This window comes from Xylocopa sonorina, chromosome 3 (genome assembly GCF_050948175.1).
Source record: "Xylocopa sonorina isolate GNS202 chromosome 3, iyXylSono1_principal, whole genome shotgun sequence".
Classification (NCBI taxonomy): Eukaryota; Metazoa; Arthropoda; class Insecta; order Hymenoptera; family Apidae; genus Xylocopa; species Xylocopa sonorina.
The window spans coordinates 4,872,346-5,001,072 of NC_135195.1; the positions used below are offsets into that span (position 1 = coordinate 4,872,346).

Below are 128,727 nucleotides of genomic sequence, written 5' to 3' on the forward strand. Positions count from 1 at the left end.
ACTTTCTTCAGGCATTTGCTATATCTTCGACAACTTCACTGAGGCAACAGCAGCAGCAGCAGCAGTAGCTCCTCCAGACATCAGCAGCATTCCCGATGACTTCCTCCAGACATCATAAGCATCTCTGATGACTTCGTCCAGACATCAGCAGCATCATCAATCTACAGTCGGTGAGTCGCATGCTTTTAAGTTCCTCTGGTCATTCATCATGTCGTAGGACGAAAGGTTCGAATCGACACGAATGTCTAGTTGTATTTATACAGAATTTGTTTAACGAGCATAGTGACAACAGGTATATAATTATACCTGTGAGCACTAAACTTTATCTTATGTGTCATTTATTAGATCAGGTTACGTTTCCTTGCACTTCGCGTTTTTAAATATAAAAATATAACGTTAATAATATAATAGTAATAATATTGATAATTATGAAATAAATAAATGTGAGTAATATAATATTCATGATCGATACACGTCCAGTATGAATGTCTAGTAAATATAAAAGTAACGAACATTTACACAAATGAAATATTTTTATTAGAATTAATTATAATCTCATATAAAGAAATAAATAATATCATATACTGCCTTAATTCAGCAGTATTTAGTGGTATCTGTGAATTATAATTATTATATAAATATAAACATATTGCAAATACACACATTACAAAATATAGACATTCAATAATGTGATGTTTATCATTACTAATTATGGTGTTTACACTTATTAAGAATATTAAATGTTCCAGTCATTTAATATTCCTGTTAATATCGTATAATAGAAATTATATAATGAGTTTATGTTTGCTGCAATTAGAAATTTAAAAATACTAAAATCCATTTATTTGATTATCGAAACTATGTTAAATGACATGTGCAAGAAAACATTTAATTTTATTTCAATGAGTTGATTTCGGAATCGAAGCATTAAACTTTAATGCTATTTTCATATCTTAGAACATTTGCTTTGATGATGAAATCGCTCGAATATTATTGTGTGTCTATATACCCTCCTACCACCCTCCTACCACCCTCCCTATATCCTACCTATCCAATAATAAAAATAAAATAAAAAATAAACCGAAGTACGGTTGATATGTGTTGTTTTTGTACTAATCATATTTAGATCAGGATTTTCAGCTTCCTTTTCCGTGTTCGTTGCCAGGACCCCATTCACGTGCCCATGTGCTACTTGGGTGGGGAAAAGGTGATGGGCACGATGATTCCCCACTAGTTTATAAGATTTTTTTGCAATCTGATGTCCTAGTGTATTGTACGACGTATTTACCACACGTGTGATTAGACTGTGGGAATACGTCGGTTTTTATTAAACATTAACTCTTGTATTTATTCAATTAAATATAATGCTACTTACAATAATAGTAATGTACAACAATCAGTAACATTCCTCAGATTGCAATAGATGGTATGCAAGTAAGTAAAGTTTAGAAAGTGTGAGATTGAATGCAAGTTCGCGATAATTCCGTGTGTTGTATGTATGTGTTGGTACGAATTTGTTGCCATTTTTTAAATAAAGCGTTAGGTAGGTAGGTAGTTTATTCTGGTATGATTGTGTACTAGATTTAAGTAGGTAGGGCCGGGCAGGTTGACCACAGTCTCCGTTCGGGCAGGCGCATTTTTTCTCGCGTGGTTCAATCTGTTTCAGGAAATTTGATTTGAATCATCGACGGTATAGCTGGCGTGAACGGAGAATGCCGTTTGCCACTGGCTCTACCCTATCGATTTTTCGAATCCTTCGCGGTCGCGCTCGCGATTTTGGTCGAAACGAACGTTTACTGCTCGAGATTTAGCACGTTTTGCACGAACAACGATTTCTTAAGTCGTTGCCCGTCTTGCGTGCTGTTAGCTGTCTCGCTTAATGTTTTTTATATTTGTTGTCTCATTTTTTGGGTTGTGCTTAGGGAATCTCGAGCATAGATTTAAGTTTGAGAAGATTCTGGGCATGGTGCCCGAAGAAAGAAGAGGCTGTGAGCTGAAAAGGCCCAGAGAAGAGGGCTGCAACGAATGACTCTTGCATTCGGAAATACTGGATTCTGAATGCAAAGCCATTCTTTTATATTATATTGTCACTATGCTCGTTACTTTATCCGCCAGAATGTCTGGCCACATTATTTTGGGCAAATCACGGATTTACTTTTTAACATTGCGAATGATTAATCGCGGTTTGCATTAGAGTTGCGTACAAATGTTAATCACGGTTATTTCTCTAGTGTTGCGATACAAAAGATCGCGTTTTGAAAGCAGTGTTACGGTCGTAATAAATAAAATACCCAAGATACGATGGAAATATGCGCATAAGTTGATAAAATAAAATTCCCTTCCGCTTACTTAATTAATGTTGCGAATTATAAAGAAGGCCCTGCTGATTTTGACAGGCAATTTTCGCGATATTTTTGCTCATTTCTTCTTGATTGATTCATAAGTGGAGATATGATCTTACACTTAGAGTTACCTACGTAGCTGGAAAAGCTACATTGCACTATGGTGGCATTGCACCTAAGTAGATCATTTATACTAGTGTTTACTAGTGTTGCGTATTTAAATTCTGGTGCATAAGTTACAATATTTATATATTAGAAATGAAATAAGGAAAGGATCTTATTAGCCAGTGTTGAAAATTTCGATTTTAAATAAGAAAGACACGCTGAATACCCTCCACAGTGTATTTGGTGTGACCTAGATTACAATGAAAATATTAGATATAACATCGATGTACGAGATACTTTTCAATACGTTACTTAAATATCTATATAAGATACACATATTGTATAAGTAGATGACATAATATTACGACTTCATAATATTCGACTCATTCACTAACAAACAACATTTAATATGTATTTTTACTTTGTTTTTTATATCTTTTTTTTGTTTTTTCTTTTATACACGTAGAATATCATAACGACATTGACAATATATATAATATATATATATATCTGCTTTTTATCGTAGTGTTACAGAATATAATAACGCGTGCGTAATTCGAATGTCACGAAATCTGTTCACGATCCAAGTGAAGTATCTCTATCGTCGCATGTTTACCTGTCAGATATTACCCGATTCAAAACCGCGTTCGTACGCAAACGACCACGTTCCCCCGCGAACTGTCCTCGGACCTACGGAGTCTCCCTGAAGACTCAGCGGCCATTTTGGGACGAACAGCACCGCGATGTAAGATGCGTTATTCTCCGTCGCGTCGCGTAATCTTAGAGACAACGAATACAGGAGGCGAGGATACAAGTGAGGGAAAAAGGACTCGTAGGAGGTCAGAATAGAAAGTGTAAAAGCAGAGAAAACAGTGGCGATCGATCGCGGCTCGCACGTTTAAAAACACGACGATGAGCGACGGGAGTCGATCGTGGTCAACTGCGTCGAATAAGCATTCGCGTCATCTACGTTCGATCCGATCTCGAAACACGAACGTGATCCTCGGCTTCTGCGGATTAAAACGTGTGCCATTTAAAATTCGAATTCGATTTAAAATCACGCGGAAATGTATTAAGCGTCGCGAACAAGTTAAAATTTAATTGATTCGATCCTCGATTCCGTTCAATATATTCGTTTACGAGTAAAAACTGAAACTGCGCAGGGTGGGCGCAACGATCGTTTCATGTTTCGAGCATTTCGAGATTATTTCTTCATTCGTTGTCCATCCTCACTGTCGATGCTAATGTTTCCATGCCGACAACGATGATCGACGTTGACGATGTTCGACGGACGAGCTAATTGTCTAACATTTATCGATGGTCCAGCAACTAATTTAATACGCGTGGTTCGCAACGAAAAGCGCGGCATTGCCAGCAGCTCCCGCTACACCACCAGCGTATTTGCCCAGTGCCGATTCGCTGTTGGCCTACAAACATAGAAATGCACATCAAACATACGTCTTGATATTAATAATATAATATTAATAACATTAAAAATTATGTTAAGCACATGGTAGATAATTAAATACATACAGATTAGCAGAATTTGGACAGAAAATATGTACAAGTAAAAGAAAGAAACGCGAAACTAGTCTACGATACTTACTATGGAAACATGATTCATAGAAAGAAAAGAAAGGAGTTTAGTAGGCATGAGATGTCACGTAGAGAGAAGTATTAGCAGCTTTGCTAACAACGCTGCCAGCTACGTATTTGCCTTGGGAGGCCACACTGTTTGCCTAAACAAGCACACGTAGGGTACACACATGCAAAAAACAAATAAGTAAGAAAGAAAAGTAGAGATTAAGTAAAGTAACCACAGCTAGACCTAATTGGTCCAAGTGATACAAAGAGTAGAGGCTCAAGAATGATAGTAAAATGTTAAGACTACTTTTACATTTGTATGATTATATAAAAGTATAACAGATATTTACAACTGTGCAAAAATTAATAGAGATAAGCTTTTAGATACAAAGAGTAAGGAGAGAAAGTAATATATAGAACAGAACAGAAAAAAGAAAACAGTTTGATTAGGCACAGTAAAGAAACAGAGAATTAATGTTCTATGCACATAGATTAAAAAATAAATATTTTAGTAACCACGGCTGTTACTACTCGACATGTTTCTATAAATAAGTGTTCACTAAAAATGTTATTTTTAATGAATTAACCGACATTGCAGTCAACTTCTTCAGAGAACAAATCAGTTCAAATACAAATCAGCTAAATTTTCGAATAATAACAACCGTGTATACTCGGGCCATAGAAGCCCAAAGTTCTTCACGTTTAAGTAAAATTATGCACACAAAATTACAAAAAGAAAGAGAAACACAGTCAAACAAATATAAAATAGATTAGTTAAAACAATTAAAAGAAGAAACACTATTCTATCAGTATCACAGAGAGCATCTTATTATATTAAGAGAAAAATGCTTAGAGAGTTGTAAGACGTAAAAGAAAACCTGAAGCTGGCAAAGTTACCTTAGCCCTCTTGATAAGTTCCTGCTGGCCAGCAGCGACTTGTTCCTTCTTGCCGCCCCATGCGCGGAGAACGGAAGCCTGAAGAGCACGGCCGTAGCTGAAGGTCAGTGCCCAAGGTTTGTTGGCAGGGAACTTGTTGATGGCGTCCAAGTTCACGGATGCCTCCTCCTCCGACTGTCCACCGCTAAGGAAGGTGATTCCTGGCACCGCGGGTGGCACGGTGCGCAACAAAGCGGTCACCGTGGCACCTGCGATCTCCTGGGGTGTCGCCCTCTTCGGGCAGCTCTGTCCAGGTGTTACCATGTTCGGTTTCAGAAGCGTTCCCTCGAGGTACACGTGATGGTCAGCCAATGCCTAAAAATAGGATGCAATCAAGTGTTAACTCTTACGTTTCCTCTACATTATTTACTAAATAAACTTAAACTGTACATAAACATTCGCACAAAAAAGAAGAATCATAAGGAGTTGGACACCTCGCTACAATTCTCGTGAAAATTATCAGAAATCTATAAAAATTCTATTAGAAATGGGAAGCAATTTCGTATTGGAGAATAGAAATCCATTTGCAGCAAAAACAGTTCTAGTACGACCCACGCAACAGATATCAAAGTACAAAGGAATCCAATACCGCTCCGATAGGACCTGGCCTTATGACATTTACCTCCGCTTTCAATAATTTCAAAGTTACAGACCACTCCAATTACACAAAAGGCTCTATACCCGGTTACTCGCGCGTCGAATAAATAACGGAACAAAGAGTCTAATATCCTATCTCGGAACAGAATCGATATGCAAATTTCACGTCACCTTGTACACGGCAGCTAGAACCTCCTCTGTGACCTGTTGGCAGCGAGCAAGATCATGATCTCCGTCGGGCAAGATTTCCGGTTCAACGATCGGCACGATTCTAGCGCTCTGGCAGATGGAAGCGTAACGAGCCAACACATTCGCGTTCTCCAAGATGGCCAGCTTGCTGGGGGTGTCTTTCTTGATCTTCAACACACACCTCCACTTGGCGAACTGGCATCCGTCCTTCTTGTACTGGATGCAACGAGCCTGAAGATCGTCGAGGCCCTGGGTGGTGCATTCGTCGTTGGTGCCAAACAAGGGCACGACACCCTTGTCGACCTTGATACCAGGCAGAATGCCACGTTGCTTCAGCAACTCTACGAACGGCGTTCCATCTTCAGCCTTTTGGTACAGAGTCTCGTGGAACAGGATGACACCAGAGATGTGCTGACCGATAACATCCTTTAAGAAGAATAAGAAGGGGTTGTTAGAAAGGAATGTCTGCTGATTTATATAGTCAGTCGTTATCCACGTTTTTTTATACCTTAGCCGCGGTGAAAAGCAGCTGTCTGTAAGCTCTGCGGTTGTCCTCGGTGTTCTCAACGTTGATGTCCTTAAGACGTTTGCCGATTGTCGCCGTCGATTCGTCAGCGGCAAGAATTCCCTTTCCGGGTGCCACAATCTGCTGGGCGATGCTCCTCAATTCTTCTTTCAGCTCAGGTTCGAGCGTGTCGTACTTTTCTGCGACCATTTTCTACGGAAGAATGTTTGAAAATCTTTTTATATTCCATTTACAAGTCGCAATTTTAAATAAATAAACAGTTGATATATTCATTAGCCTATTAATAAAGAGAGCAGATTCTCCAGGTCAGAGTACGACAAAATTGCATTTGAAGTTACGTTTCGGAAAAAAAATTCTCAACGACACACGTGATACAAATCATAACGTGCATGGTAACGCGCGTCTGATTCACCACAGATTCATACTACTTCCTCATAAGTATTTACTAGATTCGTAACCATTTCACTTAAAAACAAAACGCAATTGTGACGTCCTTTACTTTCGTCTTATTTAAATATATAGAATCTACCACTAAAATTTTGCGTATATAGTTCACAAAAATATATCTAGCCACTGGCAATTACTTTTCAACTAACCGTGTCCTAGACCAAATAGATACGCATTGTAGATACGTGGTGTTGCAACATATTGCATCAAAGATGCCAAGTTAATAATAATAATATCCGCAATTTATTAATGTATACTTCCAACCTACATTCAGCGCATCGATTTCAAATACGATATTAAATTATATAAATCGAAAGAAACGTGATACAAGAATACGTATTGGAAAATATTGCGCAACATCTAAAGCACATACGTAATCCTTTCGCAAAGGCACGTTATTTATTGGATCCGCGAGGGAGTCTGGTAGAATTTCAAGTGCAAAGACCCTGCTGGAGAGCCTTCGTCTCTTCTGAAACGAGCCTCTCGACGCGTCGCAGGCATTGTGCACATGAAATATCAAATGTCCGCTAAGGCTTCCGCCGCGTAATTGAATTTCACAGAGCCCCATCAACGTCAATATTTCATAAAAAGAAAATGTTAGTTTGACCCATTTCTCTCCCTTTATTCGTCCCACCACTTTGACATCGAACCGACTGCCCGGTATACTTGTAACTAACACGAGGCGAGGGTCGTCGCTGTACCATACACCGTTTATGGTTGTACACCAATGTACACCAGTTATATTAAGCCACCAAGGAACCTATCGCGCGAGCAACTTGGCTCACCTTCGAACCTAATCGAGCAAGTTCAGAATTGCGAATAAATAATTTCCTATATTCGAAACAGTTCGAACTAAATTGAGCAGTGAAACGCATATCTTGGAACGAATTAGGAAACACTCTTGGTCTACTTCATCCCCTAGAGAAATTGTACAATAATTTACTAAATGATCGATTACTTATTTCTCGCAGATGAAATTTAGAATCGCGAACAATTAATTGTGTAACTCGATAAATTTCGTAACAAATGATGAAAATATCGCGTCCATTAGTTCTACAAAAGCAGCGTAATTACTAAAATAAATGACAACGTCGAAACTTTGATTACAATTCGAAACTCTTATCGCCCCGCTGTAGTTTGAACAATTAAAGCGCTAATTGCTTTCGTTTTAATTGCAACGAACTCGTGGTTAATGCGTCAGAACGGTACACGTGAACACGACAATTACAGAAACGCGTAACATTTCTAAAGACTTCTATTCCTCGAAACGAGGCTGACCAACGAACCGTATGCATCACGCCCTTTATGTCACCCCTCCCTTAATTAAAGCCATCTGAAAACGTTGTACGCGGCACGAGTTACGTACACCGCCCTCCATTTCCGTACCATTTCCGAGGATACTTTATTCAACGCGAAAATGTTGTTTAACAATAAAGAAAAACGAAGTATCTCCTGGAAAACTTCAGCTACACAATTTACCCGGTATTAGGAGTGGTACGAGAGTACTTTACCCAGGCACGAGCTTTCACGAAGATAAATATCCGCGAGGTGGAACTTTTCCAATCACCGACGGGAGCTTAATCACCGTGTGTCCAATACTCTTGCGCAGCAACAACAGCGGGAAACATCCCGCGTACCGTGTCTTCATCGGTTTTACCCCGCGAGATACTCGAAATGGCCCCCACCGGGGGCGTCATTTATCTCGCTGATGAGTAACGCGCGGTGCATTAATCTTTATCCCGCAGATACCGTCCGTGGAATAAATTCGCGGGGACAGGCGAGTGGAAAAGTTGCGTGGAATGTCGCGAAGCACAGGGTGCGCATGGGTGCTTGTCGATAAACGGGGCTTAACTCGAGGTAAGCCTCTTGATAAGTTCGCGACTTTATGGTAGCCCGACAGGCGAGGCACCGGCGTAAAAGGCTTAGCGTGATGCACGCCCAAGGCGGAATTATTGGCTCCGCGTTCGAGCATCCACTGAAAAATGATTATCGATTGATAGAGCCGGTAAAGCGTGACCGACTTTCTTTTTTAATTCGTCTCGAAAGCTCCTACGTTGCATAATTGTCGCCGCTGCAAGAACCGATCGGGGTGGACCACGGACACGTGATCTATCGTATCGAAATGGAAGGGATTTTTATAAGTCGTTATATGAATTTTTTAAGCTTTAACATGAAAAAGAACCAAAGCTTAAGTTTGTAAATATTATATAGAAGGTTTGAAAGCAACGATTTTGTGGCCAGATTAAGTATTTCTTATAGACAGTGATAGTTGTGGAAATGTTTAAAAACAGTAAAAAGATCCGTTCGTTTAATTGGGTTCGTTAAAGAGGTCAGTAAAAAATGATAACACGCTCTTTAGGGGCTTAACATATCAAAATTAAAGCACGATGTCACGGCAGCAGATATACCGGTATTAAAAATTATGTAAAGAGATAAGCCCTGCAAAGCGGTAGAAGTATATCTCTGGTATTATCATAAATTAACTCTTTGCTGCTTCGAATAAATAGAATTAAATACATGTTTATTCTGAAATGTATTATATAACAAGTACTTAAATTAACTAAGTTACTAAGATTTCGTACATTTTATACAAATATTCCATGCCACAACATTTTGCATTTGCAAAGCAATTACGTTATCGTACAAAGTGTCCAGCTTTAGGTGCAGCGAACCAAAAAGGGGTACGAATTTTGTGGAATAAAATGGAGCGAAAATCAAAAGTAATGAAATTGCGTTTGAGACTTCATTTTCCGGAAACCAACTTTAGAATTCCCTAGCGTACACGTGCAAGGGTAAGAGTCTATAAGCCAATGGCATACCTACGTGAAGAGGCCATATGGGATTTCGTCACACGTTTCACTATTTTATAGACTTTTACCATTAGTTTCAACGTCAGTTTTCTGAAAACCAACGTCTCAAAGTCGACTTTGTTACTTTTCATTTTTGCCTCACTTTTATTTCTAGAATCACCCCTTTCATTGTGACTTATCTATCTGTAATTGTATATTGTGTACACCTATCTTTCGTTAAAAAGTTCACGAAAAAACGTACTTATTTTTATGCGCGTTAAGACTGCGAATGTTCGAAGCGTGCAACCCCCTTTTATGCAATATTGCCTAACGACACGAAACAAATCACCCATGTCACTCTTTGAATGAAAAGACGAAGACAAAAACTTGGAAACGATCTTGCTTGTCACGGTCATATTTCGTCCACGCAACTACGGAAATAACAACCCGTTTTTTCCCCCCAATTCGAACCAGAACGTTCTTATTGCGCAGCACGCGCACCCCAAACGTTGTAACAACGTAGATGATGCAGAGGGGAGTCAGAAGATCGATAAAACGGCTACAATGAAAGTTTCCATTCAACAGCTGCCGTAAACAAGTGGCGCGTCGTGCGTGCATGTAGCCTGTAAATTATCATAATGGCATTACAATCTCAATTAACAGGAAAACAAAATTATTGACATCGCGAGTCGATTTCCCGCCCCCGCTGCAAGAACCTGCAACACAATACTCCATCAACAATATTATAAGAACAAATGAAAGGTAAAAGAGAAAAGACGAGGAATCGTGAACTGCTTGGCTGCAAGATTCGATCTGCGACGCTTTGGTCCACCAAGTTATGTTTTAATTATTATTCATATCATGCGACGCAGAATACCACTTCTTGGTGACAGAACAAGGAATGTCCATCCACGGTTGTGCATAGTAACGCAATGCAAATTTGCAATACTCGGAGGTAGTGCGAGTGGGTAGAATGAGGGTGGCTTGTTTCGTTCCACTCGAGAGTAGGCATTGTTTAGTTCCAAGCTAAACGAAGGGTGGATGTTCATTGTTTGTAACCAGTACACCAAACACTTCTAATGTACCAACTGATACCAATAAATTGCTTCATATGTTTTGTACAAAAGATGTATCCTGCGTAAATAAAAGATACTCCATTGAATCAAATCGTCAGAAAAATAGACATTACCATCTTTCTTCTCTCGGATATAAAAATGAAATCGTGCCATTGGAAGGAACGAGCCTAGGGTCGAATGAAAATGAAATCGAATAAGAACGGTCTTTCTAACTGGTACCGTGGACCGGAGGCAGCTGAGAATATTTAAACGCCGTTTCTACGGTCGACCTTCCCCGCGTATAAAAGAGGCCCTCCTTTCAGAAGAAAGAGATCCGGTTCCGTTTGGTCAATTAGTTTTCTAAAAGATCGCGGTGCGTGAAGTTTCGAGGCAAAAAAGAAAAAGGGTGGAAGAAAGAGAGACGCAGATCGCGCGGGTTAGGAAATTAAAATCGATAAAACGGTATACAACGGTCCAACACCAGACTCGTTCTCTCTCTCTCTCTCTCTCTCTCTCTCTCTCTCTCTTTCACTCTCTCTCAGCTTGCTACCCTTTACCTCTTTCGAGCATCTTCGTCTCGAATGAAAAGCGGCCGGCCTGAAGCCGCCAGCCATAAAGCATCGACGCAATACCGTTCTCGAGGTACAATAACGCCAATAATGGGCAGCCTCTCGTGCTAGGACGCTGGAAATTGCGATAACGATAATGACTTACTAAATTGATATACCGGCACTAATGGTACTCCACGACAACGTGTCGGGCGCGAACAACGAAGAATCGCGCGATGCAACAACCGCATCGTCCCGCGATATCGCTATTGCTCATCGACGCTACGTGGATATAAAGAATTTCGAAAAACTTCCGTTGTTAGGAATTTAATTAGCTGATAAGAACGAAACAAGGTGGACAGATAATTGCGTACAATGCAATTTCGTAGTACTTATGCGAGCACAATTGTTTTCTATTAAACAATAAAAAAAGGAATGGATACTACGAGGCAAATAATATGAAGCTTGCTCATCGCTGCATACAAGGTCTAAATACGTTTCGATTAGAGGTAGAAAGGTTCGCGATCAATTTCTATCTGCTTACCTTTCATACGAGACACAGATCCCGTCCCAGGTCCTGTTCAGATCGGGTAAACAAATCTTCGGATCTCACGACTTGCGTATTACGATCACACGTATGTACAACGATAATAAAATGTAATGTAACGGCGATAATAATAATAATAATAGAAATGATAATAATAACGACAATAATACGTTCTCTTTGGTGTTCAGCTGATTAGCTAGATACCGGTTCGATGCCTCTTTCCCTTTTCACCCTTTCCTCCTTTTCGCACGCTCCTCGAATAGCTGCTGTACACCTTAAATACCACCGAATATACCGATACGAGAGATAGAGAGGTAAAAGTGACCGAGAAGACAAAAGTAAACCGATGGTCGCGACGCAACGTTCACGGGTAAACGGTAACGTCGCTGCTCCGCCGTTGGGCCCCGCCGAGAAGGACCCCGTTACCCTTTTCGACTACATCTTTGCGACTCGACAGAGTGGAAACCGACGTCGGGGCGCGTGTCCCGTGCGAGCACGAGACGACGACTGGCTTTATTCGCCCCGTCGAAGAGGCGGCAGGGGTACCTGGCTGCAGTGCAGTGTCGTAACTGCAAAACAGGGGGGTAGGTTGCTACACTCGCCCTCTCTCTCCCTCCTTCTCAACCCTGGTTCAACCACTTCCATCCCTCCACTGTATCTCTCCTCTTCCCACGCGTATACAACCCTCCGTCCTTCTTTCACCCGCGCCCATTCCTATGCTCTCTCTCGCCAATCCTCTCCCTTGAACCTCCCTCCGCTAGCATTGTCTTGCCCACGCTAAATAACCCGTCCTTGTTCGTCTACCATCGACGCGACCCTCCCGTCCCCGTTCACCCCAGCAACACCTTCCCTCGTTCCACCGTTCTGCTCTCGATCGCTGCATCTCCCTCGGATCCAACCCCCAGCCGATACGTTCCCGCTCTGGACCACGGTATGCCGCCCATACACCACGGAACGAGGGAGTGGGCTAGCCGCAATGCAGCACGCGCAGACGTTCTCGAGGCTACGCCTGTATTATCCCCCTGCGCACCCTGAATCCGTGACCTGAGACACCGGCATCGGCACACAGGATGTACGCGGGACCTGTGCCCACCCCAGCTCACCTTTCCCTCGCCAAGGTAGACGTTCCACCGACCTTCGTTGACGCGACGGTTCGGTTGCAGGGGATGCAAAATGCGCGATCTTCGCGAAGAATTTTACATCCGACTACGATCCAGATGGATCCAAAATGGATACGCTTATATACCGATCTTGTGTGGAATTTTTGTTGCTTTATTAACAACGAATGTTAATGTCTAGTCACAGATAAAATTTCAGAAAGAAAAAGATAATTTAAATGATTTTTGTATATACGAATACTGACGAATGCGGATAAAGTTCGCGATCTTTTCCAATAGTCATTGGAGCGATAAAGGGGATGAAAAAACTGCTCGACTACGTTACGAACCCGAACGTGACGAGGTTCGAGATCCAACCCCTAAAAAAATTCTCTTCTCCGAAAATTCCTCGAACGTTCTGAACCTCATTGAATTCTCCTCCACGTATCTGTATACTTTTCGCAAAAAATATCATCTCCGGCAGCGGAGATACGAAAGGGTTCGCTCCCATCGCGACCCCTCGCCATTTACACTTCCCAGCAATCTCCGATCGTCGACGCGATTACGTAAATTCTAGCGAAAACGAATTTCGCAAGATCGATCGTGCGATCGACTGTTGCAATTTGCACGATTGAGTCCCCGCCAATTTCGTAGCTAGCCGCTGAACGAGCGGGGAACGCGCTTATTTTAATTAGCTAGGGAGATCAAGGTTTAACGAAATCGTCCACGAATTAACGGACTTTATAAATAATCCAAAGGGTTCCCGCACGGCGTGGGCGTAAGGTATGTTTAGATAGCTCGTTAGCCGAACGGCGGTACATGTATATAGCAGCTAAGGGGTAGTTGGAAGCGTTAATAGAAGCTGTAGCGAGTCAGTGCGTAATTTGAAGCCAGATACAGCCCCGTTCAAAACTATTCGAAAATATTACTTAGCAATATTTATTGCCAAATTCTGTTAAACACACATGTGCAAATATATACGTATTTAGTGTACCAAATTGTATAATACAGTTAGAAAAATTTGCTAGAAATGATTAAAAGCAGCCTTTAATTCCAAGTACAAACTACTTTTATTATGATAACCAACAGATGAGTAATGATATAGATATCGCGGAAGCTATCCATATGATATAGCGTGTGTATATATACATATGATACCGAGAAAATAAATTCAGGAACTAATATACCTAGAAATACACGTCGGCACTCGAAGTGTTAAGATTGTAAACAGAGGTAATCGCGAATTAAATCGAGAAACTTTCTGTTATCGGAATTCCCGATCCGGCGGGAAGTACGGGGAACAATTGGCGTGACAAAACGCTTTCAAGCCCCGCGCACGAGTTTCTTTCCTCGGTTTCTGCCCCTCGGAGGGGTATCTGAACGGTGGAAACGTGGGAAACGAGTCGCCTTTTATTTCAGAAAGCATTTACGACTCCCCGCACGGCACGCGAAAAGCCCCTGAAGAATGCATGGAAATGAAAGTCACGCTCCGGGAGAAATATGGCGGAGGGCCGTGTAGGTGAAAGCTTTTTGACCGCGTAAATGATAAAGAAGCCACTGGATACCCGGACACCGGGGAGGCTTGAAAATTTCACGGCACCGGAAATGAATTTCTACCGTCTAAGTCGACGGTCGGAGAACCACGTACTTAAGTGGATCATACGTTCTCGGAATTTATCGAATTAAATTTCAGATCATCCTTTACGGTTTTCCTTGCGAAAGTTTTGTACATCTCGAATAACCACAACTTTATTCAAAATTCATAAAACACTTGCTTAACGTCTTAATATTGAAGAATACAAATTTTATACATAAAATACAAGGAAACAGTGGCACGGCTGCTATTTATATAATTAAACTATTCTTCTTTATGAAACTATACTTTTACAAATTATTTGTAAAAAATAGTATGTGAGATATCGTGTGTGTGAGATATATTGCATAAACGTTTAAGCAATTGTATTATACAATCTGATACTTTTGGTTTTGCTAGAATTTGGCAACCAACGCTATTTCATAGTAATAGTTTATCTTTTGTGATGAAAATTTATTCGAATGCATGAAATTATAGACTTTTATATTAAGTAGAAATTAGAGCTTTTCGTCAGTAAGAACTTATGATGCATTTGTACTTATTATAGTAAAAAATCCATTTTGGTACATATGTATTACAAGTAAAACGGAGTTAGGGACCCAGATGTTAACACACATTATGCAATCGCGTACATTTATAGATATACCAGTCCGTGTATTTATATGTTTCTATGCAATAACTATAATAATTTATTGTATTTGCATAAATTCATGACGTTCGTTACATTATGATATTCTCCAAGCACGAGTGATTTATTATCCATTATATAATGTTGCTTTGATTTAAAATAACCGTACGTTGCTATTATTGTTAATATTATTCTGACGTCCAGATACGAATAACTACCGAAACGATTTCAACGGGCACAATATTTTGACGGTACGTGACAGCGACGCAGTTCATGCTTAAAATGCATGTCGTTACCTCACACTTGGCATAAGCGGGTAGATTGGAACCATTGAAATGATCGTTCTCGAAATTTCCATAGCACAAAATAAAGTAAACACTTTATTGTCCTATCGCGAACAGTGAACAATTCCAATGAGATAACACAAATATCGTTATCGAATACATTTCGTTAAAGAATATTAATTACGATGGCGGTGTTTTTTACCAACTTTTTATCGAATCGTACTTCAAGCGGCAATTTCTTTAATCTCTGATATTGGATAAAATGTCGTCATTAGCAGACTATGTTAAAATGATGTAATTCAATATTATGCAAAATATTATCACGTACTGTGATGAATAAATTGAAATGGAGATGAAATTCACAGGAGATGAATACATCATGGAGATGAACACATTTTTGTGTAAAGAATTGCACTCTATTATTTTCTAGAATATGCGTTTGACGTCTCCACAATGGAGCCTTTTTGGATATTAATAAATATAAGTGAAATCTGAATGTTGCATCTGATAAAAATTGTGTGTAAATAGCAGATTGCAAGTGAAACTTTCAACCATCGACGTTCAGACGTTTGAACAATCCTCGACGCGATACATATATCTAGAAGTCTCATGTCACGACCCTGGTGGGCACCAAAAATAACATCGGAATTGGATCAACGTTGAAAAACAATTCGCAATCTTTCTAGTCGAGAGTCCAGAATTATTGGTCGAGTCAGAGCAAGCGATATCTTTATGAACGTCACGTGGAAAGTTTCAAAAGTGAACGGACGTGATAAAAGTAGCAACTTTTCTTTCTTATAATTCACTAAATCACTGCCACATGTTCTCAGAGAGATAGTTTTAGTTTCAGACTTGATTCACGCGCACCTTCGAATATTATCAAAAATAAAATACGGAAATTTTTCAATCTAAACTTTCAAAGTTAAACTAACAACTTCCTATCTTTCCGATTTAAAACCCGACATCTTTTCAACCGTAAAATGATTGAAATTCGGAAACTGAAAGCTAAAAAAGCTGAAAATTTCAAGTTTCAAATAAAAGTTCCTAATATTTTACTCGGAAAATTAAGTGTAGCCGTTACTTGTTCTTGATGATAAAAAAGATGTAATAAAACAAAGCTACCAGTCACTTGACCTAGAGTTTGTTCTTTATTTAACATTTTCTTTACACGTAACACGTAACGAATGGATAATATAAATTCCGCGCGTCGAATCGGTCTTCGAAATAAACGCGACGATACATCGGCAATTTTATTGCATGTCACCGAAAACCGCGATATTAAAATTCTTCCACGTTCGCTAAATTCGTTGCAAACCTACCGCTACATAGTACTTTCCACATTTCCGTGTGATCGCGGTTCAACGATAATATAATTTTCGCAATCGCATGTAAATACCGTACTTTGCGTTATCGCGGCACAGCTTGATAAGGCTGTTTGGTAAGAAAATAGCGGCGAATCTGTCGGAAACACGCAATCTTGTTAGTCGATAAAAAATGCCCCTCGTGTACCACTATTATGTTATCAATCGCGATTCATTGACCCGTATCTTGACGTCTAGGCCACCTTGGCTATCTTGTAGACAAGCAGCCACAATAGAGCCGTAGGATTTCATTAAAACCGATTTACGAGTCGCGATAGAACTTGGCCATGTAAAGGCGTGTCCTCGCGTCTAAAATAAATTTGTCGAGATCGATAAGTTCGTTAATTAGCTTTGTTCGATTACGCGCGAGATGATCCACCAGAAATAGAATATCTGTATAATAATCTTGGCCGTTCGTGCGAGGATAAAAGTACTCGGCATAGAAATTGATTTCACAAGGTTTCTAAGTGTTTTATTTGAAGCGATTTCTTTCTCTTGACATATGAGTTCAGAAACAGTCACAAAATAAAGCAATATATGTTTTTAATTAAATAAGTCCTCGATTCTAAGTTGAATAGTTACTTTAATAATTTAAAAATTTTTTCGAAGTATCTATGAAACAATTATACATTTTTTTAGTAATTCCAGATTGGTAATCATTACATTCCAAAGACTGATCTTTGAAATATTCAAATTTACTTATAACAGGAAAAACTCGTTTATTTTTTAATCTCTGCAGGAAACTCATACTTTGTTACGTAACATCAATTTCTATGCAAATGTGCATGCATAAAAATGTAAATATGCAAGGTATATCGTAAAAAATAAAGACTATCCTCTCTACGGAACATTTAAGAAAGACACGCAGCTGTTGCGATAACAATAAACTAAATACGTGTCTGTTGGTTTATTGATTAAAGATACACGTTCGTCAGAATACTGATAAAGACGCTATTATGTCAATTCAATGCAATGAAACAATCCTGTGTCGTACAATCTATCGTAACTAAAATATGGAAATTCGAAACGTTTCCGCGGTTTTAAAAGAAATTTATGCGTCTAAGCGGTATCCTCTAATCCCAGCCACTAAGGAAGTCATCTGCGCAACAACTCTAACTTGTCGGCGGGCGGTCAATAACGCTAGCATAAATTTGCTGCGGTTAATCGGTAACGGGTAAGGGTGCACGCCTGCGCGACACGTCCACTCTGTCTAACCCGTGTCATTTAAAAAGAGGTGAACATCACCAAGGAACGCACCTAGCGGAGATTCTCAGTGTTACTCCGCGATCGTCCTTGCGCGCAGTACAGTTCGTACACTACGCTCTTCCTACGTTATTCGAATTTAACTGACATTACTCTGATAACGGATAATTACTTAGCAGACGTTAGAACAAGAGAGAAAGGGAATAACTGAAAAATCTACATCTTGATCTGTGATGAGGTTAATTGAACGATGACATCAGAGTGCGCCGATGTAACGCGTTGGTCGAACACGATCATGGCTTATTTGACACGTGATGTTCACTAGCGTTGTGCAGTGCCCGGTAATCTTAAATCATTTCATTTTTACAGCTCTGATATTGAGAGTTGATAACCGAGAGCGATAATTAAAAATGGGATTTAGATTTGGAGGAAATTAATCCTTTCTCGCGTCACTTTGCAAATAAGTTCTACGTTAGATATTGGTCTATATGCGTTGGAGAAGATGTAGATAACATCTGATATTCTACAATTTTTTTGCCAAGAGATATAAAATATAATTAATGTATAATAAAGGATTATCGTATCGCGATATCGTTGGCTATATATATTTTATTGGGGGGGATTTGCACTATCTTCTTATTTCATCTTTTTTCCTCTGACTTACGTGCGCGATCAATTGTAGTGAATTAACATTTAATAAAACTGTCTGATTGCAAATAATTAAATTGTCTAAATCAAAGTATGAGATAAAAAAATAAAGCAAAGCAGTGAACATTGACAAATGCTATGAGAATACGGTAGATGCTTTATTCGTCGGAATAAAACAATAACAGTCGTCACAATTAATGTTCTCTTTAATATAATTCACATGCGTTGCAAAATAACTTCAGTTACAGATTGTTAGTACAGTGATTTTTATACACGTACAGGTAACTTATATAATATTTAATATATATATATATCATTTTTCTACAACGATATAATATAGCTAATAAATATTATACAAAATTCGTTGTAGTAATTAAAATATTATTCTTTATATATTCATAACAAAAATAATAAATAGTTTGCTATGAATACTCAATAATTACTAGGAACAATTGACAAAAGAATCAGTGCGAAAGTTGTAAGCAATTGCAAAGCGAAAGTTAGCTCTCAATTATCATTCACGCTATAACAACCTATATTAATTAAATACAATTTGCTATCAATTTGTATATGAAGTTATAGAAACCCCATAAGCAAGAACTAGTAGATGTATTTTCTTAAGAGAAATTCAGATAAATATTTAACAACAAACTAAACTATATAAAATCTATTTTTCAAACGGATCATTTGAAATTTGAATGCACGATGATGACTTCCGTTTTCGTTACGGACAAAACTCGATACAGGAGGGCGCCAAGAGCGTGTGTAAAACTGGACGTCGGAACTGGTAATTCGCCAAAGCTTTCTTCGCATTTATGAGACGAAGGAATGTATGATGAAACACTCGTGAAAATGCTAACATGTACAAATCCAGCTGCAATCGTATGCGTGGACAGTGAACTTAACTAGCTGTTCACGTGCGCCATTACTAATATTTCTTTGAACACGCGACACTGCTATCTGTCACGATAATCTGACATTTAAACACATGTAGACGGTCACATGGTGTGGCTATAATTCTTACACTGAATTGCATAAGTTTTTGCTACTATTGGTACCACGTCCGTAAACAACTGATCTAATTTCATCTAACCTAGCATCGGTGATCATGAAATCGATTATATTCAATGAAATAACCAAATTAGATCGTCATTGAGGAGTAATGAAAATAGACGTCGAAAAGCAGTTGTGAAAAATTAGACGCAATTCGTATGTGACACGTGCTATTTTATTTATACGAGTTCTTTTTATAAGCATCATGTTATATTGCGTGACAAAGTGTTACTAATGACATACGAGTGTGTTAAATAAATAAATTACATACAGTCGTACGTATGAAAGTCGAAGTTTTATGACTTGAAAGTAACAGACAATTTGTGAGCAACTTTCTAACTCGAGCGTTCCTTTCAGTACTTGTGGACAATATCGTATGGAAACATGTAGAAATTACAGAAATATAAAAATATTTCTACTGTTACGAGCGATATACGGTTTAGGTTATCGGTTAGAGGTTATACTGATAACTTTTATATCGAGAATGTATACCATAAATATTCCGATAATTAAACACTAAGATTAAATTATGCATAGATAGAATATTTTCAAATATAAATTTAACATTTCTCATATATTGCCCTCAGAAGTAAAGGTACACAACAGGTGATACGTGTTTCTGGATGTTCGTTTGGAGTCGTGTATCCGTGTCACGTGACAAAATTATTATTAGACACGTAAATTCTTCCGGTTTAAACGTAGCAATTCTTCCTAAAAATATTCAATTTTCAATCCGTATAAATATTTTAATGAAAATAATATTCTCATTTCATACGGGCTCTGAATTTAAGAATATTGGTAATAGTTGAAACATAACTCCGAACAAATTGAAAGCTTCCACGTAAAAGTTAAGAGATACCGGTCAATCGTTATAATTTTTTGCATTTATATCTTACAAAATATGAACTTTGACCATGCCTGTGTATGCCATTGTACGTACAATATAAAAACGCGGAGCTTAAAGACTAGTATACGAAATAAGAAACGTCGAGCAATGCCGTTAATTGTAAACGCACACTATTTCAGAATACAAAGAGTATGATTGGGTGTCGACCAAATGTCAGTCAAGGTCGAATCTCGTTGTAGGTCAAACACCCATTTTCTCATTGATTTCACACTGTGAAACAATCGATGAAATTCATAGAGACGCGTGGTACTTTCCGTTTTGAGTTCCACCGAACTATCCATTCAAGAACAAGCACAAACGTAACTTACCTAATATCGATGAGACAATTCTTGATTCAAAACGCGTATCTATGCACGTTGTACTGTCCGCTGGTTCGGAAGCAACTGACGTGAGCCTAGGGTATTCGTTGGTTTCAAAGTCTGAACAAGTATTACATCGGCGCATGCGCATTCCCTTTAATCGCAGATGTTCTCAACTTTCGCCTGACCGACTGATACTATAATAGAATCGGCGTAGGTACGTGAATATATAACTAAGCACCACGGATCTTATAACGATAAAGATACGATTTTTTTACACATTTGAAAATACAATAATTTTTCTGTATTATCCACAAAGGAATTTGTATTTTGATCGATCCATGCTTTGTAAGTTTACTGTGCAACGTTCATTGTATTGTTTGAAGTGCTATTGTTATTCATTTGTATGTATTGCATGTAAGGTTGAAAATGGACAAATATTTGTGGAGCCGGTTTTTTAAAATAAATAATGTTTAAAGATAGTAAATAATGTTGCGAATTCAAAATAATTCTAAATAGTAGTTTCCTTCTATATTCTAAGAATATCAACACTCGCATACCATTTCTTATTAACAGATAATGTTATAGTATACGTATACCATAAATCATACATATATTTAACAAAACTTCTATAAATGTGCATCCTTTGATCAAAATAAAATAACGCGGGTCATCCTATATATGTATTGCTATACGTATTTTTTTACACGATCCCACTTCATGACCAATGAAGTATAGTTACGGTACTGTCAAGCATACATGTGCTGATCCATTCTATGAAACTGAGAGGAATAGTGAAACGCGATTGGTGGGCATCCATGAAAATGACGACGTATCGACCTCTATATAGCAAGGCAAATTTCGGTACGTCCCTACTAGCACGTACCATTGTGAAAGCCCCCAATTGAGGATCTCTGCTTTAGAGGTCAGCCAAAGGCACCTTGCGCGACATTCGTCGAATTTACTGACGGTTCTTTTCACAGTAAAGGTTGACGTACCTTCGCGTATGTGACGAAAGTCATATGCCTCCTATTTCTCACATCTTTATCGCTGCACGATAAGTTCATTGATAAAATCCTCTCGACTTAATAAACGTCATCTAATAACGACTTCGTCATTATATGACGTTTGACGTGTTCGATTAAAATGAATGGCTGTAAAAGGCAATTGACATCTGCATGATGCAATCTTAGATTAAGTATTGAAAATCTACGTAATATTCATTTATAGAGATTGACATTGATAAGATAATAAAAGCATCCATGGAAATGTGTTTGTTTGAACTGATTAATCATTTTCAATGAGAGTTTGCTTTTCTCTTGGTGCATATGCCGTGCACGGGTTTCAATTCCCCTGATGAAGCTTGGCAACAAAGTCTTGCTCTCTCCAAAAACGCTGCTTGAGCTTCCTGAACATTTTTTGGATTTCCCTTCCAAGTTTGCAGCACTGTATTCTTTGAACAGTACGATTTTAAGATTTCGTATAAATTCAGAAATTTTATATAAATTTTAAGTGCAAATAAAATGGTGTGCAAAGCGAGTTTTCATATTAGGAAAAAGATTTGTATGGAATATTTTGCGATACTTGTAAGGCACGTCCAAAGCAAAACGTTAGAGTCCAAGGCTTTCTTCCTTCGTAAGCATTAATAGCGTTTAAATTTACTACTGCCTCTGTATCCGATTGTCCACCGCTTAAAAATGTGATCGCTGGTACTGCTGGCGGCACAGTTCTCTGCAGAGCTGTTAACGTGTTTTCAGCAATCAGCTGCAAATATTTTTTTAATTATTACATGTCAGAATTATCATTGACTTTATAATAGATCTGAAATGAATAGATATGCCTAGTTGGTTTTTTTCAAGATTACAGTTACGATAATAAAATGTGAGGAATGCGTCAATAAATTAATGTGATTCATTGATCTATATATGAATCACTGAAATCTTTAGAAATCCATATAGCATTCAATAGAACAGTATTTCACAAAATTTCATACAAGTAAAATTAAAGAAGAGATATCTTATAACAATAGAATTAGTGTACCTGTGGTGTGCAATTAACGTCGTTCTTTATTCCTGACAAAACCATTGCCACTTTCAGTATAATACCTTCGAGATAGACTCTATGCGCTTGCAAAGTGCGAAATAAAATTGATAGCATTTCTTCATGAACCTCCAACGCCCTATTTATCCCATGTTCGCCAGTATTTAATATTTCCGGTTCTATAATGGGTACTATCCGTGTACTCTGACATATACTGGCATATCTGAAGCAAAATAAATCACTATTCCATACATATTAACTACAAGGATCTCTACTTTCTTTTTAAGTTATACCGTTTACCGCAAACAATGACTCAAAATACAAGAGCGGAATTTTTCTTTGACGTTCGAGTAGTCACGTAAACTTATTTTAAATGCGTGCTTCTATCTCTATTTTAAAGCTGAAGCATTGTGTAGAACATATAACGTATTAAAAAAAAAAACAAGTCATTCTCAATCAGTAGAATTATGATTTCATTAATATTCTTAAATCAAGAAGAAATGTAACTTGTAAATTTTCAATTCAGTCAGTAGATATAGTTTACAAGCTTGTGTAACATTTAGAAAAAACGTAACTTTCATTATTGCGACTTGAATCATTCCTCTACGTTTCAAATAAGAAACGCGCAATTCGCATGTTTGCAATTAATTAGTTTTCTTAACACCAAACAGGCAACGTAGCAATTACTGCGTTCACCAAAGTTAAACCTTGCAAGGACGTTCGCATTCGTATCCAAGGCCAATTGACTCGGCGTGGTCGCTGAAACGTTGAACGTGCATCTCCATTTGGCGAAATGACACCCATCTCGTTTATATTGCAGGCACCTCTCTTGCAAACTGTCCAGGCCCTCAGTGGTCTTCTCGCCGTTGGTACCAAACAACGGTACCTGGCCCTTGTCGACCTTAATACCGGGTACGACATTCCTTTGGTGTAGCAATTCGATCAAATCGATCCCATCGGACGTTTTTTGGTATAATGTCTCATGATGCAGAATGACACCGCTTATGTATTGCGAAAATTTACCCTGCAATAAAAACATTTAAATACGGAAGGATCCGACTTCCATCGTAATTAGACATAGTGAATCGCGAGTAGAAAGAATAAAAATCTGTTCGTAACGATCTAAACTAAGTAATGATCGTTTTGCGAGTCATATTGAAGTTTCTTTGTATTTGTTAATAATAGTTATACTATGGTACGCGATTTTTTATTTGTGTCCTAAGATAAACAAAAATTGCAACATTTGCAATGACCTTCTCAGCACTGAACAATATTTGCCGATAATTACGACGATTGGTTTCATTGTTCTCCACTCCTATCTCCTCAAATCGTTGATCTAAAGACGAGGGAGACTCATCGCAAGCTAACAACCCTTTTTCTGGTACTACGACAGCATCCACAATTTTTCGCAACTCTTGACAAAGAGCTGGCTCTAATTCCGTGTATTTGGTAACAGGCGACGATATCTGAATAATATAAACTTTTCCAATGATTGTTTTAAAATTAATCTACATTTTTAAATCTACAGTTACGATAAAGTAATATGGTTACTATAATTGGATAATTTTATAAATGTGTAACGCTGAGAGATAAGGCATTGAGAGCATGTTTCATTTGCGAGACTATTATACGAAATTCAAAAGGTCAATAACCGCGTTGGCACCCAAACGAGTTATATTTAATTTAGTTCAGCAGTTAGTCAGTATTCTGGTTTTATAATTTCGAAGGAGGCGTCGTTCGTTTAATATGAATTCTAAACGTGTTTGTCGTTATCAGACAGCGATACGATGGCAACAAAGTCCAAAGATGACATTAAATATTGTATCGTAGTAAAAATTATACTTCTTATGCTATCTTTGATTTTTTTTAAGTTTCAATAACCTAGCACTGGCATATGTTTGAATTTAATAGAAATGAATTAATCATTGCACATCTCTATGTTAACGACTTACTTTATCTTTGCAATAACATTTATCCCCCAATCGTGTCATTAGTGTAGATAAATAATTATACTAGATAATTTAGAAGATTAACAAGAATTAAATATAATTTTATTCGAATATGAAATACATGACGCGATAGAAGTTTTGATAAAAATGTTAATAATAGTTAAACAATTGAATACTTATTAACTCCTTACCGGAATCTAAATGTTCTCGATTGATATTAAAATAGACTTTTAACCAGAATAAATACCAGTAAAATTTATTGTACGAAAAGTACCATTAAAAAGATTGCGACTGAATTAAACTATTTGATTTTGCCTCATTTGATATTTGTAATGCACGGGAAAGTTCTTTCTAACTGTCCATTGCTAGTAACTGACAGGACAGCAATGAAAAACCCTATGCATCTCATTCATCACTTAATCATGAAAGGTTGCCTTAACTTTCGATAAAACTTTTGAAATGGAAATCGATGAAATGGTCTGTTGTAAGTTGTTAGATCGAGGTTAGTTGCGGTTACATGCTAACAGGATGTATGAGAATAACGATAGTGCATATGCATGCAAAAACTATTCAGTGATACTTCGTTGTTAACGGATTCGTTTACAAGTGTTTTTCATCTATTACCTCCGACGCGAGTATTTTCTGGTGAATAACCTTCCATGATAATGGAGAAGGTTAATCGTCGACGCGCTTGAACAGAGAAATAGGCGTTAAAAAAGACACGATAATTAAGTCTGGTACAGATTTAATTTGCATAAAAAGTAAGTAGCACGTTACAATGAGCAACAGAGAGAAGAGCGATTCGCGATCAGAACAATGTGTTAAAGCGAAGGATGAAAGAGAAAGGAAGCAATCGGTATCCTCGCAGAGCGAAGACGATTCTGATGCCAAGAAAAAAAGACGTAATACGTGCAGCAAAGATAAACGAAAAAAGTCAAAGCATAGAAGTAGTTCTAGTAGCTCCAGTTCGTCTAGTGCCTCCAGTCGGGAGACCAAATCTCAAAATGAGAAAGACAAGAGGAGCGACAAGTGGGATAAGAGATATGAGAATGGTGTTAGACCGTACCGATTGAATCCGAGGGAAGGTAGAGGATATTATAAAGGGCGCAGCGGATACTTAGATAATCGTAAACGCAATTTTGGTTATCGACCTTACAAGCATTCTGGATTTTACGATAGAAATAGACATAACAATTCGCAATACAATAGGTATAATAATGAAAGGAGAGGCAATAGATTTTTTAATCACAATAACAGACGACCACCTTATGATAGATCTAGAAGTAGGAGTACTTTAGATCATGATCACCAGAGAAACATGAAAGATTCTAGCGAACACTCAAGAGAGAGCGATTCAAAAGACAGACAGGCTAAACAACTTAGCACTGACAAAACAGAGCTGCAAAAGAAAGATATAGATGACATGCACCCAAAAGGGAAGGAAAAGAAACGAGACGAAGAACAGCTAGAAAAGACTGATCACACCATTCGTAAAAAGTCAAAACGGAAAAGATCTTTGTCATCTTCAAGTTCCTCAAGTGTTAGCAGTACCAGTAGCGAGAGTAGTAGCAGTAGTTCCAGTAGCAGTATCAGCAGCAGCAGTAGCTATAGCAGCAGCAGTACAGCAGACACTTCTGAGGATGAGAAAAAACGTAGAAAGGCAAGAAGGAAAGCCAAGAAATTAAAGAAAGCTATGAAGAAACGTAGGAAGAAGAAGAGGATGAAGAAAAAGTTGAAGAAGAAGCTGAGAAAATCTAAAAAGAAAACTCGCAGTACTGACAAATCTAAAGAAACTGTTCCCAAGAATGTTTCACAGGATATATCAGAAAAAGCAAAGGCAATGGCGCCAATGACAAAAGAGGAATGGGAAAAAAAGCAAAGTGTTGTACGTAGAGTTTATGATGAAGAGACTGGAAGATATAGGTATATTTTCATAACAGATATACAAGTTATTAGTTTCTAGCAAATATCTTTTCAATGCACTTAAAATAAGTTCTTATGTACATTTTATTATACCAAATAGATTTTAGTTATAATAATAGGCTTTATACTATATAATTAATTTAATATTTTTTCAGGCTAATTAAAGGTGACGGAGAAGTGTTGGAAGAAATAGTGAGTAGAGAACGTCACAAAGAGATAAATAAGCAAGCAACTAAGGGAGATGGGGAGTACTTCCAATCACGCTTGAAAGCCAATGTTTTATGAACTATTTTTCTATATATGCTAAAAAGAATACCCTTATATAATAATTACTTTATTGTCAGTGTTAAAGTCCTGTATGACAATATGTTTTATAATGTCTCAGAGAAAATACTTATACGTTGTACATTAATGAAACTTGTCTACAGTGTGATTTTAATTACATTACATGCACATAACGTTTTATCTAGAACGTTAATGACCAAATGTTGAAGTATAATCAATAACAAACAATACTTTAGATCCTAAGCCAGTTATTAGGTTACATAGTCATTATTTTTTTCATACCATGACTATTCATGTTCGTTGTCATGTATGAAGTAAATAAAACTTGCATACATCATAAAAGCATTAAACGTAATATAGTAATACAAATTAAAAAAAATTTGTAACAATTTATTATTTTGATAAATCGGTTACATTATTTTCGTAAATAAAAAATTACTTCATAATTGATTAATCATTTTCAAAATATAAATTTTATTTTCTTATATGCATAATTCTGCTATTTTTTTTATATATATTATATATGTATATACAAACTATATGTTACAATATTGTTTTACAATTATGTAATCCTTGACATTATTTTCCCCCTTTTTTTTTTTAAGTATGTAGAAACCATTTCGATATGAGAATATCAGGATAATCGATAAGTGATTCATGTAAAGATAATATTATTATAAAGCATTTGAAAAAGTTTTGTGTTTTATGTAAATCGAACGTTCAATATAAATTCTTACAAGTACTACGACTGGAAAAATATAATTTCACATTACATACGAAAGTTAATATAATTGAATGAAGTAAGTTGTATGACCATCTCGGTATATAGGATCGTCCGTGATTGCTGCTCGGCATAACGGACACGAACACTCTCGATTTAACCACGTTACAACACATGTTTCACAGAAAATATGTTTGCAATGTAATCTTACAGGCATCGAATACTGATCGTGACAAATTGCGCAAATACCACCCGATGCTACCAGTTGTTCTTTTGATGGTGATACGCCCAAATTCTGTAAGATAATTAGTTACTAACTGTCATGAATTTGTATTTTTCTATCGATACAGATAGTTATGAAACGTACAACATTTTGAAGTAACTTCCAAATAGCAGTTTGAAATAATTTGAAGCGAGACAATAAATCATTTCCTTTGTTCACTGTATATAGTAATGAAAGACCAATTCCAAAGATTTTTTCTCGACCTTGATAACTTTCGAAAAAATAATACAGCCATGGTTGTACAGGGGCAACGCATCTATAGAGTTGGGATGTTGCTTCGACCATAAAGAAATACTTTCCCTAAAATAAAACTTGCATTTAAGTTTTCTCTTCTTTTGTTTCATTTAATGTTATTATGGGATAGCATCTAGTGGTACTTACCCTTTTTTGAAGTGCCAATAGCTTCGAAGGTAAACATGTTAAGAACACTTTAAAGATAATAGTGATCAATTTCAACACAAAATCTGTTATAAAAACTGACCACAATAACTCCCAAATGGTAAGAGGTTGTGTATATGGAGAAAATATATGCGTGTCATACTCATAATAAACAAAAATTAAACATCCAATAATGTAAAATGTAATAAATAAGAGTGATAACCAACTTTTATTATTCTGTTTTGCAATTTCACGTTTAACAACATCATTGGAATAATAAAATGTAAAAATTAATGCTAAAATATTTAATATACTGGTGCTGTAATCATACAGGCCTTTAGTTAAAAGAATAGAACCAAAGGTAATATAATTTTCAAGTCCTTTAAACAATGCATGGGTTTGTGGACTAATCGGTATTGCCTCTGACAAATTGTTTTCCATATTATTACCATTATTGTTGTTATTGTGATTAAGAATATTATTGCCATTGCTATTGTTTTGATTTTCATCCACAACCTCATTTGTGGTTGCCCGAGTATCGTTTAAAAAATTGTCAGTCCTAGTTGGTTCATGATGCTGATGATTACCATGAATTGAAACGTTATGCGTGTTTGTACTTGTTGGTACATCTTCAACAGTGATAATGAAATTATCAGTTGAAGCAGGTGCAGTTTCTACCAGATTTTGGACTCTTTCTTGAATGTTCAGTAATGTACCTAACGTAATGCCAGGTTGCTGCGCATATAAATAACAATAAAATTATTATTGAAATCCATTCAGCACGAGAATCGACAATATTTGTGCCAAAAATACAATTATGATACGTACACGCCCAATGAAAGGTCTCAGTTCTTCTATAGTGGATGTTACATTACGTACAAATCTAGAATTTTCCATAATGTTAGCACTGAAATTGAAATGCTTTATGCCAATAGATCGTGTGGATTCACGTAAATATAAAAATAATTTCTGATCAACATTGAGCTCACGGGATATATGTACCTACATGCGGTACAAAATTTCCGTTCTCGTAACGAGCATTAATTAATTTCGAGATAAATTATCATTAGACCTTGTCTGTGTAACCATGGGACTTATATGGACACAATATACGATTAAATTGGAGAGGTAAAGGAACGGTATCTTCGTTACCGCAGACAAAATATTAAGACATTGTATAATCACAGAAAGGGGTCAACATTCTAAACAGCAGCATGAATTCACATCACTGTCTAATACTTAATTAGGTACTAGAACCTAACATAAAGCACTAATTCCCGCACTGTTTACAATACTGTATTTGTACTTAAACTTTCAAAGTTTTGATTCATAATTTTTGACGTATAGACACATTTAGTTGCGCCATTTTCTTTAGGTTTATTCTTGGCCGCTATATTACACAGATTAAACTATAGTGGTAAGCGCCAAGTTTAAAATTGTAACTCGTTACACAGGGTGATTAATTACTCGTATAATAAATTTTTATAGTTGATATTACACATCAAAAGCAACAAAAAAGTTCGTATAAACCAAAGTCCAATTTGCAAAAATGGCAGAGAAAACTGGAATTTTTGTTTTTTTTCAGAGAAACAGCACTTTCGCTTATATTATTGATTGCATTTTTCAAACCATAAGTTCTACAAGAAAATGACAAAGAATATTGAAAAGAGCAATAAATTTTCTACTGTAATAGTCCCTATTTTATCCTGAAACTCGAAAACAGGTGGAGTAATAAAAGTTTAAACTTATCTCAGGGGACAAAATTTATAAATTGCGAAAACTTTGACCTCCTATTTAGGTAATTAATTTTGAACGCAGAGGACAGCAAATTTCACAAAAACTTCCTTATTTACTAAGCTTTCCGATGATATAATCGGAATCGATAAAAGCAACGAAATTATGTGTGAAATGGTGAAAACTGTTAATTTAATTTTTAAGAATTCGAGTATTTCAGTGTATATTGTAATAGATTGAGTATGATATTGTAATAGAAAGAGATTTATTGCAATAAATTCCTTTCTACGGCAAAAATTGAAATATTTAAGTACATAATTTAGTGCAATATTCACAATTAATATTGTATAGATAATAAAATACTATGTAAAGTGAAATATTATATATGTTATACGTGTTCTACACGGAGATATATTTTTATGGACAGTATAAATTTTTCGTACAATGCGTACTTTTCTCGGAAAAATACGCACGAGAATTTTCGTGGAACTCGTATTTTCGTGACGTGCCTTTTGTAGTAGATTTTCAATTAGCTGATTTGTGTACATTTGAAGTAAATAGCGAAATACCAAGGCCACAGAATGAAACGTAGGAACGTAGTTGGAAAACTACGCTTGAGCGCCTTCGGCCTCGTTCGAATGTTTTCGCGCTCGTTCGGTCGCTTCCGCGGCATGCGAGAGGCGCACGAGCAGTCAGTTCGTGTCGTCGTCGACTGCGGGTAAGACGTGTGTCGTTCTCTGCTGCCGATGAAACTTTTCGAGACACGTTTCTGTTTTCGAGGTACATTCACACGCTTGCTTGGCGCCTGCGTAGTATTCTTAATTAATATTCTATTACACTTTCGTTCTATTATAAACTTTGTTTAAACATTGCACACTTGATTAATTTATTATTGAACATTATCATTATAAATATGAATTTATCTTTGAATTTTTTTTCTGCTTCTTTTATTATTCATTGTTCATAGTGGTCCGTAGACTTTGTTTGAATTTTGAAATTATGATTTATAAACTCGTTTATTATAAAATGTTAATATAATTAATTATACCTTTGCATATTTATTCTAATTGTTTTGTTTCGTTCTGTTACAGATTTTTAATCGGTTATATCTTCCCTAAGAATGGATAAGGAGTAATAACCATCATAATCATTAATACAACAGAGACCAATGGTACCAGTCATGGAAATTTGGTAATGTTATAATTATTATTGAAAGAGGTGTCATGCAAAGACTGTAAGAATTTTCAACGTATAGTTTAAGTTTATATTACCATTTTATTAAACATTTGATAACATTGTGCGAATAAAGAATTGACGCGAAGTAAACTTACAAAGCATAGAACTATAGGATCCTCAAGCATGTATTGCAATTTCTTGTGTATTTCAATGATTTTATCGTAAGTTCTTGTATATTTCAGTAGTTTTATTATTATAATTCATTGTATATCTTAGTAATTTTATTGTATTTTCTTGTATATCTCAGTAGTTGCATTGCAATTTTTCGTATATTTCCCGCTTTAGAGGTAAGAGAGAGCGAGAACAATTATCGACAGTGAAGTAAACTACTCAAGAACTACTGGTGTCATCTTCTAAAGAAGAGATGGGGCTAGTAGTTCTTGAGTAATTTACTTCACTGTCGATAATTGTGTGCGACCAGTTTGAGTACTTTTTACAGAGATCGCGCCAGGGGTCTTCCAGTAGGTTCGGTATCATCTGTCTCACTCTTTCTCATAGCTTTTTTATATATCTTTCTCTCTCTTACCTCTAAAGCGGGAGATATAATTTGTCTAACTATTTCTCTTCGATGAAAATTATGGAATTTCTTTATTTAATCAGCATTACCCTAAAATTTTGCAATTAAGATGGGAAGAAGGCAATAGATGTGTTATATACAAGGTGATTCACTACTCGTGTGACAAATTTTTACAGCTTATACTACACCTGAAAAGCAACAAAAGAGTTTACATAAAGCTAAGTCCGATTTGCAAAAATGGCATAGAATTTTCCTTGGAGCTGTACAGGGGTATTACATTGGTATTATATTGTAAAGTTATATTTAACATTATCATTATATATGATGGCTTAGGACAACACTTGGCATTAGTACCTCTTTATTTTCGAGTATGCTTTGCGTGCTTTCCTCGTTTACGTTTCCCTCGCGTTCCTTGAACTGAATTCAGATAAGTGTATGTGCACTTGGACGTTGGATGTTCGACCGAAGCATTAACCGCTCTTGTCCAAATTATCGATGCAATTGCACCCAATGCCCGTGACATACATAACAGTACTTGATTGAATTTCATGTCCCTTAATCCGTAGAACTTGAATAATTAAAATCATACGTAGAGTGTATGTAAAAGGCCAGAATATTCTAACGATAAATAGCTGAATTCTAAAATAACAAACTGTTGTTGTACTTGAAAAATTGGAGCCGCAATTGCACTTTGCTCGGGATAAACGCTCTTCCCCTTTGCAGCTTTCATCATCGTAGTCAGTATTTGACTAACATTTTGAGATAACTAGGAAAGTGAGAAAAAATAATTTATATAAAGTATCGTATAAAGTATTTTATAAAGTGTTCAATCATTAATTGTTTGCGATTAATTTTCTAAAAATCATGTTCGTCTTAATAGGGAGAAATTATCTATAGAGAATCCTCCTATATGTTCATTTTATTTACCTTTACGCTGGAATCATTCGGCAAATATTCTTTAGCATAATTTTCTAATGCCTTGTAACGTGGGTCACAAAACTCTGTTACTTTGTAGCCTATTAATTTATCGCTTTTAATCAATGTGGCTATATAATTTCTCAGCTTCTCTTCTTTTGAATCCCGGCCAAAAAGACGCTGTATCTTCGTTTGGAATTCTGCGTACTATTTTATTAATATATGAATTATACCTCTTTATATAAATACGTTTTTTACAAAGAGTTGTAATATTTTTCGTTGATAATATTATAGAATACGCTAAAAGTAATCATTTATTTTGAGACAGTGTCTGCTATATAGGTTTTATGATCATCGTATAAATTATTTAACGTGTATTTAGAAGTATGGAAAGTTGTTGCATTTACTTGCGACATTGTACCGGTTTTAGGTTCATCGGTGTATGCTAAAGCTCCTGCTGCCAGAGCTTGATTGATACATAATTGAGATGCCCCAATTATTTCTGTAACGTGAACGCCAGGAATCCCGCCATCTTCGTCTCTGAAAAGATATCCGAAGTAGCACGAAAGATCGTGACAGAAAAACGTAAAGCAAACTTTGTTTACGCGTTCAGAACAGTATATAGTCGAAGAAAGTCCGTCAACGATTTCTTGTGAATTTCCGAAATGTCGAACGCGCTACATAAACATTCAGATAAAAACTGTATCCAATCGCTGTTTTCCTCTTTTGTATTCTTCAATTCGCCTTTAGCGACTAGGCCAACGATTGCTGGCAGAGTTGCCAGCAGTTCCATACTATCTTCGTATGTGTACTTGAAGTAGAAACATCAATAAGACAATGTTAAACAAACGTGATTTAAATTTGATTTGATTCTGATCTTTTGGTTCGTCAAATTCCTATTGAAAGTGGAGTATGCTCCAGTAAAGTAAATTGCAACTCACTTCCCAATGAGTGTGACTTAAAGCGTCTTGTTTCAAAGCTTCTTTCATGTGTTTGCTGGTATCGAACACAGTAAGGGCCACTGACAATTTTCCAAGTGGCGACGTCGTTTTCGGTAGAGTTTGGAGAACGGAACCGACAATTCCACCGCCTGGTCCCGACCACCAATCTTTCTTCTTTTGACGTCGTATCGACCAATCGGCGATCAACGATGCCGTTTGCTCTTGTGTTGGAACATCGCCAGTTAACAGCAGCCAGAACACAGCTTCTGCACTCGGTGATTTTCCTTCACGAGGCAGAAGTGTAACGACTTCCGGTATCGTTAATCCTCTGTACTTAATCTACACGTAAACAATGTCTTCTGAATAATTTAGTTAACTCTAGAAATATTTATTGTTACTTAAGCTATATTGTTTAGTGACTGTGGAGTTTAACTTTTTTTATTGTTGCTATTATTTTTGGAACGTAATAGAATATTCAATTTATTCAAGTGTAACGAGAATAGAAAGAATAGAGTAACATTTACTCCTTGTTTTGGATCAGTTTCAGATGTTTCTCTGACCATGGTGTTCACCCCATTTAATCCTTGATATATATTTTCCACGGTAATGCGACTGATCACAGATGATCCATGTTGTTGACGAAAATTTCTCAGCAGATCGTAGTGTACCGGAATCTTCTCGCATAATGCTTCTTTCAAGTCTGTACTCGTACTAGGAGCACCTCTCGTTGTACTTACCTTAACATTTAATTACTTCTTTCACATCTTTGTGAAGATGATAGTTAACAAAAGCAAGATAAATTAAATTAAATAGTAAAGAAACTGAACTAATTTTCTCGTATCTACTCCGTTTTCTTTTTTCTTCTTTGTTAACGTGTACACAATTGAATAATATCAAAGTATTTGCAAGTAATTGGACATATTTTGTTACGTGTAATCGATAAGATAGTAGCATTGAATTCCTTTCCGAATTAAAACTGTTCAGTTGAATAAAAATGTAAAGAACGATAAAAATTTCGAAAAGCAAATTGGCTGCGAGTAACCTCGTACATCGGTAAATCAATTCCAACCGTCAATACGTGCCGTTTTCCTTGGAAATTGACATCATCGACCATGTTTTTTAGAATCGTCACCGTCCGCGTATTTGTACACCAAAATCCTCTGCAAGTCTGAAACATCTTTTTGAAATTTCTCTTCTAGAAAAATCTTGAAATCCAAACCATTTCCACGGCGAGAACCACGACTATTATAACACAAAATGAAACAGATCTATTTAATTCTTATTTGATATCGCTATTTTGAAATTTAACCATTGCTCTGCTGCGAAGAGCGCAGAGATCGAATTACGATAAAATTTCACGTTGTAAATGTCTTCGCATTATTTTCACCCGGTTTTCAATCGATCGACGTTCATCTTTAGTCGCACGATGAAAATCGAAGAATGTACAATGGCTCTAATATATGTTCTTTTATCTTTTGCCTTCTATTTCACACCATGAAGTGTCTCACATAGGGTGTCTCACAGATTTCAGTGGTTCTTGTACAAAATATTGCCATGTTAGTTGATCTAAAATGGGGTAAAAGTAAATACAGTATCGCAGTACAGTGGATTGTCTTCGTTCATTTCGAATTAACGAGAGGGATGCACTTATGAATACTAAAATAAAAGATTTAACCGAGTAAAAAAACTCGACGTACACGTATAGGAAATAAAAGGCTTGAACTATTTGTCGTTTGTTCTTTTTTATTGCGTTATTCCTGCATACAAAATAATGCGTTAGTATTTTGTATGTAAAACGACGCTTTACTCGACACACACTCGATGGCTGTACAAATTCGCGCCTCGTCTTGATTCAATATTTCGGTACAAAGATTTTTTTATGTTTTCCAACGAACACATGTTTGTATGTCACGTAATGTACAGTTTTGTATGTCGCTCTATTCGATATATTCAACATTTACGTATATTCATTCTGTATGATCCACGCCTGTGCTAGGTAACAAGTATCGGGTGGGGTAGTGTATAGTAATTGTTGAGCTAACAGTACATTAGGTTTTGCGTTAAAATACGTATAAACGATAACAATTGTTAATACACATTTTTTTTAGAGACCTGCGTATATATATATAGGTATTACAGTATTTCACAATATCAACAACTACCCTTAACGGCTAGTGATTAATTCCTTAACGGTATAGTAAAATATATGTATATTGTATAGACTATTGCTTGATCTGAGGTAACTCTCAATAACTCACTATTATTACATTTATTTGTTCGCTATTATCATCGTCATTATTATTAATATTATTACTGTTGTTGTTATTAATATTATCATTATCATTATTATTATTATTATTATTATTAGTGTTAACTACTATTATTAGGCCGAATACATTGCAGAGAATTAAACTAAAAAGACTATAGTCGTATACTTGAAGTACAATACAATGACGATAGAACGCAAATAATACGCGCAGGAGTAAAACATATCACAGATAAAGCAACATTAACAATAGAGATTAATTTGTTACGTTTGTATAGGGATCTTTTAGTTTTCCTCAAAGTGTAATTTATATATGTTTGTACACAGCGATTCATTTTAATATATAAATAAATTTATCTCCTGTACGCACGAAGACTTTAAATAGTTTAACCAAATTAAATTAACTAGAAAAGAATATTAAGTTCTATTGGTAGTTATATATTAGACATAAATTATTTTGTTCTCGAATTGTGGCAAAAATAAAAAGTTACAATAGTATTACAAAATAATTACAAAACCACTCTACTTTAGTGATCGATATATAAATGATATCTAAACTTCTATAACTTCTAATTACGATTTCAGTAATGGAGACAAATTTATTTATAAACTGAGATTATTAATTGCACCTTGCATGGAATGTAGGAATCGCACGATTATATATTTACACAGCAAATTACAAAGTAATCAATCGAAACTAAATTGTACATAGAGGGATTCGGCAGTTGATTTCGAACGTACAGACGTATTTGCAATCCTTTCGACGGAAAAGAGCAGTTGTACAATATGATTGCATTATTTTTCACTGTTTAATGTTACATGATGAGCAGCTTCGGTGGGAATATTCACATACGAGATCTAAAGGTTCTTCGATTCACGGAGTACTTTCTTGTATCTCCACCATTATTATCTTCTCATTCTCATAATACTGACAATTACATGAGCTTCGAGAGATCTTTCACGGAAACCGTTAAACGAACATTAAAACGTTAAAATTTGTGTGAATAAAAAGAGTTGAGATAAAATCATCTTGTTTTAAAAGACTTTTTATAAAATCATGTTTCATTGCCCGTTTCAATTTGTACTCACGTTGTTACATTTACAAAAGCGAGAAGAAAGCAGTGCTAAATGCAGAATCACTTCCACAAATGCGTAAAAGACCGTGCTTTACATGAAAGACCTCGATGTTCCGAACGATTACAATGCCGCGACCTACATTATCGATTGACGAACCAAAGACATTAGTGCACTTCCATTTTGGATCACTATTTCGTCAAACGAGCGCCGAATACAGCTGTTCCGCAATTTTTGGCGGAGTTAAGCTTTCGTATCAGGAATCTTCCAATTCTCTTCAGTAAATTATCCTTTCGTCGACGTTTCTTTCTCGTTCCCGGCTCAAACAGGCTACGACCCGGAGTCATGGTACAAGTAGAGGCAGCTTCTTTTGATGATGTGGTCGCAGAAGTCGAGCACGCTGATTTTCTGGCTTCAATGTCAGAGAAGAATGCATTTTTCGCCGGTGTCGTGCGGGTGAGATCGTAAGGGTTGCGAGGGTGCAGGTGTTGGTGATGGCGGTCTACCTTCCACTGCTTGGATACTTTTCATCAATTCTCGAAACACCTGTAGGTCATATACGTGTAATATTTGTCATAAATACATGTGATATTCTTTAAAAATAATTAATAATAAATAAAGAGTACGAGTTTGATAAGATTTGCCAAGTATTTGATATAGAGTACAATATCATTATTTGATTTTGTATTAAACGCATGCGCGATAAGTAGAGGTAGATCCAGCGCAGAAAGTCGTGCGCCAGTAACCTCGTGACCGCTGTCTGTGTTTCATCGGTGTAATGCATCGAACATGATTTCACGCGAGTTCGTATTTCGTGATCGTATTTTCAATTTTAAAGAAGCTAAAATCCTTTTCCATTGTTTATGTGAACGTTAAAACATTTGCCACTCGCCTCCCCTCTTCCGCCATGAACGAGTAAATACTTAACAAACGTTACGCAAATATCGTTGTAAAAGTGTGGTATTTCCTTGGCAACTATCAAACTTTTTAATTTGCGAAAAGTTATTTTGATGCTTGATTCAAATCTTGAACATTTGTGAAAATTGTTCGCAGTAAACGTTTCTTCTAAAACATCTTACTCTAAGTTTGTAGATGGCGGAATAACACACAAAATGGAGATACGCGAGTAGTGTTTGTTTTTGTTAATCGCACACACGACAGTGAAAGAAATACTTAAAATTTGCTTTGCTTTACCAGTCGTTTTGATAAATTATTATGGCTCCTACTTTAAGGTAAGCCTTCTGATTCTGAAATATGTCATTTGGTTTCGTGAAACGTAAGAAACGTAATTTCTTTCACTCGATTTATACCTACATGTTTTCAGTATAATGTAACACCATTCGTATTCATAAAATTTAAACTTATATGTTCTGTAACTAATCCTATTGTAATTACTATTATTTATTTCATACATTTGAACAATCTGTATATAACAATGTCATGTTATAGAAGTAGTATACCGACTAACGTAACGTGGAACAAAAATGAACGAATGTGCATGGATACGGATATTTTGTTTCAGAAAAAGAAGTAACAACAGTGTCAAGTATTTTGTGAAGACCAACACCAGTGATTCGGATGATTACAGTCCAATTCATAAGAAACGACAGTTAGAAAGGTCTAAAAATGTACAGGAAAAAGTAAGTACAGTATATGATTTTGAGGAGAGTTCAGACAGTATCATTGAATCCATAGAAATAAAAGATAAAAATAGCAGACATAACGATGTAACTGCAGAGAATACTAATGCAAAAAGCATAGACAATATTGATTATCAAAAACGAAAACGTGTATTAAGTAAATTTGATAATAATGATGTACAAACTTCTGTAAAGAATAGAAGGATACATAGAAAAAATAAAGCACTTTTAGATGACAGCTCTTCTGACTCCGACACATTATCGAGACGAATTAAGAGAAAGTATTTAAAACCACTTAACGATAATAAGAAGATTAATAATAAGGTTGAACCTCTGGTTCACAGTCAAACGATAGAAAATCAACGTAAAGAGGATTGTCGTAGTAATTTTAATTTACCTGGACCCAGTACTTTTGTTGATCAAAACAAACTAACAAATAGGGAGAAAGAAGAGACAGTTTATAATTCCAAATCATTTGTCATGGCAAGTATGGAAGAATTGATGCGTACGTTTTCAAAATTTGAACAGCAAATTAAACGCTTTCTGTCTATGTTTGCTAAAAATAACTTCATGACGCCGCAAGATGCTGAGGACGCAATGTTTGTTTCCAATTGTATCGTTAATAAAGCAAAAGAGGAGTTAACGGAACAACAGCAAGAGTTAATGACCTATTATCCTCAACTGTATATGAAACATACATGTAAGTGTATTGTACAATCTAAACAGTGTGCTAATACTAATAATTTACAAACACATACTGACATATGTTCGCAATATAGTACTACCATTAAAACAGTTTCTCCAAATTTAAAGGAACACTCGGTAGAGATGATTGAAAATTTAAGAAAAAGTGATCAAAAACATGATAAATCTATTATACAGCAACAGGAAACTATAATTATCAATGACACTGTGCAAATGCAAAACATATTGTGTTCCAATGGTGGTACTAACGTAGTTCCATTAAACATAAAAGAACAACCAGGAATTAAGGATTCCAAAAAAGAATCTAATAAAAATAATAAAGACATGCAGCAAGAGAGTATTAGCAACACTAAAGATGTACAGTCTAAACAGTGTGTTAAGAATGATAATGGGCAGGGGCGAAATGAAGAGAAATCCAGCAGTACTACTGATATATACATGTTGAACTTTAAAAAACAATCACCAGCAATGACTAACAATTCAACAAACAATTTTTATAAAAATAATAAAAACAGTAAACAATATGAACAGTGCATTAATAGTAGTAATTTAGAGGTGCAAAATATTTTGAATTCCGACAGTGAAAATGAAATATTCTCACCAAATTTCAAATTACAAACATTAAAGGTGATTGAAAATTCAAAAAAAAATAATGAAGATGTTGGGCTCCAAGAAGCTATTAAAAAGGATAATAATACCAAAAACAAAGAATGTGCTAGTTATGAAAATTTACAGGCACAAAATGACACGTGTTCGCAGTGTAGCGATGATACTGTTATAATACAAAGAAATTCTGAAGACCAATCATTAAAAGTAACAAAAGATTTAAAAGATGCACATCCACAGGGCACTAGAAATGGTAGAGTTGAAGCGTTATTGGAGGAAGTGGATAACTCTGCCTTTGAAATTGTGAATGATAACGTCGTGTCAGAGAATAACAGAGTTACGTCTCCTAGTTTAGTAGATGAAAGTCAGCTTTTCAATTCTTGTCTCGAGGATTCTGAAGCGAATAATGAAAATATTAGTTCAACTAAGAAGGTATTAGTAAATTGTGACAGTGATGTGAGTAGCACATGCAGTACTGTCACATTTTACCCTGTTAAGTATAAAAACATACAAAATGTCGATGAATGTGAATCCTGTGCAGTAGATGAAATGCAAAACGTAAATACGGATGAATTAGAAGATCACACATCACGTACATTAAGAAATTCAAAAGACAATAAAGTTCCTGTACAAAAAATTCGTCGCATTAATTCGGATGAAACAATTATTATAGCACACAACAAAATAACTAGTTTTAACAAACAACAATTGGAAAATAAAGGGTACAATAATCTTCCAGAACCATCATATACGTTACATAGTTCTTCGAGCGAAGAAAATATATTTCCTGTGAAAAAATCGAACTCTAACATTTCTAATATGAATAATTTTGAAAGGAAAAACCAATCAAAATTGAATTCTAATGCGTATCAAGAAAAATGCTATATCAGCAGAAGATCAACCAGTGAGAATAAAAATGAAATCGTTGATAAAAAATTAGAGACAAAATGCCAAGTTGTAATTGAGAAATTTAAATTTAGTTAATTTGTTTTGATACAGTCACATCATTTATCATTTTTTATACTATTTCAGTTAAAAAACAAAGTTTTCTCTATGCTGTGTACACGTATGTATGCAGTTTGTATATATAAGGTTTATTTCCATGTGAAAAGTTTTATTTTTATACGCAGAACAATGTTTATATTATAAAATGGAGTATAATTATGTATGATGCTTTAATAAGTTGAAGAATTAAATATTAATATACTTGTATAAATATGTAGTTGTTAAAAATTGTGATAAACTGATATCCACTGCTCCAGATGATCGTTTAGACGTAGCTATTGTAACATAACATAGTATGTTTAACAATTTCTGTAGGTGCTTGGAATGGTTTTATCGATTTCGTAGTAACATTTAAGTTTAAGGAGGTACAATTTTTTTAATACTTTTCTTCTATCTTTAAGATACTGTGCTCTCATATTGTAAATATATATGTATGTACGTACCTGTACGACACGGCAGTTAAATCTTGCGCTGCACTCGACGTAGCCGCATCGCCAGTGCTTTCGAACTAGATTAACGATGTCCCTGTAGCGGGTACCGGAAGCAGCCGCAGGCGACAATTCGTCTTGCTTGTTACCAACTACCAATAACGGTACACCCCTCATGTCTCGTGCCTCGTAGATTTGCTCGCGTAACGTTCTAATATACTGCCGTGATAGAAGTGAAACTGTTTTAACACATATGGATGGAATCTTCAAATGTTATTTTAGTATTTCGCTAGATGAACTTATGTTCGAAAGTTATCCTCTCAAGGATTTAAGGGATGTTCCTTAAATCACTTTCTTCGAAAGTAAATACTCTACATTGTTGCGTTCTGTGTTGATACGTGTCTGTCAATGTAACTGGGTGAGCTTTTGTATCGGTGAAGTGGTCAGGATAAACAGGTTGATATTTCAGTGAAGATGCGTTGCTGAAGATGCCCTGGAAGAGCCTTTCTTTTGGAGTTCTGTTTCAAGATTTCAAGTTATGCTTGGCGCACAGTAGTACAACATTTGCGAGTTATACAGAGTTCGAAGAGTAGGAAATCTTGAGTTGCGTGACACGTACGATTCAGGCAGTTCAGGAAGGTTCAATGAAATATTAAAGTGACTATCTAAAATTACTATACATAGATATGTTTTAAATGATGAAGTTGCTTCGTCTTTAGTAAATATATTATTGAATAGAAAACTTGTATTTCCTGAGCTGACAATGATACACAATATTTGTTTCGTATATATGTGCACGTATAAAACCTTAACTTGTTATGGTAGACATTTGAAAATACAATAGTACACACTTTTTACCTCGACCTGGGTGAGGGGAAACGATAATTGCAACAAAGTTAAAATAAAGAAAGTTTCCACCCCTCTGTTAAGCATAAAGGAAGGTCTGTAATGAAATGGGGAGTGTCTCGCGGCAATTGGGGTGGAAAATCTTTTTAAAGAGTTTCTCAGGGGCAAACTCGTTTATTTGAAACTTTTAAAGGCAATATTAACAGACGAAAGAAACAAAATGGACAACCGCAAGTTCCATCTTCTGTCTAGCGTAACTTTACCGGGAAGAAATTTTTCATAAGGCACTTAATTAAAACGCTCAGAGATTTGAAACATTTGCTATTACTTTCACAGGCAATCGTTGCACTTGAATTTAAATTTATTTACTTGTATGCAGTTCTAAGTGTACTTTAACGATCCCATTGCTGTTTATCAATATTGTTACTGTTATTAATTGTTCGATATCATTTAACATACCTGAAACGTGTCCTGATTGCTGAGATCGAACACGAGCACGTAAGCGTTCGCACTTCGCAGCCCGTAGTAACGGAAGTCCGTCCATTCGAGGTGCGAACTGACCGGAAAATACGGAATCGTTGGTAGATCCGTGATTTTCAGCTCGTATAATCGATCGGCGAGTACCACGCTCGGATAGAAAGTCTCCCGCCGTTCAGTTGGCTTGTATTCCTCGGAGAATTCGCTCCACACGAATTGCTAGAATCCACAATAAAATACTGTAGACGGATATCGAGCTAGATTGTTTAACTTGAAATTATCAGTGGCGAAACAGTTTAGTTAGACAGATTGAAAAATTGTCTGAATCGCTAGTAGAAATGCTAACATAAATTTTCAATTCTAATTTAAATATTTGTACACATTTCTCGATGCTGTTCTCTGTGTTTAACCCTTTAACCGTGGGTACTTTTATTACAGCGAGAAAAATAAAGTGGGAATAAGTATAGACATTTTTATTTTATACTGAAGTGATATTCTACTTTAAAAGATTTTATTTATTGTATTTATTTTGTTATTTTAGTGGCATACAAGCCACATTAGTAAAAGTCAACATGTCTACATACCACACCCGCAGTTTAGTTGTCCAAGTGACTAACAATTGTCAAAGTGTTAAACAAGAGAATATAAAATGAAAAGTAGCTTGCAATTATAACAATTTGAAATTGGTAAGTTCCATAATAATAACGTTATGGACGTACTTTGTATTTTAATTGGTTTTTTAATAGAAATCTAGCGAACTGCTCACTGATAAATGAAAAATGATGCTAGTAAATAGACCCATTACTGGTTAGACAGATCTACTAAGCCCTGGTGTTTCCATTAAACGCGTAGCGTAGCAGTAGTTCGTCCATTTAGAAGCTGCGACAGTAGATAAAGCCACTCGTAATTAGGCGGCCGTATAGTAGATGAAGTTACTTCGCATTTACCTTTTCAGTTCATATTTTGAATATACATTTCTCTGTTCATCTAAAAAGTAGGTTACGCATAGAAAATCATTCTTTTTCTACTCAGTCGCTCAATCTTCCGTACTTCCATGTAACGGTGTTCAGATGAGATATCATAGACTTTAAAGATTAAATTTAGTGTACGTAGATGTTTTTTAAGGGAAGAGAAGGAAAGAGTGAAGGAATTTCCTATTTAAGAATTGAACGTTGGTAATAATTAAAATTATTAGTTAAATCAGAAGATACTTAATTGTTTTGCAGGTATCATCCACGAATATTTGTTTGTAACGAATTATTATATTTAGTATATTACAGGAGTATAGATCAATAACAAGTTACGTAATATTATTCTATTATATACACTGAAATAATTTCAGAATGTTTTAGTATTTAGTTAAAGGGAATTTATTATTAGCAACGTAAAATGGAAATTCAGTGGAAAGTCATGTTCTCGATATATTTTCCGATTGAATATTGCACATCCCCTCTCGAGCGACTTTCAATTTCCTCAAGAGGCGACAGTTAACCGGAAACTGGTACCGGAAATGGGCGGAAGTCATTCGCATCTTGTAAAACGACGTTCGTCACAGTTAGCTCGGGAAGCTGGACCTCTTGTTAGTTTGATCGATTGTGAGAATATCGTTGCAATCGCATCTTCATTTCCTGTTTTTAAAAAATTTCTAAAAACTGCCCTATTTCTCCGTTTCTAATGTTTAATGGCTCTTCGATAATATTAAGTCCAAATTTGTAGAAGAAACTAATCATTTGATGATAATCAGAGATTTGATATTTTCACAACCTGATATTATACAGTTATCATTAGACGATAGATGTTTATGTGTTTATAGAAAATTGAACCGTGTAAAATAAGAGGTATTTATGTAAAAATATGTAAAATAAACGAAGTACACGATTGATAAAGAACCATCGCAAGTCACTTCAGTCATTTAGAGTTTAGTTACGTTAGAATTTAATAGCAATATTGATTTCTACTTGAAATGGAATTAATTATTCTATTATTTGCTTCTATTATAGAAAATTTTATAACACAATTAATTTTAATATCTCTTTACGTAAATTCGGATATCTTGATTTCTCATGCTGCTTTGCATCCTGCCATTTTTTCTATTTTATAGGATTCTATCAGCTAAATGGTTCATTGGGGACTTTCGTAAGAAACAGTCTTGCGTGACTACTTACAATCCCCAGTGAGCTTTTACGAACATCGATCGCAGTCTTTAATTGAGTAAAATGTTAACGTCACTATTTCTATTAATTTTTGTATCTTCCTTCGAAACGTAGAAATGGTTCATCCTAACCACCATTTTGGGTGGTATATCTGAAGCAATCTTCCAAATTAAAATTATGCACGATTTATTTAGAAAAGAAAGATAAAATTTTACGGATACTATTCATTACAAATCAGACTAATAAAGCGAATTTTATTTCTGCCTCGTTGTTTACAAGGAAGATCTCAGAATATTATTAATCAATATCCAAAATAAAAGTTAATATGTTCGCAAATAAACAAGCCAGCTTATTTAATCTTATTTTCGTAAAAATATTTTTAGCAACGAGATGTTGCGAGCTAGCTCAGGTAGAAGATACAGCCACAATCGCTCTTTGTTCGTTATTTTTATCCAGCTTCAGCTACTGTTATGAAAAAGCTTTCCTTTATATTTTTCACGTAAATATTAATGGGATAATAGCTTTTTACCGAGAAATAGCGCGTAATTGTATTCCGTGTTCCAAGCCCCAGCATTCTTGTTGCTATTTTTCGAATACATACATGCATTACGAACCGTAAATTAATGTACTTTCCACATTTATCTCTTACAAGCAAACAGAATCCTTTGTTTTATCGGTACGTCATTTTAAATGGCGAACTTCAGTACGCGTCATTTTTATTTGTACGCGCACGAACAGATGTGGGCTGTCAATTAAAAGAGTAAAGGGTATCAATATGAATGCGTGTTTGTAGATATTCAATTCTGAATAAAGCAAAGTTTAAGAGTGTTTACAAGATCTTTTTTATTTACGTGTTGCATCCCTGTGCGGTGGGGATCAGAATACACCCACAGTATCCCCTGCTTGTCGTAAAAGGCGACTAAAAGGGGGAAGGAAGGGTTAACAGAGATGTAGATGAGAGTAACGAATTTCAGTTAAACAAAGGAATAATGTATACAAAGATATTAAATGCGGAAACTGCAAAGAGAATGCATAAAGAAAAGGGGTAAGAAAAGTATGAGAGTGGGAAGAAAAAATGTACGTAGGAAGAAGACTGTTTAAAGTAGTATAAGAGAGACAGTTTTTCGTTGGGCAAAATGAGAGCATTGTGTTCTTCGAAACGCCATTTGCTGGCATTAAAAGATGAAACAAATGTTCAATGTTATTTTGTAATTATTGATTGAACGAAATTGTATGCTCACCCTAATAATGCTGGACTTTCCCACCCCAGGTGCACCGAGAAACACGACTTTGACACGATCCAGAGTGTCTGCGGGGCTTTCTTCTTCTTTTGATCCACTTTCGGCGTTTTCACTGATTATTGTCTCGCCTCCTCTCCTTTCTAAGTAGTCCAGATCGAGCTCTACGAATCACACGCACATTTTACGTTTTTAAGACGATAGGAAGCGATATTTTTATTTTCAAATGGTTGAGAAATTGTTTGCATCGCTAGTAGAGATGCTAATATAAATGTTCAATTCTAATTTAAATATTTGTACACATTTCTCGATACTGTTCTCTGTGTTTAACCCTTTAACAGTGGGTACTTTTATCACAGCAAAAAAAAAAATAAAATGAGAATAAGTATAGACATTTTTATTTTGTACTGAAGTGATATTCTACTTTAAAAGATTTTTTTTATTGTATTTATATTATTATTTTAGTGGTATATAAGCCACATTAGCAAAAGTCAACATGTTTACATACCACACCCGCAGTTAAAGGGTTTAATCGCGCAATTAGCTGAATTTTTGGAAGCCGTGAGAATTGTATGACGCGACGAAGAATATGAGAATTTTTAGAAAAAGCGTGGATAAACGCGCGATCTATTTTCCCTCCACTGATTTTCAAATTGGCTTGATGGAATATTTTCCAGCCACCTTGGAACCTTTAGTGGGGAAATTTGTTATTCATGAACGAGACGAATATTTTTACGCGTGACGTACAAGGTTATCTCTCTTTTTCGTTCGATTGTAGAGCTACATTTAAATGGTTGACCGGAATATTATATCCGTCTCTTAATTTATTTATTGTTCGAGACCCAGAAGGCCACCAATCCCATCGTGTTGCGCAGTTTCACAGAACTGTACGTAATATTTTCGTCTGCTCGTCACAGTTACAGAATTAACAGAATTTCCAGTTTTAATTGCATGCTGGCATAAAACGCGAGTTAAGTCCTTAAATTAAAAAAAAAAAATAATAATAATACAGGGAATAAATGTAGATGAAAAGTTGTCGAGGAATCAGTAATTGCAGCAGCTCAGAAAAGTGCAAAACATCAATTTTACGATCGACTTTAAAGTTTCTTGTTTTCTGAACAAGTCAGCTCGCTTCAGGATGAACTTCTAACTGCAATAATTATATTTTTATCGCTGTCGACTCGTCATTTAGTATTCCACGATAACTTTATATAAATGACGGGATGAAATCCCTTTATCGTTGCGGAACTTTGTCCGCTGCAATAAGTTCCGTTCCGAAGAGAAGAACGACGTGTTCAAAGAATATATTAATCGTTCAACTTTTTAATATAATTAGCGATTATACGTGCAATTTTAAGCGAAATCGGCGGTTGTTGCGTAATCCTGGAAGAATAGTTGTCTGCGATTTTTCATTTTTAAATAAAACGAGAGAGAGAGACGGGGAGAGACTTTGGAATATTTGATATCCTTCTGCTGCAATTGCATTGGAGAACAACGCGGTATTTATCGTAGCTTGCATAAAATCAACTGTTTTATTTCTGAGTTACGTTGAATTGCTCTTGTACGAGCTTTTAACGGCATACAAATTTCAAACATAAATGATTTCAATTTTAAATATAAATCAGGATGTCCACTGCTGAGAGTGCACCTGCAATTTACACATTAAAAGCTTATTAAACAGGCACAGAGCTTTGAATAATTTCATGCGCATACTGGAAATGCTCGTTTAATAATGTTTCAATTTTTATTTTTATTTTATACCGGGTTGTGGTAATTGGCGTTTCAGCTATGTTTCGTCGTTATACGAGAAATTTTGTCGCGCACCTTTATATGTATACTGACTTTTAAATACCACGATATGATGAAATTTGAAAAAAGTTATAGAAACAATCTTGAAATCCAGATCCCTTTAATTGGATTTTTGACGATCGTGACAAGCGTAATAAAAATAATGTTGGTTTCCTTTTTAAAGAGAAATTGATTGTAGAAAACTTGTCCCCCGTTCTGAAATCGAATATCACTCTGTAGGTGATTTCACGAAACGACAGCCTAAAAGATGTCAATTTAAGCCCCCGAAATTCGAGATTGATCGCCCTGAGAATTGATGCAGAGCACGCTTATACGTCGTGGCAATTTGTTATCGTAGATGAACCATAAATCGTGTAAATTTGAAGATAACACGGACCACATTTCCATGGATTTATTTGCCACGATATCGAGCGTAAATAAATCCACCGTTTTGTAACACGTTCACTAAAAGTTGACACTCTCGTCTATAATTCTTTACCTTACAAGAGTTACGAGGACTAACGTGTCAATGTTATCGCATAATTAGTTCCATTTTTAGAAGAATATTACTTTTGTACAAGTTTAAAGAACAAAATTTGTGTTCTGCTACTTTCATAGAATAATACCATAAAAGTTGACACTCTCGTTTATAATTCTTTACCTTACAAGAGTTACAAGAACTAACGAGTCAATGTCATCGCATAATCAGTCCCATTTTCAGAAGAATATTACTTTTTTACAATTTTAAGGAACAAAATTTGTGTTCTGCTACTTTCATAGATTGATACCATTTCCACGAAACTGCATCTCGTTTCATTTCTATGCACGCCATTATATCCAACGGAGCAGCGTTCCGACACGTGCAGATACGTGGGCAACTGCAATTAGACTCTGCAGAATTTCCTTCGCGTTTCGCTAATAAATTTAGAATGTTCGATTCTTCGTTTGGTCCGGCGAGTAATCGACGTTTATCAAATTCTGTGCATTCCTACAGGGGAATATCCGATGAATCGAGCTCGAACAACCACGAGGACAGCCAATCGAACAATTAATTGCGCGTTTCAGTACGTAGCAAAAAACTTGCCGTCCTCTGGTCGAAGCCACTTTTCGCGCACGGCTTGTTCACCACGATTTCCACCAAGCTTCAAACGTTCAATTTCGAGCGGTACAGATTAATTTTATTTCGAGAGGATCTCGTCGGTTCGGATGATCGCGCGGGTCTCTTCTCGCCGGAAACGGGGAAAGGGTTGGACGCTCCGATATTTTTCTCGCGCCCCATGTTGGATTTGCTTCGATTAGCGAACGGAATTTTATTTCGATTCGAACATCCTCCTCTGCGATGCTCTCTTTTGCATTTTCCTGGGTTTTAATGAAAAAGCTGACTCATAAGAGGCGCGGGAAATTGGAGAGAATTTGTCGCAAATACAGTTTCTATTTAAATTTCGTCGAATACGAGTATTTCCCTATTTATCTGCTAATTAATTTCGCTAGTAATTGCGAAGAGAGACTCGCAGATCGCTGGGGAAATTTCAACTCGCTGTTTTATGTCGTTTCTACGAATCTTCCTGAGCCTTCGGTTCTTTTGCTTTCATGAAACACTTTTATTGACAAGATCTTCGATGTTCCCTAAAATATGAGACTGTTGTTGTGTTATTAACGTTGACATGAGTGTCTTTGTGAGTTAGAATGTTAAAATTGTATTCGAGGCTTTGCGTTTTCGATGAAAATTCGTTCGACAATGCAGTTGAGGAAACAAGATGGTAGAATACAGTTTAATTTGTGTAGCGCGATCAATGTTTCGAAGAACATTTTAATTAAACTCAATTGGAATCGAATCGATTAATTTATTGTTACTTATTATGTCGTGTTCGTTTTCAAACACGATGGTTGTATCAATAATTATTGAGTGTAAACATGTCCTGCTGTTATATTGTGTACAACTGTCAATATGACGAACTGTACGCAACCCCAATAACCAATCAAACGCACGTATTTTCGAATGATTGTTAATTCACGATGATATTGTATGCATTTTCTGCGTTTCTGCAAATTCAGATTTTCCGTAAATGCATAAACATTAGCAATATATTAAAAGTCGATGAATTTTGATTAAAACAATAACATCAATTACTTATATTTCAATTTATTCAGCAAAATTTAACCACTAAGAATTTTGCAGTGCGTGATAATTGCTTTAAAAACTATTTTTATTACTATTTTTTTATATTTTAATTTATCGCAGTTGATTAGAACACGTGGCAGTAAAGTACTACAAAATGAATGCAAAATTATGGATCGAAAAATAGTATTCTGTAGTGTGTATCCTGAATTAATGTCCTCGAACATTTCACTAAGAAAACGAGTATAATACTCGAGAGGAATTTAGCAGAAGCGAAATTTTCCGGTCTTTTAAAGCACAACAGCTTTTAATTTGCGAAAAATGCTCAGTATCGCGATATTTTAATATCGGGAAAGCGTGTTTGTTTGTAGGCCGCCAGCTATGGTATTAATCAATTTGTTTGATTAAAATTGAGTTTACCGATATTTCTGTACGATTTTCCTTTCTACTTTTTTTTCCAAACCAGTGTACAACACGCGAAAAGGGCGTGTTTATTTAAAAAAACAGACGAATTGGACGTCATAACACAATTTGCTAAATGGTATCGCGAACTGTTTGGAAAATCAGCAACCTGCAATTTATAAAAATTGTTTATTATATTATACGCGTTAAAGTAAACACAAGCTTACAGTTTCAATAGGCGCGAACTATTCTGTGGACGTACGTAATCATAATAAGCATGTATAAATTGCTAATATTTCGTCAATTAAATGAGTATATTCACATATTTGTGACGAACGTAAATTCGTGGAAAAAGTAGCTTTTTTCTAAACAAATACAAAACACGAATATTTTTAAATCTAAAAAACAAGAGTTTGCAATTTTTAGAATAAAAATTTATGTTGTGCACCGATCTAATTAAATGAAAATTAATATTTTTATTAGTCGTACAAGTTCTTTTCATTAATAACTAATATAAAAAAAAAGAAACATCACGCACTATAAACTAATGCAAAACCATTAGCAAAATAGCTGGAGGAAACAAATGAAACTCTTTCTCCACGGTAGCACAAATCATACGATACACTCGAACTTTGCTCATAAAAATGCGAAACGCACGGTGTTCGAAATGTTCAAAAATAATCAACCAAAGAAACAAAATAACGAATAGAAGGTAATGAATCTCACGTACGCGGTTTTACAAATAACACACACGGAGCAACGTTCCTGAAAAATTGAGAACTTCGATGAAAATCACAATAGCACGAGCAATTGTAGCAATTCTGAACGAAATTTGCCTCGAACTAACAACGGAAAGCAAAGAAATGATCCACTCGAGAACGCAAGATCGGTTGGAAACGAAAATCGCGGAACGCGGCACAAGTTTCTCTTCTCGTTTATCTTTCGTGCTCGATTACCCAGCAGCCGTTTGTTTCCATAGGGTGGCGCGTCGTTGTCTCTCCTCGTGCGGTCCATCGGGGTGAACGCGCGATTTCCACGGGTCGAGGCATGAACGCGGACTGTCGCATCTGCGAGGAGGAAGTCGCGTGCTGGCTCGAGTTTCGCGGTCGAAGCTCGCGGCACGACTGGCACTGGTGCTCGAGAGCACGGCCAACTCCAAGGAGCGATCAACGACGCTGATTGACGCCTGCGATCGCATCGCGCACTTATCGCTCTCGAGGAACCGGAAAAGGCAAGTTCTTTGCTTCCCCCTGCCTTCTACCCTTCCTCTGCTCCTGCTTCACCTGTCTTTTGTGTCTTAATTATTCGAAACGCGCGAAAATTGTCATTCGTTTAGCTACGCTATTATACGAACGGAGGGTTGAAACGTCGTACGAAAGGAAGACCAGAATGATTTCAGTCTGGAAGTCTAGAATTTCTTTAAAATTAATTTATTGTTTATGTTTTTAATCTTGCTTTATGGAATCCTTGCTGTAATGAAAGTAAATATACGTGAATTTAAGTTATATAGATATTAGTTGAGAAAATTGTCATTCTTTTAGCTACGCTTTTATACGAACGGAGGGTTGAAACGTCGTACGAAAGGAAGTCCAGAATAATTTCAGTCTGGATGTCTGGAATTTCTTTAAAATTAATTTATTGTTTATGTTTTTAATCTTGCTTTATGGAATCCTTGCTGTAATGAAAGTAAATATACGTGAATTTAAGTTATATAGATATTAGTTGAGAAAATTGTCATTCTTTTAGCTACGCTTTTATACGAACGGAGGGTTGAAACGTCGTATGAAAGGAAGTCCAGAATAATTTCAGTCTGGATGTCTGGAATTTCTTTAAAATTAATTTATTGTTTATGTTTTTCATCTTGCTTTATGGAATCCTTGCTGTAATGAAAGTAAATATACGTGAATTTAAGTTATATAGATATTGGTTGAGATTGTCGTGTTACTGGAACGTTTATGTTAAACTGTGGATATTTATGTGTTTAAAATTTTGGCTATCTTAATTAATGCAAGTCCAACCTGGATTATAGAATTTAATGATTGAAGTATCTTTTCAATAAGTCGAATTATTTATTTTTACTCTGTATTAGCTTAAGGTTACATCACGATGTGCTACTTTCAGATCTCATATTTTTAATGCAACTTTAGAGGGGAAATATTTATGGATCCTTTTATAGAACGTTTTAATCGTATTTTTTTGTACACCACATTGGCAAGACACCAAAACTGCTTGGATGTAGTCCCTTTATACAGAAATATACATTTTCGCTATTTCCTGTGTCGCGTATAAATTTCGTCTATCTTTTAGACTATGTTATAGTACTTATTTTATTTGTTTATTTTCTATTGCTTGTGTTTCTGTTTTAAAATGAGCATGCGTTTAAAGATGTAACGAACACAAAAGTAATCAACGACACGAGCGTCCATAAAGTTTCGTTAATAAACGAACGTGCTAAATGATGATGGCTATTGTGATTTGCACGCATTATATCGTAAGGCTGTTCCATTAATCTCGTCTGTTCCCCGTGTAAACGTTGGATTACTGTAATTAATCCCAAGTGTAATTGAACAGGCGGATCGAACGTGTGTATACGTAATTGACTGATTTCGTCTTGCACTAAGTGTGTTGCAGGATTTTGGTATCTTTCATCTGTCTCAAGTCCAGTTTCTCATTGATGTCGAATGTAGCTAACAAAAATACAATCTTCAACTCTTTTGTATTATTATGTACATATTTATATTAGCATTACATTCTAAAGATTCTTGTTACAATGTATTCTTCTTTCAATTTGTGCTTAAATGCAAATATAAATTCGAATGCAAAGGGTTAAACGTCATATCATTATAAATTCAACCCTCGTATAACGCGATTAATGCGTACGGCGTTATATAGAAATCATGCTATAAGAAGCTCAAAAGTAAGTAAAATACAAATCAGTTCGATTCGTTCTGCGTTATATGAAAATTGCATTCTCAAAGCACCAAGTTAAAACGCGTACAGTTACGAAATAAAATTTTATAAATACAAAAGGCGAGATACAGTTTGGTACATACAAAAAATTAGGAAGACTGTCGTAATTTTATTTCTGCGTTATAAGAAAACCGTGTTGTAAGGATACCTCGTTACAGAAGGACTGATTATAGTTGAGAAAATGGTACGACTCTCCTCCGATGACTATGATAATAATATTCTACGGTGTCACAAATTTAGGTATACTGGTATGTTGTATTCGCATCCGTAGAATCTAATCCTGAGGACTACAATTTCGTAAAACCCCTGACGCACATTGTTCTTACTTTGAGGGATTTGAACAGAACGCATCGCATCCATTTGTGGGATGCGATAAATACAATTCGAGGCACTCAGAACCTGATACCATTGAGCTCGGATCAATAGCAGCCGAGAGACACCAACGCATTCGAAAGAGTCGATAATGACGAACTGCAATTCGTTGCACTTTGATAAATTAATCTGGAACTTTAAAACATTGACTCGAACGATTAACTTGTCAGCTTTAGAGAAGCAAAACGGAGATGCCAATTGGTTCGCGATATTCAAAAGAGGCAGCGATACATTTTTTGTCGCTACAGAGTTTGCCTACGAATTCATTTCGAGAGATCGTTAAATGGAAGGAGTTTTGGAACAAAATCGATAGCAGTAAAGATGGTATCGAGTCCACGAGATCCTGATTAAATTGACGGCTTCGAGTGAGTCACGATAGTCGATCCTACGAGTCCGTCGTTCACTTTGAACCTAAAGTTCTGAAACTCATCGCAGAGTACTTCGAGATCATCCTGAAATCTCACCAATCTAGACATCAAGGTTGTGGGATCCGTTTGAAACCATCTTAAGGTTCCCTTACGCTCGCCACGACAATCTAAAACCCACTAAAGACTACCCTCTGGCTTCTATGAATTCGCACACCAACGTCGAACCTGTGGGATTTGCCATAAACCACTTTAGGATTTTGGGAAACCGTCCACTCTGAGTCCAAGATGACGAAATCGGTTTTTAACCACTTTAAGTACCCCTGTATTCGTGTACCCTGACCACAAGATCGTAGAGTCTGTCACAAACGATTTTCTTAGAGACCTACAGATTGTAGGACGTAGCCACGTAATTAGCCTAAGATTCTGAGTCGTTGTCTTGTGTACAAGGACGCAGGATTCGTCTTAAGACCAACGTGTCGTTTTGCAATCCCTTCTGTTTCGAGATTTACTGATAGTTTGAGAATGATCTTAACACATTCGCATCAGGGAACGAGAATTCTCGTTTTGCGTCACGTGTGCTCATAAAAATTTCACTAAAATATATCAATTACAAAAATAATTATTGTACTTCTAATACATATATGTTAAAATATATTTAGTTCATTAAAATACTTCGATTTATATAAAAAGTTTGTGAAAAATACACCCAGGCGAATATGTTAAGTAGCTCGTATGGTTCATGGTGGTTTCTAATCGTCTCTAGAATTCGATTAGCATAATTCCAGATTGCGATGCTTAATATGATGTACTCCAAGTCAGCAGAACTCTATTAAAGCGATCATTAGATCTGCGATACATGATCGAGTCAATAGATCATCCTGAAGTTAGGAGAGTTTCTTTGAAAGGGTATACAGAGTTTAAGCAACCCTCAGTTTATAAGATTATCGTAGGATCCTAGAACAATTTATAAGATTGAGCTGTCCTAGAATTTCAAGACTTAGTAAATTGTTCAACACGTGTTTTGTGATTCAGGAATTATTTTATGTCTTCTTTATCTTTCTTTTCTAAGGAAGCATTGGTTCTGTTCTGATGTTTCGTGGTCCACGGGATTTACAAGTATACTTGAATCGTAGATAGTCCGATAGTGTACCACAACGAAAATAGATCCAGTTACACTGCCCTGTTCCTCTGACATTGTATCGAGTTCCACGAGCGTGGATAGTCCCAATTGAATCCCAGAGGTAACTGCGGCAGCTGAAATAGTCCTCCACGAGTTTACTATGGTTTCCAGCGCGTCCCATAAATTCAACCCGCCCTATATCACGATTCGTGCCTCGAGCGTTTTAAATTCGGCGTCCTTCGTTACTTCATCAACGAGAACTTTTTATTCGCAAATACCACGTGCTCAAATATGGATATACACGAGACGTCATATACATGTCTGTTATTGAAAATATTTGAATATCAGAGAGATTAATGAATATTTTAAAAATGTTGTTCGGAGTTGATACAGTGGTAAAATGGTTATTGTATCGAAGTTTGCAGTTAAAGAGCTGTTAATGATTACTGACGATTACAAGTATCATTGACAAAACTTTAATTAACACGTACATCGCTAATAGCACTAGATACCTTATTAAATGTTACAAACATATAGTCTAAAGTAACGATCTCAAAGTAGTTTCTCAATTTGCGTGGCTGCATGTTCAAGTAAATATTTCTCGTCTAACGTAAAATCGTTGGCCGCAAATTAATTAGATTTTTAATAGAACGTAACATTACTTACGACATTGCTTCTGCGGCGGGAGGCTTCGCCTCCTCCTGCCGCTCGCTGTTTTTGTCCCTATGATTATCGGTGTTTCCCAAGAAGCCTCTCACTAATTGCCCCGTGCGAAAATACTCGAATAAATCTTTGCTTCACTATTATCACTTGAAAACGAATACTCTCACTGGTAAAAAATATATCTCGATCACACTATATATATATATACGTCCATCGCATTTACCCTCGCGTTAAATTCGACGTGGAAATCGAACGCGGCTCGAAAACCCGCGCCCGTCCGCAATTCTAATCACCGCGTATCAATTATTATACCCGTTCAGCTACGATACGAGAGATTTGATTACCCTAATCGCACGGGGGCCCAGCTCGATCCCATCGATTTATTATTGTCAGAGACGAAGAACCGACCAACATCGACGACTGCGTTACTTAAGAGACGGCATTCGTGGCCCTAATTTCGATCGACCCGAAGCCGATACACTCCCAGGAATGATCTCGCATCGTCGTGCACCGGTTATGTAACGCGTGACGGTGATGAACGCGGAGGGATGCCCTCGACATCGTCGCCGATGGCTCGATTTAGGCGGGTCACTTCTCGCACGACGCTTGTGCGATTCCACGGATCGAGCGCGTTCGCTCGCGAACCACACTGTTAACCTATTTACCAGCGACTTGAATCGATGATTGCAGGATCACTCGGCCCCGCGCCGCGTTTCCGTCATCGATTCGCGAGATTCGTACGCCGCTATAAACTCTCTGCGCTACCTACGCTGCCCCGTTAAATTGCTCCGTGGATGCGTGACATAACCGCGAGCCCCGTCGACTGACTCGACCAGTGACGAATCCGTGACGCGCGACGTGATGATGTCGTTCGCGGTCGCGTGGCCCTCTCGATTACGAGATCGTTGGTAACAGGGGTTGGTCGCAGGGGTTGCAACGTCGACCAGCCTCGACGGAGCGCGAATCGAGCGAGTCCACTGGCACGGGGGGCTGCATCTCGTGCCTTTTCATCCGTGGACGTATCTCGCGCGAAACGCGGACACGCTTTACTCGTCGTCCCTTACTCGTCTCGCGACGGAACCAACGCGGACACCTCCCGTTCCTCGACGACGAGGCTCACCGCGCGTTTCGCGACCGCCTGCCCGATCGAGACTCTTGCTCTATCACGAAACGAAAGAACGAGCCGAAAAACGGAGTAACACGCGCAGCATCACGAGAGCACGAGGACAAGCTGTTCAGCCGACGACGATGTCGACCCCTGGACGATCGAAACTACCAACGGAGTCACTCGGATGCTGCGCATGCGAGACGGGCTTCGCGCCAATTCTTTCCGTCACATTGACTCTTGAGTTCATGCTTATTTGCGACCGGGTATTTCTGCTGGATCCACTCTCTTTCTTCTACTCGCGGTTATTATTGTTAATCCAGAGGAATTTCAATAAATTTTCCAGTTCAAATGGGGTGCGATAGTAGTTGGAGCGTTGTGGATGTAGAAGTTTGATCGGGTGCGAGATTCTAATTAAGTTTGCCACTTTGTTGTGTTTGAGGAAGCCTCTTGCGTGAACGTAACGCATCGTTGTTTTAGGTAAGTCTCGCATTTTATTTCCTGGAACTGGTAAAGCTGTTTGCACTTTATGTTTGTATGCTCGTAGTCTCTTGGTGCGTTGAGTCTTAACGATACGGAAGGAAGTGCAGGGTCTTGTAGCTATTTTTTTCCAGCAGAGCAACTTTATTGTCGTGTGTACGATACGTGGCAATTTTCAACGACGCCTTTAACTTCTCGCCATTTGCATTCAATTTTGTTACGAGCCAAATGATACTTGAAATCACCGATTTCACGTCGAGTTTACGTGTAACGTTTCTGAAGAATGATCTACAAACTTAGATAAAACTATGATTCTGTTTCTCGAAGTTTATATTCGTTTATATTTGGTATCTGGAGTGATCAAGCAGTAAGAATTAACGAAATAACGAAAGTAGTGCGAAGAGCATTTGTGCCTCTAGAGTAAACAAGTAGTAAGAGTCAACGCAGTAGCGAGAGTAGTGCAAGTAGTAAGAGTCAACCATTGCTGACTGCTGTAGAATTCGTTCTCAATTAATTCTATAATTTGAACGATTACTAATTATGCGACTGTCTTAGCTACATATTAATGAACTCTAAAACTTCGTTGAATATTAATATTAACGTTAATCGAATATTAATATTAATTATTCTACTTTGAAATAGCAAATATGGTTTGTTTGTAGATCTTGAAGTACATTAGTGCTGTTAAATGAATTATAAAAAATATTTTTAACAATATTTTGGCAAATTAACAGTTTTTATAAAATTTATTTATATAATTCTCACTTTTCTCTCTAAAATGTTCCGAAGGATTTCTAAAACATGAAGGTAACATTTGTTACATTTGATATCCAAGAATAAGCTTTCCAAGGTTCCTCTCTTTGATTCGGGAGTCGTCTCAGATTCATTCATGTTTCCTACGAATTTGTATGCTAAGCAGAGGTATCTATTGTTCGCAATGGAACGCGAGCGACTAAAGGAAGGAAGGATGCTGCAAAAGAGGAAGACCTATTTATCATACGACGAGGCCCAGCCGATCGAAACAGCCTTCCGGTTAAGCCGCTCTCCCATTGAGCCTGCGCATTAAACAATCGCGCCAGGATTTATGTTAAACAAAAGCATCGTATCGATTTACCAGTTTTTTCCCCATTTTTAACTGCTTGTCCCCAAAATGTGACTTTTCTTACTTAAAATGCAAAATATATCGTAAAAAATTATGTGAATATATTCTGCTCAATTAAATTATATAGATAATTATACAGAAAAGATTAAATTATCCATATTTTGTATTTAATTTTTATTTTTTTAGTGTCGTTTAACAATTTATCGTTATACAAATACATCGAATATTATTCGTGGAAACACGAGGAGAAAATGTGCGAGTGAACTTTAAGGAAAGGAAGAATCATTTATCACGGACCAGCAAAGTCTGTAGATGGAGTTTTCTTTTTTTAGTTATCTGGATTCCGACTTGACATCAATCGTAGTTGACACAGTAAGTAAGAAACGAACGTTTCGGTTTTTGAGGCCAGTTCTGTTTTTACAATTACGTCGATGAGTTTTTCTCTTACACGCTCTCTGTCTTAAATGAAGTAAAGTTTTCCAACAACTATTTAATTTTCCAAATTTATTTTCCACTATTTATCATCTTGCAGCTGACTCGGTTCTTTCATACATTTTATAATGATTTTCAACACATACATATTTCCAAACAACCATTACGCGATGATTAATGGTTGTACTTATTAAAATCGTGTGTGTGTGTGTGTGTATGTAGGTATAAAGGATTACTGGACCAGATGATAAATTATTTTATAAGCTATAATAAATTGTTAGCCGAACAATATGAAATTGCATATTTTCAACGTATATTGCACAAGTCATTTTTAATTTATATGTTATTTATAAATATGAGTTATACGAAATATTTTATTGATTTTATGGCAATAATACATAAAATCTTAAATTATTATTCAAATAATACTTTCACGTGTTGCAAAAAAACCTAATTCTCTCACTTCTCATTACTCCACCAATTCTTCTATTAAAAATCCAGATTGTATATTTTCGAAACTCTCTTCCGTTACAAGCACCCGTTGAATTCACACCCCCAGACTCGAACGCGCAGCGTTCCACCCCAGAATATTAGCTGGTTGCAGGTGGTTACAGTTTATCTCGATTAACTATCGTGCAGACGTTTCTCCATTCCGGATTGTGCGATCTAAAATCTGGAAATCTCTGCCACGGACGTATCCGATTGCATGGCAGGAAAGAAAATTCGCATGTACACGGATGTATCGCATGGCAGAAAGAAAATTCGAGATACACCCTTATCGTCGACACGATTATTTGCATATGAAGCCATACGAGGATTCTATTTTCCCTTAGCGTTATACCGTCACTTTCGCAAATCATTTTCGGGCGGTAAGTTCATTAGCCTGCGGCAGACAGAGATGAATCGCGTTTGAGGCACGTGGCGAGAAAGTCAAACGGGAGTAAATACGTGCCTGAATGGCGGAACGTTGAAAGCAGAAGGTTCAGATTTGCGGATGGAAAGATTGAGAATGAAGAATTTAGATTTCACGTACAAATTTGGTAGCCTGATAAAAGATTTAGACCAGAGAGATGGACGCTGGAAAGTTTTAAATTTTAGACAGTAATTTAGAGATGAAGGAATTAAAGTCTAAGTTGCAATTTGGTGGTAAAAGATTCAGATTTTTGAGATATGATTTTAGAAGTTTTGATAATTTAAAAACGAGAGGTTTATACTTTGGCTAGAAATTGGGTGTTAATTGTAATCATTAATTTAGAGTTACAATCTTTTTAAAAATTTAGAACATAATGTTAAAAAAGTTGTGGATGAAAATTTGTTAGACTCTCAGTAATCGATATTCCACAGGGAAAGAAGTTTAATTTGAAGAAAGAGTTTATCGCATCAGTTGCAAAAGTTTCATTTCGTATAATTTATGGTTAACACGATTTAAAGAGGACAGGGATGGTTTGAGAGGAAGCAACGAGCGTGTAGAACATTTTATAAGACAAATATATTGTAGTTTTACATAGAGAGAAACCATTTATAATACTGACGATTCAATTCACAATATTACAGTACTAATGTTCATGCTAATTAAATGCATTCAGTAACATCGCATATTGCCTATCATTATACGTGGGAATAATTATTACGCAGCTGCGAGTAAAAGAAAACTTTTCGTTAAAATTACCACTGCGAAATTACCTTTATTTTTAATTAAAATTAAGCTAAATTTATTAAAATTGCGATAAAATTATTACGTTTGTCGTAAATTACAGTATAGAACGTAGGAAAAAAATTATTTTCTCGTTTAACTCGTCGTGTAATATGAAAAATCTGTGGTGGAACGTTTTTATATTTTGTAAATTAACGGCGGAGAGGAATTGCCGTGCACGAGTGGATGAAATTATCTTAAACTCTACGAAGAACAACGTTGCAACGTTAAAGTTCATAGAAAACTGTAGTAGACACATCGAAGTACTAAATTGTAAAAATTGAGGTACAAGTTATATATAAATATAATTTAATTATTAGTTTTAATAGTACTTGTTTAAAAAGATATTGCACTGGTCGGAAATTTTTAAGACACACGTTATCAATACGAGGAACAGATTTTTTGGTGAAACTCAACTTACATATTTCCTCATTCAGTAAATTCGTTAGAAAAAACCATAAAACTCTAATTAATTTAATACTATAACAATTTTTCGTATCTTTTTGAGAGAAACAAATGTCACTTTGCATAAATCACCAGAAATTTATAATTAAAATTTAAAATAAATTAGTCGTATATTGAAAAGAGGGAGGGGATTGCATTCATAGTAATGTTCATAACATTAGTGTATCTATTTACATGTTATATATATATAATAAAAGTATTTTGTTATTTTTATAAAATTACGTCAGAAATTTAAGATGCAAGTCTCGATTATTGTTTAATAATTCAGACAAAGTGTATTTGTAAAAAATTGGATCGTAGCGTTATCTTATGGGTTCCTTGCATCTTTATCCTTCCTCAGTAAAATACATCCTCGCCATCACATCACAGTATATTGTACAAGATTACTTTCAGCGTAATGTTTCCCATTTGATATTTTTCATAAGCATTAGGTGCGGTTTATTTAAAGCTAGCCTATTTAAAAGTTATTATATCGTATTTATAAGTATTATGTTTTAATTTCAGTTTAAAATACGTAAATGCTAATCAAAATTTCTTATCAATTTCCTTCACGATTTTTGGTTGATTCCTAACAGTGTTTATATATCTGGAAATTAATTCTTTGAAAATACCAATCGATATCATCAATCTTCTTTGTAATTAAATTCTTATTACAGATTATCTATTGACTTAAAAAAAATCAAATGAATTATGAAATTTATATAAATATATACATTATACGTAATAATTAAAAGTAATACGTTTTCGAAGAATTAATTTCCGTAAAAAGTGTTACTTTTTCACGATCTTAGCTGAGCACAATCACTACTTTACCTTTGAATTTATCATATTGCAATTGTTCGTTTCAGATTATTATAACCAATTGATAAGCCCTGGTATTCGTCGTTTAGATCTGGATTACGTACCAACTGCCGTGTTATCATCGCAAATTAAAAAATGTGGAATACGAATTAGAAATTCGGATATATACAAGTAATTAAAATTATTACGTACTGCTTTGATTAAGAATAATAGAATAGACAGGTAAACTTGCAGGGTACATCGTAGCCCTGTATTAAAATTCCAATAATTTTAATTGGACCGCGTTCTGCAGAAAAGGACTGGTCCACTCGCAAACGGAACTGAAAGAAATGACTTTGAAGTTGCAATTAATTCTGTAATTGAACAAAACCACTGTCAAATCTTAGTGCATCTCTCGTTCTACATTACATAGCCTGGGATACATTGTTTCTAGCCTTAATTTTTTGAAATGGTTCCCTATAAAACAGATGTTCCACTCTACTTTTAAAAAGAAGAAAACTTCTTCAGATAAAAATTGTTTCTTCGTACTGTTATCAGTATAAAATGTCTAGGAATTGATTATAGTCACGCTTGAAGTTTTTTACTTTTGCAAGCTAGGTTTCTTCTGCAAAACTCAGTGCAATTATAACATTCATTGCGATTAATGTAGTGCAGTGATCAAGGCTATTTATCGATTCTCCTTAGAGCAGAAGAAAAGTTGGGATATTCTTTTAGTCCGACGGTAGCAGCGCAACTTTTATGGCACGATAACTTCTGTGTAGTAATCCAGCGTTAAAGAAGAAATATCGGGCGATCGACTTTGCGCCAAAGAACTTTGATCTTTTTACCGATACATTACGTCTGACTTTTTACTTCTTAAATTTGCTACTTTCTGCCCTTTTCCTTGCATTATGAGTCCGTTCATTTATTTCAGTCTTTCACGTCAAACATACATTCAGTTGTTTCTGAATCCTTTTCTTCTACCAAGCGATAAAAAGGCACTTTAGCGATAGCTCAGCTTCCAACTACATTTCTTATTACTATAATTTCTGCTCAGAGTATCCTCCATCTTTAAACAGTTCTCGCTCAAGGGGTGCGTACAATCGATTGATACGTTACGTAAAAATTTGTCTTCACATTCGATCAGACACGTTGCAATTATGTTTCTGTAGTTCCTGAAAAGCAACTGAAGACGAAAGGATACTCCCTGTCAGAGATTCTAATCTTAAATTGTCCTGCAGTCACAGTTCCCAGCTGAATCCACGCGATAACCTTACATCTCCTCGCGAAAACGTAACAGAACACGAAGAATGGAATTCGTGGTTGGTAATTTCGATCACGCGTACTAGCAACCCTCACCGTTCACTTCAGTTGCACTAACACCATGAAGTAGGTGACCATAGCTCCCAGGACCTGTACAATTCGAAATGTCCATTAATAAAACACTACAACCAACAATTTCAAGAGCAAAGTTTGAAATTCAATTTCGTGGTACTAGGATTATTGTCTACGCTTTGTTAAGCAACTTTAGAGACACACAGTGTCGTATCGAAGCTCTCGCCTATAACAGATGGACGTTGAAGTAACTTTTAAACCACTGCACAAGTTTTCGTTCTGGAATGGTTAGCATCGCTATCATCGTTTCTATTTCAGATCGAATTTAGGGTAAAATTCGATCTTTGACTGAAGGAATTTTATTCCATAACATTGGATACTTTGACAAATATATTATTCAATAATAATAATATATATGTTATATTATTGAATAATATATTATTCAACAGTATCATATCGAAGCTTTCGTCTATAACAGATGGATGTTGAAGTAACTTTTAAACCACTGCACAAGTTTTCGTTCTGGAATGGTTAGCATCACTATCATCGTTTCTATTTCAGATCGAATTTAGGGTAAAATTCGATCTTTGACTGAAGGAATTTTATTCCATAACATTGGATACTTTGACAAATATATTATTCAATAATAATAATATATATGTGATATTATTGAATAATATATTATTCAATAAAAGTAATTACCGAGGCAAACAGATCCAGAGAGACGGTGAAGAACTTCGCCCCTGAAATGGACATCGCCTTCTGACACTGTTGACACACGATTTGTACGAATGTTTTGGCCTCTTCCGATCCGTCGTACCAATGACAAGAGTAGGCGGCTTCCATCACTGATGAACTCTGTGCATGCAATACGTATAGAAAATAAGTATCGAGAAATTTGATGAATATTTGAGAAAATTCTAGAATTTAAGAGAAAGAGTACAAGTCTCAAGGGGTGTACATAGCGGTTATATTTAGAAGCGTACCTCTTCAATGAGACGATTTCCGAATATACAGAGCATGAAGACCTGCCCCAGAGAGTACAGCAAATATCCAATTACCGATGCTGCGTATGTATCAACAGCATGAACCTACAGCAAACATAAACGTTTCACTTCTACCGCTATCGGAGTTCTACGTGCATTTTCCAGGCTTCCAGCCGTCCAGAAGAATTCTTAATTAACCCTTTAACCGCTGGTATTTTTAGCACAGCAAGAAAAATAATATAAAAATAATTACACACATTCCAATTTGATATTACTAAAGTGATATTCTATCTTAAAAGATTTTTGTGGTATACAAACCACAGCCTCTATTTTACATTAGCAAAAGTTAATATGTTGTTCATATATCGCACCTGCGGTTAAAGGGCTGAAATAAAATTTTCTAATTTTACGTTAAATTCGTATTCGTATTTCGTGGGTGCGTAATGAAACGAAAAATTGATTTGAAATTTATTGTGGTACCTTCGTTGCTTGATAGGCAAGTAGGGTTAACGTGATGGTGGTGGTTAACATGTGCAGCAGTAGAGCAACACCGTAAGCGTCTCCAACTGCAGTTACCAATCTAGAAAGTAACAATAATTTCAATAATTTTAGTAATGTACGTACGTACACGAATTGTGCGCAATCCCAGACAGAATATGAGATATAACAGTTTCATTCTTGCTGATCAATGACTGTACAATGTACGTATTGCCAGCTTGCAGTCCTCGTTAAATCCTAAAACCCCCGAAGTACGACAAACCCCATCTGTTAGTAAGCCCCCTGTGGCTGTGATGTAACAAAGTTTTAATTTAACCCAGTTCGCTAGATGAACGCATTTAGCCAGGTGGTTAGAGTTTATGATTCAACAATTTCTCTCTCACCCTTCTTGCCTCTCTTCTCTTCCACCCCCAGCCCCTCGCTTCTCCCCTGTTTCTCCATCTTCTCTTTTACTGTTTAAATAATATATTCGCTGGCGCGTTGTTGAGATAGCTCTATCTAGCTTGAGAAATCGATATCTTGAAGTGTATTAAAGGGGTAGAATAAGACGTAGCTCAACGGTTACTCGATTTACTATTTCCTTAGTACCACGTGTCGATGTATCCGTGATACATTGTGGTCATCCTTCTCGCTGTAAGTCGAGAGTGCTTTGCTTCGCAGAACTCTGTTTTTCCTCCCTTATTTTAATTACAACCCGTATAAAGTTTCGATCTGACATTGCGAATATTCGGATTAAAGAAAGAATGATCGCCTTGATTTCTTCCAAGTCGTTCTCTTCTTCTCGCGTCAGATTAATTGCATTTCTTCGTTTCGCGAAGCAAACAAAACCACTGCCACTTTGCAGTATTTCCAAATATTAGGAAGAGGCGAAGAGAAATCCATGGAACGAATATTTTCAAGCAGTTCTGAATGTTAACCAGTTAACTGCGTTCGACGTGTACACACGTCGAACCAAAACTTTATTTTGTCGCGATTGGCGAGTATAATTATGATTGTCTTGTCAAATAAAAACGTTCCTCGTTTTACTTTTCTCATGAGATGTGTAATAGAAGGATTCCCCTGCGCTTGACGCGTATTCTCGTCGTTGCTCGATTTTAATTGCGCGCTTTGTAGACGATTTCTAAAACTAAATTCCGCAGTTCACTGGTTAATCGCGCGAAGAATCTGCCGCTTTGAGATGTCAGTCAGGAGGCAACAGGTTTTCGTGCGTTTTTCCGCGACAGAGGATCCGGCGATGGCGGTCGAAGGGCAAACGACTGTCCAGGACTGTGCGAGGGCCCCGTGAAAACGTGTACATACACGTGTCAGACACGTATTGCGGTGCACACGTGAACTCGAGCCAACCGTGCAACCCCTGAATTGTCCAATAAATTGCCAAGTCCGCGCGGTACGTCCCCAGTTGCGGTCAATATCGCGCTCTCTTAGAATAAATACTTCACCACCGTGGGAATACACGCATCCCCTCTGTTTCTCCTCTGTCGAAGAATCTATAGGGAGCCAGCCGTTCCGTTTCTTCGTTTTCTTTCAAAACTTTCTTCGCGGACGCTCGACTGTGTTGTTGCCTCTCCGCTTCGGAGGATCCCCGCGTTTTAAAAGCCCGGAAACGCTTCTTTCCAGCCGTCGCCGGGTTATTCCTGAACCTCTAAACGTCTCGACACAGCTGGTGTTTCAAATATTTGTCTCTCAATGCCTCCAATTTCTGTATTTCGATATTACCATTAGTTTTCCATCTGTTTATTTTATTGCAGTTCATTGTGCATCGCGAGGTGCGTCCGATTTTCTCCTCTTCGATTGTAAATGACAAAGTACGAGATATTTCTGTTGTAATAAGGAAATTGTTATAATTGTAATAGTGAAAAATTAGCGGGTAATAAGATGGAAGAATTATGCAAGCGAAAGGATATAAATTTGCTTGTTTTATGAAAGCATTTTATAGGTAAAGGGAGGAATTAATTTAGAAGAATTTACGTAATGAGCGCCAGTAATTCGACGGAATTTATTTCTCCATTAAAGTATATTGACACACGAAATTAACTAAATGGGATCACTCGGATGCTGAAGAACGAGCTTCTCCATGAAATATTCGAGGATGAAGTTTTACGTTCGATTAATTATGAAAGTTCATTATTACGCGAAATTGGTCCAATCGAATGTAATCGCTGCTGTTTGGACCGCGATCACTCCGTTGTGTAATTTTGTAAATTTAATTTTCGAATCGAATCAGCGAGAACAGAATCGTCTGGAACGTTTTGCAACGCGTTTATCGACGTTTGCAACATGTCGAATACGTTTTACACGCGATATGTGCTTCTGTAGAAGATTGTGTCAGACAAAAGGAAACGTTGAGTAAACAGAATATTGATTTTACATTCGCGTATATACAACCACGGAGAAAAATTCTGTGGCTGAATTATTCATTCATTCATAACGTGCAGTCTACGTGAATGTACTTTTGAAAATTGTGGCAGACGAAGAGGGATGCCGGATGAATTTGTCAATGAAATGATCAAAGAGGCTTGAAATTAAATATGCATAATTTCGTTATCTCCGTTTCTTAAAAATTTTTTTAATCAAATTTCTAGCCAAGAAGTTAAAAACAGACACAAGAGACAGACGTAAAAGACAGACATAAGTAATAAAGTCTATTTTAAAATATCGATAGCAAAGGTTTATTAAAATAAAGGAATAGCAAAAATATTATATATGATTGTAACTCGAAATTTTTAGTGGTACTATTATAAACACGAATCCATAATAGCTATAAATAATATTATTAATAAAAGGCATTTCTAATTTGCAATCGCATAAATTAATATTTTTATTATTCCTTTATTTTAATATGGTTCTCCTATCGATATTCTATAAAAAATGATAATCTATTCTGACTCTTGGGGTTAATTAAAATCGTAATTTACAATTCAATTTCGTGTACTCTCGTTGAATGAGGAATGCAGTTGGTAACTAGAGGTCATGTAGTTAAAGATGCATGTGTAGACATGTGCACTTGCAATTAATATATCCGTGTTTTAATTCGTGTACTTTTTAATGTATAGGTACTGAAATGCAAGAGTACACGTGTATCGAAATATACGGCTACACGTGTATATTTACTATACTCACATTTCATTTCGCATGATTATTAATGTATAAGAAAAGCTACGAATATTTAACCAAATACACTTAGCCAATTAAATCGCACGATTTAATCAAACGTGCACGCGTGTAATTAAAAAGCTCTTTTTATTAAATTCAAGAAAAGAAACCATGCAACAAATATCTTTCGTGTTACGAGTAGACATTAGGATGATTCATAGTACCCGTTACATTTATTTCTTTTTACTCGTTGTGTTCACACAGAATCATCCCCTTCGCGTAAGAAAATATATTGCCTTCCGCATCACACCGTGGACATTAAATTAAAATCTTTCATCACCTTTTCTATGCTTTCCATAGTAAAGAAATACAAATATGAAGAACAAGAATAATTTTGAAGAATACACAGTTTAACCATTTTTAATATCTCCAGCTATTTTATACTCATATCATTGCTTTCCATCAATCTCCTCATCACACCGTGGACATTAAATTAAAATCTTTCATCACCTTCTCTATGCTTTCCACAGTAAAAGAATTCAAATACGAAGAACAAGAACAATTTTGAAGAATACACAGTTTAACCATTTTTAATATCTCCAGCTATTCTATCCTTACATCATTGCTTTCCATCGATCTCCTCATCGAGAAGAATTCGAGGGGCAAGAATATTTTCCATTTTCTCTTAAATCGATTCTCTTATCAATTTCTTATCGATTTTCTTGCAGTTTTCACCGATTTTCACGACAGAAACGGTTTAATGGAGGATCGAGTTAACTGGCATCGCTCGCAACGAGTTGGCGCGACTTTATTTGTTCACTTGACGCAGTGATTATTATCCTAATGGAAGTCTCTCGTTGTTAGAACCGCGAATGTGAAAGGTTTCCTCATTGTCGGCGTGGATTACGTTTCCGTGTAGCGGTCGACTCGAGATGAGAATCGAAATGGGAAACTGGGTTATACCGGGGGTTGTCAAGAAGCTGACGAACTTCAGGATTACGCCCCGCGACGTAATTTAACTTCGTCGTGGAAATTTCATTTTCAGCCGCGGGAAAAACGTCCATTGTTTTGGAACGTATCACTGTCACCAATTCCGGGCTATTTTTTCGCGACACGCGATAATAGAATTCCGCTCTGCGGATTCCAGTCGCATTTCGCTCGCTTCTGCGACCAGGGAAAAATTTGCAAACGGAAATTTTTATTCTTTAGACATTCCGTGACACGCGCACCATCGATGGTACCCGCTGAGATATTTATTTAATTCGCTGAAAACTTATATTTTGTAACAAATTTATGTCTGTAGAATATATTTCCAGTAAAAGAATGTGATATACCACAGGACACTTATGCTGAATGATGATGTAATGAAATATCGTGTGAAAATATATAAAATAACAATTTTTAGTCGAAACATGAAATTGAAAATCGCTTAATTGAAAAATCGAGTGAAAACAGCTTAGCACAGAACGCGTTAAATTATCATCTTTGAAAAAGTATTACTTAGACATTGTATTTTCGTCCATCAAAAAGTTGCTTCGAACTACATTTTTGTACGAAGAAGCATTTCGTGTAAAGTGAAAGAAAAGATAACAGCAAGATAATAAACGAGAACAGAAATCGAAAAAATGGTGTATGTACAGATGTGTGCTTACCTGACGATGTGTTTGTGCCTCTCGACCCAGTATTTAATGGCGCTCCGGACCAGCATCTCCTGTTTCTTCGTCAGACCATTAGGACCGACACCACCGTTGAAGGTCATTCCAGCAGTTGGTCGAAAGGTGGCTGTGAAATCTGTTCTATTGTTGTATATTCCACGGAGATCCATGTCCAACATGTTCTCGCCTGGTGGCGGAGGCGTTGGCGGTGGCGGTGGCTCGTTTTCCCTCACGTGCTCCGCGCTACCAGCCTGGAGAACAAATTGCCAATCGAAGATACGATCGAGACGTGTTTCGAGACGCGTTTCCACGATTTTATCAGTGTTTACGATCGTCTTCCTTTTAACCACATCGTGCAAATCTATCGTTCGTATCTCAGTGTCATTTGATGACACGCGAGTAACGATTTCTTTCGCTTCTAACAAAATTTAATCAGTGTGTACGATCGTCTTCCTTTTAACCACATCGCGCAAATCTATCGTTCGTATCTCAGCGTCATTTGATGACAGGCGAGTAACGATATCTTTCGTTTCTAACAAAATTTATAGAATTTATTTTCCGACACTCGTTGACAACAGTCGTTTCTGATTTTTATTTTTTCTATTTGCTTAATTGGATAATAGTCAGTGGGATTTACCTTGAACAAATCTCCGCTGTTGGGTACAACAGTGTCCAACGTGGCGCTGAATTCCATCAACGGCTTCATAATGTTCTTCAGATGCTGAATTTGCTCGCACGCGAACAAAAGCCACGAGCAGAACAGCACGTCCAGGAGATTCGCGTCCGCCATGCAGAATATCAGCCAGTAGAATTGGAATATAAGCGTGAAAACGTGCGCCATCCCGTGGCTTGGGTCGTATGGGTACCAGGAACGCACCATCAGCCTTGGTATCTAAATCGAAGCCACGTTCGCGATCAAAATTACCACATAAATATCCATCGTATCGCGCATTTAATATTATCTAAATACATCTAAATAACAACACGAACAACTAGTTAACTCTAAGCTTACTTATTTTCACGAATCATATTTCGTTTGCTCAAAGAAACAACTCACTTTGATCGAGAAAATAATTATTTAAAAATTAGATATGCAAATTTCATTGGCAATTTTCCGTCAGCCTTGCAATTACCTCGACGAGTGTCGTCTCGTTGGTCTCAGGATCGACGACCTTCTTCACAGAGTCACCGATGAACGTCAGAGTGGTCCAAGAAATGGCGGACAGCACCGTGGTCCCCATCACGGCTAACAACAGTATTCTCATCTTCTTCACGGCTATTTGATGGTAACGAGCGTTGCTCTCAGCGAACAGAGGATGACTGTTCGGATTATTCCAGATGCCGAGCGTTCTGTAGAACAGTTTGCTCCTGACCGCGAAGTAAATGAGCTTGACCACGCTGTGCGTGAAGAACAGCATCGTGATCGTGTTCGCAGTCAGATCGTCCACGTCGTCGCTCTCCAGCATCAGGTTTATGCCGCAGAACGCGAACTGCATCAGCATCAGGATCAAATGGACCTGAGGATCGAGGAGGTTTAATTAGCATTCCTCTTGTTTCGTTCATTCTCGAGCTGCTGGAAAAACTTACACGTCGAATACACTGATCAAACTTTAGATTTCTGTGTTTTAATATTAATTTATTCTCGAGTTTGGCAAATTTTCTCGCCTCTACTTACGACACAGTAGATTTTATGCAGGTGCTTCGTTCCACTGTCGCTGTAATAATTGAACATGAAGTGCCCGCTGGCTTTCATCAGCCGTATATTGGGCATCAAGTCTGCGACTAGCCCCTGTTGCTTGAACTTCATCATCTGTAGTGAATAAAATAAAAGAAGAGCACATAGCTCGTCACTATTTTATCGATAATTGTATATTAAAATACAGTCTTGATCAAAGAATCCGTCAAGAAGGCTACTTTTCGATAATTATTATTTTGTATTGGCGATTTGGAGGAAAAGGAGAAAATATTACGAGAAATATCATTTTAGGAATAAAAAAACCTAAAAGGTTGTGGAAAGTATTTACTATTATAATAGTAATTGCCAATTACATTGTCTTTCTTCAACCTGAACGTTCTGTAATAGATTTATGTAAATATTCGTTATTGTAAACTATTAAGTGAAAGTCAAAGCAGGGACTCTAAGCTTTCAACATGGTCGTTTGCTGCCTAAATAATGCATATTCGTTCAAACTTTCTCGACCATTCTGGCGAACTTAACATAATTATACGTGTTACGTACAAAAAGTGTGGAAGTTCTCGATCAATTTAAATACAAAGCAGTGAATATTGCTATTACAAATACTTGTCATCAAATGCGTGCAATTTTCAGTTATTTTAGTAACAAGTTAATGATTGAACCCAGGAAGGTCGTAGATGATTCGATAGTAGATGTGTATCGTAGTTTCTGCCCTTGATGCATAATTAATGAGCGGCGTATTTAATTTGGCGTGCTTTGTAATGGAGTTATAGTCTGTAATTTAATAACTGCGAGTTTATAAGCTTCAAGTAAGATTACGCAATTCCTAAACTATGAAATGAACAATCTTTTATTTGGCATTTTTGTGAATGAATTTCTTTAGAAATAAATCATTCCATTTTGCATTATCTTTTACGGATATATTAAATATAGACGCTTTTAGGACGCTAATAAATTCATATTTTCATAAATCCAACTCAAAGAGTGAAGAGCACGTAAATAGATATATACTTCATCCTCTAAATGCTATAATTTGGCATAATTTAGCAGAATTTGTTCATATTTTTGTACATATTATGTACTGCCTGTATTTATTTGTATATTTTATATCCCATAAATGTATAAATATTTGTAGTATACATATTATAACTCATCCTCAGTGAATACAAGTGATACAACCATGAACAGTAACTGTCTCGCGGGACTCACACCTGCTTCTTCAACAAGTTGCGAAAGCGTTTGCCTAGCAAGTGGAATACCCACAAATAACTGTGTTTTCTGGTCGCACTGACTTCTTTGGGGTCACAAACAGCCTCGAACGAAACCACAGGTAATATAAATTGCTTGCTGATCGCACGCAAACAGCTGCGAACCCTATTATTCTGTAATTTACTGAAACCAAATATTTGATGATTGGAAGTCAAATGATTTACTACTGATGAATATCTTTAAAATCTAATTGGTCCTACGAATATACAATTCTCTCCTACTTGATTACAATTCTAAGATATTCTTCTCACTGACACGTGCGCTCAAACGTTCGATCGCTGACGCGCGATTACTCGAAAACCTGACTCGAATCACTGTTCGATCCAAAAACGAGCTGGAGAACGTGTCTCACCTTGAGGCGGGTGCGTGGTCACGCGGTTCAAATCCACGATGAAACGCGAACTCCGCGCGAGTCCGCCGTGAATAATCGCGAGGAGGAACAGCGCGCGTTCGTCGACGATCACTGAGACGGTGGTGGAAAAAGCGGCTCGCCCCGAGCGAGGGGTTCGTTTCTTCTTTTCTTGCCACCCCCTGGCGAGCCGCCACCTGTCGCCCAGGTGGAACATCCCCCCTCTTTGACTAGAAGGGGCACCAAACGTGGACCAATCGCCGCGAGGGCACCCTGGGCGCAGACGTCCCCGGACCTCGCTGTGGCCATGTTGTTTCCTGTACCGTCGACACGGAGCTTCGTAATCGTATCAATTATTCAGATTTCGACGACTCGAACCGCCAACGTCGGGGCGAAGCCAGCCAAGGGTTACGTGCTCCGCGACCTATAAGAAGGTCTCGAACGCGTTTGTTCTAGAAACGTTGCACGCGTTCCTACGATTCCCGTGAACTCGTGGCGGAAACGTTTCTTCCTGCCAATTGAGGCCCTTGCTTTGACTCTTTCGAGAGTCGATTCTTGTGGGAGATGATTTATTTGAGTTACAGAAGTGATACGCAGAGAGAAACGTTTCCTCTTACCAATTGAGGCCCTTGCTTTGACTCTTTCGAGAGTCGATTCTTGTGGAAGATGACTTGTTTGAGTTACAGAAGTGATACGCAGAGAGAAACGTTTCTTCTTACCAATTGAGGCCCTTGCTTTGACTCTTTCGAGAGTCGATTCTTGTGGAAGATGATTTATTTGAGTTACAGAAGTGATACGCAGAGAGAAACGTTTCTTCTTACCAATTGAGGCCCTTGCTTTGACTCTTTCGAGAGTCGATTCTTGTGGAAGATGACTTATTTGAGTTACAGAAGTGATACGCAGAGAGAAACGTTTCTTCTTACCAATTGAGGCCCTTGCTTTGACTCTTTCGAGAGTCGATTCTTGTGGAAGATGATTTATTTGAGTTACAGAAGTGATACGCAGAGAGAAACGTTTCTTCTTACCAATTGAGGCCCTTGCTTTGACTCTTTCGAGAGTCGATTCTTGTGGGAGATGATTTGTTTGAGTAGCAAAAGTGACACGCAAAGAGATACATTTCTTCCCTTCAATTGAGGCGCTAGTCAACCCTTTTGAGAGTTGGTTGTTACAAAAGATAATTTATTTGAGTCGTAGAACTGATACGCAGAGAGAAATATTTCTTCTTTTACCAAGTGAGACCATCGTTGACTCTTTTGAGAGTTGATTCTTGCAGAAGATGTATTATTCAAGCAGCATAAGCGACATGCAGAGAGATACGTGAAAGAAATCGAGTTATAGAGAGGAATTGAGATTTGGGGATGAGGGTTGATTGATTTTTGTGTTTTAAATGGTGGGTTCGTATAGAAATTGATTATTTTGATTATACTGATTCTGATTAGAAATATATAGTTCTTTTCTTGTTTAATTGACTCTTTCAACTCGTTACTTTTGCTGGGAAAGATGATTCTTCTGGAAATTGGGGGTGGATTGTTTGAAATGCTTTTGTTTCGTGTATTTCAGGAGTTCTATATATTTTATATTTTTCTGATGTTTGATATCATTTACAACGTTGGCATTAAATTCTTTCAACGGAGTTAAAGTCGATGAAATAGTACATTCTCGCAGGGTTGTTGCTGGAAAACATGGTTCGATGACGAATATTGAAACATTTCCTGCTATAGACTGCGGATAGTCTGTTTATTTCATCGATACAAAGAAAACTTGCACGATAATGTGTGCAGTAGAGTATTTACTAAATTACGAGGCTATTTATTATTGCTTTTGGCAGATTTTTGCTTATTCGTGTTGAATAAAATGTATTTTCCAACTGCGTTTGCTTAGTCTCAAAAGTGGAGCCGCATATTTCTTCTATTCGCCAGAATCGATGGTATAATTTCTATGTCATTTACACAAATACACAAATTAAGTGACAATCTTTTAAGCCACAATTTTTCCAATTAGATAATTGCTCTCAAATCTATAAGTAGAGAAAACAATGTTAACAGAATTGTTTTTGAATCTTTGTGGACGACTGGGATAACTTAATTCAATTAGTGTAGTATTTTTGGTGATGTATTAAACATACTTGTTATATATTGAAAAATATATAAGAGAAACAAATTTATTAGTAATTGCAAAAATAAATCAAGATATTTAAATATATTCTAATTATATTATATAGTGTTTATGTACAGTGTTATTTTTATTTGCAAAGAAAAATATTTTACCTACGAATATATATAGTGACCATTGTTTAGAGATTGTCAACGTAAAGCCCGTTGTGATAAATAATGGAGGCCTGGTGCTTACGTACAAATACGTCTATCAGTATGTAATTTACTCTACAACCCTCGTTTTAAGTCAATACGGAGCATGGCATATTTCAGGAACACAGGTCACCCAATAAACTACAAACGTCTTATTTAAATTTCACTTTATCGTATCTTTGTCCACGAATTTCCATTTGCTACTTTAATCTTGATAAATCTAAACGTATCGTAAATAAAAATTGTATCTTTGTAAATTAGAATATCTCCTAATTTTTTTATTACATTCGTATAGCACCTGTATTTTCGCATAATTTTAATTCTTACGGGTGGATGATTATCCTCTCGATCGTAAGGCTGAAAGAAAATTCCAAGAACAGCTGAGAATCTAGGCTGCATCTAGATATGTACTTGCTTTTTATTGAGTTTACAGCAAGCAACCTTGACACCATTATGAAAATGTATTCCGTCTGAGAAAGCGTAAACAAAACAGTTTGAAGTGTTCGAGGCATTTCTTTGACAAAACTAAAGGACCTTCGGTTTATCTGTTAGGAAAGTGCCATAACTCGACGTCAACGGATTATTTAATCTCATAGTTTCTACCATCGTATCTTACATATCTGAGAAAACAATTCTGATATCACGAGGAAGTAAAACTTGTTCTTCTACTACTTTGTATTTGTGTTAAAAAATGTTTGGGTTGATTGCTTCGAGGTGTACAAATAGTAGAAACTGTGCAGAAGCGTTCGAACTGGTTTAGAAATAGTCTTCCATTATCGAGAGACGTTCCAGAGACATCAATGCCGGAAGTGAACCGAAGATTCATCTCGAGAGGAACCGTATAACTCAGACAGTGTCAAAATGAGATAATAAGAATACTTTTATAGAAATAGATAAACAATTTAGTCAAATTTACAGAAATATACGTACAGAAAAATATCATAATATATATTTCTTGTTTCTTTTGCGTTTATTGCTGTATTTCACTATTATTTTACAGCATTTCTTGTTCCATTTTATATTTTTAAATTACAAATATGAATAATTGGATGAAAAAAAAATAAATATTGAGATTAATAAATAATAAATAATAGTAATGAATATTCATCGATAATAATATTATAGCAATGTCATTTATTTAACGCGAGGGCAGTTCTGAGTGCCTTGAAAAACAAATTCTTTGTTCACTTGACAACAGCGATTTGTTAATCACGCATCTGTCAATTAAAAGCCTTCGTCTCAGGAAGACGAATGGACGTGTTCATTATTCGCAGAAGATTCTTTGTTTCAAATATATTTCACATCTTCAGAATAATTAAAGAATCGTGCTATTGGACGCGCTGAGTGTCTTCGTTCAAATTCTAAACATCTTTGACTGAAAGATCGTACAGTGAGAACAAATTTCAAGTTCCAGCTTTTTAATGCCACAAATATTTGCGTTACTTTCGCATCCAAGTAAAATTGCTTGTTCTAGAAGCAGAATATGTTGCGTGTACACTTATTGATGGTTTTGGTAGCGGCACTGGTGTCTTTGGCATTGCCCAGTTCTGCATTTATTCCAGAACGTTCAGGTAATAACTGAATCATTGATAACATTTTTACATCATTATCAGTGCAATTATTTATAAAATAAAATGATCAAGCACTTGTTACAACCCTTACAAAAGAAATTTAGCATATGCTAGTATAAAGGAACCAAAATTTACTATTTTTATTAGAACTATTAAATAAAAAACACCATTAATAAATATATTATCATATTTGTCCCTTTCTGACAAAATTTTGATTACTTTTTAGAATTTATTCGTCTCTTATTACATAAGAAACAAGCGTCTACCATTTAACCCATTCGCTACCAAGCCCAGATTATATGAAACTATTTCCATTGCCATTTATATTTGGCATTGTTACACATTTATATTGTTTACCAAAGTTCTGTAAATATACTGCAAAGCCAGTATATTATAATATATTGAAAGTAGGACGAGTATACTCGTCTTAGCAACGCCTAACACCCTGCCAAAAGACGAGTATACTCGTCCTTGGCAGCGAATGGGTTAAAGTCCACAGTCCACATTAACTCATATTACACTTAAACCAACATGGCTACTTCCTCGAAAGGGTTAAATAATTATATTGCAACCAGTTTATTCGATTTTGCCAATAGCGTCATCCTCGCAAACCGAGCCAAAGGCAACCATGGACCACGCTCCCAGCTTGAAACCGGAAGCCATCGCCATCGACGGAGACTTGCAAGCATCTGACACGAAAGTCTCGACCAGAACCGTCGCGCAGACGAATTCCACCGACACTACACGCGAAAAAGGGCTTGAATTCATCGTGGAGAACGTCGACAACGACGCTCGTTTCCCAAAAGTAAAAAACACAGATCTGCCAAAAGAGAACGTGGGTATCGATGGTTCTGTTCCACGAAATGTCGTCGTGATTATCGCTGAAGTTGGTCAGGATCAGAAGGATTTCTGGAAGGATTTCAGAGCCTTCCACTCGTTTCCTGTTGAGGGGACGCTTCTGGTATAATCTTGTGCTAATTTGAATTCATTCAGTGGATAGTATATATGATAGTGGATCGATTACGATGTTTTTATAATTATTATTTTGAATAATGGCTGTTTTAGAGTTACAACGAAGCAGAACGAACGAGGTTCCCCTCGAATAACGCGTTGATTTCCGGAAATGACCATCACGAGTGCGAGCACTCCCTGCGATCGAACATTGCTTTCTTACTGCTTTGGACTCGAGACACTAAAGGAATGACGATAGGTTTAATTAAAAAATTATTATACTTTTTTTTGCGAATTTCTATTATGTTTATAATCAAAAATGACAAAATGAAATTAAAATTGCTGCTAATCTAGGAATATGAGGATGTAACTAATATTCTTCTTTAATTTTCGTGCAATTAGGAACATTGTCGAACGCAAACTTCACCATTCCATCGATGTTTGGATACGAAGAATCAGTTGGACTATCGAAGGAGTTCGACGAAGTCGAAGAAAACAACGTGAAACAGGAAGCTCGTAAACTGAAGCCGGAAGTTCGTGGCGACTGGCATGTGATCGACCTAGGGAAATCGAATAACCGCGTTCCTTCGTTGACACCTGCGCAAACTACTCGAGATGATGGTAAGTTCGATGCATAATAAATATCCAACACTGTACTTAAAATAATTATTAAGAATCAATTATTATCTTCTGTCAATGTCTGACTCTGTAATATCACAGATATAAATCTCTTCTTTCCAAAGACGCAAAATCGCAAAAATTAATATATAGTTTAGAATCAGCTGTAATAATTAATAATCGAACAGAACACTTTAACATGCGAATGAGACGTTGAAGAAAATTATACAACCGTTTTGTAGTAAACGCAGAGGAGGCTGCGTGGAACGTGTTCGATATGTTCTCCAAAATAAGACTGGTTCTGTTCCGGTCCCTGCTGGAATCTCTCAGCGGCAATGTTGCCGCCTCGGAAGACCCGATCCCCTCTCGTAAATCGCATTTGCTTCGGCCCAATTTGGTGGGCCTGATCGAGGAACTGAAGTCTGTCGAAAACGAGAAAGGTTTCATGTTGGTCGCCTCAGTCTCCGCCAATGAACTGAATTCCGCTCTGGAACGCTTGCAACGCGAGGTAAAGTCAGAACGGACACGATGGACGCGCGTGTATTGAATCCGTCGATGGAACGTGAGTTCGTCGAATGCATTTTTACGCTAAGCAAGATTTATTTTCAAGATATCTCGAGATACGCTTCTGGTGGTGATGGGCGCATGCTCGCACGACGCCAAACCGGTACCATTCTTGGCCCAAGGACCATCCGCGAATGTGTTACGCGAGGCGACCACAATTTGGGACGTTCCTAATGTCATCGGGAACATCATCGCCAGTGGTTGCCAAGATGCAAACTGTGGAAATCGAAGACACGATATTCTTCCACCTCGACCTGCTCCGCTGAGGATCATCCCTCGCAACGTGGCCATTTTGAGGAGAGCATCTCGAGACACCGCAGAGAAATCGGTAAGAGAATAACGTCTAGACTTTTTACAAAATCATACATTAATTTCTAGATATAATACTTGCCGAGGTAGTGAGAATAATGAATGTCAATTTTGGAAACTTAAACTAATTCTGATATAACAATTGATAATAAAACGAAAAATGGTAGCAATGAATAAACGATAGAAAAACGTTTTTGTGAAAGCTAAAATCGAATTGACTAGACATCGTGTCTGAAAAATAGTACAATCATTGCAATGTAGACATTGTGCGAATATTAAAATTATTCTTAAATGGGGGAAGATATTCCAAAGTCGATAGAAACATTATACGAGGGTATAATAAGACCAATTTAATATTGGCCCTTTTCTATACGATATGAACATGGCAGCCTGAAATTAACCGTGACTTTTCGAGATATTAGATGCATTAGACGATGTTCCTAGTATTTATTCCATAAATATATACAAATCGATATATAATGATATGTAAAAATATCTTAAATCTGTGAATGAAACTTTGGATCTCTAATTGAATCGTGGCTTCGAATAATTGTTATAATGCTCAATATTCCAATTACTACATTTTATTATCGATGAAACGTGAAAACAGTAACTATGACCACGTGCAATGAGGACATTTAATATCCTTTTAATAAATGCCATTTTGTGAGAGATAATACTTTCCAGAGAGGACACAGGGAGGGATCTGTTGTTTTTCAACTTTCTTGAAGCTACTCATGCTCTATGCCTACAATTTTATACTTTTCATTTTAATATCTATTAGTATAACATTATAGTAAGCATTTTATAATGAATTCATTAACCCTTTGCACTCGAGGACCATTTAAATTTTGTCCTCACACTCAGACTCCTCGATGCAAATAAAGCAAATAATTTTCACTTCCTAAGATAAGGACAAAAACAGATCGCGATACCTTCATTTATTTTGTTAGCGAACTACAAATGTTTTGTAAATAATAATGCTGTTGGTCTTTAATTTACTGTTGCCTTTCTTTTCGAGTGCAAAAGGATGATACATCGTTTCGTACGAAGAATGAATAATATTTATAAAACGAACAATTTGCAAGGAAATCGGTTAATTTGTAAACTAATTGCAAAATGCTCTCGTAGTATAAAGTGGCGTACCTTGATGTCAAGGCAACTCGAATCATAACATTCGCGTTTCAAGTTACTCGCTCTTTTTAATTTCACTGCCAGTTGAATATCGGATAGATTTCGAGTCGGAAAAATGCTCGAATCGAGAAAACGATACGAAGGAAGGTCTGACATTTGAAACTGTTTCAATGAGAGAATAGAAATATGTATCTCTGCAGACGACAAGGTTTATGGACAAATGCGAATAGTGATTCTGGTCATTAATACAAACCTGAGACGAGGCAAAGTTTGAACTGATTTATGGAATTTACGGTGTCTTATTTTGCTAATAATTTTCTGAAATCACCATTTCATGCCAATTTATCAGTAGATACATATCTGTAGATAATTATTACCATTTCTTTCGTATTACCTTTTCCAGACACATGAATTATGTCAATTACATGGATATTATTACATTTTTTGTTTAATTATATCTTAAAATAATTAACACATACTTAAAACTATACTTAAAAAGAAGGTAGAACAGCTCTTTCTGACGCAAAACCGATCGATAATTATACGTACAGTGTTTGCGTTGATTGGTTCGGATAACAAGCTTTAATTGTAATTACACGTGAATTAATTAATCTTTATACACACTTTTGCTGCACGGAATCGAGCATGTTTTGCATTTTTCGCGTATAACTCAAAGCATTTACACGATTAAGATAAAAACGATGAAACTGAAACGTAAATGATGAATTTTAAGTGTTATGCATTCATAAGATTTGCAGTAATCGAATGTGATTCGATTGACAATAACGATAATGTTTTTCATGCAGGATGGCAGTAAGAAAGCTGATGCAGCGCTGGTTAAGGTGAGACGTCTTTTAGCTTTGTGTCGTTATTTTTCGCGAATTAAACAAGTTACGAAAAAAGAAAAAGAAAACAAAAAGAAATAAGCGCTTTCACTGCTGCGTCAGGTGTTAGTGACGCATCCACGGAACGTTATGTCAATTTTCCTTTAATATAGCGATATAAGTCGATAAAGAATGAAATATCGCAAGCTGTTAGAAATTACATAATCTCTTCAATGGAAACTTCAATGGATACCTTTTTCCTCGCGATTCGCGAACCCAATTTTGAAATGAAAAGGCGATGATAATCGAATTTTTTGATTAAGCGAAAAATTAAAGATATCGTGTACTTGGCTATTATGTAAGCGATATTTCCGGGAGTATTGTATAACGCAATGGTTATTCGAGCCACCTTTGAACTATTATTTTTCTTTTCGACAGGATAGAGTTAAGAACGCCGTCAGTTTGGATTCGAAGGTACTTGTGACTTAACATTTTTAATTCTTTCTAATTTACATTAACGCTACTTCTACTATTTCTTTTCATAACTTTCTGTTTCAATGCAAATATTTTAAGTATAGTTGTTAGAAACTTGTAGAAACGCGTAATTAATTCAGCAGCCATTATTGGAAAAGTTAACAATTTTGTTGAAGGCAAACGATTAAATAACGGCAATAATTTTAAGCGAAAATGTCAGAAAGTGTCTTTTGACATTTTGAATAGAAATTATTGAGTTTATTTTAAATTAACTTTACTTTTTCTCTTTAACAGGACGAAGTCAAGCCTGGTACTGACCTGAATTCAAAGGTATTCGTGATTTAACATTTGATTAGCCCTAATTGATCAAACTATATTGCAATCATTTCATACATCGAAATAAAATAAGAAGTTTCCGCTAAAACTTTGTATTAAAGTTATAAAATGGTATAAAAATTGATATTTAAATTATCTCTATATCATTGTTTAAATTATTTTCTGCATACAATATTAAAGTGTAAAGCATGGAATTTAGTAAAATCTAAGATTCGTAAAAATTTTTCGATTCAACTTTAAATTACTACAATATTACTGTTCTTTTAAACAGGATGAGGTCAAAAATGCTGTTGAGTCGAACTCAAAGGTACTTATGATTCATATTTAATTCACTCTAATCTATTACCTTATGTTCTAATCTTTTTATTCATAATAATAATTAATAAAATATACATTCCTTAATACTTGTTTCTAGGGAGCAGCATTGAAGGCTGAAAAGAATGATGCGACGCCAGAAGCCGGAAAGAAGAATTCTGCAAGTCCCAATATGGCGGAACAGTTCACCACGTTCTTTGGAACAATCGTCTCGATGATTGCCGTGTTCATACTTGCCTCATAAAAAATATTTTTAACGTCGATCCTACAATCGACGATCCTTACCTTTCATATTCTTCCCGTTTAAACTACCTGAAATTTTTTTAAAGCAATACTTGCGACAGAAAAACCTTTCTTCCTCTTTTGCATTTTCTTTAATTCTGGTTTTTATTCATTTTTGTTTCGAATGAATGATAGATTTGAAGATGTTTAAACTCGATTGAACTTTCATTCGACGTGGTTTCCACAGATACAAATTTGCAGGAATGATGGCATCTTAGATGCAGAAGACACTTAAGTGAGAGACTTGAGGGACCAAATAGAAACATCCTTTTTCGACACATTCAATTCCCTTTCGTTTGAAATTTAAATGAATGCGAGAACTACTAACTCAGCGTTTAGAAAAGGCTACTTTGTATAACATATCCATCAAAATTGTAGTTTCTTCAATAAATAGAAGAATATTTTGAGGGCTCTTACTATAAGTTCTTCTACTGTAAGTCTCGTATATCAGAAAGAATGCCAATTCACAATAGAACACATAGATCTATCTTTTCTCTTGATCTTTATGAACATTCTAGTGGCGAGTAATAAGATCTGAGCATGTAAATTTTTCAAAGTTAAACGATCGATACTAACGAATCGAAGGACTATTGATATCGATCAAACGACACAGTAACCTACTTGCATTAAATTAGAATGCCTAACGAACCGCTTTTACTCGGACACGCGTTAAAAAAAAAGCACAGCTTGTGGATTACAACAATGATTTCTAATTAACCTAGTAACGCACATAAATTTACGAGCACGTAACGCCGCGGCGCTGTTGATTTCGAAAGGAAAGCATTTCGATGATTATCAGGCCAAAGGAACGATGCAGTACGCATGCAGCTACACTTAGTTCCTGTTTCTTATGTTATATAATTCTTCGTTTTCAGAAGTTTCTAAAAATTCGTTGATTGCCATTGTTCGCTATCACTTTTTTAATTGATGAACTTTCTTCCATTTTCACTTTTTCTACAAGCTTTCTTTTCGCGTTTCCGGCTCGTCCTTTTCTTCTCGCTCAGATTTCTTCTAGAAAAACACTAAGATTTCTTCTAAAATTTGATCAAATTCGATAAAAGAATACCTTTAACGTTGATCCATGAATAGAAAAAAAATGAATACTTGTAGAAGAGCATAAAGTTTGTTACACTACGTACAACATGTACGTTACGTACAATCTACTGTTTTATATTACAGATCGACTCCTTGCATTCGAAGGAAAAAGTAACAGCGTTATTATTTACATAAAATATGCAATTTGCTACCAGAAGAAACGGTGTTATTACGATCTGTTTTTGTCCTGATGTCACGAACGACATGATGTCACGAAGAAGATTACATTTTCTCCATATCAGTGTCCTCAAGTTTGAAGGCAAATTTCAAATGGCTCCGTTTCGGAGCCCTCGAGCGCGAAATCGATTATAAAATATCATAAAAACATCATAGATTCACATTTATAATATCAAATTATAGAAACACAAAATAACTAGAAAAAAAAGGATTGCTGAACCAGAAAAAGCTGTATTACTTCATCCAACACGTTCATAATTCAGGTTTATATTTTGCATACGTAACAGAAGAATGAAAATAAAAAAAAACATTTATCAATCGATTCTTACATGCACAATGCAAAAGTGAGAAAAAGAGTGCAATTATTAAATAACAAAATTAACCAAAAAATAGTTCCATATTTATATACCATATTCTAAACAATTAATTAGTAATTCATTTAAAAGAAGATAAGAAAGAACAGCAAAAAGCTAAAATGAAGACATCACAGATACAAGACAAGCACGATTAGTATTTATACTAACAACCATGTTAGCAAGTAAGAGAATCTAATCAGTCACGATGCAGAATACATGAATGAGAAAACGGAAGATATTCTAATATCATTAGCAAATATTTACAGGACGAAGGCAGAGACGGTTCGTTTTTAAAAAATCGCGACCATCTTTTCACAAAGGCAGAAGCGGTTCGTTTTTAAAAAATCGCGACCGTCTTTTCACAAAAGCAGAGACGGTTCGTTTTTAAAAAATCGTGATCATCTTTTCACGAAGGCAGAGGCGGTTCGTTTTTAAAAAAATCGCGACCATCTTTTCACGAAGGCAGCAACTGATCGTTTTTAAAAAAATTGCTACCATGTTTTCACGAAGGCAGAGACGGTTCGTTTTAAAAAAAATCGCGACCATCTTTTGGGGCATCCGAATATCGATTGCGAGCGGGTTTCCATCGTTCCGCGTTACTCCTGGAGAGAAAAGCGAGAGTGGGGCATCCCACGATATAAAGGAGAACCGGTCCAAGAGGTAATCGTTCCCACTCCACCGTCCGTTCTCCATCTCTTCGGTACGCCGCACGAGTTTCTTGCATTTCTCTTTCCGTGACCGGTCGTACCTGGTCGCCGTCGTCGATCGTTCTTCCCGATTCCTCTGCGCCTCTGTCTTCTTCAGGATCCGACCGTCCCGTTGCCGCTGACCAAGGTAAGCGCAGCAGATTTATAGAACAGCCGTGAGCATTCCGATCGAAATTCTTGTCTGCTGCTCGTTCGACGCAGTCCAAACGTACAATTCGGAATCGATCGCCTTCGTGAACCTGAACTGGATTATCTTCGAGTTCGCTGACCCCTTCCCGGTTTCCATCGACGCTTTTTAATCCTCGCGATTGGCCTTTTTCCCTTTTTAGAAACCGCGAATCGGAGTTTTCTCGCGTCGTGGCCGCAGCAGAGATCGATGCACGTACTTTTGGTAATGGTAGATGTATAGTTGATAGTGAAAGTGATGCTGGTCTCTTTTTTCGTTATCGACATAGGATCTGTCTTTCTTACGGCTAGTTTCGAGTAATTGTTATGTCTTTACAGTGAGTTAGGCGGCTGAATGTAATGGTAGAGTGAAAGAGAAGCTGAAGAAATGAGAAGCAGCTGAAATTGAAAGTTTCTTCACTTAAAATGTAATCGTGAACGAATGAGACGAGTGAAATCGCCATTTTCATAATTATTCCAATATCTTTCGGTTCGAATTGTATGAAATCGACCTGACTGATGTTAGTTCATCGATATTAAAGATTTGCATGAAAGTCTTCTGTGCAAATAGAAAGTTCCCCGGATTTTTTACGAGATTAGCATAATTTCAAACGCAAGCAAATGGCCAATGAGTACTATTTAAATCGATCATCAATCTCGGTTTTGTTCCGCAAAGTCACTTAAAGGGAAAGCTCGCGTACTTTCTATGGAAGCGCTGTTTGCATTTTCAGCAATTTTTCAATAATCGCGACTGCCGCTTTCGAACGTTTTGAAATAACTGAATTTCAAACTTTCCCTTCGACTCGTCGAGACATCGTTTCGTTGGGCAAACATCGATCGCCGCGTCGTTAACGTTTTCGAGGACCGATCCTGCGTTCTAGTATCCGTCGCTGCGAAACGATCGGCTCGCAAACACCACGTGCAGCAAATATACTTGAACGTTTACATGTAAATATCGTCACGAATGCAGACGAGCGAAGAAAAAACCCGTTCACGCGATGTGCCTCGATTCAAGATGCCCACATTTTTTGTCTGGTCAGTCGAGCTCATTCCACTTGCAATCTTCTTACGCTTGGATTATTGCGTAAACGAGTAATTATTGCAATTTAGATTTCTTACGGTTCTTCGTATCTAATTATCGACACTTCGGGTCTCGTTAATCTTTGCTCGAACAGCACTCAGGAACGAAATAAAGCGGAAGCAAATTTTAATTACTATTTCACCGCTATTCGTATTTCTTTCAAATAAAATGCTCCATCCGGCTAACTCGTGAACTTCGAACGATAATTGTATTCTTGTTTTTTGAAAATGAATGCTAATCGAGTAACACAGTTGAGGTTGATGGAAATTTTTGGATACCAATACTTTTTTCTTCATTTTCTTTTTTTTTATTTTAACGATGTGATCCACATTGGCTGTCAGAACTTCCCAACAGCAATCTTTACCAATTTTCAACGACTTTCACCTTTTTTCTCAAGTAATGGTCTTCTCATTATTGGCTAGAAACTGTTAGGAAGAATCTTCGCTATTATTTCGCAACTTTCTTCTTCTTTCCAAATACCACGGTTCACATTTTCAGTCTGGTAGAACTTTATTCAATGAAACGAAATTTTTCTGAACGTCAGATTCAAAGATTAGTGGTCGACAGCACTTGCCCTCGATTAATTACTTAATTATTCAACTCACACTTGAACACGTTTCTCTCGAAGTAAAACAATCGAAGGTTGCTTTGAAGTAGGAGAAACATCAGATATATTTCTTGCGAACTGATCTACAGTTAGTCAGATACGAATAACAGCTTTAATTCGATCTATAAAAAAATGGATAAAAAAATTGACAGTTTACTTTACGAATCCATTATGTTACAAGCACTGGTAATGAATTAATCATATTTCACTTCACGCACACGCTTTTATAGAACAATCTATTCGTATCAGATTCTTCATCTTACGCGAGGAACTTCCGTAAATAACCTGCGTTTTCCTGAAATCTGAAACCTAAACGTCATTCACTTACAGCATTCGAATATTTATCATAATATTTTAACGAATTATTTTACCACTTTCTTTTTGTCAAACTCTTTCTATTTCCAGCTGTATATAATTATGTTTCTAAAATATTTTATATATTAATAAGCGTTAGAATAATTCGTTAATTTTCGAAGAAATGTCTGCCAATAAATCTCTGTTTTGTGTGATAAAGTAGAATTACCTGATCTACTGCCAAGCACGAGAAATCAGCCATCCCTTATTATTCATATAATTTACAATTTATTCCTTGACGAGTTTAGATAAACAGAATCCTTCTGCAATAATTACTGTCACTACTTTTCAACGCCTGCTCTTTTCTTCTTTCAAGTCACACGATCCACGCGAAAACTCGCAAGCATCCACCAGTTTGAAACTTTCAACCTTTCACTCTTGGACAAAATGTACTTGGACCCTTACGCCTCTTGAATTAATTTTTTTAGTAGTAATAGTAAACGAAAATAGTGCTTTGCAGAAATAGAAGTGAAAAGAAAGCAGAAGATGGAATACACGATCGATTCGACAGACTCCAACAGAGTATGACCACGCCTGTGATTATACTGTCACGTTCTGGTCTCGCCTTTCCAGCAGGTTGCCCAATTTCAGGTTCCACCAAGGACGATCTTGGGCAATGCACGCGTTTTTATGGTCTTACTGGCGACGTGTCTCTTTCTCTAAATGAAAAACGAGCCTGAAGTTCACTTTCCCATAACTCAACGACACTCATCCGCGAGCATGATGGCTATCTAACGTTAACCTTTACGAGCCAACTTTTCAAGTTCTCCGTGGAATTCTCGTTCGATGCTTGCAGTGGCTGCAATTATATTTCTATGCTTGAAAGTCAGACTAATTTAAATTCATTTTTGTTGTTCCTTTAGTAAAGCATACGAGCTGAGCAGAAATTGATTCACTTCATGATTAAAATATTGAAGTACATCAAAATACGTTAGTAAACGATATTGAGTTTTGCATAAAAATGCGATAAAAATATTTGGAAGCTTTCTTTTTCTTTTTGTTGTTATGTGAGGATTGAGTCAGTTTGTTCACAGAGATAAAAGGAATTAAACCAACCCCTATTTAGCTTTCTACGAAACTCAATTGTAGCTCATTTAATCAGCTTAATTTCATTGGAAAATATCAAAATTGATGCAAAAAATCAAAATTATGCGCAAAATGAAGGTTTCACTTATATTGGAGAGTGTTTGAAATGCCTTTGGCGACGTTGGAACTGTGTTAGGGTTTCAAGGGTAACGCAAACATTGATTTACCTTTCTAAATTACTACTTTATGTTTGCACAAAGAATTTGCTTCGTGCGTGTTTGAGAATAGCTTTCGTTAAATAGAATAATTAATTCTCCATGCAAGTGCAGTTCTATTTTATGCTTGATTCGTATGCTGCGCAAGGTAGCGATAAATTAGACGTCCATCCGTGCTGTATTTAATAAAAATAGGCGAGTATTTTTCATTCTAAGCAGACTCGCAGATATGCATTCCGCAAGTGCTAGCCTCTTAGAAAGAAAATACGATAAAATTCACTGGAAGAAACTTTATATAGTAGCAAATACTCCGATAGAAAGTTGCGCGTGAATGAAATATGTAGATTTTATGCAAATTTTGTGTAATTCGATGTTTAACACGTAAACGAGTGTTCTGAGATAATGAGCCTTGAACTGTCACGTAGAAATCTAATAGGAGGTTTCTTGGAGTCCATATTTCCTCTTACACAATTATCCTGTAAACACTGTTCTATTTGCGATATAAATAACTTGTCGAATTTTTTTTAGAAAGAACAAACAACTCCACGTCATTTCACTTGAAAGTTCTTTCCAGCCCAAAAGTTCAAATAATTAAATTAAAACACTTTATGTGCGTTATATGACCTCTTACAAGTCAATTTCTCTGAAGCTATTAAAGCTAACGATCAAACTTATCTTAATCGTTCAATTATTCGTCGTGCAATCAAGATCATAAAATAATACAGAATTTTTTATCTTTAAAAATCTTTCTTTAGTCTCAACGATCTCGTCCCCAAAAATTTATTAATTTTTACGTAAATTATTAAATATTAAAGCTAACAATCAAACTTATCTTAATCGTTCAATTATTCGTCGTGCAATCAAGATCATAAAATAGTACAGAATTGTTTACCTTCAAAAATCTTTCTTCAGTCTCAACGACTCAATCCCTAAAAATTCATTAAATGTTGAGTAAAACATGACAAAAAAATGAGTTTAAACAGAATACTTTCATTGATAAAGATAAGAAATATCACGTTCACTGTTCGAATAATTAAAAGATCGTTCGATCGACTGTTAAATGAAGTATTAGAAAAATCTCAGTCGACGAGGACCAAAAAGATCGGGAAAAGGGGATGAAGAAATGGCGAACGCGCGGGCCAGTCGGTCACTTTTCCCCGAGAAAAAGTGAAACACGGATTCCTCTCGGTCAACCGTGACGAACTAGAGAAAGTTTAACGTTGGGCAAGCTCGCCTCTGGTCAGCATTAATTTCTCGCGTAAGAACGATGCGTATCTCGGCTATTTGCGTAACCTGTTACAGTGCTCGTAACTCGTTCCACCTGTAAAACTGCAACAAGTATCGCGCTTGTTATCTCTTATCCGAGCCGAACGCTGCACTTCGATCGATCGTCAGCTATGAAAGTTGCGCAAAATAAACGTGAGATCTCGTACGATATGCTCGTGACTTGCTAAACGATCTAAAATTGTCCAAATTTTTTATCTCACTGGCTGCGTTACACGTGCACAGATGACATAATCGTTTAGCGCAGGAAACTTCCTGTTTCTAGAGGAAACGAATTCCCTTTTGTAACTCGTGCGTCATACTAGGAAATGGTATTTTTTTTTTTTGTTAATCTGTTTGTTGATTCCTCTTATTTTTTGAGATTTCGAAGTTAAAATTTGCAATTGATGCATTGTTTGAGTTTTTAGTAATATATTGTAGGTTTGATTGTTGGTTCTGAAATAGTTTTCAAATGTTATGACTTAATATTTGCGTAGAAAGTGTTATGTAGTTATACTTCAGTTTATGTTGAAATCGATTCAAATTAATTTATATTGAAAAGGTTCGTAACCATAAACCATTTTTGCTGAAATTTATTTTCATCGAGGTTGTACGTATTTCTCATACGCGAACGATAAATTTTATTTCTGGTACGTGAGCTCTCGTCAATGCGCCCCGTATGAATCGTTCGTCTGCGCCATGCATACCGTTTCATTGGATTTCCATTGAACTTTTGCGCGCATGCAATCTCCCTTTATGAATTTTCCAATTGGTTCTTACGAAATACATTTACGACGAATTCGTTTCGCGTGATAATCCAAAGCTCTGTTAATTTTCGTCGAAACGCGGCGTCTGTTGATTCGATTCTTGTGGAATGTACCAGCGAATGCTTGAATTGTTTGTGCAGAATTTACGTCGACGAAATTCACGCGAATAAAATTTCTATCACGAAAGTGGTTTGCGTGCAGAGGAGACAAGTGCTCGTAAAATTCGTGCGCACGAAGTTTCCTTCCATTTCACACGCAATTAGAACCAATTTCTCAACCAGAAATGTTGTTCTCAGAACGAATATAACAATTTTTTTGAATTGTATTTGCACGATAACATTCGTGGAATTTTTCTAGATATTTATTTTTATACTGTTCCTATACATCTGGAATTTAATTTAATTGTAATTTCATTCGTTCGAAAGACGGAAGAATTTCAACCAACAAATTTAATTCTTAAAATTCCAAAACAGATTTCAGGGAATATTAATAGAGAATAAATTCGTCTTCCGTCGATCATTTCTCGATGCAGGAAACAATGTATTTTCCAATTAATTGCGCAAGTGGTCATTTCGCATGCGAGGCTACGTCAGACATCATAATTAACGTACATATGATTACCATCCAACGTCAGATTCGACTACATTTCATTTATTATTTGTCACAAATCAGCTTCCTTTCTAATCCCAATAAATATACAACGAGGATGCGTTAAACGTCGCGTGTGTCACGAATTTACGTTGAACATTCGATTTTCAGATGCTGCTGGTTCAACCATCAGGAGAGATGGCGAAGCAGATTCGGGCGGAGCTGAACGAAAATGAGACGACGCGCGACAAAGACGTCGAAATTATTAAAGAATGGCTTGCCAAGCAACCGCACTTACCTCAGTTCGATGGTAATCGACCATTAATATACCTCGTTACTCGTAACAAATTCACCTGCTTCGTTGCTTCCGATCAGTCGAGTAATTAATTAACCAAAAAGAAAAAGAAAACAGACGAGAAAAGATGTAAGTCAGACTGTCGACGACAAATATCACTGTTACATTGCCACAAATAGCATAAACGCGTGAGATTGCGATCGACTGATTATCATTATTACAGAAGCGACTGCAATTAAATTAAAAACAAAACGCAGCAACAACGTGACCTTGTTATTTAAGACGCGCGCATAATAATTTGAACGTAAAAAGTCACGCAAGAACTAAGTATTATTTCTCCAACTGTGACACAGTCGATTCGACGTGTTAAGAGGAAAAAAATATGTTTCTCGCTCGATTGTGTAGCGACAAGATTGCCCAGTGAATTTCCGCTTTCGTTCGCGAGACTGTTTACCTGGTTTCGTCGGATCTTTTTTTGCACAGACGCTAGATATGCTTTTTCCGTTTCAGACGATCACATAATAATGACGTTCCTTCGTGGCTGCAAGTTCTCCTTGGAAAAATGCAAACGGAAGCTGGACATGTATTTCACTATGAGGGCCGCGATCCCAGAGTTCTTCACCAACCGCGACGTCACCAGACCGGAACTGCTAGAGATCCTCAAAGTGGTGTAAGCTTCCGCTCGATCCTCGACAGCCTCGTAAAAAGGACATTACCAAACGTTCTTCGAAAACTCGATCTTAACAGTTCTCCAGCTGTCGATTAATTTAATGAGTAGTTGACGCACGTTTATGCGTTTATGCATGAGAAATCGAAATGCGTAGAAAAATGCAGAATGCGTACGATAAATTCAAGTTTACGAGACACTCGAAACGACGCTCGTATTTCAGTGTTCAAAGGCGAACAGAATTTTTTCTGTTTTCAAACGCGTCACGTAGCAAGACAATTTCCAATATTTTTCTACAGTTCAATTATTCAATATCCAACTTCGTCCTCTTTTTTTTAATCTTACTTCGCGCAATTCGAGCTCCAGAGCTGGAAGTGGGAAAGGATGTCACGTGTCTGGAATCAAAAATCTTCCTCGCCACGCGGTCGCGAGTAATTTTCTCAACGCCATTGACACGAAGCGTGGGGCAAAACGAGGAACTTTCGTCCAGCAAATTTACATAACGTAATGAGAAAAGTTCCGGTCCGTTTTAATAAATCTTGGCTAGTCGAGTCCTATTTTCGTGGCAAGGAATTACAGAAGGAGGAGCAGCTTTGCTGATTGTGAGAGTTTTCGAAGAGACTTCGTTGAAAGTGGGAGGTTTCTCACTTCGGTTCAGGATTATTCGCTTGATTATACCTCTTGCCTCTTCGAGAGACTTCTCAGTTAAAATGTTGCAAGGGAGTACCATTCTGTTCACTGTTTTTATCAATTCCTTTTATCAATATATATTTTGCGAAACTTCCAAACAAGTAAACTCATAAACTCTTCTGCAATATCAGTGAAACTTCTCAATTGTTTCTCAAGATCTTCTCGATCCTTTCTCAAAATACCAACCAAGGGTTAATTTATTAATTACCTTTTAACCAGTTAACTGTGGCGCCCTCGTTTGAGAGCGCGCACCATTTTGTGTCGCCAGAATAAGCTAATGGTCACTACTATATTCGCATGGCGAGTATACTCGTCAATACACAAAATGGTGCCACTTCTCTATGACTCGTCAATACACAAAATCGTGCCACTTTTCCATAACGAGTATACTCGTTAATACACAAAATCGTGCCACTTCACCATAACGAGTATAGTCATTAATACACAAAATTGTGCCACTTCTCCATAACGAGTATACTCGTTAATACACAAAACCGTGCCACTTCTCTATGACTCGTTAATACACAAAATCGTGCCACTTCTCTATGACTCGTTAATACACAAAATCGTGCCACTTCTCCATGACGAGTATACTCGTCAATCACAGTTAACTGGTTCATTTTAATTCCAATTACTATCTTCGAATACCTCAACCTTCACTAATTTAACATGCTCGATCAATTCTTCCAGCCAAATACCTCCACTGCCAGGACTGACTAAAAATGGCCGACGAGTGATCGTGATGCGTGGTCTCGAGAAGGACATCCCAACGCCAAACGTAGCCGACTTATTCAAACTGGTTCTAATGATCGGCGACATGCGACTGAAGGAGGAAGCGGTAGGCGTCGCAGGGGACGTGTACATCCTGGACGCGAGCGTCGTGACAGCCTCCCATTTCGCAAAATTCACGCCAACGGTCGTGAAGAAGTTCCTGGTCTGCGTGCAGGAGGCTTACCCCGTGAAACTGAAGGAGGTGCACGTGGTGAACGTCAGCCCGTTGGTCGACAATATCGTCAACTTCGTCAAACCGTTCCTCAAGGAGAAGATCCGCAATCGGATCTTCATGCACAGCGACATAAAGACCCTGTACGATTACATCCCGCGGGAGATGTTGCCTGCTGAGTACGGCGGCGACGCTGGTCCTCTTCACGTTATTCATGGTGCGTTGAAAAGTTGTACTTTGTCAAGTTGGCTTATTTGTTGGAAGTTCTATTTTCTATAATTAATTAAGTCGCAGAAACAACGCGAGTTACGCTATTCGTAATAGAAGGTGTAGTATCCTTCACGTTATTCATGGTGCGTTGAAAGATTGTACTTTGTCAAGTTGGCTTATTTGTTGGAAGTTCTGTTTTTTATAATTAATTAAGTCGCAGAGACAACGCGAGTTACGCTATTCGTAATAGAAGATATAGTATCCTTCACGTTATTCATGGTGCGTTGAAAAATGGTACTTTGTCAAGTTGGCTTATTCGTTAGAAGTTCTATTCTCTATAATTGATTAAGCTGCAGAGACAACGCGAGCTACGTCAGTCGTAATAGAGTGTGTAGTATCCTAGTAACCGATAGTCTCAAAATATCTAGAACTGTCGAACTGTTAGATAGGACATTCTATCCAAACTCGCATGAGATCGAGCGTAAGCACTGGCTATCCCATCTTCACATGGTCTCCACTGTCAACACTTCACAGAAACATAGGTGTAACTCAGATTCTTGTGAGGTGGCTGAGGAAGTCGCTTCTTGTATGAAACGTTCTTCTCCCTTGATGGTCGAACGTAAGCACTGGCTATCCCATCTTCACATGGTCTCCACTGCCAACACTTTACAGAAACATAGGTGTAGCTGAGATTCTTGTGTGGTGGCTAAGTAAGTCGCCTCTTGTACGAAACGTTCTACTCTCTTGATGATCCTGAAGCGCGTTGCTTCGATTTTACTGTGGATGAAAGAGGAGAGAAAGAAGGAAAAGAGAGGGAAGAACGTTTCCTGGGCCTGCTAGTGGACTCATCAATAAAGCTACTTAGCAGGCCCTGCCTTAGACGCTGGGATGTTAGGTCAGAAGTTGTATATATTAGAACGGATAGGTAATTGTGCACTTTTGGGATACTGTAAGCGATGATGTTTCTCTAGTGGTGAGTGTTGAGAGGCTGCCACAATTTGTAGTTGATGAAAGAGGGGTTTTTTCAACCACCATCGTACAAAACATTAATGTGCGTCATCCTTCGCAGTGTGTTAACGACAATGACACTTAGATATAGGCTTTAGATAAAGTCTAGGTATAGTAAAGCGAGCTTAACTCTCAGAAAGGCTCAATGTAGACAATCATTTGTATAATTGATTAACACTTCGAGAGAAAATTTCGGGTGTCTTCAAATTTTCTGAGAAGGTGGCTAAGTGGATCGTTTCTCATGCGAGACGGTGGAGTCTCTTGATGATCCTTAGATGGTGAGAGAGGAGTTTCTCCTAGCACAGCTGCACGTAACGCTGACGTTCATGATCCTTCATAATGTGTTTGACGCCTATAACACTTACTGTTATAGGTGAAAGCTTAGTACGTCGAGCCAAGTGCTTCGAAAGCTCAATTAGACACTCATCCTTCATAATTGATCGCTAAACGATGTGTCCTAATCGTAGGTGGATACATTTATATTTGATTTCTGAGCTTGACGTGATTAATTAGTCGAAGAACTTCGACTATTGAAATTCTTTAGGAAAATCTAAGAATTTTAGAAATTGTAGAATATTTATTATCTTTACTGAATGCTGCAATGATTCAGAATTCTGTTAACTCTTTGCATCTGACCGTCAGTTACCAGGAATGGAAAATTTCCATTTCAATAGAAAACTTGAGGAGAATATGCATTTCTCAAAAAGTTTAACTTCCATAATTACTAATCAATTCTGACATCCCCTTAGAGGGGACATTCGTGTGCAAAGGGATGTTAGAGGAGGATGTCGAGGAATTTAGCTCGCCATAACTCGTCCATCCGTATTACCTCAATACTGTAACAACACCTGTTACAACACCCATAATTAAATTCAAACACACCTGCGAACACGCGCAATAGTAAATTGTTCGACTAAAAATATTCTCTGTTGTCACTTCTCAGACACTTGGTTAAAGAAACTGGAGGAATACACTCCCTGGTTCACGGAACAGGAGTCGGTGAAAACGAACGAGGCGCTTCGACCAGGAAAGCCAAAGACCCACGACGATCTGTTCGGTTTGGACGGTTCGTTCCGACAGCTGGTGATCGATTAAAACTCAGAGACTCCACGGCGACGATCTGTGACAACTCGATCGGTTCTCATCTCGGTGCTAGCGCAGAGAAAATTCACTCGATGGGAACGAAGAGATGAAACGTCCGCGTCGCAGTGTCCGTCCAGAGAAGCATCCTACTGCTTCGACGATGCGGACACTTCCGGTTTAAAGCTTGGAGCTGTACATTCCAACGTCGAAGTTGTTGATCATTTTTTATTTGTTTGGAACTAACTCGTTGAATGGTTTGTAAATTTCGATAGATTCGTTTCTATTCGTTGGAGAAGTAGAATAAACGCGTCTAATGTGGCTTAAGAAAACTTGATTAAAAGGTAAATGACAGTTTTTTATGTAATTAGTGGGAAATTAGAAAGAAATTATGTGTACAGCAAATTTGTGATCGAGATTGGAAAGATGCTTATTGTATCGTCTACTCTTGAAAAATTTATTAATCCATGGTGCAGAAATAACGCAGTACAATTTCGAGATATTTGTATTGTTATATATTTGGATACTATTTTTCTTAGCATAATCATCAAAATCGCATGCTGAACAAATGTTTCTCAACTCTACGTACATCAGATTTCACATTTTCCAATTTACACTCTATGTTTTCATACATTTTGATTGAAATATTTATATTTTCTTGATGAAACACCTCAATTAGCGGTATTAGGCACATTTGTTTTATTCCAAACCAACGTGACAACGTCAATTCTACTTTTGTAAGAATTCCATTTATGCTCCTTGGTATCTGGTTCCAAACTTTCAACCGGAAGTGTTTGCTTGTACATGTCTCATATAATATCGTAAGAATCTCTATTTATCTTTTCTAGGCTGTTTTTTTTATATAATTATTGCAACGGTTGACTTTATATCTTATAACGCTTTTCAGAGGATCGTTTTTTCTATTTTTTATAAACACTATCGTTAGGAATGGGCTAACCATCGTAAGAATGGAATATTAATTACGACACAGCAGATATTATCTTTTCCCGTTTAATTGGCGATGTTATGCGAACCCTTGCTGGTAAATGAATTTATGAACGAACTTCTTAGGGGTTGGTACTGATGTCACGCCAAGTAAACAGGTACACGTAATGTAATTACATAGTTGGCGTGCAGATTGATGAGCTTTAACACGATCTTGATGGTAATCATTTTTTTTACACGGTATATCTCAAGCCTTAATCATCGAAGGAATAAAGCATTATTTTATTAGACACGAATGTTTCAGTAGTCCTGGAAAATAATGAATTCTCTCGAACGTAACGAATGTATACGAAATAATAAGATATATATTTGGAAACTGAATTAGAAAAATCATCCTTCTCCACTTTTATAATTCACAATTATTTACTAGACGAAAGGAACTTAGTGTGATACAGAAATACATAGATTGTTTATTGAAAATGGTAATTCAAGCAGAACGACGGCTATTTGGAAATTGAATTAGAAAAATCATTCTTCTCCACTTTTATAATTCATGATAATTTACTAAACTAAGGGAACTTAGTACGATACAAAAGTATATAGATATTCTTAATTAAAAATGGTAATCCAAGCGGAACGACGGCGAGTAACGAGAATTTTCATGCGCTGAAACAATTCTGAAGTGGCAAGACGTTCTCGCGTCAGTACCTAAGTGATAATTGATTGTTGAACGTGAAAGTGGCTTTCATCTCAGCCACGAAGCGATTCAGCAACACGCAGCAGATAACCCGTACATAGGTAATTCGTATATTTCGTTGTAATTGCCACGCGGAAAGTAGGTTAAACCGCGTGCATAGCGCGGGGGACTTTCGATTTTTGAAAGTACCCTCGTTCCAGCTCTTTTCAACACCACGACCCACATTGTGGAAAATAGGCTCGGTTTATGTGCAATGTACTATATATATATACGTATGTAAGCGTGTCTGTAAAAAGAGTAATCAACGTTAGAGAGTACATCTCGCTACGACGCAGTGTAATTTTACAGTGAAGAAAAACGTGTTCGCAGATGTGTACCCTCTTTTTTCTTTGCAAAATACGTAATATTTTATGGTTAATTCATAACGTGATTACGTATGTAATTAATACGCGCGTAGTTGCATACGCGACAGATACTATTCATTTAAATACATTTCTAAAAAGTAACAAAAATCCCGTTCGAAGATTTATTATAACAGAAGCTTAAAGAGCATATAAATATATCCAACGTTTTCATATTTTTTATTGTGTTAAGAGTAATTGAATTTAATTATTAGCTTTATTCTTTCGTATATTTTTTACACAATTATTAATCAGTGTACATTTTATTCGTCAATTTTTAGTAGACCGTATTACTTAATTGATATTCATAGATACGGAAAAATATGTAGGATTATTCGATTTTCAGTCTAATGGAGCAACTATATCGATGATGGCTCTGGTCGTATCTCGGATAAAATGGAGTCGACGGTAGAAATGGAGAATTTATATTATTCTTTAGATAGTTTCGAATAAATGGAAAAAGTGTTTTGTCAAATATTTGTAACGCGTGACACTATCATTTTTAAAATACAATTTACGTCACTGTTTAATTATTGAAAGAAAGGAGGTCAACGTTAACGTGAATTCTTGAAACCCATTCGGAATAACTGGCATTTTCAACTTGTCACTTTTTGTCAGGCCAGCCATTGGATTAAACTGACGACTGGCGATTTCAATTAATTCCACCTGTGCGTCGACGAGAAACGTTGAAATAGGAGGGAAAAAATCTGTTCGAAAAAGAATGCAACGCCGAGTGAAAGTGGCCGGCTAAGTTCTAAGCAACGTGCTTGAATTGCACCGGTTTCCGTTTACGTTTATTCGTTTTTTACAGCAATTAAAATATTCCGGTAATCGAACGAAACGTGAGAGGATTTGACGGTCCATTTACAGGTTTCGACATTCTCGAACACGTCGCTTTTACTTGCTCGTTCCATTTTACACCACTGAAGTACCGATTGTGTGCAATTAAATATTTTTTATTCCAGTATTTTAAATGCGTGCAAACTATTTCGTACAAAGTATAATTTTACAATATTTATGCTCGTTAAATTTCTAATGGTACAGCAGCAGAATGTATTTATGTCAGTAATGTGAAAATACCACCGAGAATATGAGAGCCATCGAAAGCATCAGAGCTGCAGAAAATTTTATTTTACTATTTCGCTTTCTTCGCGAAGCAATTTTCCAAATTGAATATACAGAACAAATATCTTCTTTCTACAGTTGCAGCATTAAACTTTCTGAATTTCACTTGGAAATTTTATTATTAAATCTCAATTCTCTGTATCTCTTCAAACCAAGCAAGTCTTCGCTTTTAACGAAGCAATTTGAAGCACTTGAATGTAGTATAAGTCCACTTTTTTTACATTGAGATAATTAAGGGTTTGTGTTTGAGTCAATTTAAAAATATTGGCAAACGTTCATCAATATAGAGACAACAGTAATTTTGGTAAAATTTTTAGGCTTTCCCTATTTTCCAAATAAAAGAATAGCTTTTATTGATGTATCTTCTTCCATACAGGTTTTGTAAACAATTTTTCGTGGCTCATCCCTTTCAAATCACATCCAGCATATTTTCAGCAAGTTTATAAATTCTCTGTCCTGTTTTTCCATTTGATATCGCCGCATCTAGAGATTTGGTTCAGACAAAATCTTCTCGTTTCATCACACATAAAATGAATCTATTTTTTCTTTTTACCATTCTGTATTACAAATGGACTTATTTCACTTCGAAAAATAACATTATGCAGCTAAAATCCATTTAATCAATTTATAAACAAATCGTGCTCCTCTTAATATACGATTATACACAACAAAAAAGGAGATCTATATTTCTCTAAAACTACCATTAACTCATTCTTCTTCAAAAGTGGATTTGCATCACAACCAAGAAAAAACAAGAAAGCATTTCAAATATAAAATTCCATTTTTATCCATTTAAAAGATCAGTTCTCCAAATTTTCTTCTTCCATCCGCATCTCTGCCTCAGCGACCAGCCGACGAATTGAACGCTCGACGATCAATATACGATTATACACAACAAAAAAGGAGATCTATATTTCACTAAAACTACCATTAACTCATTCTCCTTAAAAAGTGGATTTATACCAGAACCAAGAAAAAACAAAAAACCGTTTCAAATATTCCATTTTCATCCGTTTGAGAATTGAGAATTAATAATAAAATTCCATTTTCATCCGTTTAAACTATCAGTTCTCCAAATTTTCTTCTTCCATCCGCATCTCTGCCTCAGTCACAGCGACCAGCCGAAGAATTGAACGCTCGACGAGTGACTTTCGTTCTCCAGGTAGCAGGCCCCCACTTCCCTCCCCACCTGTTCGTCCTTAGCCAGCGGCAGCAAGATCGTCGGCAAGTCACAATCGCGGCGGTCAGTCAGTCAGTCAGTAAGTCAGTCAGTCAGACAGGCACATGATCGATTAGCCGGCGAATCGAACCGCTCGATCGTCACCTTTGGACGAATTGGCCGAATGACAACCCGGTGCGTTCACCTTGCCACGGATCCACCGCGTGCCCGCGCGTCGCGACGACGCCTCCTCGCCGATCGGGTGTCGAAATCGTGGACAGTTTCACCGGTGAACGAGGAAATCTCGCGCGTTCCCTGGGGATCTATCTGTGGACGTTCTCTTGACACAACGCGAGACGCGAGATCGGTTTCAGATCGGTAGAAAGTGAATTCGTCGCTGGCGAGAGACAGAGGGAGGGAAAGGTAAGTCGGCGTCGAGAAAGTTATTAATTGCTGGGAACCAGCGTTTCCGATTTGCGTTCCCACGAGAACTGCTCGTATTTGCTTCGCGATTTCTGCTTTTGCGATTTATTCAGAAATTAATTTGCGAGTTCGTTCGCGAAGTTTGCCAAGAACGCATCCTCGTTGTTGATCGAAGGTATGGAAGCATCAAATGGTAGATTTGGGATGAATCGGACGTTCGAGGGTTTGAGAACATTTTTTGTAGGATTCAACAGATATTACGAGACACGTGTCGTTCACTTGTTAACGGTATTTATTTGTATTTGTTTGTAGAAAAATAGAATTGGAGCAGACTTGTTGCTTTCTTAATTAGAGTATAGTACATGGAGTGATGTCCTTCGACTATTTTTTTGGAACAGCTAATTGTAATATAAACACAAACGGATATTACGAGACACGTGTCGTTTGCTTGTTAATTGTATTTATTTATATTCGTTTATAGAAAAATAGAATTGGAGTAAACTTGTTATTTTCTTATTTAGCGTATAGTACATGGTGTAATGTCCTGTGACTAATTTTTTGGAAGCACTAATTGCAATATAAATAACGCAAAACTTGGCACGTGTTATAAATAGTACTATTGTGTTAACAGAAATGATCGTTTCCAGTTTATTTCTTTCACCAGACAGTACGTTCGATCGTTCCTTGGCATTTAACATTCCCAATTGAAGCGGCGTTAAATGAGTCAATGGTAAACCGTATAGACTTCGTCTGCATTGAAAGTGTCGACTTGACGAGCGCCGGAGGAACCTCCACACGCGTATTTACATGCAATATGCATGATTTCGATGAGTCACGCGAAATCGACAGTTAAATAATGAATAATAACCCTGGTGCCGACGAAACTTCGTTCCATCGAGTATCAATCGATGAACGTAATTAGTCCACCCACTACGAGGTAATTCTTTGCATAATTTCGTACCAAATACTGGAGTTTCCAACAATTTCATAAACTGAAGCCATGTACTTCAAATGAATATTCCATAAAGCATTGTTCACTGAAAATTGAACAACTTTTGTAGAACACCAGTCTCGAAACGCTTTAAAATTGTTGGTAAAAACATTTTAAAATATCGCGTTCGTGTATGAATTAAAAAAGAGCATTTACATGCATCGAATTTTTATGAAAGCAAAGAGATTTTGTTTATTTTATTATTTCTGCTGTGGTTTATACAATTCTTCTAAAGAATAAGCTGAAGGATGAGCTGGAACGTGGAATACGATTGAAAATTTTGGTAACGAAGCCAAACCACGTTGATTTAGTTAATATCTGGTTAGTAGAAATCGCAGAAGCATATCCAGTAGAAAGATTACCACTTTCCTGACGGATGGAACGCGATCTGTAATTGCAATGGAAGTTAGAACGAGAGTATGCAACCGATCATTACCTCGTATCAATCTGATGCACTGGGTCGATGTACTTGTTCATTTTTCAAGGATTTCACTTCCTCCTCCTTTACGTTCATTTCCATTTGGATTTTCGTCTATGTATAATATTATTAATAATTGAAACTTTTCTGATGAAAATGATATTTGCATTTTTTTTAGCTTTGTAATGGAATTTAAAATTAACAATAATTATTATTATTGTGAAATGACGATATTGTGTGTGAATGTTCATTACCGTAGATATAATTAACTTTGCACGTATAAGTGATTCTAATAGAATAAAGCATTAGTAATAGTCGCCGTAGGGAATCGTTATCTGTTCCAGACATTAACGGCAAATGAACAATTTAATATTGCAGAGTAACCATAAACCTATTTAATTCTAAATTTATTGAATTCAAAAATTTTTCTAACACCTAGATAATTTAAATAAAATCTGAACTGCCTCATTTTTTAAATCTGATTCCACAACACTTGCGTGAAACATAAAAGAATATATTTACATATATTTTAAAATTATACTGCGTATAATATAATTAATACTGCAATTAAAATAAAATTGTATTAATCATATTTAAAAAAAAGAAAACAAAATGTGTGAAAGTTCAAGTTCGAAGCTGTCGAATGACTTCAGTTCTTCATCGTTCGTTCTTTCCTTCAACGACCACCGATTTTTATCGATGCTGTTTAAGGAATCGCCGGTGACAGCCGCGCAGACAAAATATCGTATTTAACGGCGGCGGTAAACGACCACTTTCCAAACTTCCTGCGCCGTCGACTTCCTGGATACCTCCGCGAGATCGTTTTACCGAGAAATCTCTCAAACGGAATGCAAATAACGCGCACGGGGAACAATTCGAATCCTTCGCCTCGCACGCTCTTCCTTATCGCGAAATTAACGTCGCTTCCTTTGTAGAATTGCCTCGTATACACGTTTCCGTGAATAGATAGCTGTTTCGGTGACAAGTCTCGCGCGCAAACTGCTATTCCTACGGCTCTTCAGAATCCCAATTAATCTGTATTTGATTTCTATCAATTATTCAGGAAAATTCGAAGTATCTTTGCCATTTTCGAGTTACCATTGCTTATTGTTTTCTTAAACAATCGAAGAGTGCATTAACCTTCAGAACTGCATAGTCACCAACCAAGAGTTACAGAGAATTATTTAAAAATACATTAAAATACAAAAAGGTGTGATACTTATCAATTCAATTGCATTTTAAAATCTAGTAATTTTGTCGCGATTAATTTTAAAACCGCGTTCACACGTAATCGATGACGAATCCCTTCGTTACGAGCAGAAATTGGATACGCTTAGAATAAACCGTGTGCATAATAGCTGCAGTAATCGTTCTCCGTTCTGTGTACGAACATGAATAGTGGAAAGAGCGATTGTCAAAGTGAATCGTACTGTTTCCTTAAACAATCGAAGAGTGCATTAACCTTCAGAACTTCTTAGTCATCAACCAAGGGTTGCAGAGATTAATTTAAGGATACTTTAAAATACAAAAGAAATGTGATACTTATTAATTCGATTGCATTCTGAAACAAAAATCTATGAAAATGTAGTAATTTTGTCGCGATTAATTTTGAAACCGCGTTCACACGTAATCGATGACGAATCCCTTCGTTACGAGCAGAAATTGGGTACGCTTAGAATAAACCGTGTGCATAATAGCTGCAGTAATTGTTCTCTGTTCTGTAAACGAACATGAATAGTAGAAAGGGCGATCGTCAAAGTGAATCGTTAATACTACTAAGAACAAACGAAATTCTCTCGCCAATACCGCGAACTCGGTTTGTGGATCTTTCCCTTGCGAGACGTAAGGTTCGCGAGGTAACAATTTCTGTCGTTTTACCCCCAACAAGCTCATACTTGGCTTAAACGCGTTAAGTGTTTCGGTCAACGTATGGAAACGGTCGAGTTTCCTTCGCGAGTGAATTTAAACCACCTTCTCTCACCTAGCAACGAACATTGTCTTTATGGTTGATCGTTAGCGAAGTATTTCATACTTCCTGGTTGCCATCGATCGCCTCTTACGTAAAGGAGGAAAACGCAATCGAACGAGCGACGATTACCAACTTGATTGTCGTTTCTTCAGCGGACGATTCATTAAACACGTTTTGCGGAAAAGTTTACAGCTGCGAGATGCGAATTTTGCGAAACTGTTTAAGTGAGCAATTATTTTGATAAATGAATATTGTTGAATAATTAACACGAATTGATCGTGTGCGAATGAAGAATAGTTGAATGATACAAAATGGTACTAAGTTCACCTTAATTTTAAAAGATTGCCAATTTATCGTCACGAAATGAGAAAAGTATATTTATGCAATACAAAGTAAATCAGTGATTTGAATTTCTTCTTAATTAAAACTTTGAAATTGCGATATTTCCGCTCTTTACATACATAAATAACTGCAATCAAGTGTTATTACTTATTATTAAGAACAACAAATTTCTTTTCATTTATACAAACGTGAACGCAAGTTGTACACTCAACTAATACTATCATTCGTTTTCTCAAATGTTACAGATGCGCTGAACGAACGAAGCTCAGACCCACCACCAGATCGCACAGACATAAAACCATCGCAAAGATACCAGCGATAAATAAGTTTAGTTCCCGCTAGCTTCCACGCATCAACCATTTAAGAATCTTCCATAAACCGTCGAAATATAGTAAAGGAGGAAACAGAGGTGCGATTTAAGTGGCGATTTCGCAGAAGCTGGAACTGCCGATGAGGAAGAGGCGTACGTGAAGAACCGACATGCAACAGCTCGCGATGCGTTTCACATTGATCCTGGCAAACGCCGCCAAAAGGTGATCAACAGTCGACCGTGTTCCCACAAGAGAGGGTTGTGGGAGGAAGCTCGAGGATGAAGCTGAATCTGTTCGTCACCTGCGCCACGGTGAGTGATCGTTCTTCGTCGCGAGTCCACTCGTCAAACAATCTAATCAGACGTTTAAATAGCATCGACACTCTCTCTCTCTGGCAGAGGTGTGATTTAGTTATTAATCGTCAAACGCTGGGCGTTAGTGTTTGAAGAAGCGATCGTTTGAGCCTTCGAACATCGAAGTACAGTATTCTTTTCTTTTAGCACCGTCATTCTTTTCTCCATCATTGATTCTCTTTCTCTCTCTCTCTCTCTCTCTCTTTCTCTTGTCTTCACTGATAACTCCTTCGTTTCACGAAATCTGCGCTATTTTATTAGCACGATTCTTCTTCCTTTGCGGACGAGACGGTTCCAAGTGGACTCCTGTCGCGATAGTCATTTAAAATTGCCAGCGCATATCTCTGCATAAACGCGATTTTCATTCATGGCACTCCAAGTCAAATTATCGTAGAACACATATTTGAGTTTCTTGGCCATAGCCACGAATTTACGTGAGACACATATATGCGTTTCTCGACTCTATCAACTGTTTTCGCCAAACGCATATATGAGTTCTTCAGCCAATTTCATGATTTGCAGAACGTATATGTGCAACGGTAGTCTGCAAAGGGTTAAATTTATTTAAATGTCTCGAAAATCGCAGTGCAACACCAAGAAGCTAAGAAGAGAATATAAAGCTACTCTAAGATCTTGATGGAATTGATTAAAAATCCAAATGGAAGCGCGTACATTGTTTAAATGTCTCGAAAATCGCAGTGCAACACCAAGAAGCTACGAAGAGAACATAAAGCTACTCTAATATTTTGTTGGAATTGGTTGAAAGTCCAAATGGAAGCGCGTACACTGTTTAAATATCTCGAAAATCGCAGTGCAACACCAAGAAGCTACGAAGAGAATATAAAGCTACTCTAAGATCTTATTGGAATTGATTGAAAATCCAAATGGAAACGTGTACATTGTTTAAATGTCTCAAAAATCGCAGTGCAACATCAAGAAGCTACGAAGAGAACATAAAGCTACTCTAATATTTTGTTGGAATTGGTTGAAAATCCAAATGAAAGCGCGTACATTGTTTAACGTAGTTAAAGAAATATTTAACGAATTGATCGATTATTTATTGCGGATAAAATTGACTGAAATTCATAATCGTGATATCATAACTTTTTTTTAGACACGAGATACGTGTCTTACAATTGAACAAGCACAGTTCTCTCTCTGCTACGAGAAGGACGAGAATACAAAGCTACTCTAACATCTTGTTGAAATTGATTGCAAATCGAAATGAGAGTGCATACATTGTTTAACGTCGTTAAAGAAATATTTAACGAATTGATCGATTATTTATTGCGGATAAAATTGACTGAAATTCATAATCGTGATATCACAACTTTCTTTTAGACGCGAGGTACGTGTCTTACAATTAAACAAGCACAGTTCCCTCTCCTCTTCTAACACTTTTGAACAGTGGCATATCTGCGTGTATACGTGCCGATAGGACAAGATGCCGATGTAAGACATCGTTTTGAATACTCATCGACGGTTTCCGCGCGATGCAGCGTGCGCGAGTCGTTCCACGTTGAATCGCGCCGCCGAAAAGTCCAGCTTCTCTTTCGTCTTCGTCGAACTCGTCGCCGCGCTCGCCTCCAACTTCGAGAAACTAGTTCCCGTGAACTTTTAAGTCCGTTAACTTTTCATCCGTTCAACGTTCTTTCGGATAGACGTTAAATGTTAAAGTTTAGAAAATTTTATCAGACCAGACGGCGACATTATTCTCCTCGAGATGATTTCTATTTTGAAGCTGCAGAAATAAATAGATCGCGTACAGAACGCTGGCTTTTTTTACGCTTATTAAATAATTAACTGGTTCGCTGCGATAATGTTCGAACGACGTTGCTCGTTCGATATTTTTGAGAAAGTCAAAGTAATTTATTAAAAATTCATGATGCTTCGATGATCAAAAAATCCCTAATGACGCATTTGGATAATTAATATTCAATATATTACGAATATTATCGGTATTTTTAAGGTTCTGCTTCCTAAGGGACATTTAAACCATCAGCATACACTGTTAAGAACCATGAAATATTGACAATAGTTATCAATCGTTCGAACACCCCCTCATAAGGGTAGCTAAATTCGTTCTTAACTTTATCCTGAATGCACACTCGCGTATGTTATAATATAGATTATCGTTGGAGCAAAAAATCAAATTTTCCGTCGTTCGATCACTGCGAATCCCTGACATTGACAAGCCGTAGACTCCTTTGTGTGGCCGGAAGTAGCAGCCGGGACACCGACTTCCGGTCCCCATGTTTTACACGCAGACATGTATTACCATCACGCGAGTGTACATTCTTATTGTCTGCTGGACATCGTCCTTCGAACGGGACTACTCTCGCGTACATTCCAATTAAACGAAGCATCAATTAATTTCATCGATTCACTTTCGATCCTCGAATTCTTCCTCGTTCTTCCGCTTCGACATTCTCCAATCCCTTAGCTACATCGAGCGTCTAATTAACTCGTTTTCTCTATGGATCTACAGAAAATTCTTTAGAAATTTGGTAAAATTGGTTTCTTTGAAAAACAAACTTTTGCCACACAGATCGCTATTAAACCACTAAAATCCTTTTCTTCAGATTAAATAGAGTCCAATTTATTCGAACGTGTACAACAGTAAAAAGTTTTTCTATACGACAAAAGAACTTCCAGTTTCACACAAACAACTTGCGTAAACGCAAAAAAAAAGAGCTGTACCACGGCTACGCTGGCTGGCTGTTTGCTCGCGACGAAATCCCCGCGTACGATCGCAAATATTAAGGTTCGCGTGTGGACAAATTTCGTCGTTGGCCGGCGTGGTAAAAACGCGGGGACACGAGTTTACAATAAGCTCGGTGTTTGCCGAGGGTATTGGCGTTTGCCATACAGATATTACGTGGTCGACGAACCTTGAGAATTTCCTGGAAAGAACGTAACGTGGCCTGCTGTGGCTCGACGGCACCGAACGCGGTTCCGAACTCATTTCACGTACAGCCCCCGATGATATCGCCGATATGAACGAGGAATTTTATTCACCATCGATGTCGCGGGACATCGTCGCCGTTTATCGCCGCCATTTCTGCGCTCGCGTCCACCGCCTCGAGGACTTCCTGTGCTTTTGGTGAACCGCGAGACAGCTCGCTTCGAGATTGGTTCTTCCGTAAATGAACATTTTTACGTTTGAGGACTTTCTGTGCTTTTGGTAAATCGCGAGACAGCTCGCTTCGAGATTGGCTCCTTCGTAAATGAACATTTTTACGTTTGAGAACTTCCTGCGCTTTTGATAAACTGCGTGAGAGTTTGTTTCGAGATTGGTTGTTCCGTAAATGAATATTTTTACGTTTGAGGACTTTCTGTGCTTTTGGTAAACCGTGAGAAAGTTTGTTTTGAGATTGGTTGTTCCGTAAATGAATATTTTTACGTTTAAGAACTTCCTGCGCTTTTGGTAAACCGCGAGAGAGTTTTCTTCGAGATTGGTTCTTCTGTAAATGAACATTTTTAGGTTTGAGGACTTTCTGTGCTTTTGGTAAACCGCGAGAGAGTTTGCTTAGAGATTGGTTGTTTTATAATTGAAGATTTTTATGTTTTTTAGGAAGAGAGAAGTAATAAAATACGTTTTTAATCTTTCTTTTATCTTTAACGGAAACACCTGTGTCGTAAAAGTCCCTTTTGTGCTATGAACATTTTTACGTTTGAGGACTTTCTGTGCTTTTGGTAAACCACGTGAGAGTTCGCTTAGAGATTGGTTATTCCATAACTGAAGATTTTTATGGTTTTTAGTAAGAGAGAAACAATAAAATACGTTTTTAATCTTTCTTTTATCTTTAACGGAAACACCTGTGTCGTAAAAATTCCTTTTGTTGCCTCCTGAGGCTTGCTACGATTACAGAATAGAAAGTGTGTCCATTACCTTGGTTTTAGTGTATTCCTAGATATTATTCATCGTGAATACTTTGAGATGTCTATGAATAAAATAAGTATCTAATTTATGTATTAACAAGTAACCCTTTGCGTTGAATAGAATAAACAGGATAAGTGGCAACTAAGAATGATGAAATATCGATACTGGCACAGTTTTATTGGCAACGAAACGCCATAATAAAATTGATCAAATATTGGATTCGTAGACGTTTTACGCTCGGCTGTAAAGTACGACGATAGAGGAATTTTATATTTTCTCGCCGGTAAACGTTCGCCAGCGATAAAGATCGTGCATCCTTGCGCGATTCAATCGAAAAATAGGAGTGGCTCTATAGTGCTTTTCTATCGCGTTACTAAGGTCATAATGAAAGTTAGCCGTCGCTTCGTAGGTGGCCTCCACGGAAGTCCGTCACGTAGAACAGGCGTACGTGCCTTGCGGATTTATCACACATCTCATATGGTTTCGTCATTGCCTCGCGCTATCGGAATAAGTCATTTTTCCCTGAAATTCCGTGGAAACCCCTTTCTCTTACTTGGAATTCACGTGACGGCCACAGAACTCGCGCCGGTGTCAAAGAGACCCGAACGCAAAAGAACATCCACGTTCGACGCTCGGGGTTTTGTTTAAACTGCTAACGATAAATCGCTAGGGACATTGTCACGTGTCTGTATGCCTCGTAACGTGAACAGAGAGCCACGTAAATCTAGCCTGACACTTAACGGGTGAAAGATTTCATTTTCGATAATATGTTGTCCTTCGAAATGAAATTTATTGGCGATTAAATAAAATCTGCGCGTGCACGTCGATGCGAGACATCTATGGAGTAATAATTAATATTGTAACGCATATCTAATGGAATCAGTTTTAGTACGAATGAACTATTAGCATCGATTATCGCGATTATTGATCGCCAGCTTCAGACATATATTAAACGGCTTTACGATATCTCAAAATGGCACTTTTCATACTTGTATCGTCGATTAGATCGTTATTATTACTGAAGACACCTTCCTCGTTCTCTTTCCTCATTTCATGCAACCATTCGAACAATTAAATTCACTCAACAATTTACAATAAAAATGCTGCAGGGATTTTAATCAAAGGAAGTGAGAAACACGCAAATTACACGCGCGTATCGTTCGTAATAGGAAAATTGTAGGTTTCCACTCGTTCAGACAGGCGGTTCTATTATTACCTGGAACGTGAAATTTAATAATTAGCTCACGTTACAGAGCCTGGCGATAACATCGATAGCCTTGATCGACACGATAAATGGGAACCCGTCTTACTACGTGAAGCCCATCGAGGACGAGAACGATTACGCCCGTGTCCTGGAGCTTTCGCTTTTATTTTACGAGGCGCAACGATCGGGAAAGCTGCCTGAGAATAATCGGATCCCATGGAGAGGCGATTCAGCGCTCGACGATCGTGGCCTGAACGGGGAAGATTTAACCGGAGGTTATTACGATGGTAAGAACGGAAACGGAGGTGATTTCAAATCGCTCTAAAGAAAAGATCGCGAAATTACGAAGCGTACGCTTAAAAATATTATTTAATTCTACTGCCATATCAAAAATAATAAAAAAACATTACAAATGATTTAGTTAATAGATAGATAGATTTAAGATTTGATAGTTAATAGATTTAGTTAGATATTAGTTAAATTCAAGCTTAAGCGGATTAAAAATCCTGTAAATGTATTTAGCTGGCGATTTCGTGAAATTCGGCTTCACAATGGCGTCGACGACCACCCTCCTGGCGTGGGGTGCCGCCAGCTGGCCGGAAGCTTACAACGCAGCAGGCCAACTCGACGAAATTCGTAAAGCCATCAAATGGGCCACTGATTACTTCATCAAGTGCCACGTAAGCGAGTACGTCTTCTACGGCCAGGTTGGCGACTTCTCTTTGGATCACACGTTCTGGGGAAGACCGGAAGAACTGAACACCACCAGGCCTGCCTACAAAATCGATTCTGAACATCCTGGTACGACAATACGTATACCACAGTTTCCGTAATGTTATATATGTTCGATATCCGTTACGATCAGTGGACCGTGTAGACGTTCATGCACTTATACGAGAAATTTAAGTATGCAAAACAGTATAGAGTGTATATAATATATAATAATATAAGTATGTTATGACATTTGTGGGTTGAAGTAACTCGTTGCTGTGAACTGTGTAGACGTTCATGCACTTATACGAGAAATTTAAGTATGCAAAACAGTATAGAGTACATATAATGTATAATAATATAAGTATGTTATGATATTTGGGGGTTGAAGCAACTCCTTGCTGAAATTTCGTTTGTACTTTTAAAAATACGAATTTGAGTATTATTATGGTCGAGATGCATGGATTTAACGCGCCATGCATTCTCGTGGCACAAACTACGGATCAATTTATTCATGGCGGATTTACCTCGGATCCTGTTTATTACAAATGTACTGGATATTGCCAGTTTCGAACTAGACAGACAGTGTAATAAGTGAGTTTCCGTGGGAGCTCGTAGCTCCCAGAGAGCAGGTGGTGTAACGTGCATTTGCCAAAAGTTCATAATATCAGACAAAGCTTTCATCAAGCATGTACCACCGGGGTACTGCAATCTCGCAATCCACCGACCCGTCTGCGAGCAGAACGTTTTGAAATATTCACTCGACCGAAACTACATTTGTAGACCAACATGAAATATTAAATAAGCGAGTGGTTCACTTCGAACAGACGAAGCTGACAAAAATTTGATTATAAATTACTCTTTTTGATTAAACGTACGCTTGCTAGAATTTCAATCAAATTTCATTTGACAACAAACTAACGCACGATTCATCTGCGTTTCCACTAGAGTTTGTCATATACTCAGTTTTGCTATTTTAAATAGTTTATTCAATGACGTCATAAATTACTATTTCAACTGTGAGAAATGAAGATTTTCGTATGTTCGATCTTAAAATTCAATGACACCTATATTTTTCACCACTTTCAGGGTCAGACTTGGCAGGCGAGACAGCAGCTGCCCTCGCAGCGTCCAGCATCGTCTTCCGCAACAACGACACAGAGTACAGTGCAGAGTGTTTAAAGCACGCCAAGGAACTCTACAAATTCGCGAACAGATATCGAGGACTTTACCACGAGGCGATCCGTGGAGCAGCTCAGTATTACGAGAGCACAGACTACGGTGACGAGCTGGCATGGGCCGCCGTGTGGCTCTTCAAGGCGACGAACGACACGATGTACCTTGAAGATGCTGAGCATCATTACCAACACTTCCACCTGAAAGAGAGACCAAACGAATTCTTTTATAATAAAAAAGTCGCTGGCGTTCAGGTAAATTTACTCGAGACTTATCATCCTTATACTCAACATGCAGAATTCTTTTCAAATTGAAGGAAAATCGAGAAAATTCTTCTTTGCTGTTTTCAAGCTATACAAAATTTAAAAACCTTATATAACAATGAATAATTATTAACGTAAAGGTGTGAAGTGCATGTTTCGTTTTGATAGTTCGAACCTTTAAATCCGCAGTGAAATCAGTTTCTATCCGGAATAACGAACGCGAGATCTGAGTCATAAATCTTGAAGACAGGGCGGAACGACTTTCATCCGATCGATATGGATTAAGGTGAAACATTTGGTTTGTTCTGCAGGTTCTACTGGCGCAAATGACAGAGCAGCCGGAGTATCAGAACGCGGCACGCGCGTTCTGCGATTTCTCGGTGCGGCAGCAAAAACGCACCCCAAAGGGATTACTGTACATCGACAAGTTCGGCACCCTCTGTCACGCGGCGAACGTCGCGTTTGTTTGCCTGGAAGCAGCCGACTCGCCTGGTATCGGCAACCCCCAGGACTATCGCGAATTCGCCGAGCAACAAATTTACTATATGCTGGGAGGGGGTGGTAAGCTTGCTTCGACGCGATACAACCCCCTGTTCTCGATTTGCACGCCGTTTCGTGTACCTCCTCGTTTTTTTTTTTTGTTTTCATACAGTTGAGAATCACGTACATGGTGCATGCTGATAAAAAGCAAATAAGAGGGACGTTCGCGTGTATCGTAGAAATATTTATTTCACGTGTCCCACAGAAAATAATGCTACGGATAGAATAAACAGTGTCTAATGATTTACAGGTACTGTGCTGTAAATCAGTCGAATTTGGCTTGAAATTAATGGAGCCATCCTTATCAGTAGAACCATTCGAGGGAACATGTAAATACTGTGGGAATAGAAGAGTTAATTTTAGTTTTATTATAGACAGTAGACCATTAGTCTGTTTAAACTAAACTCGCTTACACATCTTTTCATAGATTCATTCTCGATTCTTTTTTCCAGATTTTTATACACTTTTTTTTTTATTTTCCTAGGTATTCACATACTCGCACATTGTTACGCATAAAGTTTGGAATATTTTCGAATACTCTTTTCTACATAAATCACTAACAATTTTATTACACATACCACAAATTTTTCGTTTTAAACCATACAAGTATTTTCCCAGCTACAAAAAATTCACAATCTAATTTTCAGAACTATCACTATGAGTTTAGGAATCTGTATGGGGTTGGAAAAAAATATTTTACACACTTTTAGCCCGTCGTAAGAACGTGATTCATTAAAGAATTTTTTCCTAGGTGCTCACATACAGGAACACATACATTCTTACGCATAAAGTTTGGAATATTTTCGAATACTACTTTCCACCTAAATCACTAACAATTTTATTACACATACCACAAATTTTTCGTTTTAAACCATACAAGTATTTTCCCAGCTAGAAAAAATTCACAATCTAATTTTCAGGACTATCAGTATGAATTTAGGAATCTGTATGGGGCTGGAAAAAAATATTTGATACACTTTTAGCTCGTCGTAAAAACGTGATTCATTAAAGAATTTTTATTCGTTTATACGATCATCCCTCGCGTCCATTTCCCGTCTCCCCGTCGATATTACGTTTTTAATTAACAAAGAAACCTGGTCCCGCGTTTAGGTAGGAGTTACGTGGTCGGCTGGGGTCGAAATCCCCCGAAACAGCCTCATCACGCGGCTTCATCGTGCCCTGACAGGCCAGCCGCTTGCGGATGGTCCGAGTTCGACAAGGACGCGCCAAACCCTCAAATCCTTTACGGTGCTCTGGTCTCCGGTCCAGACGAGGCGGACAAGTTCCATGATCATCGAGAGGATTACGTGTACACGGAAGTCACGCTGGATTACAACGCTGGATTCACCAGCGCGCTCGCTGGACTGTTGCAATTGCGAGTGAAAAGCACCGCGTAATATGGGGGTGGCAATTCGTCAAGGGTTGCTCTGCTCAGCGCGCAAAAGGGTGGACACTCGCGTAGAAAGGAACGACGAAGACCTTGTCGATGATTCAATCGAGTATTCTAAGATCTACGATGCGAGATCGATGAATCATCGAGCAATTATTTTTGTTATTGGGGTTGCTCTGCTCAGCGCGCAAAGGGGTGAACACTCGCGTAGAAAGGAACGACGAAGACCTTGTCGATGATTCAATCGAGTATTGTGAGATCTACGATGCGAGATCGATAAATCATCGAGCAACTGCTTTTGTTATTGGGGTTGCTCTGCTCAGCGCGCAAAGGGGTGGACACTCGCGTAGAAAGGAACGACGAAGACCTTGTCGATGATTTAATCGAGTATTGCGAGATCTACGACGCGAGATCGATGAATCATCGAGCAACTATTTTTGTAAACGGTTTAACCCTTTGCACTTCGTGATTAGGTTATTAGTTGGGAGTGATGAGGTTTTTCGTTACACCAGGAAGACAGCTTCGATGCGCACGATGACGACTTTGAATATGAAATGTTTTGTTGAAATAAATGAAAGTAATAAGTGGAGAACGATTTTTCTTTTGTTATTTTAGGTATGATGATATTTCTCATTATTGTGATGAGAAAAGTCCTCGTTGTGAAACGAGTTGAGCAAAAGTTAGTTTCCCTGTTAATAAGTTAAGGGTTGCAGAGCAATATATATTTTATAACTGCAGAATAAGGAAACAATGAGAGAAGCAAACTTTTGCAATTCACAATAAATGCAAAATGTTGTACTTTGAACTTAGAAATGACGAGTATTGTTGTAACAAAATAAGATTTTATATTATTGCACCGTTTTAACCAAAATGACCCGCTTTCTTCCCTCGATAGTTTAGAGTAATGTTCAAAATGGATCACGATTCAACAATTTTCTTTCCTGATACGTTAATAATATAAACAGTAAGTGCAAAAATATGATCATACGAAAATAAAGATTCAGATCCAATGCTGACATTTTATTTATTGAATGGAAAATAGAAAAATAGCAAAGAAAGTATCTTCTTCTTTCATTATATGGTATATCGTGCAGAAAGTTTCGGAGTGCAAAGAGTTAAATTGCTAGAACAAGTTATCGTAAAATTAATCGTTAATTTGTTCGAAACAAATTAGATATTTCGTAAACGACATAATTTATTTGAAGTTGATCAAAGTTTGTTGAAACGAGGATGAGATCTTCGATTTCAGTTTCTTGTAACGCTCGATTTTATTTAAGTTGTGGTCTAGTGCACGTAATTAGACGCATGTGATTATGATTCCTTCAGATTTGATTTGAAAATGTATATAACGATTGTTTAAGGTAATTAAGAGAGAAGAATTTATTTAGAAACGAAATTTAGGATTCATTAAATAATATAATTAAAATTAATATCATTAATATAATTAAGATTAATATTCAAGTTTATTTTATATTACAAAGTGTGTTTGAAAAATTGATTCGAGGCAAAGAAATGCTTGAAAACATCGCATGTATATATTTTCCTTGAGAACAGTACAGACAGTTTGTTTAAACTGCGTTTCTTAATCAAGTACTTAACTACTCGAACTGAATAATTTAAGTAATCGTCATTTATACACTGTACATAATATTTCTAAGCAAACATGGAGAGAATTCGCTTTCTCATTTTATTTAATAATTTTAAAAATCAATTACACCTTATAAATTATATCTATAGTTACTCGATCTAAAATGGAATACGAACAAATCTTTGTATTTCCACGTTTTCTATATCATCTTTTGCGAGCTATAATCTGCTTCAAAGTATGTAATCGTTACTTTTTTTTTATTCTTAATTGTCAATTAACGTAAGACGAGCTTACTACGACGGCTACGAAAGAACAAAGCAATTGTTCCTCCTATGCACAAGATGACGTTTAGCGTGTACTATTTTAACACGTTGCCTGCCGTGAATGGCATAACAGAAGGGAGTCCATTACGAAAGTTACAAGTATGAACAATTAATACTCATATGCTTTCGAGAAGAAATATATTCGTATGTTCATAGTTTATCGTTACCCTAATTCAGGATAAAATAGTTGCAGTCGAGAAAGAACGAAGGATTTGTGATTATCGTGGCAGTCAAAGCGTTAACTACTTAGCTACTTAATTCTGCATAATTTATATGTTTCGTAATAAGATAGAAGGAAATGTAATATTTTATATATTGAACGCGCATTTTTTCCAATACTATTACAAATAAACGGACAAATATTTTCCATAATTGCAGAGTGAACGTCCAATCTATTAATACAAAAAATTCTAACGAATATCAAATAATATGAACTGCATTAGCTAAGATTTGCATTGACAGTTTAAAATTGATGTTACAAATATTAGCAACACCTTTCTATATTTTTATAGATTTTAAATTGCAAAGTTTCTAAAACGATGCAGTTCTAAATTTATTTCTTTTTTGGAATACATAGTAATTTCTTTAGGGGTAGCGTGTTTTGAGTATAATTGCAAAATAAAATTGAATGTTATATTTCAAGCTGTTGCAAATTGAACGATTTTAAGAATTTAGAAGACTCCTTGAAGGCACGTTTAAATACCGCGAAAGGCTACGATACAGGTTACATCGAAATTCGAAATATGGCTACAGAAAGTGCCCTCTCTTGCGTGAAATAACCCCTATTATATGGAGAATAGTACAATACCTTTACTCGAAAGCTATTACTCACACCTGGCTGATTAACAGCCAAGACGTTGTTAACTTCTCCTCCATTTTCTACCGTTTGACTTCAACTTCGGTTAACTGTGTTACTACCGCTCGGCTAAGCAATAATCAACCCCAAATCCACAAACCTTGTCTCTGCTCAGATCTGATCAAATCTAATCAAATGCATTTGTTAAAATTTTTTTTAGAAATACAATATGCACCATTTTGTCGATATATAAAGAAAGAAAGTTGCATTGAATGGTAATAAGTATATTTTATTTAATTTCTAGCACATTTTTACATATTTGCAGTTAATGTTTACACTTATTTGCTGTTGCTTTAGGAGTGGATGATTCAAATTAATTTTCTTCTATCAATTTTTAGCAAATTCTAATTTTAGCTGAATTTTGTACGAATACACTGGTAGCTACTGTACAGATCTGAGGTGAATGATTCAAATTAATTTTCTTCTATCAATTTTTTGCAAATTCTAATTTCAACTGAATTTTATACGAATACACTGGTAGCTACTGTACATATTTGGGGTGAATGAATCAAATTAATTTTCTTCTATCAATTTTTAGCAAATTCTAATTTCAACTGAATTTTATACGAATACACTGGTAGCTACTGTACAGATCTGACCGATTATTCCATCGTGTTTCCATTCGCACAGCTCGTATGTGATTTTTCTATCCCAATTACGTCAGCTGATTTGCTTCAGGTATTGTCACGATCGAACGATTGTCGATATCATGTTGCTATCGCTATGGAAGCGAAGTGTGTCGTATTCATATGCTTCTCGGTGCTCGCTTTGTCACTGTCGATCAAAGGAGTTCACCTTCAGGATTTTAACGAAACAGGTTGGTCTTTTTATTTTAATTTCGTTTTTTACGTTTGGTACGATATTCCATTAGGAGCTGCTGAGCGAATACGTGCGTAAACTCGTATAAACTGGTAGTATTCGATACAGTTCGCTAATAAAGAACGATAAATAATATTTAATTGGTATAGTCTCTCGTATAATCGCTGCCATCAATTCGTGTAATCACTGTGAAACAACAAAAATGTTGAAACACTCGCACGCTTCCAAATATTACTAATCATTTAGTTTAATATTAATATTTCATATTAATTACTATTTCAATTTAATTTTATTATCTTAAATACTATTTTATATTAAATATTTTATATTAAATTAACGTAATTGTAGCTGTGCAACATCATTTTTTTTTTTTATATTAGATCCACAAACGAGCTATCCCAAATATCTCTCGATTGCACAGTATGAGTTCTGTTTTTTTAAATTTCTACTCTCGATAGAATTTCTAATAAATGCAATACACGTTCCAAGAATAACCTGGTTCGTGTCCGATCGCAGGAATAATCGATGGCAACAATCACAGAGGCTGTGCATACTTGCACTGCGGAGGGCGCGATGTCTGCGTGCATCGGAAGTTTCGTTGCAACGATCCTCCTTGCCCTGGCATGTTGTTTTGCGCGAAATCTCGAACAGGTAAACGTCCCACCGAACACGTACGTCATTATTCCGTCCCTTTGCTGAAATTCCATTATGCCACGAGGCGAGGCTCGTAAAGAACACGAGTAAGCGCAACGCAATTACGTGTGTGCTGTAACGGGCTTGAACAGCCGTTTAAGTTGTACGTTCAAGCGGAGATGTAACACGGACGACGAATTACGCGACACAAAGGAGAAGTGAAAACGCTGAATCATTTTCATCGCCCCAGAAAATTCTGCGTAAACTATGGCTCGTCACAAGTCGATTAAGAAATGTATTCGCACCTTAGCGGTTTAATTTTGCCCTTAAAAAATGGAATACGTGGATTTTTAATTACATTTTCTGGAAACAGAGAAACACTGAAGTTAATTAAGATTTTATCGCTTTTATAACGTAAATGCTTTATTGTTAGATTATTATAAAAGAAAATTTCTCTTTTCTTTATGATGGATATGTCTTTTGCAAGAATCGTTGAGGGGACCAACCACCTGTGACACTGTACAGTGTACCAATGGATATGTCTGCATGGTAAAAGTGCGTCATTGCCAGTGGGATGAAAGTGAGTATTATTTTTTCTTATATTATGCGTTTTCTGTAGTAAAGTTCGAATAATTTTGTAGGTTTATTTATTAGATCAAAGTACGCTTTTTAACAATTAGTCTCCTTCATTTCAATTTTCTTTAAAAAGGAAAGAAATACATTTGGATTATTCTTTTTTCTACCAATATGAAATTAAACGCTGAAAAATAAAATAATCACTGTGATACTTGTTTATTAGAGTGCAAACAACAGATAGCGAGATGTGTATCCCGGAAAGAATATCACGAGGGACCTGCCTCCTGTGCTGGTTTCAAGTGTCCTCGAGGAAGTCGCTGCATCCTTCGAGAAGCGTTCTGCGCGAAACCTCCTTGCAAATTATTGAGAAGCTGCTCGAAGAACAAAGGTCCATCGTTACCGTCTTTCAACCGCGATGCTTTAGAGCCTCGTAAATTATATACACTTTCGTACGGAATATTACACTCGCATCACAATCTTTTTAAGAATCTGTGAATTTAGTACAACTTTCATACAAAAGCGTTCGCAGGTTGTTCTTCTTTGGTAGACGTGAATTGTTTTAAAAATTAAACGATTAGTCTTTCAAGTTCTACATAAATTATCGTGTTTTTACAGAAGTGCATCTTTGGTTCGCAAAGTGTCGAAGTCTTGGCTGCTCGTCGGAGTTCGAGTGCTTTCTACGAAGACCAGGGAGAAATTGCTCGAATCCACCGTGCAAGCATACACCAGATTGTATAACAACGAAAGGTAATATTGACAAAGTTATTTAATTTTACGAATTTATAAAATGCAACAATTACTCGATTTAATATAAATTAATTATTTTCTATGACAATTTCCCCCTTGGGGGTTGTACAATTTCTCAGAGGACGAAATAACGAACGAACACTGTCGTGGATGGATGTGCCCGCCAATGCAAACATGTGCTACTGAAATTGTGGACTCTTGCAGAACGGCTAACTGTAGCATTAAAAGAACCTGTCAGGAAATCCAAGCAGTGCCAACAAACGAATCTTCTCCATCCTTTTCAAGAAGATCCCTGAAAAAGGAGGACGATGTCTATACGGTTGCTACTGAGGTAACTACGTACAGTGTACACCCCCGTGCAAAAGTATTTGAGAAAGTGACGTGGGGACCTTACGAAAAATTCGACTCCCTGTAACGTAACAACTATCCTTATTCGAAATTCTTTTTTCTTTTGGTGTTTTCTGAATGTCCTTTTTTGTTTTGACGCGTGACTTTTGGGGCAATTCGTTACCTTTTCTCTTCGTGAGAGCGAAACACCGAGTGAAGGATAGGAAAAATTCTTTTCTCATTGAACATGAGGAGACCAAGTCTGAGAAAATAATTATTTGTTAGTTTTTCATTTCGACTGGCCGCCTTGGCTTGAAATTTATGAATTGCGAGGAAAGCTCTTCACATAGCTTCGTTCAAGCCTCTTAAAGAAGTTTGGTTTTTCGCATGCTACAAGTACTTGAACCTTTATTTTATTCTAATAAATGGTTGAAATAACATATGATATTAATTGTGAATTTTACTAATACTTATATATATGTATATATCGCATCTTCTTGGAGCATATGATATTTTGCAGGTGTTTTAATACTCATGGACTAAGAGGTATTTCCTATTACTTCATAAAAAGGATTCATTTCTTCGTATCGAATAGATAAATTTTAATTTCCCTCATTTTGATGTTAACTGATCGTAGCTTCGTGCCAAAATAATTTCTCTCTTACAATGACAGTGATTCCATCAAGATTTCCCTCGTACGAATTAAATACATATTTCAAATTTCTAATTTAATCTGATATCGACTTTTACTGGGTTACATATTAATTTTGTAAAGTTAAGTGGACAGTAAAACTGACGAATATTATTTGCAGACATCTACGAACGCGTTTCAAGAAAACGGAACAGAGAGAATAAAGTGAGTAGTATAGTATCTTCTTAAATATTCATTTTAATTGATTAATCGTCGATGTTAATAACGCTGGCCACCACATAGAGCTTCCAACTCGTGGCTCGATCATTTAAAATCGAAAACTGAACTGGATGCCATCGAGCTTTGGATAAAGAACGCTGAGGGGCAAACAGACTTCAAAGTAAGATCCAGATTACTATTATATTCCCACAAATGCGATGAAATCGCATCATAATTGTATCCCAAATTAATTGAACACATAATACTACCAAAAGCAGTGTTACAAATTTATTTATTAATTATTAGAATGAGCAAATCGAGATCCTTAAAATCCTCAAGAACAATTTTAAATCGGAGACGATCCCTCAATTATATTCTCGATTAAAAAATTGAACACATAATGCTACCAAAAGCAGTGTTACAAATTTATTTATTAATTATTAGAATGAGCAAATCGAGATCCTTAAAATCATCAAGAACGATTTTGAATCAAAAATGATCTCTCAGTTGCACCCTCCATTAAAAAATTAAAAACCTCTAAAGAACTAGATCAAATGGAACAGTACATCGCATTAAACTGTCATTAAAGTAAATTCCCTCGTCATACGAATCGCCATCGCGTGAACGTAATTTTCGCAAAATTCCCAACTCTATCACGCCGCGTTACCCAATGGGGACTCCTACAGCTGACTGTTATTTGCAGAATTTCCAAGACTGGCTTCGATCGATCAAAGGCATACTCGGCTCCGGTCCGTACAGCAATTGGTTCGAAGAAATTCTGTCCTCGCGTGGCGGAGAATTTCAAAAATGGCTGCGAGCCTCGCGCGACAGGCTCGATGCGGAGGAACCAATATTTCCGGGACAGGAACGACCGCGGCCGCTGACGGAAAATCCATACCCGCCAAGCGATACGACGGTAAGCGGGGAATGGAATTTGGCTCGAAAATTGGACGAAACGAGAGGAATCGCTTGACGTCGCTTATCTATAGTTCGCGATAAGTGTATCGAAGAAGCTTCCGTTCTATCGGACACCTGGATGGATTCTCTAAATCGTGTTACCTAATTTTGTTTGGGGTCGACGGGGTTTATCGAGATAAATATTCGTGATAAAAATAAAGGAAATTATCGAAAAATTATCGAAAGGAAATTATCGAGGGATCCTTAAAAGATTTTTCACTGTGGATGCTCAATTATTGGTAAAACTACTTGATTATAGCGGTACCAGCAATCTTTTGCGAATTTCCTGAAAAGTAAAGCCAAGAAATGGCTATATGTATAGAGAAATGTTATACAGAATATAATTCTCGATAATATATTTGAGAATCGTTGAGACTGATTATTAAAAAATATGGAAAATATAAAAAATTAGTAGGTGTTGCGTTGGCTACAGAAAATCGTAAGACTAGTTCTCTTTCATTTTTTCATACACCACTCACGGTATAATTTCTTATAGTATAAGAAAAACGCTGGATAATAAGCGAATTTCTCGAAAAGTAAAGCCGAGAAGTGGTGATATGTATAGAGGAATGTTATTCAGAATATAATTCTCCATAACATATTTAAAAATCACTGAGACCAATTATTAAAAAATATGGAAAATATAAAAAATTAATAAGTGTTGCATTGGCTATAGAAAATCGTAAGACTAGTTTTCTTTCATTTTTTCATACACCACTCACGGTATAATTTCTTATAGTATAACAGAAAAGGCTGGATGATAATAACGCGAACATTCTGCATATAAACGTGCATGAATCTCCTACTTATTATGAATTTCGCAAATTACAAGAACGATCCGCGCAAACCGTACATCAAGGTACAACCATATGCGGTTGCACAAAACCGGTCTACTGTTGCGTCCCGACCATTTATAAACTGGTGTTTAATTTTTATCTAAAAGTGTTGGATACCAGCGAGTGGCCGTGTAATTATAAAGGAAAAAGCGGTAGACAAGTGAAACTCTCGATATATCTGTGCACAGTTTTTTCCGCTGCTCCATATAAGTCAAACTTGGACAAAAAGGGGATTACACTTTTTATTAACATTGCTAAATTTTATATACAGTACGTTTGAATTTTTCAATTATACTTTCGTCATTTTCTGTCAGTTGTGAAAGCGTTTACGTATCTATTACAAATATAGTTTTGATTGTTCATCATTAAATTTGTAAACTAAAATGTTACAAATTGTAGAATCTTAATTGTATGATGATATACAAGCTTTTCGTAGATTTTCGAAATTACTAAAAGAAAGAAGCTAATTGACTGACACGTAAAACTGTTTATTTCAGAATGCACTCCCATCGGACGATTTAAGCAAAAGTATAGAAGACATCGAATCATTTCTGAGAGGAAGGAATTTAACGAATATAATGGAGAAGATTCTCGTTCCAAATAGGATCCTGTTACCACCGTACACCCCTTTGGAATCCGCATTTCTGAATAATTTAAGAGAATCTAATCGTTCGCCGTTTTTCAATTATCTTCTGAAGTATCCTTTCAACGTGGGGGATCAGTTTTCGCCATTGCAACCCCCAATCGAGAATAGCTACGACCAGCCGTATCTTGTTATTCCCGTGAAGAATATAAACGATTTAAGCGATTCCCAGATCATTAATTACGAATCTGACTTTGGAATTCAAAATAATGATTTTTCTTCTGTGAGTAACCATTAGTTTCTAAATACCTTAAATTCTTTAATACTTTTCACGATTCTGGTACTTTTTTCATTTCTAACGATATTCTTCTTTGGTGGATTTTACTTCAAAGAGAAACAATTTGGAATAAAACATTATAAAGAACAAGATTTTATTGCATGACATTTAGCTTTTTCAAATATTTTCATCATTCTGTACTGATCATTGAAATTTTCATCTGGAGCTGCTTTATTAATATTTTATCATTATTTACATTTATTATAAATTGTCAGATAAATGTATAATGTTCGTCTAGTTAATTTTGAGAGTATTAAATATTACATATTCATTATCTGACAATGTGTTGTTGCGTTTTTAGTCAAATTAAATTGGTAATCCGTATATTGTAAAATCGAATATTGCAAGTGAATGGATAAAAGTGAGCAAAGAAGAAATATCAGAAATACTGGAATAATCTGAAGTTATAAAACTACTTTTTTTACTGACATGAAGTTTACTTCTTATAAGAACGTTCCAGAGGAGCAGGAGAATACATCATCCGCCAAAAATGGATTATGGTCCCTATGGACTGCACCGCGCGAAGATTCCGAAGAAAAGAAGTTACCCGTGAAAGAAACTCCACCTATTAAAGATTCTACTGCCCTTTTCGAAGACGAAGTACCGACGAAAGAAGCAGAGTACTTCGATGAAGCTCTAATTGATTTGTTGGAAAAACTTCTTAAGTCCATGCAGTCTTCTTCGATCGAAGATCTGCCACAGAATTCTGACGAAGGACTTGTCGAAGGACATCGTCAAGACGTAAGTTTCATACGATATTTAAGTGCAAATAAAAAAAGAAGTTTTGTTTGTAAAAAAATAATATACTCAGGCATCTAATTTAAAAAATAGCAATCAATTGGTGTGTATATCTTTAACTTTACTATACTTATTAAAAATTTAATCGTTTCTTCAATTTTATTATAACAAAAATTGAAATTGTAAATTAAAACTTTTAATTTGACGGCTAACAGATTGCGCTCATTCAGAATTCACCTGAAACTCATCAGAACGAAGAACATAATGAAAAGTTTAAGTGGAGTTCCATAGCCCATATTGAAGATAACGAAGATACATCGAAGAGCAAAAACTCTAAGGAAAACGAGAACCAATTTTCTTCCTCCGAAGATGGGAACCTCACAATTAATCTTGAACCAGGCATTAGCGTCTTGCTTGATAAGTTAGGTAAGCTCTTTTTATTCATCCTAGTTCTCAATTTTACGTATATATACAGCATTCTATTATACTTTTCTAGAAATTTTCGAGTGAATGAGATTGAGGGAAAGAGAAAGAGAGAGTACGAGTGACATTCCGTACAACTGAGACTGGTGTAAATTAATTAATTTAATCGCGCGATTGAATTATCCCTTTTCCTCCCCTAAACGAAGCAGATCCTACCCTTACCCCTATTTTTCATCCCCAACCATCATCGTAAAAAGGCAAAAAAAGGTACTTGAGTAGCATGATACATCTGAACGCGTCTGTAGAAAAAATTGATGCATGGAATACAAAGATTTAGCCATCTCTTCGCATCTAAAAATTTCTGCAACATGAATCATGTCGCACAGCTCGTCCGAACTTAAGAAATCGCGGAGACATCTCGGCAGTTCGGTCCATTTTTAACTGAGATTAACCTTAAACGACGAAGATCTTGCACTGCCCGTGCCGCTGGCGCGACGATTTCGTTCGTTCGCGGAACTCCATTAGAAACTCGGCATTCCGCTCGAAACAAACAACAAATTAGTGAGCTGAAGTTCCAATAGGGAGTTGCGGCCGCAGCCATCGTATCGTCGTTTATATAATTGCGACCGATCGCGGTAAAACACCGCGGATACGCGATTTATCGTAACGGCGTTTGTCCAGTTGCACGCCGCGGGCCATCTATTAAAGGAATTTAACATCGTTAGCTTAACGATTCCAGTTTTAAAGGCAGTCGAGGGGTTTGCGAACAGAAAAAGAGGAGGCAACGGAACGATCGCGGACAACGAATCCTCGTGACCGTGATAACTTGAAAACCCGGTTTGGCCAGGGGGATTGTTTTAATTAGCACATCGCGTTATACATATACGACGTTGTTACGTCGCCTGTTTCATTGGTTTCTGTGGAACGACCGGATCGACGGAATCGTATATCGGTATTTTTAGAAAGCTATCGATGATGTAAACGCGTTACCCTTCTTCTCGTCACCTGCTCGATACTTCTATTCTCTTTTTACCCTCCTAGAATTTCACTTTGTCAAACGTAACGATTCCTTTCGAAGAAAAATACCGTTTTACATACGTTGGTCTCCTTTTTTTTTTTCTCGTTGCCATTTACATCGGTTACAGATGTTTGTCTACCGCTACGCGATGTCTTCCTGCGTCGACTTGTTCCTTTTTTTTTCTCGTTGCTCTCTTGCCTGTCCTCTGTCCGTTAGCATCAATTTCAGCCTTTCTCCACCTTTTTCGATTAATCACGCATTGGCACGGCGGTATCTTTTATGGCCCCAAGAGACTATCGATCGTTTCAGCCTCCCGTGAATCGATTTTAAATGTAAAAGTTCGCTAACTATTTCGACGTGATGGTATTCCAATCGATTTATGTGCAATTTCTTCTGAATATGCAAAAATTGTATCGCGTCTGAGAGAGTGTGACGTTCGATGAAACGAAAAAAAGATTGTTGAAACGAAACGAAATTTTTATGCCAGTCAAGGATCAACTCTGCTTCGATTTCTCCTGTTTCCACGTTCCATTTCGCAGTCTTTTTTTCGCAGTTATACCGTTCTCCGTTCCATCGTGCATAGTCCACGCTTATTTCTTCTTTTCCTCGCCCCTGTATCGATTCGCTCTCCGCGCTCATCGTCGTCCGCGTCTCGAAACTTATTTCGTTCGTTTATTCCACGCTCGTTTAGGACTGCAACAAATTACTGGCGAGGATAACGAACAGACGGACTTGAATCTTTTGATGATACAAACCCTAATGGAAGCCATGAACGAGGACACTGACGACTTCGGCGAGGGCGCAGAATTAAATCTGAACGAAAGTTCGGTGAAAACTTCTGTCGTGGATAACGAAGAAGTCGCCACAAGAGTGACTGATAAGTCGTTCGATGAGTCGAAGCCTTCGGAAACTGGATCACGTAACACTTTCACGAAAGAAATCTTGAACAACGCGAACAGCGCCCGTGAATCGATCTTCATAGAAAGAGAGAAAAGTTCGTCGAATTCGAAGGCCCAACAGGTTTGTATTCCTTCGTTATGAATAATTCCAGCGTAACAGTTTCGAAGATTGGCCACATTCCAGTAGCTTACAATGAAATACCTGTACTTAAATAGCAAACAGTCTGGGACAGCTAATTATGTCAAATCGTACTAACTGTAACTTTTCGACGCGAGATAAAACCGGTTTTTAATTTTGCTGCCAGGGAAGAGATTCGAGGAAGTCTGCGTTAATTTATACGGACAACGAACCTGCGATTCAATCCTTTCATAATCTGCCCAGTTACGGTGCTAACGCTGGTGACATTGCTCTGCAGGATAACGCGTACATTGAATGCAATCGCACAGAGAATGATAACGACCACGTGGATCCTCTCTCTGCTCTTAATGATTAATTAAAACCATTATTAAATAACATTAACTAACACCAATATCTTTGAACTTCATATCGCGTTACACTTGCGCGACGTATCAAAAGAAGAGTTAATCGGTACAGTGATGAATGAATTTGAAATTTGAATAAATGGCTAGAGTGAATTCTTTGACCTTTCGAGCTAATCAACTTCTTCGTATATCTCTGAACGTAAAATAATTCTTCACGATTAATTAAAACCATTATTAAATAACATTAATTAACACCAGTATCTTTAAACTTCATTTGGAGTTACACTTGCGCGACGTATCAAAAGAAGAGTTAATCGGTACAGTGATGAATGAATTTGAAATTTGAATAAATGGCTAGTGAATTCTTTGACCTTTCGAGCTAATCAACTTCTTCGTGTATCTCTGAACGTGTAAGATAATTCTGAATTCGCAATTAATATATATTATCTGCTAAATATCGTAATTAGAAATGTCATAGAGCGTTTAATCTTCCTTTGCAACCGCGAGAAATGAGAGACGAGGAAAGGCAACGCAGTTTGCGTAAGTCGAGAAATATATCATCATCTCGTCGTTAATTCTCTGTCATTAAGTCTTCCGTGCTACCCACGAGCGCGGCAATTACTTTCTTTGGTATCACTGTCGGCAGATCTATCCGACGAAAGTGTAAAACGCGCGAATCTATCCACGCGAGCGAGCGGATCCGCGAATTTGCTATTGTTACGAATGGTCGTAACGCAAAGGATAATTAAAAAATGGTATTCCAAAAATACATGTATATATATTCAGATCGTTAATAAACGTCCTAGCGAGTTCCAATCTTATATGCCGTACACGTGTCAACGCTTGATTGTCAATTAAAAACTCCAACTTTTGTTACGCAATTGATATTTCAATTAATTAACAGATTTGGGTACGCGTGTTTCAATTAGCGGTGCAAGGTAGGTGTACGAAATGTGTGTAAAAAAAGAGGTAACGTTTATTTCAACAAATCGATAAGCTTCAGAAGCCTATGAATTCGATATTATTGTTAAATGCAGATTTTTTAAAATTTGAGTTATGAGAGTAAATATATATCTTCTAATTGTAAAATAGGATACATAAGGATACATTCGTTCGTTTTTAGTTAAATGAATGAAGAAAGTAAATAGAGTAACATCAAACTCGATCACTTATGTGATCACATACATAAGTTTCGATTAGTACACAACAAGTCACATAATTTTGCATCATTTCACTTAAAATACTTATTTAGAATAACAAAACACTGACAATTTACCTATAAATAAAATTATAATACTTCCATACATAAAATATAAAATCATCATCCCCTATTGCAAACGATGTGGTAACCAAAGAATTGAGCATGAAAAATTTGCCAAACGCTTACAGTATTAAGCAAAATTGCAAAAAAAGGGTATAAATAAAATTGAAAATAATTCTGTACATAAAATATAAAATCATCATCCCTTATTACAAACGATGGCGTAACCAAAGAATTAAACATGAAAAATCTACCAAACGCTTACAATATTAAACAAAATTGCAAAGAAAGGTATAAATAAAATTACAAATAATTCTGTACAGAAAATATAAAATCACCATCCCTTATTACAACC

At 36.8% G+C, this 128,727-nt stretch overlaps 10 protein-coding genes across 15 annotated transcripts; 5 read left to right on the forward strand and 5 right to left on the reverse strand.

Moving 5' to 3' along the window:
- Positions 1-2,670: 2,670 nt before the first annotated feature.
- On the reverse strand, positions 2,671-20,908 carry Ald1 (fructose-bisphosphate aldolase). 4 transcript variants are annotated; one of them, XM_076893103.1, is made up of 6 exons: positions 20,749-20,908; positions 6,262-6,471; positions 5,736-6,179; positions 4,929-5,282; positions 4,054-4,186; positions 2,671-3,874 (listed from the first exon to the last, which is right to left on the reverse strand). In XM_076893103.1, exons 2-5 carry the CDS (start codon positions 6,466-6,468, stop codon positions 4,091-4,093), a joined length of 1,101 nt encoding a protein of 366 aa, XP_076749218.1. In that variant the 5' UTR covers positions 6,469-6,471; positions 20,749-20,908; the 3' UTR covers positions 2,671-3,874; positions 4,054-4,090. The 4 variants fall into 4 exon arrangements, with proteins under 4 accessions (XP_076749218.1, XP_076749220.1, XP_076749219.1 ...); XM_076893105.1 differs by lacking the exon at positions 20,749-20,908 and adding an exon at positions 11,663-11,891; XM_076893104.1 differs by lacking the exon at positions 20,749-20,908 and adding an exon at positions 8,238-8,388.
- Positions 20,909-21,366: 458 nt separating this feature from the next.
- On the reverse strand, positions 21,367-24,846 carry LOC143433581 (fructose-bisphosphate aldolase). The gene is made up of 6 exons (XM_076910957.1): positions 24,732-24,846; positions 24,033-24,245; positions 23,487-23,803; positions 22,780-23,002; positions 22,324-22,503; positions 21,367-22,192 (listed from the first exon to the last, which is right to left on the reverse strand). The coding sequence occupies exons 1-6, from the start codon at positions 24,768-24,770 to the stop codon at positions 22,037-22,039; spliced, it is 1,128 nt and encodes a 375-aa protein (XP_076767072.1). The 5' UTR covers positions 24,771-24,846; the 3' UTR covers positions 21,367-22,036.
- Positions 24,847-25,168: 322 nt separating this feature from the next.
- Positions 25,169-27,382, forward strand: LOC143422320 (uncharacterized). Its single transcript, XM_076892887.1, has 2 exons — positions 25,169-26,651; positions 26,807-27,382. Exons 1-2 carry the CDS (start codon positions 25,507-25,509, stop codon positions 26,934-26,936), a joined length of 1,275 nt encoding a protein of 424 aa, XP_076749002.1. The 5' UTR covers positions 25,169-25,506; the 3' UTR covers positions 26,937-27,382.
- Positions 27,383-27,390: 8 nt separating this feature from the next.
- Rnft2 (ring finger protein, transmembrane 2) lies at positions 27,391-29,286 on the reverse strand. 2 transcript variants are annotated; one of them, XM_076892889.1, is made up of 4 exons: positions 29,198-29,286; positions 28,322-29,053; positions 28,025-28,240; positions 27,391-27,952 (listed from the first exon to the last, which is right to left on the reverse strand). In XM_076892889.1, the coding sequence occupies exons 1-4, from the start codon at positions 29,213-29,215 to the stop codon at positions 27,719-27,721; spliced, it is 1,200 nt and encodes a 399-aa protein (XP_076749004.1). In that variant the 5' UTR covers positions 29,216-29,286; the 3' UTR covers positions 27,391-27,718. The 2 variants fall into 2 exon arrangements, with proteins under 2 accessions (XP_076749004.1, XP_076749003.1); XM_076892888.1 differs by having other exon boundaries at positions 29,147-29,284.
- A 1,935-nt stretch (positions 29,287-31,221) lies between these two features.
- Positions 31,222-82,485, forward strand: LOC143422353 (uncharacterized). The gene is made up of 12 exons (XM_076892928.1): positions 31,222-31,243; positions 76,620-76,716; positions 77,313-77,677; positions 77,782-77,926; positions 78,070-78,288; positions 78,528-78,793; positions 78,896-79,177; positions 81,099-81,134; positions 81,555-81,590; positions 81,885-81,920; positions 82,198-82,233; positions 82,342-82,485. The coding sequence occupies exons 2-12, from the start codon at positions 76,629-76,631 to the stop codon at positions 82,483-82,485; spliced, it is 1,653 nt and encodes a 550-aa protein (XP_076749043.1). The 5' UTR covers positions 31,222-31,243; positions 76,620-76,628.
- Positions 32,164-33,513, reverse strand: LOC143433461 (citrate synthase, mitochondrial). The gene is made up of 6 exons (XM_076910799.1): positions 33,326-33,513; positions 33,047-33,260; positions 32,733-32,927; positions 32,651-32,677; positions 32,429-32,571; positions 32,164-32,359 (listed from the first exon to the last, which is right to left on the reverse strand). The coding sequence occupies exons 1-6, from the start codon at positions 33,511-33,513 to the stop codon at positions 32,164-32,166; spliced, it is 963 nt and encodes a 320-aa protein (XP_076766914.1).
- Positions 63,070-70,954, reverse strand: Orco (odorant receptor co-receptor). Of its 2 annotated transcripts, XM_076892890.1 has the most exons (7): positions 70,659-70,954; positions 70,163-70,417; positions 69,523-69,776; positions 64,760-64,859; positions 64,280-64,384; positions 63,996-64,151; positions 63,070-63,371 (listed from the first exon to the last, which is right to left on the reverse strand). In XM_076892890.1, exons 1-7 carry the CDS (start codon positions 70,941-70,943, stop codon positions 63,321-63,323), a joined length of 1,206 nt encoding a protein of 401 aa, XP_076749005.1. In that variant the 5' UTR covers positions 70,944-70,954; the 3' UTR covers positions 63,070-63,320. The 2 variants fall into 2 exon arrangements, with proteins under 2 accessions (XP_076749005.1, XP_076749006.1); XM_076892891.1 differs by lacking the exon at positions 64,280-64,384.
- A 2,322-nt stretch (positions 82,486-84,807) lies between the features above and the next one.
- Positions 84,808-95,966, forward strand: LOC143422323 (alpha-tocopherol transfer protein-like). Its single transcript, XM_076892892.1, has 5 exons — positions 84,808-84,985; positions 91,096-91,234; positions 91,730-91,889; positions 93,267-93,736; positions 95,681-95,966. Exons 2-5 carry the CDS (start codon positions 91,096-91,098, stop codon positions 95,830-95,832), a joined length of 921 nt encoding a protein of 306 aa, XP_076749007.1. The 5' UTR covers positions 84,808-84,985; the 3' UTR covers positions 95,833-95,966.
- Positions 95,967-104,542: 8,576 nt separating this feature from the next.
- On the forward strand, positions 104,543-114,172 carry LOC143433545 (endoglucanase E-4). The gene is made up of 6 exons (XM_076910898.1): positions 104,543-104,909; positions 110,088-110,325; positions 110,561-110,839; positions 111,839-112,179; positions 112,500-112,749; positions 113,839-114,172. Exons 1-6 carry the CDS (start codon positions 104,877-104,879, stop codon positions 114,123-114,125), a joined length of 1,428 nt encoding a protein of 475 aa, XP_076767013.1. The 5' UTR covers positions 104,543-104,876; the 3' UTR covers positions 114,126-114,172.
- A 3,371-nt stretch (positions 114,173-117,543) lies between these two features.
- Positions 117,544-126,825, forward strand: LOC143433462 (uncharacterized). The gene is made up of 12 exons (XM_076910800.1): positions 117,544-117,702; positions 118,221-118,355; positions 118,825-118,917; positions 119,137-119,301; positions 119,529-119,660; positions 119,780-119,991; positions 121,541-121,753; positions 123,128-123,496; positions 124,001-124,291; positions 124,504-124,714; positions 126,421-126,749; positions 126,781-126,825. The coding sequence occupies exons 1-12, from the start codon at positions 117,609-117,611 to the stop codon at positions 126,823-126,825; spliced, it is 2,289 nt and encodes a 762-aa protein (XP_076766915.1). The 5' UTR covers positions 117,544-117,608.
- Positions 126,826-128,727: the final 1,902 nt, after the last annotated feature.

Bases quoted from the DNA above. Each gene is read 5' to 3' on its own strand.
- LOC143433545 (XM_076910898.1), top strand. From the start codon at position 104,877: ATGAAGCTGAATCTGTTCGTCACCTGCGCCACG. The intron at 112,180-112,499 runs GTAAATTTACTC...TTTGTTCTGCAG, and splicing joins AAAAAGTCGCTGGCGTTCAG to GTTCTACTGGCGCAAATGAC. The intron at 112,750-113,838 runs GTAAGCTTGCTT...TCCCGCGTTTAG, and splicing joins CTATATGCTGGGAGGGGGTG to GTAGGAGTTACGTGGTCGGC.
- Orco (XM_076892890.1), bottom strand. From the start codon at position 70,943: ATGCTGTTCTTCACGCACAGCGTGGTCAAGCTCATTTACTTCGCGGTC. The intron at 64,860-69,522 runs GTAAGCACACAT...GTTACTTTCTAG, and splicing joins AGGCACAAACACATCGTCAG to ATTGGTAACTGCAGTTGGAG. The intron at 64,385-64,759 runs GTACCACAATAA...TGTTTGCTGTAG, and splicing joins TTGCCTATCAAGCAACGAAG to GTTCATGCTGTTGATACATA.
- Ald1 (XM_076893103.1), bottom strand. From the start codon at position 6,468: ATGGTCGCAGAAAAGTACGACACGCTCGAACCTGAGCTGAAAGAAGAA. The intron at 6,180-6,261 runs GTATAAAAAAAC...TTCTTCTTAAAG, and splicing joins TGCTTTTCACCGCGGCTAAG to GATGTTATCGGTCAGCACAT. The intron at 4,187-4,928 runs GTAACTTTGCCA...GTGCTTGTTTAG, and splicing joins AACTTATCAAGAGGGCTAAG to GCAAACAGTGTGGCCTCCCA.
- LOC143433581 (XM_076910957.1), bottom strand. From the start codon at position 24,770: ATGACACGATTGGGGGATAAATGTTATTGCAAAGATAAA. The intron at 23,804-24,032 runs GTCATTGCAAAT...TTTTTATTGCAG, and splicing joins TATTGTTCAGTGCTGAGAAG to GGTAAATTTTCGCAATACAT. The intron at 22,193-22,323 runs GTATCGCAAAAT...TACTGTTCAAAG, and splicing joins GCTTTGGACGTGCCTTACAA to AATACAGTGCTGCAAACTTG.
- LOC143422320 (XM_076892887.1), top strand. From the start codon at position 25,507: ATGAGCAACAGAGAGAAGAGCGATTCGCGATCAGAACAATGTGTTAAA. The intron at 26,652-26,806 runs GTATATTTTCAT...ATATTTTTTCAG, and splicing joins GAAGAGACTGGAAGATATAG to GCTAATTAAAGGTGACGGAG.
- LOC143422323 (XM_076892892.1), top strand. From the start codon at position 91,096: ATGCTGCTGGTTCAACCATCAGGAGAGATGGCGAAGCAGATTCGGGCG. The intron at 91,890-93,266 runs GTAAGCTTCCGC...CAATTCTTCCAG, and splicing joins CTAGAGATCCTCAAAGTGGT to CCAAATACCTCCACTGCCAG. The intron at 93,737-95,680 runs GTGCGTTGAAAA...GTCACTTCTCAG, and splicing joins TCCTCTTCACGTTATTCATG to ACACTTGGTTAAAGAAACTG.
- Rnft2 (XM_076892888.1), bottom strand. From the start codon at position 29,215: ATGGAAAATTCTAGATTTGTACGTAATGTAACATCCACTATAGAAGAA. The intron at 28,241-28,321 runs GTAAGTACCACT...GTTTTATTTTAG, and splicing joins TATTGGCACTTCAAAAAAGG to GGAAAGTATTTCTTTATGGT. The intron at 27,953-28,024 runs GTACGTTTCATA...ATTATCTTACAG, and splicing joins GGAAGTTACTTCAAAATGTT to AATTTGGGCGTATCACCATC.
- LOC143433461 (XM_076910799.1), bottom strand. From the start codon at position 33,513: ATGGAACTGCTGGCAACTCTGCCAGCAATCGTTGGCCTAGTCGCTAAA. The intron at 32,572-32,650 runs GCAAACAATTAA...TCACTTTCCTAG, and splicing joins TGATTTTTAGAAAATTAATC to TTATCTCAAAATGTTAGTCA. The intron at 32,360-32,428 runs GTTAGAATATTC...CTACGGATTAAG, and splicing joins TTAGAATTCAGCTATTTATC to GGACATGAAATTCAATCAAG.
- LOC143433462 (XM_076910800.1), top strand. From the start codon at position 117,609: ATGGAAGCGAAGTGTGTCGTATTCATATGCTTCTCGGTGCTCGCTTTG. The intron at 119,302-119,528 runs GTCCATCGTTAC...GTGTTTTTACAG, and splicing joins AAGCTGCTCGAAGAACAAAG to AAGTGCATCTTTGGTTCGCA. The intron at 121,754-123,127 runs GTAAGCGGGGAA...TGTTTATTTCAG, and splicing joins ACCCGCCAAGCGATACGACG to AATGCACTCCCATCGGACGA.
- LOC143422353 (XM_076892928.1), top strand. From the start codon at position 76,629: ATGTTGCGTGTACACTTATTGATGGTTTTGGTAGCGGCACTGGTGTCT. The intron at 77,927-78,069 runs GTTTAATTAAAA...TCGTGCAATTAG, and splicing joins CACTAAAGGAATGACGATAG to GAACATTGTCGAACGCAAAC. The intron at 81,921-82,197 runs GTATTCGTGATT...TCTTTTAAACAG, and splicing joins GTACTGACCTGAATTCAAAG to GATGAGGTCAAAAATGCTGT.